The sequence below is a fragment of the Mytilus galloprovincialis genome, chromosome 6, assembly GCF_965363235.1.
Source record: "Mytilus galloprovincialis chromosome 6, xbMytGall1.hap1.1, whole genome shotgun sequence".
In the NCBI taxonomy this organism is placed as follows: domain Eukaryota; kingdom Metazoa; phylum Mollusca; class Bivalvia; order Mytilida; family Mytilidae; genus Mytilus; species Mytilus galloprovincialis.
Genome location: NC_134843.1, coordinates 86,630,393 through 86,760,539, shown reverse-complemented (window position 1 = coordinate 86,760,539; position 130,147 = coordinate 86,630,393). Strand labels below are relative to the sequence as shown.

The following is a 130,147-nucleotide window of genomic DNA, read 5'->3' as shown; positions in this document are numbered from 1 at the left end:
TGTTTTTTACTAAAAGGAGTTCAAAGAAAGTTTTCCAGAAAAATCAGTTTTTTCAAACTGAAGAAAACAGCCATTTTACAAAATGGCCGTGGCCATCTTGAAAAACATATTTTTTTTATGGCCAGCAGTTATTTCTTTAAAAGTATATAATAATGATGCTTTGTGGTAATTTTCATGCTTGTATCACCATTTGCACAATTCCCTCGATTTTGCTTGCTAATATCTTCCACTAATACTATATACAGGGTTCTTTCAACAACATAGTTTTGCCAAATACAGCTAAGGTTAAAAAAAAATGAAAACAACACGTTCTTAATTTCTTGCGTCAGACGTACCTACAGAAGCCCTGGAGTGCAACGCAAACAAAAAATTTCAACTTGTGCGCACAAGTTACCAACTTGCGCGCACACAAGTTACACAACTTGTGCGCACGAGTTACACAACTTGTGCGCACGAGTTGTACAACTTGTGCGCACAAGTTATACGTGATCTTATAGACATGCGCTGTTTTGCTAAAGAGACTACTTTATGGAACGCCGTAGCTGCCGAATACAAACATATGTTTATATACATGAATCCACATACTTTTCAATATCTGCACATGGTTTTTTTATGTATACACATACTTTTCATATATATGAACATAGTTTACTTTTTATGCACTTACTTATATATATATATATATATATATATATATATATATATATATATATATATATATATATATATATATATATATATATGCACATACTTTTCCTACATATGCACATCGTTTACCTTATATATGCACAAACTTTTCTATGTATGCACATATATGCGCATTTTATTTATATATCTATTTGCACATAGTTAACCTCATATGCATATACTTTTTTTCTATATATGCACATACTTATTCTACATATGAATGTACAAATGTAGTTCTGCATGTGAATACTTTTCTCAGTATATATGAACATAGTTTTTCAACGTGAGAATTACAATTCATATTATGAATTTCTTAATGATGTATGTTGTTCAATTAAGCAACTGTTGGAATCATTTGTATATGAATGCAATATTATTTTGATATGTATGATGGTATGGCGCTGTTGCCTTCATCTATAGTAACTTGGTTTTCATGTCAAAACGTTGAAGGAGTCCATTTGTTTGTACTAAATTTTAACACAAGGATTATTACCACTAACGGGTCAAAAGTTGCATTCTTATAAAACTTAATTTAAATTGCCATTTTCTCTACCAATTTTAATGTGTTTTCAAAGTATTCAGTATAGTCCAAGATCTTAAAATGTGAATTGTTTTCTATTATTATGATGTTATAGAAAGGACCAAAGACGGGGGAATTTATTTTTATGCCCTGACGATAGGCGTATGGGGCATTATACGTGTAATACCCTTGATCGTCCGTTTTACCGTCTGTCCTTCCATCTTTCCATTTTATTTTGCTGCACTCTAATTCAACTTTGCCTCTACTGTCCGTTCGTTCGTTCGTCCCGCTTCAGGTTAAAGTTTTTGGACAAAGTAGTTTTTTTGATGAAATTGAAGTCCAATCAACTTGAAACTTAGTACACATGTTCCCTATAGTATAAGCTTTCTAATCTTAATGCCAAATTAGATATTTACCCAATTTCCAAGTTCATGGAACATGGAAAATGATAGTGCGAGTGGGGCATCCGTGTACTTTGGACACATTCTTGTTTTGTTTGATTTTGCACTCTCACCTTAATCCCCAAATGCTGAAAATGTAGACGCAAAACAAGAAATGCAGAGTAAATCAGACAAATCATAATGCAGCACTGCCGCACATCATATCATATTTGATGTTCACACCTTTTTAAAGCTTTTCAATACGTATACATTTTATTTTTACGGCGTCGGCGTTGGCTTCGCAATGTATTAGTTTGTAATTAGGTCTATTTTATGTTGAACCACAAGTGGTGGGTGGTTCAATGATATGTTTTATGCAGTTGTATAAGTATTGGAACATCTCATTTCCATAGATAATATTTGGCCCTGTCCCCTGAGTAATTGTCTATTGACTTTGAAAATTTATTGGCATTTGCAAGTCATATTTCTATGGAGGTTGTTATAAAGCCCATCCCCTCATCATGGTTCATTGACATTGAAACTTTTACATAGTTTACAAGTTTATGTTTGTTTAAAGGGAATGACTTATGATAAGTCCATGGTATTTTGTATGTAATTGTATATTGGCACATCTCATTTCCATGGATATTGTTCAGCCATGTACTTTCAGTCGTGGTTCATCAACTTTGAATATTTCCATAACTTACATGTTAAAGTATTGCTATTTTGGTTTCAACATTTGCATTGTCAAAATTACAAAAAGACGTTACATAACCATTTCTGTGAAAACAGTTTATTTATTTAATATTTTAAAGAAGTTATATATATATACATGTATAATTACTTTCGTATAAAAAAAGAAAAATTCAAGAGAGATACATTACTCCCACCCGACCCCCAATTTTCAAAAGCTTACAACTTGAAAATGAATACATGATTCTATCAATATTTTTGTCTCTTTAAGATATAATATAAAATTACTTTTCAAATTGATAAAATGGCCCAAGGGCCCAGCTTGATATTACTGTAAATGTAAAACCCTGGATAGTTTGAGCAAGTATGGCCCCTTTAAATACGTTTGACATATCTACATTTGAATTGTGATTAACATTTTGATAATAGGCATCTTTTAAAGACATCAAGAAATTCAGTGGGCCATTCTTATACACTCTTTATAGAAAAAGTTTAACATTGACTAAAGAATTATGAATCATGATAATGTGCCACATATAGTTGACCTACTGCGTTATTACATCTGAGAAACGTATATAATAGCGTAATTTTAAAATTGATCACTCATAAAAATGGAGAAGTTCACATGACAAAAAAACTATAATTTTGTTCAACCAGTCGCTGTACCATTTATAATAGGTCAAGACCAAAGAACATATGACAGACGGAAACTTCGAAACATAACGCTATTACAAACAAAGTATGAAGCATCCAGGTATTCTATCTTAATACCGAAAATATAAAGCTCTATAGAAATAGTTTTCGCCATCGCTGGACAGTAATACCTTTGTCTCACTCTATGAAATTTTACATTCACTGTTTATAGATGATTCCCACACCGACAAAGTGCATTCGGTTCTTACTAATGTTTTTACTAATAAAACATAAAACCTGTATAAAAAAAAGTCTGAAAGCACGAATGCCCCCGCTTAAAATTTTCAATTTTCCAAGTTATAAAGGGGCATAATTGTCCAAAAAATTACTGCCCAAATTCTAACTAGGCCTAACTTTGTGTGATTATTAACATGGTGTGTGAATTTCAATAATTTTGGATAACCAAACTAAATGCATTAATATAACTTGTGACCCGTTATCACTGAATTGTTGGGACAAAAACCACTGAATTCAACACGCCATAAGTGGAAATAATCCTTGTGTTAAAATTTAATACAAGCGACTCATACAACATACAAAGTTATGGCATTAAAACAAGTGACTATAGATGAAGAAAACAGCGCCATACCATCATACATGCCAAAATAGTATTGCATTCATATGAAAATGATTTCAAAAGTTGCTTAATTGAACAACATACATCATTAAGAAATTCTTGATAAACATTCTTGTCATGATATTGGAACCCTTAGTTTAGTTTGAAAAAACCAACAGAAAAGCATAATATGAATTGTAATTCTCACGTTGAAAAACTGTGTTCATATATATTGAGAAAAGTATTCACATGCAGAACTACATTTGTACATTCATATGTAGAATAAGTATGTGCATATATATAGAAAAAAAGTATATGCATATGAGGTTAACTATGTGCAAATAGATATATAAAAAAAAAAAATGCGCATATATGTGCATATATAGAAAAGTATGTGCATATAGGGTAAACGATGTGCATATGTAGGAAAATTATGTGCATATCTATATAAAAAGTAAGTGTATATAAAGTAAACTATGTTCATATATATGAAAAGTATGTATATACATAGAAAAAAACATGTACAGATATTGAAAAGTATGTGGATTCATGTATATAAACATATGTTTGTATTCGGCAGCTACGGCGTTCCATAAAGTAGTCTCTTTAGCAAAACAGCGAATGTCTATAAGATCACGTGTAACTTGTGCGCAAAAGTTGTACAACTCGTGCGCACAAGTTAATAACTCGTGGCACAAGTTGTGTAACTTGTGCGCACAAGATAGTAACTTGTGCGCGCAAGATAGTAACTTGTGCGCGATAGTAACTTGTGCGCGCAAGTTGGTAACTTGTGCGCACAAGTTGAAATTTATTTTTTGCATGGCACTCCAGGGCTTCCGTACTACAAGTTGAAATTTATTTTTTGCATGGCACTCCAGGGCTTCCGTACTAGAAGAGCTTTTCTGGATTTTATTTATTAGGAACGCTCAAAGCCAAACATTTGAAATCCGAAGATGTAAAAATATCCGAAACCATTGAAGAGCTATGTCAAAAATACCTAAAATAAATAGCCAAATTCATCTTAAGCCAACTTTGCCTGAGGGAGTTGAAACCTTAGTAATATATTCCTGATGTAGAATCAATAGTATTTTAAAATTTCAAGTTTTGTAAACAGTTAATTTATATCTATGACCATATCGATTATAATTCATGCCAACAAAGAAGTGCTGACTAGTAGGCTGGTGATATCCTCGGGAATAGAACTACACTAGCAGTGCCATCGTTCCAGTGGTAAAATACTCACCATAGATACCAGGATTACAGTTTGGTGTTTGTTCCAAAGTTACACATACTGTTACATATTCTAATATCGCAGTAGTTGGAACCCCCCCCCCCCCCCTTTTACTCTGGGTTGGGACCCCCCCCTTTTTAAAATGGCTGGATCCGCAACTGTATCGGACTGCGACTTCTATTAAACTGAGTTTTAGTGCGCGTATTAGATAAGATTAGATACCAGGATTAAGGTTTGGTGTTTGTTCCAAAGTTACTTCGAGTAATCTTTTGTTAAATCATGTTGATTATTGCCATTGTGCTTCGTTCCTTCTGTAACATATTCTTATATCGGACTCGGACTTCTTTTGAGTTTTACTATGCGTATTATGATGTGCTTGTTTATTCCACATTGGGTAGATGTATAGGGGACTTCTCTTAGAGTTTTACTGTGCGTATTACGTTGTGTTTGTTTATTCCACATTGGTTAGTTGTATAGGGTCTCACAAAATATTTTTAACACCGCCGCATTTTTGTCTGTTCTTAATCAGAACCTCTAGCTGTGTTCTTTAAATTTTTGATCATTTATATTTTTCGGACTTTATTGTGGCGTCCATTTCGCTGAACAAGTATATATTATTGTTAAGGGACAAGCTACTGCCTCTGGGAGATTAATTTCCTTGCTGTGTTGAAAACTTATTGGTAGCCTTTGTCTGTTGTCGGGTTGTTGGCTCTTTGGCTCATTTCCTGTGTTTGTTTAAGCGATATTTTTAACATTGCAATATACGCGGGATGTTTGTCTAGACATGCATCAGGTACAACCCACCATTTTATCTCAAAATGTCTTGAACCAAGGAATATTGCAATTGTTACCATAAAGCCCGTTTCTATGCCTCTTGGCGTTTGCCTTTGTTGCACTGTGTTTCTGTTGTTTCGTTATTTCCTCTTATACAGTCTTACATCTAAGCTCTAGAATAAATATTGAATAAAAAGTGAACCTATCTCCTGCATCACTTAGAAAACACCATATTTCAAATTAAATTGTGACATTAATTATAATATGTTAGTTCATAGATACCACATGGTTTCTTTCTTAATTTAAAGGTACCTATTATTGCAAGAAGGGATAAAAATGAAATACACAATACCAATCAAGTAATGTATCGTTTTTTTCATTATATGTGATTTTGATTTTTTTTTCAAAATTTGATTTTTTCAATAAATTGTAAGATTAGAATATTTTAAAAAACATATTTAAAATATGGTTTTTAAATGAATCTTGAAAGTCAGGATAAACACAACATCAAAGAATATTTCCAAAATAAGAGTTAAACACACAAAAAAAAAAGAGGGAAGAGGAATGTCAACCACACATGTGCCTGTCCATTTTCTTAAAATTTTAGAAGTTTAACAATTTTGTGTTTCAAACAAAAGTCATATGTTTGTAAAGTAAAATTATCAGTTGCCTAGTCAGTATGATATGACAGATTTATAGCCCTTCTTAACCATTTAAAATTGAGAGAAGATATGATTGTTTTACTTTCTTGGGCATGGATGTAGGACTGTATAGTTAAAGGGTCTACCTGGCTTATAAAATGTAACCCGGATTTGTTTCCTGTGTATTTGCCTGTCATCATAATCAAATTTAAGAAGAATTGGTTCAACAGTTTATAAGTTACCACCCGGACTCAACATAAGGTGCAATTTTTCAATACATCAAAAACCGTAACTACTGCTGGACGGTACAAGTTATAATCATCAATATAAAATTGACCTCCATTATGTCATCAATAGTAACACATTTAAATTAAAAAAGTATAGATAAACAGTTTCCCAAGTAATTACACGCAAACGACATAAAGAACCATTTTCCGATTTATGCCGATTTCTCGGCTGTCAACCCCAATAAAACTTGTTATGTCGAAAATCTTAATTGATTTATCTTCACAATGGTGTATAACATGCCTACATTTGTTGTCGGAATCATCCAAAGCTATCCTACCAAAGTATGTCAATTGTAATAATTTTGCCAACCGCTGAAGAATTGGCAATAAACGCGTCACGTCTCCTTATATATCTCGGTTTCCGATTGGTCAATTTTATGGGAAAGTCTGATCTTGTTTCATTTTCATACGTAAAGCCAAGAGAGAGTCTGAGTGACATTGACGTCATGGGAAAATGTATCTAAAAAAGGAAACTCGTAACTTATTAGACATACCACAAATAACTCTTGTGAGTGTTTTTTTCAAGGTATCTTATACAATTTTACTAACTGGGGGATAAGTTCTATTCAGACAAAAAATAACCAATTTTTCTGAAACAGTTTTTATAATTAATCATTTACTGCGAGACGTTTATTGCCAATTTTGTGTAGGTAGACGAAATAATTCGGATTGACATACTTGGGTAGGACTGTTACGGATGATTCCGACAACAAAAGTAGGCGATTTATACACCATTGCCAAGATAAATCAATTAAGATTTACGACTTAAAAAGTTTTAGTGGGGTTGACAGCCGAGCAATCGGCATATAACGGAATTTTGTCACCACCTGACATTTTACTAAATCGCGAGTTAAGTAACTTGTGTTATATAAAGGTATATAGGATTTTTTTTTGAGACGAGTGCCTGTGCTTTTTATGTAGTCTTTTTAACTTTATTTATTATAGTTTTTTAATTTGTTATCAACCCAGGACAGTATGTTTCCTGTTCGTGATTGTCTTTTGGAGAATGTTTTTCTTGACTGATGTAAGTAGTCTGTCAGTGAATGTTTTTCAGAGGTAATTAATAGATGAACTATGGTAATGACCTTAACTATCTTGTGTGAGTTTGTTAACGTCTTGATTGATGTTTTCCCAGTAAGCTTCTTCGTACTGGTTTGTTTTTATACGCCCGTCAATATTATGGTATACAAATGTCCGGTGTCCGTCCGTCTGTCCGTCCGTCTGTCTGTCCGTCTGTCCGGCGTAAACATGTCGCACCATAACTTGAAAACGACTTATCCAAATTTCATGAAACTTAATATAGTTGTTTCTTATAATGATCAAATGATCTGTATACTTTTTGGTGAAAATAAGATTTAAACTTTTTGAGTTACGGCACTTTGTAACTAAAACAGGGGGGTGTTTTTTTCACATGTCGCACCGTATCTCAAAAACGATTCTTGATTATTGCTTAAAACTTTACACACTTCTCAGTTATATTAATCTTAATATCTGTATACTTTTTGGTGATGATTCAAAATTTCATTTTTGAGTTATTGAATATTTTGTAAAAAAGGGGGAGGTTTTTTTTACATGTCGCGCTGTATCTCAAAAACGATTTATGATTATTGCTTAAAACTTTACACACTTCTTTGTTATATTAATCTAAAGATCTGTATACTTTTTGGTGATGACTCAAAATTTTATTTTTGAGTTATTGAGTATTTTGTAAAAAAAGGGATGTTTTTTTTTACATGTCGCGCTGTATCTCAAAAACAATTTATGATTATTGCTTGAAATTTTACTCACTTCTTTGTTATATTAATCTAAAGATCTGTATACTTTTTGGTGATGACTCAAAATTTTATTTTTGAGTTATTGAGTATTTTGTAAAAAAAGGGATGTTTTTTTTTACATGTCGCGCTGTATCTCAAAAACAATTTATGATTATTGCTTGAAATTTTACTCACTTCTTTGTTATATTAATCTAAAGATCTGTATACTTTTTGGATTCAAAATTTTATTTTAGTGATATTTAGTTTTTTGTAAAGAAAAACACGGTGGGGGGTTTCACATGTCCCGCCATGTCTCAAAAACAATAAATGGTTATTGCTTAAAACTTTCTCGGAAACTATTGATGATTATTACATAAAACTTCAACACAAGACGTCGGGCGTATTATGCGCTCATGGCGCAGCTGTTTATTCCTGGTTATTTTCTAATTTCGTTTCAAAGATAGTGCACATTCTTCTTAGACGATCTCGTGGTCTGCATTTCCGATAGGGAGCATAGTTTCTAGAGTTTACTATGCTTGATGTGTGCTTGTGTTTTTTTTTTTACAATCTGCTCGAATGAATGTTCGTTAATGATGTTTAAACATTGTTCACGAAGTTTAATATCTATTTTGCTAGGATCGCTGCATGGGATATCCTAGTGTATATGACCAAGTTTAAATTCGCACCCATGAATGATTGTTGAGAAAGTGTCCCATGATGAAATTGACATTATACAAAATATAGCTATGTTACTATATTTAGGAAATAAACTTAGGTAGTTGCAGTATTTATGAATTACTCTAGTAGATGTGATGATAAGTCGAATACTGATGATGACAAGTTTGATATTCCGCATTGTATACAATGGAAGGATAAGTTTCACGAGTCCAAGCATTTGTAGTTTATGAAGACCATGAAAGGCATGCATTGGCAGTTTGCATAGTACAAGATGCGACATGTATCAAAACATATAGCTTTTTTGCTCCAGGTAAATGCTGTTTCACATGTACCACAGGGCCATTTAGGTGTTCTCGGATCTGTGTTTAGCTCTATGTCGTCTGAAAGGGCTTATGCCATTAGAGATATACATTGATTTTATGCTTTCAAACATTTTTTTATATCAAATGGTTTTTTTTTCTGGACAAAAAACAATCTATTTTTTTCGCGACAAGTCGAAAACAATTCTTTTCTTTCAATTTTAGCATTACATATAGTGTCTCAGAATCAAAAACAAATTATTTTTTTCTCCAAAAACTGGAAACAAACTTTTTTTTCCAAAAAAAACCATAGCCCCTCCCCCCCCCCAGAAAATCAAATGGTTGCTGCCTAAGGTTTGAGAAATTTACTGATTTTATTGAATGTAGCAACCAATGGTGTTAGTTATATTTGTTGCCGGGTCATTTGTCTGAACTGACTTCTTGTATAGCTTACGGAGTAGCAGGCCAGCCAGCAGAGTATAGAATGTTGATTTACATGCCAAGGCCATAGTCTTGTAAGGAAGTTCGCTTCTCTTGTTCATAATTTTTACCAGATATTCGGAATCCTCTGGTTTTATCCATGTAGTGCCGTTCAAAAATTTTGCACTACTTTTCTTTTCATTTACTACATATAGTTTGAAAAGTCATATTTGAAAATTTTATAAATTCCTTGTTATTTTTTGGTAGTGTTGGAAAGAAAAAAGGTGCCAATATTAAATGTATTAAAAATCTAAAGAGAATTGTTTTCCGCCAAATTTTAAATGGCTTATATTTCGAAAACAAGCTTACTCCCCCTTCATTTTTTTCTGCTTATTAAGTTCCTTTATTTATATACTATCAATTTATAACAATCTTCTCAAAAACTTGAGCAGCGAACATCTTTAATATGTTTGCCTAAAACTATAAGGTGGTCAAAATAAATACCTGGTGACATGAGCTCACTCAGTCCTCAAATCTAGTATTGGTGACTACCTTTTATACCTTGTATACATACATGTATAACGACGGTATACGTGTGTACATATTCAGTACACTTGTAGAAAGTATGGTGAGGCCCCTCATGGGGGGGTCCTAGTAATCACATAATCACCATTTTTTTGCCAATATAATCACATAATCATTAAATATTTGCTTATCTTTAGTAATCAAATAATCATAAACTAAAAATACAGTCCTAGGTAATCAAATAATCATGAAATATTTGGTTTAATAATCAAATAATCATTAAAAAAACGGCCAAGTAATCACATAATCAAAAACCCCATGAGGGCCCTCTATGGTGTATACACATCTTTATGACGATTTATGTCGACATGAGCAGACATTTTTTCCAATGTTGGTCCATATTTTGACTTCTGAATTTCTTTTTAGGCTTTTAATTAGCTTTATACAATAAACACATGTGCATGTGTGAGACATAATAGTGTCCTATGAAAAAGTGTCCATGTGGACAGTTATTCATAGAATTCAGGTATTTAATAATGTCCATTCCAATGGAATAGTGTCCCTCAAATAGACAGATTTTTACTGCAATAGATAAAATAGTGTCCACCCACAGGACAAATTTTCATAAGTTGCTATTAAATTGTGTCCTCCAAGGGAAGTAATACAAAGGTCATTAAAAAGTTTTATTGTACTTTGATTTTAATTAAAATATGAAGGATTGATGAGAAATGGATTAATATACATGTACAAATGTAAACAGACAAATAAAGGATGGAAGTGAATATAGATGAATTTAAGTTCTAAGAAATTTCCAGCAAATGGCTATGACAATGAAAGAATAACAATAAGAAGGAAGTGTACAATCAAATCTGAAGAACTTTACTATATTTATTTGGCAGAGAAGAAAGCAATAGAAAATAAATAATGTTCATTGCTATGAAATATTGTCTCCCAAGTGGACAGCATTTTACAGCAACTGTTATGACATATGGTCCACGGGGGGGTAACTTCGATATTTTCTTGGTAGGGGTGTGCCATTTTTGCCTCAAAAAACGTACCCATTTTGATATAACATTCACTGAAATTCAGTACCTATAGTTATATAAATATTTAAGAAAGAATGACCTATACTTATATACAATATTTAAAATATGAGCCATGCTTATATAAGCACTAACTCACCGGGGTTCATTTTGGAACTTATTTGAAAGCACTTTGTTTGAAAGGTGAACTTTCAAATGAATTGATTTAATTTAATATAATAATTGACCATTAATAATGTATGATTCTCAATAGCATATTTATATATGATATGTAGATCATACCCCGAATCAATATACAGTTATCAAACGTAAATGCATTTTAATATAGGATGTCATTAAAAAGGAGGGTCATTTTTATATAAAATCTCGCAAAATTATGACCCATATTTTTAGCACATCCCCGTATACCCAATAATAGGAAGTTGACCCCCCGTGATATGGTCCATCTACAGAACACATTTTCGTAGTAAATGTTATTAAATTGGATTCTCCAAGGAAAATAATACTGAACAGCAGCTGTTATTTTTTTTAGAGTTTGAATTATACATGTATATAATTATATTAAGATATAAATATGAAGATAAGGATGGTATGACTGCCAATGAGACAACTCTATGTTAAAGTAATAACGAATCAAAGTCCGCAATTAATGTTAAAATGCCTCCAGTATTTATACTGTAATAAAAAGGGCAAGTGATAGCATTTAATACTTTAATCATATCAAAAAATCCCTTGGTGGACACAATGTCCTGTGAGAAAATGTCCACCTGTACAAATTATGGTAGTGAATATTATGTCCATGTTAATGGACACTTTTTCATATCTGAGGACATATTTTCATAGGAAATTGTGTCCAGGACATATTTAAATAAGTACAAATTGTCCACGGACATAATTTACTATGAAAATGTGTACAGTGGACATTTTTTCATTGGGGACATTATTAAATCCTACACATGAACAGTCAAGATATCCTTTAATTTTTCAATGTTCAGAGAGTGAAATGCTCAGTAGTTTTTCTATCCCTGTCAAAATCTTATCGGTCTTCATTACATCTTCACCAGATACATGATAACTGTGCCACAGAAACTATTCATGTACATTTCTAATGAGGTGGACCATCAGATGTTATTTTTATTCATTGTATTGTTCGTAACGCATACTACTGAATAAAGATTCCATATAAACCAAGTGGATAATGAATAGTAGGAAATACTAATCGTCAGTGTATAAGGAAGTTCCTAAATTACAAAATTGAGTTTGTTCGTTAACTACTTCTATTGCAATATATAGCAATATTTGACTTGCATCTAAGAATTTATAATGAGGATCCATTGACTAGAGACAAAAGGGACGGTTTCAGCTTCCCCATTGTGTGCACTTTTTATTTCTTTGTAGCCACCTTTCAGCAGTATTTGAATATGTTGTACATATGACATTCAGAGCTTGTGTTTCCTTTCCTGATTTTTACGATAGAGGGTTGTTTCTTACAAGGAACAAGTTTTGAAAAAAAGTTCCAAGAGGAAAAGTTGAAGCCATCCATTTTAAAGTATTACGGAGCACCATCACGAGTTGGTAGAATATCTCATATGACCACGGTTATCTCCCAATTGCTGTAATCCTCTATTCAATTGTAACATCCCCGAGTGTGAACTTATAATGTGCAAAATGACAAGTGGCACTACTCGGGCCCTGCTCATCCTTTCGGAGAACTTAATCGCATACCAAACCTTTAAAGAGACTTATTTAGAAGGTATATAGATATGATACTGTTGCCAAGACATTAAGAATGGCATATTTTTGTATTTATATTTTTTCACTCAGGGTCTTTGTGAAGGAAATTAACATTCATTCTTAAACCAAGTGTTGGCATGATACGTGTTCTATGTTCTCATATATTTTATGATGGTATGATACTAGACCCATAACGGGAGGGATTGTGCTTGATTTTCATAATCTTTCAATCAGTTTAATTGAGGCATGTCAGTACCTAATAGTAGTTCCTTGTTAATTAATGTATCATTGTCATTTTGCTTAGTTTCTTTTACCTATTCTGACATCAGACTCGGACTTCTTTTCATGTGCGTATTGCTGTGTTTTTTTTTGTTATTCTACATTGGCTAGAGGCTAGAGGTATAAGGAGAGGGTTGAGATCTGACAAAACATAAACCCGGCCGCATTTTTACGCCTGTCCCAATTCAGAAGCCTCTGGCATTTGTTAGTCTTGCATGTTTTTTAATCTTAGTTAATTTATCTGTTTTGAAGATACATATGACGCTCCATGACGTAGAACACTTTTTATTTAGGGGCCAACTGATTGGTGGCCTTCAGCTGTTATCTTCTCTTTGGTTGGGTTGTTGTCTCTTTGATATATTTCCCATATCCATTCTCAATGTCTTTTGGTAGAGTTCGTCTTGCTCAACCATAGGTTTTCTATTTTATTCTTTTGAACTTTTAGTTTACCATAGTGTTGCCAGTTTCTCTTCTACGTCTGATTTTTAAATCATTCCCTTGGTATCTTTCCGCTCCATTAAAAAAAATGATATGAAATCCCCAAGTTTTTTTTTGCACAAGAATTTTGTAGATCCAAATGTTCTATTTCCGTGTCAGTTATGTCATCTAAGATTTCTACTAATAAAATGTTCATCACTTACAACCTTTCGGCGTCAATCATGAATTATTGACCGTTGAGGAATACCATCGGATTTGTTTATTGTCACAGATCGTCTATTTCCGATACATGACGAGTCATTGGTGGAACAGGCAACACATACGCACCAGGTTCAACGAACGTCGCTGGTTATAATTGCTTGTATTTTAGTTGTGTATGTACTATTTTGTGTACAGCCATTCCCTTTTTTCTTTGATCTTTGATCATTTTAAGTTTCTTCTTTTTGGTTGGTGCAATATTTTTTTTTATTCCAACTTTGTGTTATTTGTGTATTGTTGTAATTACTTGGGGCTCGGGGGGGGGCCACTTCAAACTTTTTTTGATAGGGGTGAGCAGCTGAGACCTCAAGTACCCTACCCTTTTCATATATTTTCTTAATCAAAAATATATACCTTGTCATATATTAATTAACAAAAAACAGACCTATAAATATATTCCAATATTTTCCCCGCTCATCGTCACGTTCTTGTTAAGAAGCAAAATTGTCGCAAAAGTATTACCTTCTTTTCAAATAAATTCCTCACATATTAAACACTGTTTTCTTATTGCCCATTTTACATCTTTCATTATGAAGATATTTCAATTCCAAAATACAATACATATAAAAGACGTTTGGTCAGATCATAGATGATATTACATCTATGGTCAGATTAATGTAATATCACCCCAGAGTGTAACACCTTCACTGATTTTAACATGTTTAAATATTAATTAAAAACTGATAAAAAGTATCATTGCCGTTCCCTCGGAAAGGACGCTGTCACAATGGAATTTCTTTAAATAATTGTTATCATGTTTTATGTATACAAACCCTTGAATGTTAATTAGGTGCAAATGTCAAAATAGTTGGATTTATTGCATCTATCACTGGCATCAGTGGAAATACCACATCAGAATAAATAGAGTTTAATTGGTTTGACAAATAACTGATGCATTTACGACTGTGGTTTAACCGCATCAAGAATAAATACGGACATCTGATTAGTTTCAGATACTTATGATATAATCGAGTAAGTGATAATATCAACCTATTGATATATTTAATCTGAATTTCTCACCCTTTTCATATATCATAGAGCATGAAAAAGTGACCTATTCTAGCGGCTCATCCCTACCACTAATTATATAGCAAGTGGCCCCCCCGAGACTTGGGGTCAATTTTTACAACATCAGAACATATTTTTGACAATTTAATCAAATTAAATGAAAAATGATGCTGGGTCTTGTATCAGCGAAAACAACAACATCAAACGATTGTATTTTGTATTTTTGTCTGTCCACATGTTTACTTACAATTAACAAAGATGATATCAATGAAAAGAAATATTACAACAAAAGTAATCTACTGGTAGCAAAAAGATAAAAAAAAAAAAAAGTCCGATGTAGTGATGCTTCTATGCATGTTGTCACGAATTCTCTTAATGAATACCATATTAACATTTAACTTCAAATAAATGTCGTTATACAAAAAATATTGCTATGTTTATTTTCCCTTTCTTTGAAGTGTTCCCAGTTGTCATTAATTTTCTGATGGTTCTTCAAGCGAGAACAATAATGTGGAATTAGCATTTTCAAATTTAAATCGTACTTCGGTATGAATACTATTATATATATAAATCTTCCTAAAATTCATGAAAATTCTTCCCATAAATTATTTCAGAATAAGAATATTTAATTAATGATAGGCACCATTTATAATTTTGAATTTCATATTATATATTGTAGTTCCGTACATAGTGATATTCTTCAGAAAATTCTATCTTAAACGGAAATAAAGCGATCTGCCAGTATAAAGAATACACATGGTACACACCATGCAAGCAACCTTTGGTTTTCCTATTACTGTTCCACAGAACACTCAAAGGTAAAAACAATGACTTATATACAATGTAGAATTCTAAACAATGTTTATGTAAAATGAAGTGTTCTCGTGATTAATGCCTACCATTAAAATGTGTATTTACATAATTATAATTTTGTCCTGATGATTTCCACAATATGAAGCAATTCATACCACAATAATGTACAAAGACGACTAGACATAAATCAAGATATAAAACAATTGTCTGTATCCAAGAGTCGGGTTTCTGCTAGATATACATAAGATATTATATCTAAGCAGCTTTCGAAATCAGTGTTTAGTTCCTAGTTTCGTCTTGCGTCCACCTAACACGCCATTTTCTTCTGTTTTTCCATCTATGACGTCATTTTCTTTTGTATCCTAAAATCAAAGACATTTTCGACACTATTAAGAAGAGAAGGACACCTTTAACAAGGATTCAGTCGCAGTTTAGATAAAATATAATATAAAATCAATGACAGTGATATTCGAACAACTGTTTTGTAGACTTACTGAATAACTCTTTATTCAAGATTTTTCTGGAAATCTGATCACCATTACTTTTTTAATCCAATATTTATCAACTTAGATAAAATCATTATTGTTTCTTCTTCGTAATTTTTTAATAAGACTTAATTTTTCATTATGAATCTACAGACCGACCCTAAGTAAAAGGGAACAAGTATCAGATTATTAAATAAGCACGCGGTTTTGAATTGTTCTTTAAAAATTAGTTACGACGTAAAAATGATTTATAAGGCTTAAACTTAGCTTTTACGATAATAATTATCGCTATTTTTCGATATTTTCCTTTGATCTTACTGGCTGATAGTTAAAAAATATGGTGATATGAAAAACTATCGAGAGAAACTAATGGCACACGTGCCGTTGTCAATGTAAATGTCAACGTTATCATAGGCAAAATAGCAATTTAATCATTGCTCTATTGTTTTTCTTGCTTCCGCTGTACCAGCTCAAGCAAGAAAATCAAACTCGTTGAGATGACCAACAAAAGTCTATAGATATATATACAATAAGGACTCCCGAGATGATAAACAAATGTCAATGTCTTTCTTTTACATGATGAAACTTGTGCTGTTTGCATGAGAAAACATATATTATACTGTAATTGTCCACACTTGTTATAAGAGAAGAAGGAAAGCACATATTAAATAGTTATTTTGAAAGATTGTAGAAAATAGAAAATGAGCACAAAAAGATGTTTAAACTAAAGTGTCTTTATTCTATTTATCCGGAAGAATAGCAACTGCCTTTTTCAGAGTGTCGATGTCAATGTAGGACTTCCTTTGAGATAGTGGTCATACTATAATGTCTGGGTGACACAAATGATGCCCCCGCAGATTCATATAGTGTTATTATTAAAAAACACAAAATTTGGCATGGGAGCAGATATGTCTATGGTTCACTGTAGGATTTAGTAAATTTAGCTAGTAAATACTCGAAATATGTGCTGTGTTTAATTGTTATCATAATATGATGATTTTTTTCTTTAATTCATCACTAAATTGTTTCATATTTATAGGAGGGACTATTTAACGGTGGATTTAGAAGCGGCAACACGATAGATACGCAGGTCATGTACGCCGATTTAATTTAGTTTATAGAAAAAAATGTAACAAATATATAATAATAAAGAAACTGTGATTTTTCGTTACGGTTATTAGAAACATTCTGAAATAACTTCTTTTGTAGATAGCAAATCAAACAGAAAATAGGAAAACAAATCATTTGAAATGTGTTAATTAGACATTGTAGGCACATAAATTAGGAGAAAACTTGTCTTAAATGTATTTTTTCCCATCAAAATAAACGTGTTTATTATTGATGTTCCTAATCATAATTTCCACAAAATTTCATTTAAAAACTTACAACTGCATTTTCCCTTTAAAAATAAAATATCTAGTATAGCTTAACTGAAAAATCGACACATTTTAAATATGTCTCACATATAAGACTCTGTTTATATTAATTTTATATACATGGTTCTACAATTGAAAATTTTGACAAATTTAAGTCTAGCCTATGAGGAGTTGCTGATACTGGCAAATATTTAGACAGATATGAGGACGCAATAAGGCGATTTCAATATTAACCCCTTCCCCGAAAAAAAAAAATAAAATAAATGTAAACTTTGTTTGCGCGGGTATATATATATTTTTTTAATTTAATTTTATTTAAACATTATAACTATAGTCCTCTTTCACTTGATTACAATTCGTATGTTACATTTGTAGGAACAATGCTTGCTTTAATATCACTATTCTTAAGAAACTATGTATTGTTTACTAAAAACTATTGTACAAAATGTACACGAAGAAAAAATGGAAAAAATCTGTATTATTGTATTAGCTAAGACAACAGATGCAAAAAGAGCAAATGGGTTGAAGAAATTTTGCCATGAACGTGGAATAATTTTTCTTGTTCTATATTCGCTGGACTCTTTTTCTTTTTAGTTGTTTGTCTTGTTTAGAAATAGACGTATCAGCGAAAAAAACTATGTAAATTAAGTTTTTTATCCTACATTGAACTTTTGATGTCCCTAAATACAATGAGTAAATAATAATGATTTGCATCAAGTTTCCCCTTGTTATATGTACAAAATGGCCTATCTCTATTATTCATTATATCTGTAGTTTTGATACAATTGAAGTTTGAAAAATCCGTACAAAAATGGCTACAGAACCTTAACAGGAATGATGTTACCAAACATAGTCACCATTCAAAACTTCCCAAGACGCGGTGAAAATGTCGATGACAGCTAGAGTAATTGTTAAACACTTTAATTGTTGAAAGTTGTCAATATCAAACTTGTGCAACCTCGATTTTGTAATCAGCAACAACCTTCTACAATTTGGAAAGAGCTGGTTGGAATGTTATCAATTTATAGTATCGATTTAGCCTAAAGTGACAACTTCCAATTTATCATGGATCATAACTCTTGAACGACGAAAGTTAAAATCGTAAATATCGGATTTTTATTTTTGATTTTAGAATTTGAAAAGCATTGTTTAAACGGTGTTCAAGTTATTACAAGTAACAAAATTTGGTCTTTTTTGTTCAATTAAACAATGAACTCATGAACGGCAAAAATGAAAACTTCAAAATCAAGCTTGTGAACATATTTACATTTTTGAAGATAAAAGGTTGGACAGTTCACAAGTTAACACACAGACACAGCCGGAACCTCCCTTCCACTACCCAGAGATGAATGACCAGATTCTAAAATGAAATATCAAATACACTGGTTTGACAATTCTAAAGCACGAACAATACGACGAAATCATCGCTGTATTTCATTTGTCATCACACTTATCTCTTACTAAGGGCACGTTCGTTAACAGGGAGGTTTTGGCTGAAGAAATATTTCTTGTCGATTTTGTTATGGATCCGTAATAATTGTAAAATATAGTGTAGAAAGGGCATAGTTTAATACATGCATCAGCTCAAAAAGTTCCTATGAAAATAATCAGCCCGACGGTAACTTTAGATTATGAGGCACCTGTAAAGAGATTAAAATCAATAAAGGACCACAAAAGAGCGGCAAAGGATACCAAATGGACATTCAAACGCATAAGTAAAAAACTAGAATCTCAACTTGGATATATATATCCAGTATGCAGGCGGAAACCCGGTTGAAATAGAACAAAATAATCGAAGGTCTTTTGTTAGAGAAGGCGATAAATGTTTGCTGTCAGGGCCGTAATTAGCCTCTTTCAATAGTGAGGCAAAATATATTTGCCGAGCGTAGCGAGGCGAAATTTTTTTTGGCGAGGGGTCTGAAGCTCTGAGAAAAATAACGCAAAATCGTGCATTCTGAGCGTTTCCCGGACTTTTTTTTTATATTGAAACGCAATTAATTTTTAGCTATTTTTTCGACAATATTCTGGTCTCAAAGCTAAAACATAGATTAATTGTAATTTAAGACTTTTAGGTTTCACAGGGACAACATTAAAAGTAGACCGATATGTAGGATAAAGCAAAAATCGTAAATCTCATAATCATTAAAACCGGATCTGACGATCTGTTGTTGTCTTGTGTTGTGCTCAGACTGTTTTTATTATTTTCTTTACTAGATTTGAATATAGTGACAGTGTAGTATTATCATTATACTAGTACTGAAAAGTCGTCACTAAGGACCATCTTGACCTTGTTTTACGGTATTAATGATTCTTTTATTGTTGAAGACCCTCCAGTAACTATCAAGATGAAGAACAAGAATAAAATATTTGACCATTGATCATTGTATTTGTTTCTATGCATTGACTTTGTGTGAGATTAGGTTCCGTGCACGTTTACTCCATATTCCTTTATTTTCTGTTAAAGGGTCTGAACTTAATGCAAGTTTAACCCTTCAATGTAAAAGGTCATATTGCAATGCATTAATGTTTTTATATAAATGACTTGATACGGGGAAATTAGAGGTCTTACTTTAATTTAAACCATGTCAGAGATCTAGTTTTTTTCTACAAAAAAGAGCCAGTTTTCTTTGATATCAAGTTCAATTCTCCATGCAGAAACGACAATTTTTTTGCTGTGTCCAGTATAGCATCGTATATTCTTAAAATATTTTCTCACACAATGTCTGGACATCGGTGGACATGCAACATTGCAAAACCAAACGTTTACAAATGAAAATCAACACTCAGACTATAGTCATAAAGTAGGACAATCAATGAACAAAAGACAAACCCGACACACAGAAGTACAAACAAAAGAAAAACCCGGGACACAGAAGTACAAGCAATAGACCATCTACTCTGAAAACTAAAAGTAAAATAGAGACATGGATCACGAAAAGATGCAGGGGCGACAACAGATAGTAAAGAAAACGTGCTTCTTGCAAGAGACTTTCAGTGAAAATAATTTGATATGAAGACAATATTTTGTTTCCGTTTTTTTTTTTTTTTAAATTTCCAACATGAGGCATTTGCCTCATTTGCCTCAATGTAGTTACGGCCTTGGCTGTAATGAATATAGAAACAATTTTTTAAAAAGTTAATAGAAACGAATAAAATGACAATTTTCTACTCAATTACAACAATTTTTTTTTAAAAACACCAATTGCATAAGTTTTCAATTTATCTATTATGAAGTCGACGACATTGGTATCTATCAAGTTGGATGTAGAAAATGCATAACCTCCGATTTTAATAACAAAAATTACCACGGACGGAGAACATAACAAACTATTAGTTCACTAATTTTCGTGTCTGCCCTTCCCATATGTGATTTAAGAAAAAAAATCAAAAAATGGGTAACAATTGTATCGAAAAGAGAAAATCGAGTGCACCTTTTTATGCTAAGGCGTGTTTGGGTTGAATATTTTGTCATAATTACATTAGATGCATGTTTCATTATAATACTTTATTCTGATTGGCTAGCTGCACATCACGTGTTATTCCTTAAGCAATTGCATTACTCAATAAAACTAATCATTCATGATAACACGTGGTCCCACAATAAAGTGCACATGTGAATTAAATAAAAAAATATAAAACTCGTGTTTTCATGATCAAAGCTAAAATATGAAATTATATTAAGTATTGAATGCTTCTTTTTAAAACTTCATAGGGTTGTAAAAGCGTTGACCATGCGCACACTTTGAGAATGAAGCGCTTCAGCGTTTAGCACTTCCTACAAACTATACTTTGGTCAACGCTTTAACACTCCAATGAAGTTACAAAAAGAAGCATTCAATTCTTAATTGAAAACGTAAAAAGCAGGAGTATTTGATACATCATCTTGTTTCAGATTCTGTCATTTTTATATATCAAGGCTCCAGGTTGACTTTATAACATCAAAAATTCACAGTACTTAAAGATGAAATATATGGGTCAAGTGAAATAGCTTTCTAATAAATCACAATAACAGAGAAGGTGTGTTCGAATACTAGTAGCTAATATTGACTTAAAGTACTTGACAACAGTTTTTTTTAAGTTGGATCTTAAAAATGCATATCTTCGAAAAAAAAAAGGTCATTATTTTTTGTGTGTGATAACTAGTGTTTATAGTCATCAACCACTGACAATTTTTAGTCTGCCTTCCACGAATTATCTAATAAGTTTTTTTTTTTTTAATGTTTATGAATTTTCGAAAATTCTACCTGACAACCGATCAGACAATAGTTTTAAGTTGACTCAATACAGACAAAAACATTAACTGATGCTCATTAGCTAGTAGATACATTTCTCTTTTAAAATACAACTGACATATAAGGATCGTAATGGTGCTATGTGGATAAATTTATCGTTTTTCAAGAGCTAAATTGACAGCGCGTCATCCCTACAATGGCCTTTGTTTCTACGACTGTAAAAATGAACTGGCGTAATGAGGAGATAATTTTGACGAGGTAGAATCTTGACGGAGTATGCAGTCGCTGTTGGAATGTTGCTACATCAAAATGGAAAAATCACAATTTGGAAGCTGAAATCCTTTTCATTGTAGTAGAGTTTTGTTTTTAACCGACTGCCAAGACGCAAGTAAAGATGTGAGGCAAACTTTGCTATATCTGTTGTATTTTTTTATTTCGAATTCGATGGGATAGATGAGTGTAACAGCGATAAACGTTTGAATTATTTAGTGAGAGACCTTATCTATACAGCGGATAATATAAACTTCTTTTCTTTCTAACAAAATTCTCCTGTTTGAAGTCGACAAGAGGAGAGAAGTTTGAATTCCAACTAGAATCCTGAATGTTTATTAAAAAATATGTCCTCCAAACGTAAAAGAGATGCCGTCAATTAAGGCAGAAATTGAGCATCTTGATATAAATGTCAGTCAAACGATAATTTTTGTTTGAATCATAGTGATGTTTACGAGGTACGATTTATCCTTCAAAATGAGACACTCATCCTCAATTTTTGGTATCGGGAACAATATATTGTAATTGTTAATAATTTAACACTCGGGTACCTTTTGATTCATTATGCTTAAAAAAATAGTTAACTTCGTCGTCGCCGCTAGGTAAGCATCCCCATGACTCGTCTCATATGAAAGGCAACACAAAACAAATTGCATTAACTTCGAACAGGTACAATAATTTGTAACGTTTTGCATATGAATAAAATTAGACACTTCTTGATACAGTACTGCATATGACTCCTCCAAGGATAGCATTACCAATAAGAAAGTACTATGGTATTGTTGAGATTATGTCACGTATCAGGTTGCGACTCTCGGTTTGTGGCTGTTCCGTGTAGTCCTTTTATCTCTTCAAACGTACTTTTTGAATTTGGCTTCGAACGTAGATCATGGAATGTATTACAGTTGCCTCACAACTAATTTAACCCCTAGGACTAAAATATTCTATTTTATCTTAAGCCGATATCAAGATGCTTATTTTTATGTTGACAGCATTTGTTTCGTTTGATTGTAGAAATCGACTTTCAAATGACAACAAGTCGAGTTCCTCTTTTCATAGTCCCTTTTCTATGGTATGGATTTTTTTTTTGGAAAAAAAGTTTGTTTCCAGATTTGGAAGAAAAAAAATTTGTTTCTGATCCTGAGAAAAAAAAAATTGTTTGTTTCACCCTCAGCTGCCACTATATGTAATGCTAAAATTGAAAGAAAAAAATTGTTTTTGAATTCTCGCCAAAAAAATAGATTGTTTTTCGCCGAAGTATGCTATTTATTCGACAGTTAAAAGTTTGCTTTCCTTAAAGGGGCACTAGATGTCAACTTTATGTTCACCGATTTGACTCATATTCTCATATTTGTTTTATAACAATGTAAAACATTTATTATCAAATTAAAAGAGGTCTAAAATAAACAATTTACAGGGTATGGGTTCGATAATATGTAGCTTCGTTTCTTTTGTATTTTAGTCTAGATGCCATCTAATAACTATCGAGTTGACCTCTAAACACATCCGATGGTCATATAATCGATATTAACATGAAAACATATATAAAAGGAACGCATACTCGTGCAACTGGATTTTTCTAGGTCTATTCAATTTTCATATTATAGATAAAATATATTTTAATCATTTTCTTTACCTGTATAAGAATGATTTTTTGTGGATCGAATCAGTCAATCAATGATTTACCTTTGTTTCACTTTCAATGTTGTCATTCTTTTCCTTTGACACGCACTATGCATAGGTTATCCATCTCTAGCTATGGAGTTAAATTGAAGTTCATACGAATTCGGATTTAATGAGGTCGAATTATTCACTCACAAGTGAATAAATCATCATTAATGTTTCTCAGCTTAATTTGACAAAATTGAACGATACTGAAAGCGAATTGTCATTTTACTATTTCACTTTCATTAATGATTGAACCAATTTTTTTTAACATATTTTATATTTTTTTATACATCTCATACTAGTTGCCCCTTTAATAGTTCCTCCACACAAGGAATACATTTGTAAAGGTTTTTTTTTTTTATAATGGACTTGAAATCTGCCGATCGGAAGTTGGTTATTGAACATCTGTATCACAAATAAGCTTATCCCGATTTCATTCTCCCGTTTGTTACATTACCGAATGCAACTATCGCTTGGTGTTTACCAATGCAACACGACAGACAACAAACTCAGGAAGATGAATTGCTTCCACCTGCGGAAACTGGGTTTATCCTGGTTTTATGGGCTTGATGTTGTTCAAGGTTTATGACCCCTTCTATGGCCTGTCAATTACGAAGTTTTCAAACTGCAATAGTATCTAAACAGCAAAGACACTGAATAAAAGAGATAGGCCATTTTGTACATATGTCAAGGGGAAACTTCGCTCAAAACATTATTATTTATAGTTTAATAGCATTTAGTAGAAAAAGAGAATTCAGTGAAACTAAAACCAAGATTTTTGTAGAAAATCCACATACTTTAATACAGATTTTTGTTATAAAATTTTAAACATAGATTTCTTACATCTTTGTCTATGATTTGCTAGTGTTAATTTTTTTTACAAAAAGTCCTAAGTAACCTTGAAATTCCAAAACACCTCGTGCTGAGTCACTAAAGTCGAGCGCACCCTAAAAGGTGTACTTGACTTGGTCCATAATTTTTAACCAATATCTTAATTTGTAAACTTGTTTTAAAGAAAGCATTGCTAGCACTGCATGCAACAATCCTCTATCAATCAAGTATCGAATTGCCAAATATGATAGTACAAGGGGAAAGGCTGTGGATTTTCTATAAAATTTCCATATGTTTAGCATTGAATTAACACAAGGGTACATAATCCTTAATCGTCAGTTTTCTGTGAAGTTCGTTCGGTTTTGTGGGCTTGATGTTGCTTAATCGTCAGTTTTCTGTGATGTTCGTTCGGTTTTGGTTTGTAAAACGGATTTGTTATTTCTCAATCGATTTATGACTTTTGAACACTAGTATACTACGGTTGCCTTTATTTAGGACCTATTGTTAAGTCTCCTCGTATTTTTCTGCAAGTTATGTCGTGGTCTTCAACTTTTGGTTGTTGATGGCTCTCGGTTTACTCTTATATTTATTTTTGACATGTTTTTCATTTTACCAAGTTAGTTACATATGATATAACAACCTTAAGGCTGATACATCCTTTTTCAAATAAATCTGAAAGCCACCAAGGGTGATACGTACAGTTGTCCATCATTAAAATATGAAGCATCATGACTTTTCTACTTTTTCAACTGTCTAAAATTTTAACCAGATTAAGCCAACTACATTCGTCCTTCCAATGAAAAGACATTCATAATTCGCCTATTGCATAACAACGGAAATATTACTGTCGTCATTGTCAGCTTAGGTCCACACTTTACAGCAAAAAATGATTTTGTTGTAACTGATCTTGTTTTTTATACATTAAAAACTCACTTTGTGTGTCCCTTGCAGTTTTTCTTCTCATTTGTATTGCAAGATGGTGTGCTTATTCGTGATTGTCTATGCACATCTAACTGGTACAAGAATTCAGTTCTGTCCTGAAGACATTAAAACTATTGACCAAAACCCTGTTTTATATAAATTTATCCTATCCACAAAATAAGTCGTCAATGCACTTTGTTTAAAGAGGGTGAATTCAGTACATTACTCACTGTGGACATCAAAAGTATTTCAAGCCTTTCTTTTGTATCAGACTTGTCAAGTTTACTTGCAATTTCGGAAGGAATTGGCCAAGGACAACTAAAATTATTGTTCAGATGAGATTATCCTCGGCTGGTTAACTGAATTTGAAATCACGTGCCAGCGACTTTTGTACTTTGAAGAAAATGAAAGTTCGGACGTCTCTAACAAGCATTAAGTTTATTATGTAGATTTATGCGCAAATTAATTTATTTTATCAAAGAAATATATATACTAAATTGCTATTTGTGTATTGGTATGACTGAAATAGTATATTTTTTTGTGGATGTAAAATCGTTCATCCAACTTTCAACAAACGATTACAAAGTGTATCAGGAAATAAGAGTTTCAAATAGCATTCGATATATTTCAGTAGTCAAAAAGTTATAACTGTAAGTAACAAGTTCTAATAACCCATGCACCTTTTTTTTTATTTTATGTAAAACTGTGAAAACATGCTTTCCATTGAAACAACTATCCATAGACCTATATTGCGTGGATGCAAGCAACTAAAGATCACCGAAAGGTCTCAGAAATTAATTAAGGAATCTGATATATTTTCCATATTTTTTGTGATAAGCTTGGAGAAAGGTTCTGGGTAATCGAAGGTGAACGAATATAAAAGTCCTGAATCGAAAGTGTTTTGAGATGAAAACAATTAAGCTATTTTTTTCTGCTTCAATAAGCTTTTCTATTTTTCTGAGATCAAGTCTTTACCAACTGATTCCAATACTAGTTTCGTATACTCCACATATTTTACAGCGGACATCAACAAATTTAAGATTTTCAAAACCAGCGGTCATTCAAACTCGTACAATGTGCAGGAACCAGCTGCCACCCGAAATTTTTCGTTAGCCCGACTGCCTTCTCGAAGATTTTATAAAAAGAGTTTTCTGTAGATCCAAAAAGATAGGAAGAGTGTATACATTTTTTTAAAATGAGAAGACAAGTATGATTAATTCTGAAACAAAAAGGTTTGAAGACGATAACTGTCTGACAATAAAATACGTCAAGCTCTCAGATTTGCAAACATCAATAATAGACAAAAATAAGTTAAACATATTGTTAATGAATTATTAACTTGGAAGTGAATAATTTGATCTCATTCAACCTATTAGCTGGAGATTGGTTATTATGTGTTTAACTATTACAAGGAAAAGAATGTCAACGTTGAAAGTGAAACAAGAATTTACCATTTGGTTGACTGATTAAGTTAAAACGATGATAACAATTGTTAACCTACAACAGTATGAAATCAAACTGCCCAAGAAAATAGTCGCTATCTAATTATATTATATTGATATGATTTAGAGTTATATGACCGACGGCAGTCTTCGGAGGTCATCTCGATGATTAATTAGATGACTTCTTGCTTAAAATACACACGACTCTTTAATATATATTATCGAGTCCATTCATTAAAGATTGTTTCTCTTATACTTTTTGAAATTTGAATATATGTTTCAGTATGTTTAGGGAGCAACCATTTAACATCAAGGTGTGAACTTATTTTTTAGTTTTCAATGCCATCAATTATTTTTTCAATATTTAACACTATAAGGTATGGGGGGAAATCTGGATTCAGAATACTTTTTTGGTCATGATCTGTTTGGGCAGATTATATTAAAAAAAACTATAATCCTCCTTTTGAAGTTAAATGGTTGATCTCTTATATAAATCAAATACGAGAATAGAAGAAAAGTCAAATCGACGAACAAAAATTTGACAGCCATGTCCCTTTAAAGTTTGTGTATTCTTTTAATTCCCCCAAAAGTCCAAAAGGTCTAAACTACATCGAGGGGAACGAACATTTCAATATATAAAGATCACTGTAAAGTTTGAAAAGTTTTGAGCATACATTATGAAGAATTGAAGCATCGTCGGTGCTGATGCCGTCTTTTTTTTTTATTAAGCTATAGTGTATATCTGACATTTTTTTCTGATCTCATTTCTAATACTTTTAGGTTGTTAAATTTTATATATATATATATATATATATGCCTTTTTCATAATTGCTTGTTAAAGATTATAACACAATGTTGACTGCTGTACCCCTATTTTTCAAATTTTTACCTATTATGTCTGTGTTTTTTTCACGCATCGTTGTCAATATAATGAAATTTGATGCGACTTGCATACAGGTGAGAGGTTTAAGTAGCTAAAAATCTAGTCCAGTCTACCTTTTCTAAATTAGAAAATGCCTGTACCAAATCAGGAATATGACAGTTGTTATCTATTAGATTGATGTGTTTGGGCTTTTGATTTTGCCCTTTGATTAGGGGGTTTCCGGTTTGATTTTCCTCGGAGTTCAGTATTTTTGTGATTTTGCTGTTAAAATGACACCAGCTCCTGCAACCATCACAACTCAGGATTAACAATTTTGGCTACAATTTTAAGTTTTGTTTATGTTTAGACAGACAATTAATAAATCAATGGACAATTTAGTATCATATATATAAAAAAGAAAAAAACAAACAAAAACAAAAAGACAAGCACTGAAATACAGAACGTCACAATTCTAAATATTATTTAAAAGTCAAAAAGTACCCCGTGTATTTCTTTTTGAATTCAACCCTTTAAGCTCATGAAATTCTTAGGAAAAAGTATATACTTCTTCTAAGGTACTTCTGACAATCAAAGTGAGGGAAATTATTGATTGATAAACGGGAAGAGTTGTGTGCATGAATTTAAATCATAATCTCAGGTATTGTGGTGAAAAAAAAAACTATTAAATTCAGACGGTTAAAAATGTACTTAAAAAAAGGTTTCTTTTATGATTATTTTTTTTTTAAACATACAACTGTTCTCAAGGACCATTTATTGATTTCTGAAAAAATATACACGACAATGAAGATAATTGGTTTTATTTAATTTTATTTCATTTCAATAATCTATTGTATTCAATTGTCATAGATGGTATTGATACATTATATTTCAATTTTTAGAGGGCACTGATTTTTTTTTGTATCGAACTCATACCAAATCAATTATGCGCGCCTTGCCTTTATGACGTCATTAACAAGATAAAAGGGATCGCCTGTATCCCTGCACTATTAACCGTTCAGTCAAGCGTCTTAGTGATCGTCATTGTGCAGGATAAACTATAACAAGTGAAACTGCGAGCTACTGCTCACTGATGATACCCCCGCCGCAAGTGGATAATATTAATAGTGTAAAAATATGCAAGTGTTCGGTAAACAGGAAGTTGTCGAGTGATGAATCTGAAAACGCATCACACGGTATAGCTGACTTATATAAATCCTGAAACCAAATTTCAGAAATCATTGTATTGTAGTTCCTGAGAAAAATGTGACGAAAATTTTCAACTTGGCTATCATGTGTAAAATCATACAAGTGTTCGGTAAACAGGAAGTTGTCGAGTGATGAATCTGGAAACGCATCACACGGTATAGCTGACTTATATAAATCCTGAAACCAAATTTCAGAAATCCTTGTATTGTAGTTCCTGAGAAAAATGTGACGAAAATTTTCAACTTGGCTATCATGTGTAAAATCATACAAGTGTTCGGTAAACAGGAAGTTGTCGAGTGATGAATCTGAAAACGCATCACACGGTATAGCTGACTTATATAAATCCTGAAACCAAATTTCAGAAATCCTTGTATTGTAGTTCCTGAGAAAAATGTGACGAAAATTTTCAACTTGGCTATCATGTGTAAAATCAGACAAGTGTTCGGTAAACAGGAAGTTGTCAAGTGATGAATCTGAAAACGCATCACACGGTATGGCTGACATATATAAATGTTGATACCAAATTACAGAAAGGGTGGATGTGTAGTTCCTGAGAAAAATGTGACGAAAGTTTCATGGGACGGACTGACTGACGGACTGACGGACTGACGGACTGATGGACGGACTGACGGACTGAAGGACGGACAGACAGAGGTAAAACAGTATACCCCCCCTTTTTTAAAGCGGGGGTATAATAAATATTTGTTCGGTAGGTACCTGCTCACAATTCCCTTATGATAGCAGTGCTGACTATCAATTTTAAGTATTTAATTTGCCGAATAATTCGTGCAATAAAGCCTGAGAATAAAGCATTATCATTATTCCCACTAATCGCTCAACAAAGGACGGAATTGACGACGCTCCTAAACGCACGAATGATGTTCACTAAAACCAAAGTTTTTGACGGATTTGCAACGAACTCGAAAGTGGATTAAACCGTTTAAAAAAGTATGAAAAACAACGCTGATATCAATAAACATCTTGTAACAAATACATATATATTACTTACACAAGAATACGATACTAATACACTACGTTTGTAAATCTTATCGCTTATTGCTTAAAGTTACTTTTTCATATTAATTCATTAATAGTTATAGATCTATCATCAATTGTTTTTATTTACCAAGGAACTACACGAGAGTGTATATATAAAATAAAAGTAGTTGTTTGACCAATCGTTCCTTAATTTAAGGGCAAGTAACTTTGAAGTTAGAATTAGATGATTAAAATGGTGTATGAAGTTTCTGCAATACACAAAACACATAATTAGTTCCATGATATGTCTTCAACTTTGAATTCTGCACCATCTCATAATCTGGAGTGATAACATAGATCCAGCAAACACCGAATATAGAAATAATATGCTTTTATTAAATCAATTTTATATTGATAGATAAATGTTTGTCTAACGTCTGGTACGTCCAGCGTAGTGACACCAGAACTGAGTCTCAAGGTTGACAATATCTTGTAGATTCGTGAAAACGAGTTCATTTACATTTATTGTATGAACGACAGTCCTAATCAACCCATCCACTATAAAGTCTTCCGTTCTCTTCTGGATATATCGAAATGCCGGTATTCAGATGATGAGTATTATCACGACAATGTGTACCATACGATTCGTAATCCATTGGAGAAATGTTTGTTTTAAAAACTTAAAGGAGAAGGGATTTCACAACAAAGTACAGTGTAAAGTTACACTATTTTACATTGTAGAGCACACATTGGGTCAATTTCTACGTAAGAACAACCGTTTCGGTATTCATATTCCACTATCATCGTAGATATAATAAAGTTTTCTGATCTTAAATTCGGTGCCGGCCATTCTTTTAAGAAACAAACATTCCTTGGTTGTCTGCATTTATTGACAATTTCCACAAACGAACAATTCTTAGAGAAAACTCGGCCAGATGACTGGACTACTGGATAGCATTTTAATTTGCCTAGCTTATACTTTTGTTTGAACTTACATTTTTCTGACTATCCATGTCAAAAATGTGAATATAATTTGTTCGACTAGTTCAGTATTTGTGGTTGTATAATACTAATGACTAATAGATCTTGAATTGTTTTAAAGACGTTCCAAGTTTGAGAAATAAGGCAGCTGCATTTACGGCGGAAAATTCAAAGTACTTGTGAACAATGAAAGGTAGAGTGCTTTCATTTTGCAATGTTCATATATTCTAAACGAGTTTTCTTTTGATCATATGTGTACACCTATTTTACAAGAAATCTACACCCACTGTGTCTAAACCATGCACATAATGCAATTTTCAATTAGCAGTCAGTTTTCATTACCTGAATGGTTATTGAAATACAAATTTCGCAAACTTTAATATTGGGAGTATAACATACCATTAACAAACGACATGAAAATGCCAGTATTAAATCTAAAGAAAGTTTATCCTACGTAACTGTTCAAGGTTAAGTGATAAACCATTTATGAAACAGATACCAAGCCAGTCACATAAGGAAATCGGATCCGTGAAAACAACCTTTACCCCTAAATCATTTGTTTGAAAAATAATAAAAATCTGCGACTTTCGACATTCGATTCTAATTAGCAAAATTCTGTAAAAAACATACCTACACTTTGGCTTTCTCCTCCTTTATTATATAAATCTTTTATCCCTTTTCCATTCTTCAGATGTTAACATGATTTTAATTTATTCATTTTTTTTTTAAATATTCCTTCAAATAATTTTGGTTTAAAGATTTCGTTCTTCTTTCCTATTATGTTAAAACTTCTAAAACAATTGTAAATAAAGTGTTTGCCACGGAAGCATTTAGTTTCAGTTTGTGATCAACATTCTTTAGTCTGGGAGAACATGAATTTATTTCCTAGTTTGGTTGGCTTTGAACAAGCTTTCAGTAACAACGTTTTCCCTCCACGTGTTTTTTCCAGAGGACAAGTAACACTAGTGACGAATCTCCACAGATATTATTGCACTAGGTTACTTTTTACATATTCTGTCACAGTGTAGATTATTCTGTAATTGTTTAGTTGTGTATCCAAAATAAGGTTAAATCCTTTTTTTAGAGACCTCGTTCAAAAAAAAATGTTGATGTGAACATTATAATTAATGAAATCAACCATTGATTAATTATACACAAATATACAAAGGATAAACAAGAATGTGTCCATAGTACACGGATGCCCAACTCGCACTATCATTTTCTATATTAAGTGGACCGTAAAATTGGGGTAAAAACTCTAATTTGGCATTTAATTAGAAAGATCATATCACAGGGAACATGTAAACTAAGTTTCAGGTTGATTGGACTTCAACTTCATCCAAACTACCTTGACCAAAAACTTTAACCTGAAATTTGCACTATCATTTTATATGTTGAGTGAACCGTAAAATTGGGATCAAAACAATAATTTGGCATTAAAATTAGAAAGATCATATCATAGGGTACATGTGTACTGAGTTTCAAGTTGATTGGACTTCAACTTCATCAAAAACTACCTTGACCAAAAACTTTAACCTGAAGCGGGACGAACGGACGCAGACCAGAAAACATAATGCCCCTCTACTATCATAGGTGGAGCATAAAAATGTTAATATTTGCATCTGGTTGAAGTTTTTCATTAAGGAAACAAGACAATTAATTACCTACGGCATGGAAACAGTAACCAAGATATAAAATTTACCTGTCATAGATCATAGATGAATGAAGTTACTAGTATCTACACATATGTGAGCAGATTAATAATGAAAATAAAAGACACATAGAGCAACGACAAATCTGACACACTCCATATATATGCCTCGTGTGGAGGACGCAAACAAAGTTTAGAATGATGATTTTGCCAACATGACTACCGGGCTCATGACAACTTAGAACACAAAAGTCACCAATAATCGTTTTTTTTTTGTGCGGTACACTGCACATTACTCGTGAAAAAACCTGCTGCATGAAAATGTGTTTATAAGTTTCATGAATCGGCTTATAAAACGTACAAGGATTTCCTTCTTTAGAGTCAGTGTAGTTTTGTCCGGTCCATCACCATTGTGTAACAATCTGCTTCATGTATGCCAAAAAATCTGTTATTGTACATTTTACAAACTGTCTCAACTGTATAGTAAAAGATTCTTTAAAAAATCACCATGCAGCACACGTCGTTAAACATCTGTATCACGTTGAACAAATGTGCAGCAATCCTTTTGTGAATATGAAATTACGGAATGCGTGTTATCGATTTTCATTGTGTGGTTAATAAAGTTTATGAATTGTCTTATTGAAGACAATTAGTTTGATTGTAACATTACATACTCAACTCGAATCCACTCATCTTTACTCCTAGATCAGCATCAAGCTCATAGCATAGCACAAATAAGATGAAGTCGACATATCAAACATTGAAAATCAATTGGTTATGCATAACAACCTGTGGTCAATATGTTATGCAAATTTAGTTTTGAAGTAAATATTTATGAGCATTACAAGTAGTTTTCGTATATATTTTTCAAATAATTGAGAGATAAAACCAAAACAACTAATACCTAAAGCCATCTTTCTTAATTTTGCATGCAAATCTGCCGACACGCACGTGAACTTTTGAATGGTCATTCTAACACTTGTCCTTAATTAGTTATAATTAAAATACAGCGAAATACAGTTAGCTTGCCAATCCTTCTATGGATACGGTTTAAAATGGCGCTCGAACAAGATTGTTGATCATTGTTTGGAAAGAGGTATACTTCAAGTAGGAATGAAGATCGAAGTTCAAAAATCCGGAGTGAAGGAATAGAAATTAGAATGATGATTTTCATTTACAGAGAACTGACTGCCTACAGGAAACATGTTATTTCATATACCTATACAATTCCATACTTTTAGCTCGGTTACTATCACTTTCACTAGTTATATCATTCCCCTGTATGTATTTATCAAAGTTGTACAAAATCGAACAAGTAAAATGATGTTTGATTATAGTTTACAAGTTGGTTAATTATAGTAAGGTCGGTTCGATTGGGAAATTGCGTTCATGCACGAGTTAACTCAGGTGGTTTAAAGTCATTCGAGCCATTGCAGTCAAAGTGTACAGTAGCATTTTGCCCAATAAACAATATTAATTATATTATTTTCTTTCAGTAGACCACAAGTACGGGGAAACCAGTACAAGTTGTTTAATACTTGTGTACTTATATGAACTTTCCACAATATAATACTCACATTTATAATAAAAATGTGAGCTTGTTTCTGCAAGTGGCGTCTCCCATGTAAGAGCTTGTGGTTATTTGATAAATATTTTATGTTCGTTTGACTTTACAAATTAGAATTTAAAGATTTTTTTTTCAGAATATGTAAAGAGGCAAGTAAAGAAAAGAATGAAGCTTACCGATATATTATACAAGGTTTCTCTTTTAGGTACATACTGATATTTCTAGAGCATATGACATAAGCAATAAATGATTGCTATCAATGATTGTTTAACATCTTTTTTTCCAAAAATATTTGCAATTTATTGAATTTAACAAAAAATGGAAACGGAAATTGTCAAAAAAAGTAGCGTATTTTTAAAGGTTGCACTTTGTAAATACAGCTGTTTCTGACAACACGCCTCTTTTGGGGAGAAATTGAATATTCATAGAAAATTAATTTTGTTTACATACTGGTTCCCAGTTATGCTCTCTGTGTTCCATATCGCAGAGACAGAACTGGGGAATGTTACCAGTAAATAAACACGTGCATATTGTTTACATTGAAATCTGTGGTAACCTTTCATTCGAGGTAGGAGTAGTTAAGAAAATTAGTGTAAGTTTAAACTCTGAGAAGTTCAGGGCATATAAACGTTGAAAATATGCCGCACAGCCCTATATTTTGACCTTTGAAAAAAATTGTGGTGCAAATGAACTTTCAATTCTAGGATAAGATTTTTTTTCAAAACTTCATAGTAAAAGTGGTACTGTTTTAGCCGTAAAAGGAGTTCCTATGGGAAATTGCATTGTCAATATTTACAGAAATGCAACCTATATAGGATAAAAAGGGGAGCATTCAGAATTTAACCAAATTTGCTTTATTTCACAGATTTTAAAGAAATTAACTCAAATATGAAGTTTTATAAATATTTAATGAAGATTGATAGAATCCTGGGCCTTAGATATGATGACTCAGCATAAATTCACAGTTTACAGTATGCATAAAATTGAGAATGGAAATGGGGAATGTGCCAAAGAGACAACAACCCGACCATAGAGCAGACAACAGTAGAAGGTCACCAACAGGCTCGGGGGGGGGGCCACTTCCTATGTAATGACTGGTAGGGATGAGCCGCTGGAATAGGTCACTATTTCATGCTTCATGATATATGAAAAGGGTGAGAAATTCAGATTAAATATATCAATAGGTTGATATTATCACTTGCTGGATTATAGCATAAGTATCTGAAACTAATCAAATGTTCGTATTTATTTTTGATGCAGTTAAACCACAGTCGTAAATGCATCAGCTATTTGTCAAACCAATTAAACTCTATTTATTCAATGTGGTATTTCCACTGAGGTTAGTTATAGATGCAATAAATCCAATCATTTTGACATTTCCACCTAATTAACATTGAAAGGTTTGTATATATGAAACATTTAAAGAAATTCTATAGCATAGTGTCAGCGTCCTTCAAGAGGGAACGGCAAATCAGTTTTTAATTAATGTTAAACTCAGTAAAAGTGATACTATCTGAAGTATTACTACATTTATCTGACAAAACATATGTTATTGTCTTTTGAAATTGAAATTTCATCATAATCAAAGATATAAAAGGGGCAAATAGCACTGGCAAATAGAGGAGTGAAGAATTTATTGGAAAAGCAAGGTGTGATTATTGCGACTGCGTTGCTTCTAAACAAGAACGTAAAATGAGCGGGACCGCAAAACTTTTTGTAAATACTAATGTACAAGAAGATGAAAAATATCCAAATATATCTATAGGTCTGTTTTTTGTTCATTAATATATGACAAGGTATATATTTTTGATAAACAAAATATATGAAAAGGGTGGGGTACTTGATGTCTCAGCTGCTCACCCCTACCAAAAAAAGTTTGAAGTGGCCCCCCCGAGCCAACAGGTCTTCAATGCAACGAGAAATTCTCGCACCCGGAGGCGTCTTTCAGCTGGCCCCTAAACAAATATATACTGGTTCAGTGATAATGAACACCATACTAAACTCCAAATTGTACACAAAAAACTAAAGTTAAAATAATACAATACTAACAAAGGCCAGAGGCTCCTGGCTTGGGACAGGCGCAAAAATGCGGCGGGGTTAAACATGTTTGTGAGATCTTAACCCTCCCCCTATAATATACCTCTAGCCAATGCAGAGAAGTAAACGCATAACAATACGCACATTAAAATTCAGTATAGGAGAAGTCCGAGTCTGCTGTCAGAAGATGTGACCAAAGAAAATAAACAAAATGACAATAATACATAAATAACATCAGACTACTAGCAGTTAACTGACATGCCAGCTCCGGACCTCAATTAAACTGATTGAAAAATTATGTCTTCATCATATGAATATCAGGCACAATCCTCCCCGTGAGGGGTTTAGTATCATACCATCATAACATATATGAGAAGAACATAACCCGTGTCATGCCAACAACTGGTTTATTAATAATAAATGTGTTTAGTTCCGATGCAAAGACCCTATAAGTGAATCAATATTAACGCCAAAATATGCAATCTTTAAAAACCTGACAACAGTATCGTAACTATATCCCTTCTTAATAAGTCTATTTAAAGGTTTTGTTAGCTTCTGAGGTGAATACTGACATTTTTGTGCTTTATAAAGAATATTTCCATAAAATATTGGATGTGAAATACCTGAACGTATAAGAAGTCTGCATGCTGAGCTATATTTACGAATGATGTCCTTATACCGATGATAAAATTTAGTAAATATTTTGACTAGTTTGTGATATCGAAAACCCTGGTGTAATAATTTTTCAGTAATACATAAATTTCTCTCGTTAAAATCTAAAACATTGTTACATACAGTGGCGGATCCAGAAATTTTCATAAGTGGGGGCCCACTGACTGACCTAAGAGGGGGCCCGCTTCAGTGATTTCCTATATAAGCAACCAAATTTTTTCCCCAAAAGGGGGGGCCTGGGCCCCTGCCCCCCCCTAAATCCGCCTCTGACATACACCAGGGAATCGTACAAGTTACAATATATAAACACAGAAAGATGGTGACAAGGGAACGTCACCATCTAAAAATGGATAATTTACGATAGGAAATGAGAAATCATCTCCTTTATCATAAATTTTAGTATTAAGCTTTCCGTTAATGATATATATATCAAGATCGAGGAAAGGGCAGTGGTCATTGTTAGCTTTATTTAAAGTAAGTTCAACAGGATAAATTTCTTTAGTGTACATACTGAAGTCGTCATTATTGAGAGCTAAAATATCATCCAAATATCTAAAAGTATTATTGAATTTGTGTATCAGATGTTGTTTCGATGGGTCTTTGCCGATTTTTGTCATAAATTGTAACTCATAGCAATACAAAAACAGGTCCGCAATAAGTAGTGCACAGTTAGTCCCCATTGGAATTCCGATAACCTGACGATATACGGAATCTCCAAAGCGAGCAAAAATGTTATCTAGTAAAAATTCAAGGGCAGATATAGTATCAAAGCATGTCCAATTGACTTGTTTTTTTGTTTATTGCTACTAAAAAATGACCTAAAAGAGTTTGAACATATATAGTCACATTCTGACTTTTAAAATGCCCATTTAATTAGGTGTGTGAATTTTTTCTTAATGAGAATGTGAGGCAATGTGGTATATAGGGTAGAAAAATCAAAACTTTGAACAGATTCAAAATCATAGTTTACTTAAACTTTAAAGTCCTGGATACAAAGTTAATTCATAACATTTGCATATTTGTAAGTTAAATTGTTAAAAAGTGCTTATATTTACTCTTCACAGTCATTGAAACCCATAGATCCTTCCTGAATATTATTTATGGAGTATTTGTGTCCTTTCGATAACCCAAAATTAAGCCGCAACACCTAATTCTTCTTTTTTGTCACCACGGCATAACAAATACAAGCTAGAAAAACAAAAATATCTCAAGAAAACTTACAATAGTGAGTTCTATCCTGAATATGTACTAAATATTTCAAATTGCTAGAAACAGCAGAATGATTTAAGAAAATTGAGGCCCCAGGGGCAAAAAACATAGAAAATTGACTACCCCCTGGGTCATAAAACAAATAATTTTAACTTGTAAATGCTATGATTTTATGATTTTAAAGTTCTTGATATAGAAAACAATAACTATCCTTGGAAATTATGCAAAAATCAGATGTTAGCAGTCATCTCTACAACATTTTAAGTGAATTTATATCTCAGACTGGTATCTGCATACATACAATTATTGAAAATATGGCTTTGTTTGAACACTTCTAGTATATATAGTAGCTAAATTGTGTCAGATATATGGTTACAGATGATACTGTTGTGACAAGAATTCTAAACTGACCATTTGAGGCAGAAAATGTGTTCTTTAATTGACAAATAGGCATACAGTAAGATGTGGACTGGAGACAGAGGCTGGATTTGATACTTTATATAATCTTGAATGTTGTGATGATTGACTGCTAAACATTACATTTATAATATTCTGATATGCTTTCAATATGTTGTCAAAACAGTTTTTAACAGGTTCTAGGCATTTTTTTTATCAGAAAATATGCAAATAGGGTAAGCTGGAAATAATTAAAGTCTTGTTTTTGAAGCAAAATTGAAACAGGGGAGGAGGTATAAAATGTATATAAGTAAAGAAAAACTTAGAGTATACACAGTGATTTCTTTAAGACTATAATTCTGATAAATAAGTATTAATGTGAGAAAAACTGATTTTAGAGAGTTTTCTATTTGAATAAATGTCTGTATAGGTTGCACTTTGTAAATACAGCTGTTTCTGACAACACGCCTCTTTTGGGGAGAAATTAAATATTCATAGAAAATTAATTTTGTTTACATACTGGTTCCCAGTTAGGCTCTTTGTATTCCATATCGCAGAGACAGAACTGCGGAATGTTACCAGTAAATAAACACGTGCATATTGTTTACATTGAAATCTGTGGTAACCTTTCATTCGAGGTAGGGGTAGTTAAGAAAATTAGTGTAAGTTTAAACTCTGAGAAGTTCAGGGCATATAAACGTTGAAAATATGCCGCACAGCCCTATATTTTGACCTTTGAAAAAAATTGTGATGCAAATGAACTTTCAATTCTAGGATGATTTTTTTCAAAACTTCATAGTAAAAGTGGTACAGTTTTAGCCGTAAAAGGAGTTCCTATGGGAAATTGCATTGTCAATATTTACAGAAATGCCACCTAAATGTCATTCATTATAAATGACTTTATTCCAGATAGATACATTAGAAATGCACTTTTTCGACAATAAACAACTTTTAAAAAACTAAATAATTAATTTTCATTCAAATTGGTGTTTATCTATCTTAATCGAGAATTTTTTTTAATATAAAAGTACAAATACCGTATGCCAAAATATCTCAAATTTATCAAACTGAACATAGCAATGACAGCAATATAATTGGATATAAGTAGATAATAACTAAATACATAGAGTTTATTGTTTCAACCAAATTACTGATAATGGTAACTTAACTCTATCTATATTTATCAAAGGTACCAGGCTTATAATTTAATACGCCAGACGCCAGTTTCGTCTATATACACAAAACTCATCAGTAACGCTCAAATCGAAATAGTTAGAAAGCCAAACAAGTCCAAAGTTGAAGAGCGTTGATGACCCAAAATTCCAAAAAGTTGTGCCAAATACGGCTAAGGTTATCTATGTCTGAGATAAGAACATCCTTAGTATTTTTAATAATTCATTCTCTGTCAGATGATTACGAGTGAAATAAAATCTGCTTGCATTTTTTATACGTATTTTCTCATTTTTCTTTTCTTTAAAAACAAAGTATATGATTTACATAGAGCTTCCACGCAAAATTAAAAGAATAAATTAATGTCTAGCGTAGATCAAGACAAATAAGACATTTGTAATGTTACTAGGGTCAAGATCTAGAATGTGTGTATTCACTTAGGTGTGTTACACAATGGTCTATTGTTTAAATTATGTAACAGGGGATGGAATATTACCGAGGTTCAAAAATAATGTAGTTAATTCCAATTAATACTTACAACATTGAGTAAATTTGTTTGAAAATCATGAAAAGCATTTTAAAAAGCGTGGGAATCAACTTAGATATATCAATACAGCATATTGACCTATTTTTTTCGAAAGCATAATATACTAATAAAAAACTTAATTATTATCAACTGATTAAATTGATGTGTATAACTTTTTCACATGTATTATTTAATAGTAAACTATTTTAAACTTTGAGTTGCAAAGGATCCGACTACATGCAAGTGTATACCTAAAATAAAGTAGCTGTTCGATTTAAGAGTAAATAACATGACAAAAGTTGGCAGTTTGTAATTAAAATGATGTATGAAATTTCTAAAAGTCATACAGACACAAAGTTAGTTTCATGACATGTCTTCAACTTAGAATTCTGTACCATCTCAAAATCCAGGATGATCACATATATCCAGTATGGCGGATTAAAAAAAAAAACATCAGACTTTTTATAGTTTTTTTCAGGTTCGTCAAACATGTACAACAGGTGTCAGCATCCAAAAGGATATTTGTCGATTAACAGTTAAACAAGTTTAATGTTGCATCGTTTTCTGGATTAATAGATTCAACAATTAGAACAGCTGCTATTTTCCCCGATTATTCCATGTTCGTAAACACTTATTGCAATGATGTCATGGAGTACATATAAAAGTGCTATTATGTTTTTCAAGCAGAGGTATACAAATAGAAAAAAAAAGATGTTTTGCTAGAGAAGTCATCTTCGAAATGATAATTTCTCAATAAAGCCCGCTATAATCATGCATAAAACTAGTTTGTTTCAGATTTCCTTTTTTGAATGGTAATTGACGAATTGGTAAATCTTAAACAAGGTTCGAATTGCTGAAATGAATGTACTATATATATAGTATCACTCAACAATATTTAAATATAGCTCATTTTTATTTCATTTGTGTATAGTTGACATACAAATCGAATCTTTCTTTTTTGTAATTTAGACGACTGCTTGCTCCCCGATTGTCCGTTGTTGTCCAACAATGTTTAAATATGTCGCTATTGTCGGTTATTCATTAAACAAAATAATGTTTTGGTCCCTATATATACATGATATTTATAGTGTGTATCAATTACTTTCGCCAAACTAGACATTGATGTAGTTTAGAACCAGAATGTGATAAATTTTGGTATATATTATAATTCTGTGCTTCTACATTTCCATTCTGATTTTCAAGTAAATCTGTGTCAATTTTACACTCGGTATAACATATTATCGTCACATTAGACCCTGCATGACTTTATTCTAGTATTTACTTCTATTAATTTATATTGTGTGTGGATAAAAATGTGTTATATCAAATAAATTAATGAAATAATTTAACTTTGTGTTGGTCAGTCACAATATATAAGCAGTGGTACCAACAAATTTTGCAAATAAAAAGCAAAAAGTTACTCTTAACTGTTAGGGGAGATTCAGACAAAAATAATTGTGAACATTTTTAACCTCCTGTCAATCAGATATAAGTACAGCTATTCGTTAGAAAACAGGTAGTACATGACGATTGCATTATAATATTGCGAAACATTCGAAGACATATTATATAAATTATGCTTGAATAATTTTTCCGTAATACTTCCTTCAAATTACTGCTAAAATGTACAAACTTACCATTATAATAGTTATGAATTTTCGAGCTTCGGCGAAAACCTATCACTGTTGATACATAGGATGTGTAACATGCTTGAAATTTATTCTCTTGTGTGTGCTAATATGATTTAAAATCCTATTAAACGTGTCATTAATTTTCTAAATTTTGTTGTTTAATGACAAAATATCATAGCATTTCTCATGGTTCTATATAATTTCCTTGTTGTTATTTTTTGTTTAAGATAAAGTAGTAATCCGGATTATATTCTACCTCATTTTCAAACAAGCAAGAGGTAATTAATTTGATTTATTTCCGAGAACCATTTATTTTCTTTTCAATTCAAAGAACATATATTAGACTATTAAGCAAACCGAAACTATACATTTCATCTTAAAATATTTATTATGTGTTAATTAGTTTCTTCTTGTGATGCATATCTTAGGCATTGTTAAATCATTAATATTTCAAAAATGACCAAGAAGTTTCCACCCAATGAAAGCACAAATTAATAATACCAACAAAAAATCTAAGGACAATTTAACAACAGAAATTGATTACCATGATTACGTTTTGCAGAAATACGTTATGGTACCAACTTAACAATTTGAGAGGTAAAACCATTTACAATACGAAGAATTTTACATTAAATTATTTTCGAGTAAAACAATTTTAACTGTATCAAACATGGTGGTTATGCTCTCAGCACAAAAATATAATAAAAATGACCCTTTACTATCCCCTTTCATTAAGGAGACTTGTGAGCCAATGATTTAAAAAATACATTATATCCTTTATTTTAATTACATGGATCCGACTATTCATGATAAGCATTCTGCTTGAAGACCTTTTGGGATCCATGAGTTTTGTCGTAATGAAACATACCTAGAGTCTGAGCGTTGTCAGATAATTGCACGGTATAAAGCATCGACACAGGAAATTTATTTCATTCAGATTGCATTTAAGCAAAGTATAAACAGCAAATGCTAAAATTAAATATCTTAGAAAAAGAAAAAAAAAAACCCCATTTTAATATTAAAGCAAGTCATGTGTACACAAATCAGTCGTCTGTCTGTTGACAAGGATTATCGTAATGCCTTTATTTCAAAAAGTCATTTTAAAGTTTGATTTATAAATGTTCTCTTTATTATATTGTATCTATTATTACATATATATATATTGTTAAATGAAATATATCTGTATATCTCAATTATAACCTGTTTAATATCAACTTAACACACTGTTATGGCTATGGTGCTTGTTTTTTGTTCTATCGACCTAAAAATCTGTGCAAAATGTCTGTCAATTTTCATTTGTATATTAGAGTATTATTTAAAGCTTTCTGTCTGCTGAAGCCTAGATGGTTAGATTTTGCACTTGAATGTTACTTATCATTGTACCCTGCAAATTCTATTGCAAATACCGATATTTCAAGTTGTAACTTATTTATTTTAAAATTATAATAAAAATGCACTCGTTACACTGTTGAAACCGTTCTTTAAGTTTTTTTTTTAAATTGCCTTTACAAGCATTCCTGATGAAGTTGTCTCTCTCTCATGCATTTACATAATCAAAACGTTTTACGAATTTGAAATGGGATCTCTCTGCTTGATAAAAAATTAGGTTATCTTATTATTTTAGACTATTTTGATAAATAGTTCATGTAATAATCTTTTTTGAAAGATGTTCAGTCATACAAATTTTAATCACTTTATGAACTTCATAATAAAAAGTTTCGTTTAAAATTATCCATAGTTCGACCTTATTTTCTGTTGTATTGCTGTAACCTTGGTGACGCAGCATCCGTATACAAGTTTAAATTAGAGAATAATTAGTTTCACTTAAAATACATATGTTTTAACCAGAAACTTAAATATTTTGTCATTAAATAAAATTAAGCAGTTGAGTTTTAAACATAAGATGCAAAACATCATTTCTCCTCTTCTTAATTTTTTTTTTATATAAAAAAGCTTTTCTTTCCAAATACAAAATATTTAACAAATTGCTTTCAAAGAAGCCTAAGTTATTGCTGATTTGTTTGATAAAGTTTAAATTCGTAGTATCTTTGAAATATTGGAAAGACCATCAGTACAGGATCCTGTCTATATAACTATGTTTAAGATATTTTCCGGTAGTTGGCTTTTTTTTTTTTAAATCAACTACATTTATATGCAAATCGAAATTTGAAAATATTCTAATCATTTTTAAAAAAAGAAGGTAGAAATACAATTATATCGAATAAAAAAATGTCTTAAAAAGAATCAAACAGGACCCTCTATTTTCATGGCATTTCAATACTAACCTTATTACATGTGTGCTGGCTCCATTCTGATTTGTCTCTGTCTGTAGTACTGCTTGTTTAAACTGTTGACAGCCCTCTCAGCATCCTCTTGGCTCCTAAACCCTACCATTGCTGCTGAACCTTGCATGTCATTACCAATTTGTACACGAACAGTTTCCTGGATTGGGTTAAAGCCTTGGAAAAAGTTAAGCACTTCTCGGATTGAAATGGTAAAAGGCCAGTTCTCTGTTTTCACATAGTATGTACTTCTACGTCCAAACTGTGGACCAGTATTTGCACGGCCCGCTGGTTGCTTTATCATTCTTAACATGTCTATCATTTCACTCTTTTGAATAGGTTTCACAGTCACTGGCTTTCTCATAAAAACTTCATTATCTTTTAGTAATGCCTTAGCACAAACTGACTCATTGATAAATTCTGCAAAAGCCTCCCCTAAAGATTTTCCATTTGAATCTAGCACTAGATGAATACCTCGATTGCCAACTTCTAGACCAGAAAAGAAGCTGAACTGCAAATCTGGCAATGCAACATATGGCGGTAGTCCTTTTAAATGAACACATGTATAGTCACATTTTGGTGCATCTCCAGCAGCTTTTACATCTTTATTACCGGATGGGATCAATTGAGTAGCGGAAGGAATCAAAGGAGTACTAGTTTTTTTAAGTTCCTCTTTTAAATTATCCAAGTCCTTCTGAGACACTGATTTTATGTGAACAGTCTTGCCTGCTAGCTGTTTCAAGTCTAATGATAAAGCTTTATTAAAGTCTGATTCATTATCAAATTTCACCATTGCCATACCAGTTGGTCGTCTTTGCTGATCATGTTCAATATATATAGCACTGCCATTTTCTCCAATTTTCAGATCCTTAAAGAATTTTTGAAGCTCTTCTTTATTCACTGAAGTTGCCCAGCCTTTAACCTGAACTATATTTTCTTTAGGAATTGTTTTAGCAGGAGATGTTTTAGACGGTTCATCTATCTTCGGTTTCTTTGCTTCATTATCCTTTGAGGGCATGTATGAATCTACTTGTTTATCATATTCTTCTTGTGGACAAGATTTAACTTCAATAACATTGTCATTTAATTTTTTTTTATTTCTCTCTATAGCTTCAAAATATGCCTGTGAACTGCAAAAGTTAATGTAAGCAACACCAATTCTCTTTCCTTCTTCATCATTTATCATCTTTAATCCATCCCAAGGAATTTCACATCCCTGAAAGAATTTTCTAACATCCCTATACCCAGCATTAGTAGGCAAATTCTTCACTACTATTGATAGAGAAGGCATGGTTTGTCTGTATTGTCGTTTTAATCCTTTTGGATCAGCTGCATCAATCTTGGCTGATGGAGAACTTTTAGGTGGAGGCACTGACACGGGAGGTCTTGATGAATCAGTGAATTTCGATGAAGGTTTTGGTGTGTCAGTAAAAGCTTGTGTACCTGTAGATTGAGGTCTTGACGTATCAGGCAATAAAGGTACTTTTGGTCGTTGCTCCCAATCGTTGGCAGCTTTTTTTGGCATTATTGGTGCCTTCTGTGTTGGTCTTACAGGTCTAACACCTGGGGGAGCTGCTCCTAATATTCCTGGTTGAGTTGAAGTGTCAAACCTACTTTGTCTCATGCTGTTTATGTTTGTACTCATTAAAGATCGTGGGCTTGGTATAGATGTATTCAGAATCGGTTTAGGCGCAGTCACTGTTGGGGCACTATTTTTTGGTAAGTTATGTAATGTTGTACTACTTGCAGCTGATGCAGGAGTTTTAGCAATACTAAATGAAACTGGTGCATTTGGAACAGATCTGTTATCTTTTACAGCATCTTTAGACACAGGTAGATTTGAAAATGATGATGTTTTAAAACTCGGTGAAGTACTTTGCGTGTTTGGATGCTTTGATGGTACAGGAATAGATTGCAAAGACACAGTTGTTGGTGGAATTGAAGACTTACTTACACTACTTTGAGAAACAGGCGTTTGTTTAGGTGCATTGCTTATATCTGATTTAGGTGGCTGACTTGTTTTACTTGGAGTTGTTCTTGATTCATTTTCTCTTTTTGCATCTCTATCGTCAAAACGCCTTTCTCTTCCAAACTCGTCTACTTTTTTGTCTCGACCATCTCGTGGAGATTTGCGACTGTCCCTATCATCCCTGTATCTACCATCATATCTACTATCTCTATCCCTGTCTCGGTCTGCGGTTCTAGATCTATTATAATCTCTAGATCTATCATAATCTCTTGATCTGTCATAGTCTCTACTTCGGTCTCTGACACGATCATCTCTCCTATCATAATCAGAACGTCTTCTATCAACTTCTGATCTGCTTCTATCATCTCTACTATAACGATCTATGTCACGCCTGCGATCAGGATCTCTTTCCCTATCTCTATCTCTTCTTTCATCATCTCTTTTCATATCTTCATCGCGGCGTTGTCTAGTATCAACATCTTGTTTAACCTCTCTTCCTGTACTTCTTGGATTTCTTGAATCTACATCTGATGGCCTATCATTCAGTGTTGATGGGATTTTAGTCTCCTCTCCTCTTTTGTCAGTGTCCTGAGGTCTCCTATTTCTATTGTCAATCAGATCAACAGACTTGTTTCTTGAATCATCAATTAGTGGCCTTTGTAAAGGTTGATTTTGTCGTTGATCTGGTACACCTACGAGTCCTGGTATAAGTGGCTGAACAGTATTACCTGGTGTTCCTAAAGATGTAAATGGGGTATTAGGTCTTGGCTGATTTGCACTTACTGGAATGCTTTCATTTATTCTTAAAGGTCTGTTAAATGGTGGCTGTGAAAAACCTGGAACTCCAAGTCTTGGAGGTGGGTGTCTGATATCTGGTAGCCTGGCAGGTGGAGGTCTATTTGGAAATCTTGGGTCGAAACTTGGCAGGTTGGAAAATGGAGCTCTAAATGGTGGATTTTGGAAACTTCTAGGTTGTGGGTAATCCTCAATTTTATTCTCTTCTTGATCATCCACTATATCCATTGGAGAACCACCACTTGTATCAGCAGCAGGCTTTGCATCATACTGCACAGATGGTCTACCAGTTTTCTGGTCATATGCTGGTTGAATTTTGTCATTATAACCAAATGGTCCTTTTCTTAGAAATTGGTCATCTGATGGAGGTCTTCCATCAACTCCATAAGTTGGATGATCATATTGTCTCTCAATTTGCGGAGGCTTATTGTCATAAGGTGGCGGTCCATCACTCAAAGGTGGTGGTCTTTCTCTATATGGAGGTCTATCTGGAAACCCAAATGGTGGCCTGTCAAATTGGCCGGATGGAACTGATCTATCAAATGTTCCAGATGGAGTTGGTCTATCAAATTTTCCTGATGGGGGTGGCCTTTCATACTGATCTCTTGGGGGTGGCCTTTCATATTGATCTCTAAGAGGTGGTCTTTCATATTGATCTCTTGGAGGTGGCCTTTCAAAAGCATCCCTTGGTGGTGGTCTTTCATGTGGATCTCTTGGGGGTGGCCTTTCAAATGGATCCCTTGGTGGTGGTCTTTCATGAAGATCTCTTGGTGGTGGTCTTTCATGTGTATCATAAGGATCTCTTGGTGGTGGTCTTTCATGTGTATCATAAGGATCTCTTGGTGGTGGTCTTTCATGTGTATCATAAGGATCTCTTGGTGGAAGTCTTTCATAAGCATCTCTAGGTGGAAGTCTTTCATTTGCATCTCTGGGTGGTGGTCTTTCATATGCATCTGCAGCTGGTGGCCTTTCATTTGTATCAGCTGGGGGTGGTCCGAGTGGATACCCATATACTTCCTTGTCTGGTTGTCTGAAACCATCTCTTGACGCACCATATGGGGGTCCTCTATTTTCATTTCTGATAGATGGAGGGATATTAAAATTTGGGGGAGGGTGATTAAAGTCTGGTTTTACTTTTTTATCACACTCTGGATTCCAAAAAGGTGGAGGCTCATTCTCATCAAAATTTCCTTTGTCATCTAATTTGTCTTCAACTTTTCCAATATGCATTCTGCTATCACTGTCCTCATACTGATTTATTTCAGGTATTTTCTTATTCAGATCTGGTGTTTCTAATAAACCAGATGGTGGTCTTTGAGCTGGTGAAGAACGATGATCTATTCCCTGATTCCAATCTGATGAAGGTTCATATCTTCTCTGAGAACCATCTCCTCTGTACCCAAATTGATCACGAGGATCATTGTCACGATTAAAATGATGTCTGTCAAAACCAGGGGGAGTTCTTTCACTAAGCTGTAGATTACTTTCATGTGATGGAAGCATTTCCCTTATATCCTCATAACCAGGTCTTCTATCAAAGCTTCTGTCTCTTTCTAATCCACTAACTGGAAGTTGAGTTTGTCCATTTGGCGGTATGAACCTATTTGGGTCTGGAGGATACACTTCTGAACTACCCTCTTGTCTTGAAGTTGGAACCTGGAATTGATCCCATGGTCTACGAGGATCATTCTGAAGATTCCCAGGTGCAGGTGGTCCTGGTTCCAATGGTGGCTTTGACTGTGGTTCCTGTCGTAGTGTTTCCCATGCCTGCTGTTGGGGATATGGAGGATAGAGTGGAACTTTTTCTGTTTCACTTTTTCTTTCTTGCAATCTTGGGGAAATATCATCTTGGCCTCTGGAACTTGAGCGACTATTCTCATCCAATTCAATAGGTGGTGGATAGCTTGTTCTACTCTCAACAGATGAACCACGATCTGATCTTGGTTGAAACCTATCAGGAAATCCCTCTCTAGATGCTGGAGGATATCTCTCTTGATAGCCATCTCTGCTCTGTGGTGGATAACGGTCTGGAAATCTATCTTTTGCATATCTGTCAGGCTGTTGTCCATACCTGGCTATGTCTGCAACTGATTCTTGTGAATGGGAACTGTGACGGTCATAATCACCATTGGGTGTTGGCTGAGAGTATGCATCTTTTGGAGTATCTCCAGTTGGATATCTTCTTTCAAGAGGCTGACCATACCTCTCAGTTGGTTGGCTTTCTCTATTGTATGAAAGCTGTTCCTGAACATTTTGAGGTGCTGCTGTTCTGTCTGGGTATCTTCCTAACTGATCATCATAATGCCCCTGATGTTGATCTGGTCTGTCATACTGTGGTCCTACAGGCATAACATTGTGTGTGTATGACTGGCTTGGTCTATCATATCCTCTGTCTAATTCTGGAGCTTGTCTGTCTTGTGGTGGATAAACTTGTTTATCTGCTGGTTTACCATATTCTGAAGCCATATATGGCTGAGGTGGTGTTTGATGTGTTTGTGGCGGTGTTGTTTGCTCAATTGATGCTGGAGCACTTTGATTCCTAGCCTCACCAATAACATTCTGCATTTCTGATTTACTACTAAGAAACAGCTGCACAGAATTTGTATCAACATAGCCATTATTCATCATCATTGCCTTTCTGGCATCCTCATCACTTACAAAAGCTATAAAAGCATCACCCTTTTCTCCTCCTATGATGTGAACACCTCCTGGGGGTATGTTGAGTCCCTTGAAGAACTGGCGTATATCCATGGCACTTGCTGACCATGGTAAGTTCTGGAGACGAATTATAACTGACATCTTGAATTCTGAAAAAAAGTTAATTTATTATGTATTGTGTTTATACTGTAGGTCAATTTCTCTTAAACAATGTTTGATTGTGAATAATCTGTTTGATAGTAACATAAATATTTTTGCATGATTAATTTTAAGTAGTGTTTCTGGCTTCATACATTTCTAAAGTGTTTCATATAGCCTTGTCTAAATCCGATTACTTCTGTCAACCCTTTCAACGCTACACAAAAAAATAGAAAAATGACTGCTGCTGCATTTTTTTTTTTTGTGTTCATTCATTAGAACAGTATTTTCCTTTTCAGACTGCTGTATCTTTTTTTATTATATGAGATACAGAGAAAGTTATTGCATGAAAAATGCTCAGGAGAGCATGAACTGTAATGTTAGGCAACTATTTTAGTGAAATTTTTATCAGGTTACCTGCATTTTCAGGTAATTAACAGGTAAAAGGTGTAATTCATTACATTTGTGTTGAATTTTGAATAAAAACTAGTTTTAGTCTTCATTTATTTTGTTGTTTTATCTGCCATATAATAAAGAAGACACCAGTTGCCCGATTCTGTAGTGTATTGCACCATACACAATGTATTATGTAATCGTGGCACAAATAAATAGCTCCGTCCAAAAAAATTTCAGTCAACTTCCGTTTTCCCCCCTTTTTCTATGTCTCGTAATGATCAATGAAATCATATTACCCACGCGAATTAAATGTAATAAACACATTGAGATAAAAAAAACCTTAAAACTAATCCTCGTTGTTAGTTTCGCCATAGAAATGCTGAAATTTTTCCATATTTACAGCTTCGTTTCCGATTTCTGCCATTTACATTTGTCAAAATATTTGTTTTTATTTTCCTTCTATTTTCCTTATACTGCATCGTTTTACAATATAAATTGCCGGGATTTCAAACGCAAATGAGACCTTGTATATCATAGATTCAAACGAGGAAAAGTTAGAGAGAACCGGAATGAAAACCATATGGCTTAAGAGTCCTGATGAAAAATCCTTTTTCATCGCGACAAATGCCGCGAATAGCAGTAGCGAACGGATCACGTCATCGCGACATATGCCGTGTATAGCGTTGAAAGGGTTAAGTGTTAAGGTGAAATTTTATCTGACAAAAATTTAGTATAGTTATCAGTTAAATACGGCAGCTAAGAGAATTTTTTTTTCCAGATTTTCTGTTTTGAACATGAAGAAGCTTTTGTCCATTTTGTGTAAATAAGCTCATCATAGATACCAGTTTTGTATTAACGCCAGACGCGCGTTTCGTCTACAAAAGATTCAGCAGTGACATACATTCCATGAAACTTCGAGAAAAAATTTGACAAAACAATGTGGTAGAGAATTGTCTTATTGGCAATCATATCAAATCTTATTCATATGTCAGTCTCACAAAATTCTATGGATATTTGACAAAGTTAATGGTGTCTAAAAAAATATAATCAAAGATTGCACCTAAATGCTATCTGCAGTAAAAACAAAATCAATTATCAGGGGAAAAAACCACTAAAATTCATAAAAACTTTTAATGGCTGCTGATTTTTGGTTCAGATATACATGTAGGACTCAATGGTGGGTTCCAGATCTATGGCAGATTCCTAATCTATGGTAAATGTGACATCATGCCATCCCAAATTTAAATCTATGGCAAGTTTTGTTATTTCCTAATCTATGACTGATTTATGTTGTTTTCAAATCTATGGCAAATTTTTTGCAAATCGAAAACAATGCAGTTAATGTTTCGACCAATGACTTGTCTTAAGCAAGTGACAATATACAACAACGAGAGCATGTCTATTAATATTGGTGATATAAACATTCCATAATGGTAAACCTCCAAAAAAATCATAAATCTTAGATTTATATATCTTTATACAGACTTCAAGATTTAAATGATGTGCTCTGCAAAAATATAAACATTTTTTAATCTGTGCATGGTACCTGTTAAACCCATTCATTAAACCAACTACTAATTAAACCCTTTAAATTTAAGTGTAACAAACAAGAAGGTCCAACAAAAAAAGAAAAAAGTATCAAATAAAAATGAAGTTTGTATTTTCAATTATTATATTTATTTCAGCGATATCGTTTATAATACATCTTTTTTATTTGATGATGATTTAAATCAAACTTGTATCCAGTCATTTGATTGTTTTGCCAATGGCACACTACTTCTAATACTCCTTTCCCCCAAAAATGTGGTACTGAAAATAGCGGTTCCCTTGATCATCGCGGGCATTCACCAGTACAGCACATTTAATCCCTCTTTGGGGTTATAGGTCACACCTTCCTATAAACATCCTGCAAATTGTTGCTAGGGAAATACCTTAAATTCATCTTGAATGGTATAAAAATCTATGAGTTCCGCCATCGTTAGCGAAGATATAATATAGCGTTATTCAATTGTGACGTTATATGTTACTCTTTTCCCCAGATCTGCCATAGATTTGGAGAAAACAAAAAATTACCATAGATTTGAGTTGTTTAGCGTTTGTAACGTCACATTTGCCATAGATTAGGAATCTGCCATAGATTTGGAACCCGCCATAGAATTGAGTCCTACATATATATTAAAGCTTCTTTTCAAGTTTAATATCAAATATTTTAAATATATATTATATAGATTAAACCAATGTTGAGGACACTGAACAGAATATAGGATCCTTTCGCCACAAAAAAACTGGAAAAAAGTATGTAGTGTTAGTCAAGCTATGTCCATTATATCCAAATCTAACAGATGTCTTAAATTCTTTTAAATGCCTGTAGTCATTGGGCAAATGCAAGTTATAAAAGACCAGACAGGATCACCTAATTTTAACAGGATCCAGATAAATGTTTGTCCAATTATTATTTTTTTTAATCAATTGAGGTAAATATAAGTGAAATTATGAAATGCAAATAAAATCATAAGAAATTAATATCATGTAATTCTTTCTGAATGCTTTCAGTGGGGTTGTATTTCTTCTTTTTCCGATTTCTTCAATTTGTACTTTGTTACATTTCAACTTCTGTATTGACAAGTTATGGTCACTTATAAATCTACTGTTTGTTTTTATATTTTACTTTTCCAGTTGTGTTTGAGGATGAGAGAATTAACAAGTATCACAAGGTTTATGAAATGTGTTAGGGTATGGTCAAAGGTATCCACCATTCTACTATGGATCTAATACTATCACTTGTATGATTTTAACACATGACAAAATCTTTAAAAAGTTGGTTATCATTAGGGATACATATTTGCTAACACTTCTGACAGAACACATGGAACAAGAGTTAACCATTTGCAGAGGAAGATTTCTGGTTGGGATGGATGCCCCTTAAGGAGCTATAATGCTATGGTTAAATGCATTCTTTATAACCTGTCTACTCTAAAGATTGCTTTTTTCAAAATCCTGGATTTGAATCCAACTTATTTTAGGGGGTGTTCCTGTTTCTCATTTTTTTTTAGTGTTTTGGGATAACTATCCTTTCATGTTTGTCTTCTTATGATATTGATAGTCTCTTCAACTTATGATTGTGATATTTCTGTTTAACTTTTAAAAGTTATTTAATATTTCCCACATGATGAAGATATACTATAAATACTGTATATTTTACCTATATGATTATTTTTTCCCTATATTTTTCAGTGCTATACTTCCAGATTTCACTTCTCTGAAAAAGCAAAAACAGCAACATCTATTAATAATCTTTCATTGAAAAGGTATCTTAACAAACTGTTTTTCCAAAACAAAATGAAAATGAAATGATTGCTACTGTTCACATATGATTATGCTGCTAAAATATTTCTGACAGATTCATATTTTTTTCTCTAACAAATTACAGTCTTTCTCTGCATTATCCTAGCATGAGTGAAATGTTTATATGGTCCTAATAATAACTGAGGACAATTTTATAAGTTAAATCAGTAATTTTCAGTATCTGTAAGGTAAACAAACGCTAAATTCAATGTATAAATGAACATTATGTATGTTCATTTGTGTTTTATATGTCTTTTTATTGAGTTAAGCCATTTCAACTGATATTTTATAGTGTGCCTTTCTATGTTGTAATTTTACACTATTGTTATGGTATGGGTGAGGTTTTGTACCTATTTAAACCTGCTGCATTTGTTTGCATCTATGTGTGATGTAACACTATTGTTTCGGGTAAGGATGAAGGTTGTACCTATTTAAACATTTAAACCTGCTGCATTTTTTTCCATCGGTCCTAAGTCAGGAATCTGATTTTCAGTAGTTGTTTTTGTTAATGTGGTTCATGTGTTTCTCATTTTTTTTTTTAAATTTGACTGTTGGTTTTCCTGTTTTAATGGTTTTACACTAGTCATTTTGCTGCCCTTATCGCTTACTGTTAGGTGTGAGACAAGGCTCTGTGTTGAACATGTTGAAGACCATACTTTGACCTATAATGCTTTTTCTCTTACAAATTATGACTTGGATGGAGAATTGTCTCATTGACACTGATACAACATCTTCTTATATCTATGACAGTTTGTCATTTCCTAAGTACTATATTTGTATACATGTACATGCATGAACTATATGCCGAAAACAGTGTTAAATACAGCCAAGCAATAAAATATAAATTTTCATGATTCAGTCCAGTCCATTTGGTTTCAGTTCAGTTTTTCAAACCTTCCAGGATTTTATTTGAAGATTTCAAGAGCTAATTCTAAATCTTTTTTAGTGGCATTTAACGTATGAATGTTAAATTTCTTCCTTTTCAGATTTAATTTTTTTTTATCTTTTTAAAAATTGTTACTTCCTTAGGGAGCTACCATTTGATTTTTATGGGGGGGCTAGGAGGAAAAATTTTGTCCTGCATTTTTTTTTAGCTGTAATCTCTGTCCTGCCTTTTTATTTTTCACTCTGTTCGGTCCTGCCTTTTTTTTTTAGTTTATCCTGACTTTTTTTTACCTAAATTGTCGTCCTGACTTTTTTTTTTTGCAAGTGTCTCATCCTGCCTTTTTTTTTTACTCAAAACTCCTGTCCTGCCTATTTTTTTCAAATTTCATCCTAGCCCCCCCATAAAAATTAAATGGTAGCTCCCTTATTAAAGGAGTATGTTCGGTAAGGTCCTAAAATGGCCCCCATTTTTAGTGTCAATTTCAAATTCGGATTTATTGACCAATATCACAATAAATTATAGCTTATACAGTGACTAGATAGGAAATAAGCCATTTTGTTGAAAATTTTACGTTTTTGCGTTTCATTATGACGTCACAAGTTGTACTCATATTGATTTTTCACGAAAAAATCAATGAAAATGGGTAAATTTCCCATAGATTATTAGACAGGAAACATAGAGCGCATACGTCGACAACAAAGATCTTTTAAAATAATGTTTGTGAAGACATTTCACATATTTTATTTGAATATTAAGTTTGTCGACGCCTGCGCTCTATCTTTCCTGATCCTTAAATTGGTTGAAATCTAGCTGTTTTTGTCAAATTTCACCAAAACCCTTTATTTTGACCTATTTGGGATGTAAAAATCAACGTGTTAGAATAAAATCTTGACAAAAACAGTTCTGTTAAACTTTCTCACATATCTTTAAGGCAACTTAAAACATTTATTGTCTTGTAACTATGAACTTTATAATTGGGGCCAAATATGGCCCTTACCGAACTTACTCCTTTATTCCTTGGTTAATTGAAATTTGCCTAATTTTTTTTTTAAATGCTGTTACCTCATTCATATAGACATGTTAACAGCACTTTTCAATATATACTACTACTTGAAGCACAAAAATAACTTCCAACAAATTTCAAATTTCAAGAAAGGTGGTTTCAAACAAATAATTTAATTTTGGATGTAACACGTCTTCTGATAGTCTGAAAGTGTTTTGTCTATCTGCTCATAGACATAATTTTGTCATGTGACTGTAACATCAAACGTTTTTCATGATTTACTCTGCTTTAAAATTGTAAGGAATGGCTAACATTTTTTTCTGTCTATTCGAAATACATGCAACATAAAAAAGTGTGCACTTCATTATCTTACTTTCTTTTACAAAACATACAACTATAGCTACATGTATTGTAACACTCTTTCATGGAGATAATTAGATTTGAATAATTTCGAATGCATTAATGATTGAGGTTTTACTCTGTGAAAAAAATAATTTGTAAGGTTCCACCTAACCCAGTGTCTTGCCTACTTTTAACTGCAGATTGTATGTAATGTTAACTGGAAGGAAACTAAGTACATAATTAACACACAGAAAAGCACGAAATATATTTTTACAAAATTTTCTTCTAGATACTAGCTTTTGATCATAAACATTAGCTTCTGTCCAAGTTTGGTAGAAATCCAGGATAGTTTAAGAAAGTTATTAAAATTTTATAAACTTTAACCACAGAGTGAATGTTAATAATGTCAACTGGTAGAAAAACTAAATTCATATATACTGTTAAAAAGAGGAAAAAAAGATTTTTTCTTTTTCTTCAAAATTTATTTACTTCTGGATACCATCTTTTGATCAAAATCAAGCTTTTGTCCTAGTTTGGTAGAAATCCAAGATAGTTAAGAAAGTGATTGAAATTTTAAAAACTTTAACCACAGAGTGAATATTTGAGGACGCTGCCACTGGCATGTAGGATCGCTTTTTGGAAAAGGCAAAAGGCTCCACAAAAACATCTGATTAGGTTTCTTAGATACTTGTTTCAATTTGATCAAAACATTTTGACCTTATCATATAGACATTGACCATGAAGCTTGAATTATGCAGTGACCTATAACAGCTCCTTACTATTGTTAAATAATGCTTTCCTTTCTATGGATGTCTTTTGGTTATTTGTGATGTACTACTATTAAGGTTTTTTAAAATTTCATTTCAAAGAAAGGATTGGGGTTAATTTACAATTTGTCTGATTCATGATCAGCTTGAGATATTGCAGACACTAGTCTATTGTTGAAGATTAGTTGTCTGCCATTATATTGGTATTTTGTGTTGTTGAGGTTCTGTCTCATTACAAAATAAATGTCCCATATTCAAACTTGGTAAAACATAGGCGGATCCAAGGGGGGGGGGGGGGGGGGGGCCCTTTTGTTGGTTGATTATATAGGGTTTCACTGAAGCATGACTGGAGTGGGCCCCCCTTTAGGTCAGTCAGCCCCCCCCCCCCCCCCCCTTATGAAAAGTTCTGGATCCGCCACTGGTTAATTTGTATGTATCTCTAGACATTCTACAGCGAATACTGCCTGATGTAGGGCTTACATTATAGAAATTAAATTAGGGGGATGGAAGGAATGTGCTTATCTTGCAATTCAAAATTACCAATAAAACTGTTCAGCTTCTTCAGTTCTTTAAATTTGGAGTTGAATTCCTCAATCTTGACTGCAATTCTCCTTGAAGTCTGTAAGTTGAAAGGTAATGAAAATCTTAAACCATACAAAATAAAAAAGAAAGACATTGTCTGCTTAGCTAGATAGCAACCACAGAAAATAAATGAGGAATGTGTCCATAGGAACACAGATGATGCCCCCACTAGTATATTGTTATAAAGGGACATAACTCAAGAACTTATAAGTGAAGCTACCAAAATTTGAACTTAAACTGAGTTTAGTGGTAATAAGCATTAAGTTGAGACAAACTTAAGTCTATAGAGAACGGAAACAAAAAAATCAGTTATTTTTCATTTGTAAAGGGGCATAACCCTAGAATGGTAATCAGTGCTTGTAAGCATGGAATGGTAAAAATTGCTTTAATTTATCAGTGGGAAGAAAATTAAATATTGCATTGTGTAAACCATTGGTTGTAGTTGATTTAACTACCATTCTGAACAAAGAAAGATAACTCCAATTTTCAAAGAAGATTTAAATAAACTATTATCACAGAGACATGAGAGATATGTCTAGCTTTTTAGTAATTTCGACATGTCACAATGCAAATTTAGAAATTAAAATAGCAAGTTTTGCAAATATTCAAAGTCAATGAACCATGACTGAATCAAGCTAAACAATCTCCATGAAATTGAGATGTGTCAATGCTAATACAAAGTTCTGCATATCAAATACCATTGACTTGCCACTAGTGGTTCCCCATAAACAGACCTAATCACAAACAAATACATGAAAATTTAGCAAAAGTTTCAAAGTCAATAGACCATAACTAAGGGGGCCAAGTATTCTCCATGATAATGAGATATATGCCAATACTTATACATCTGAATACCAAATATCTTCGACTTATTACTAGTGGTTCACCATAAACTAGACCTAATCACAAAACTATTACATTTCCGACGCCTCTGACCCCGGAAACAGCATACATGTCACAATTTTTTACTCCTTCAAGCGAGACAGACGCCTGAACCAGTATACATATGTCTCAATTTTTTACTCCTTCAAGCAAGACAAAAATTACATAATTTATATTTTTAAAACAGCAATTTTTCCTTTTGTTAAAGTGACACCACCAAAATTTAAACTTGAATAGTGTTTTGGTGTTATAAGCAGTGTATAAGTTTCATAACATTTGGTCTAGGCAAACTTAAGTTAGAGAACAGAAACCAATTTTGGGATGTACAGACAGACAGACAAGGGTAAAAACATAAAATGTGCCAACAGGTTTGATGCTCAATAGGGATTACACATCTGACTTACAAATACCTGCATAATGTTTGTGCTACACTTGCATTGAGTTCAAGCTAATCATATAACTACAAGGATTTTTTCAGTACAAAATTAGAAATATCATATCATAGGGAACACGTATACTAAGTTTCTGGTTGATTGGACTTCAACTTGAATAAAAAGACTAGCTACCTTGACCAAAACTTAAACCTGAAGAGGAACAGATTGGCAAACAAACAAACAGACAGGAAAAATATGCTGCACAGACCTAAACACATAAAGCTCCTAAGTAGGTCTTAAAAAGTTTTAAAATATATTTGTTGGAGGTTTATGAAGAACAAGGTATATATTTTCGAGCAATGTTGTTCATACATTTGGACCTAGGCTCCCCTTTTTTTTCTGGGAAAAAATTTGGTTGATTATGTAGGGAATCACTGAAGCATGAATTATTTCTTGCATAGTTCAAATTTTCATCATCCCTTCGTAAATTATACTGATACCATCACGAGTTGGTTGAATGTTTTTAAATATCCATCTCACAGATGAAATCGGATATGTTCTTTATGTCGTTCTACAATGCTGTAACCTTTTCAAGAATGTGACCTATTGCAAGAATATTTAACATGAGCAACACAACAGTTGCGACATGTGGAGCAGGATCTTCGTACCCCTTTTCGGAAGCATCCAAGAACACCCCCCTTTTTGGTTGGGTTAGTGTTGCTTAGTCTTTTGTTCTTTATGTTGTGTCTTTTATTTGTCTGTTTGTCTTTTTCTTTTTTAGCCATGGCGGTTATTTTTTTTATCGATTTATGAGTTTGAATATACTCTGGTATCTTTCGCCCCTCTTTTAAATCATCAACCATATGAATATCAAAGAAGCAATGAACAATAAACTTATCATCCAAAACTAATAAGTATAATTAAGATAAGCTGTAATTTTGTGACAATTGATGAACAAAGGGAATGTTGCAAAATATTTTTTAAGTGATAAAATTGTTTAATTTAATTCCTTCAATATTTACACTTCAATAAAACAGATTTTAAGAGAAACCTCAAATTCTGACGATTATCAACTGGAAATTATAAATTATCTTTAAAAATAACAATCAATCCATGGAAGCTACAGGCACAACAGATAGGTTGTAAATTTGTAGAATATAGAAGACATCACTCTTGCTGTTGAGCTTTCATCACAAATATAGATCATGTGACAAATCCATGTTTTGAATGCTCTATACAATATAAACCAAATTATCTGAAGTGCAGTTCAGTCTTTGTGATAATGACGAGTTGTTGGTAACCTCCCAACATGTATATCCTGGACCTCAAAACAGGTTATTCCTTTTTATTTTAGTATACTTAAAGTCGCATGAAATATTGGCACAAAAATAGGATTATTACACTTATTTTCCTAATTGACAATGCCAATTTATAAGATAATATATTCCTATTAATTATGTTGGAATAGTAAGAACCGTTTACTTTATGTTCAATTGCATAATATTCTATTTGTCATGGGCTTAATTATGAAATTATAGACTATAAATAATATTTCATTTATACCTTTGTAGTTTTTTGTTGTTTGAAATTATTTGTTAATGCGTGATCTAATTTTGTTTCATATAGGTATTTTATGGTGCATTTTTTTTTAATATAATTAAAATCCATAGAATTTTAAAAAGAATTTGTCAAAATGTAGATTTAATCATGTTTTTCCAAAAAAAGTATGGGCTACCGAACTTGTTTTTCACGCTACAGGTAGTGCAACATTGTCAGAATTTGTATAGATTATGCATGCAAAATCTTATCATAGGGAGATTTAGAGGGGACCAGGGGACCTAGGGTCCCCTTTTTTTCTGGGAAAAAATCTGGTTGATTATGTAGGGAATCACTGAAGCATGAATTGAGCAGGACCCCTCTTAGGGAGTCAGTGGGCCCCCACTTATGAAAATTTCTGAATCCCCCACTCTCTGGAAGTTCACTTCAATACTTAATTGATAGGGGGTGCTGATGGGATTTTGTTACCGCAAAATGTTACCTTTTTACCATATTGTTTGGGTTTCATGTACTGTGTTTAAGTGTAAAACTTGAATACCTAAGTGTCAAACGAGAGAAAATTGGTCAATAAAATGCTAGGATACAAAGATAATAAAACAGAACATTATTGACCGTATGAAATATTTCTGATAGTTTTTCCTGACCTTTTCACATATTTTCAAGCTTTAAAAGGTGACCTATTCCAGGGGCCATCCTATCACCTTGTATGTAGGAAATAGACCCCCCTACCACAGGCCGCCACTGCTAATAATATGCTTTCAGATCAGAATAAAATGCTTTACCGAGCACAGCCTGATACGACTGCAGAGGTTGAACCCTGAATAGTTGTGCAAGTTTAGACACAATATTCAAGCTTGACTTTGTCTGAATTTGGATTGTGATCACATTTTTGACATAATTAAGGTTTTTGGTACAATAATTGTGGTAAAATATTTTAAAATTTATAATCTAAATTAAAAATTTAATATATATTGGGAATCTCTGCAAAGAAACCAATCCTTTGACACCAGAATTAAGTGACCTTGTGCAAACAGAAATAACAAATTATCTCCCTTATTTCTAGCAAAAGTAAAAAGTATCTTTTCATTTAAAATGTTTAAGGAATCAGTGGAATAAAAGATTTTATAAACTGACACCAGAAAAGGCTTCTAGAAAACCAGTCACTATCTATCTCTCTTAGTTATTTAGAAATAAATGTGGAATATGTCAATGCCATTATGGGACACAGATGATACCCTTGCTTGCATACAATGTTAATATGTCAAAGGGACACAACTCAAGAACTGTAGAAGCGACAAGACCCAAATTTGTACTTAATGTAGAGTTTTGTGGTACATGTAATATGCATTGTGTACAAGTGTTAAGGTTTGGCATAGGCAAACTTAAAGTTAGAGATCTGAAACAAAATTCAGCATTTTTTTTCATTCGTAAAGGGCATAACTCTAGAATGGTAAAAGTGGCACGGACACCATCAAAATTCAGACATGATCTGTGTTTGTAGTAATAAGCATTGTGTGCAAGATTCATAACATTTTGTTGAGGCAAACAGTACAGTAACAAATTAAGAGATGTAGACAAAGAAGGGTAAAACTTAGGCCTCCTCCACAGCTATGTGGGCATAAAACACTTATCATAGAATGGTCCAGTTTAATACTAACTGGTGGCCATGGTCTAGTTTAATTTTGAATGTATATCCTGCAGCAGGAGTTGATTCATGAACTTATCCCTCTTTAATATCATGCTTACATACCATTTTACTGAAAAAATACCCAATTTACTGAAGATCACTTAGTTATAACTTCTAATAATGTCACATAAAGTTACAATGTAGCATGAAACAATTACTTTCTTTTCTCATTTTCTCTTATTTTATCATAACAGATTTATAAATAATAGTTATGGGTACAAACTATGTAAGAGCTGTTTAATACCTTTCTGATCTATATGTCATTTCAGAAGTTATTACCATGGCTAATATGAACAGGGTGTCAAAACAATCATGAATTGAAAATAAATAATTTTACCACTGTTTGACCTTGAAGAGTCCTTTCAATCTGCAATTAGTTCAGCTATGTGATGATTGTACCATCTGCTGTTTCAGTTATCTTCTTAAAAGTTGAAATTATCTGGATAAAAGCTGGGAAAAGACAGAAAGACTAAAAATATAAAATGTGAGCATTAAACAAACTGAATATATATACATGTAACTGGTGAAAGAATGTCACATTAATAAGATACTTGGTGTAAAGTGAGGTTGCAACTCACTCTGGCATAGTTTACTGCATGTTTCAATAATTTAAAAAAATTACAACTTATTACATAGCTCTCCATTATTACACCTTGGTCCTCTATTAATTCACTCCACCTCAACTATACCAAAGGAATAGACAATTTATAGTTATAGCTAATTTCCCAATGCTTGTAGAGTAAAACATTGGTTCAGTAGGCTTGCTTGCTCTGTTTGTATAAATGTTAATTCAAGCTTTGTAATTAACATCATCCAACAATATATATAGGCATATTTCAACCTGTATATAGTATAAATTTGATTGGATGTTATTCCAATTACAATTGTACAAAATACAAACAAAGTAAGCAAGCTTACCAAAGACTTGCTTTACATGCATTAGGAATTTAGCTGTAAACTCTAATTTTGTTAAAAGGATGAGAGTACAGTTAAGACAAATGTAGTCAGAAATTCATTGTAATGTTATTGGCATCATTGTAGATTGTAGTCAGAATCTTGTTCATTTAGACATTTTGCTAGTTTATAAGTAACACAGAAAATGCAATCAAATATTAAAAAATCCAAATATTACTTCAATGTAGATGACATGATTCTGAAAGATTTATAGGCATGATTTGGGTATTTAGGTCTAGCTCATGGTCACAATTTAGCTATTGAATAATTGGTTTGCCATTCATCTACAAATAATTACATTTGATGAATGTTTCATTATAAAACGTTATTCTTGGCTAACTGCACTTCAAGTGTTACTGATTAAGCAATTGCATTACACAATAAAACTTATCATTCATGATGACACGAGGTTCCATAATACAGTGCACAGGTAAATTAAATAAAAACTTGATGTAAATCGTGTTTTCATGATCCTAGCTAAAAAATGTAATTATAAGTATTGAATGCTTCTTTTTGTAACTTCATAGGGTTGTAAAAGTGTTGACCGAGTGCACATTTTTAGATGAAGCGCTCCCGTGCTTCATACGAAATGTACTTCAGTCAATGCTTTTAAACCCCAATAAAGCTACAAAAAGAAGCATTCAATTCTTAATAAAACAGAAAATAAACAAAGGCATAACCTGTAAGAGATTTGGCATTAAATAAATTTAAAGATGACAATTTTGCACTTGCAAACATGTAATATGACCATGATGAAAAATTCATTAATGAGTCCACTTTTTCATGTATATGATTTGTTATAAATTCATTAATTTTTCAAAAGGTCAAACAGTGACCTTAAGTCGTGACAGTTTTACCACCGCATGGAACGATTGCACACTTAAATTTTGTGTTTAAAAATTTGCCAAATTTTTTAATCCATGACATTTAAATGCAAATAATCTGTTGAGATTTTTTAGGGGATTCTGAGACATAGACTTTGTTAACTTCACATTACAATTAAAAGTTTTCAAAATAGCAAAATAAACAAAACAGAGAATAAGGCCTAAGAGAAGATTAATGCTTTGGGAATGGCCTACAGTGAATGTGTCGCCTTTAGCCAACATCCAATTTCAAGCATATTCTGGGTTTTAAAATGTTTTTAAAGGTCACATGCACAGGCCCTTTTAAATGAGACGTCAGGTCAGAAATCTTCGGACATATATATAGCTCCTTCAAATCACAGGCACTGGTCATGATTTTTATGCACATTGTAATTTTTTTCTCAACTTGAAGTGTACTTTTATCTTGGATAGCTTTAGTAATTTATACTACAATTATTTGTTTAACAGAATGCCTTTTGAAATGAGTCTGCTTGTGGAATTTTTTGTTATAAATGTAATTACTTGGCCCTTTTTTATAGTTGATTATTTGATTACCAGACCAAATATCAAATTTGAAAATCTAGGACTATTTTTTTTTATTAATATGATTATCATGTTCATGTTGTTAAAAAAGATAATTCATGATTTTGTGATTATGTTGGGGGGAAAAAATGTGATTAAGTGATTACTTGGACATCCCTATGAGAGGCCTCTGAAATAGTCAAAAGTATCAATGAAGTGCATGTTGACCTTTGCATCAGGGGATTACTGGCAAGGAAAAAGTATAATAATGCTACACACTGTATATCATGTATATAGGGCCATTACCTCATCAGTTTAGTAAGGTTTTGTTGTTGTAATTAAATAAAATTTCTTTTTCTTTTGAAATGTTACCTCAGTGCTGTACAAATGTACATGTATGTACATCTAGCATGTCTAGTTGAAAAAATTCATATACTGTTATAAATGTTTGTAAGCATGTCCACAATTGGCCATGTATCACACAGGAAATCTTGATCATAATTCCATGTACAGTAAGAATAGTATCAATTCCTGAGGAGCAATTACACTTTGTTTAGTGCAATTTATAAAGTACAAACTGGACATGCTGCATAATCTCCCGAGAAAATCGAATCTAGATTGTAATAACAAAATTGCACTAATATAAAGTGTAAATACACTGTTGGACTTGGTTGGACATCGAGCTACCAGGTGTGTTTATTGGTTCAACAAAAATTTGTATTGTTTATGGTTATAATATTTATTAATATGCAAAAATAAAGTTGAAAAGATAAAAGCCTCTATTGCAGAGTGGTCTAAGAAGTTCAACCTCTGTACCAATAGAATGACAAGTCTGTCAACACTGATCATGATGTTTTGAATTTGAGCCCACATGTGAGAGGATTGTTCAACTACAATCTTAATCAACTAGTTTTCCAGCCAAAAGTTAGTGGTTCTCTCCAAACATTGTGAAATAGCCAATAGTGCTGCAAGTGGTGTTAAAACACCAAAGATCAATATGATGCAAAATGAGATATATATGAGAAACCGATTTGCAAAAGAAAAGGAATCACAAAATCCAAGATTTTTTTAAAGGGGTACACCAACTTTCTGCTTGAGCTATATATGTATCACTTGGAACTGTTGCAGTAATAAGATTATGACACTTTCAGTTCTTTAAGACAGAAAGACAGTACAGAAACAAAATCTGTAAAAACATGAAAAACCGTTAAATCAAGATACATGTACATGAACATGAAATATAATGTCAGAACATACATGTCAAACTCATACACAAATGTATACAAACAAAACTTTGCCCTTTACCGACCGACCCTATAAATTTGTTCCGCATGAAAATCTTTTATTTGTATTTACCTGCAAGATTTTATTTTATTTTGTTTTTCCGTTCCTACAAATAATCTTATATTTGTATTTCCCGCTCAAAACATTTTTACTGGAATCCTCGGGTTTTATCTTTCCCGGATAAGATCTAGTCCGTTTGGTATCACGTAAGCGTTTGACATGAACACTTGCATTTAGAGTTTCAAAGCATTTGTCAGAAATCATGATATGACGAACGTTACTCTGTGTCTTTATACTTGAAGAGTAGGGTTCATTAAAAAAAAGTTCGCCCAATACAAAATTATCAACGTGTGTACAAATTATTTTCTAAACGGACGTTGTATCCTATGTAGGAATGGCCTTTGGTGATCGGTGGAACAGGATGATTATGTTAACGATGCCTTCAACAAGCATTTGATATATTATTCATGTCTGACATGAACCAAAGGTCTGTAAAGTGGAGAATATTTGGCTGCAAAATCGCCAAGTTTTTCCATACAAATCATTTATAAATGCGATAAAAAATATGTGACAATTTTGTTTCAAGTCTTGTATCATTTTTATTGGAAACCCAGGCATACAAGAACATTTAAACACGCTAGGGACTGTTTCTACTAGTAATGTATGTCTGCCTGGACATATTTTACCAGGACAAAGTTATCTCTAACAGAAAACCTTTAGGTCGAGGTAAGCGTAAAATGAACGTAGGACAGAATATTAGTGTAAGTTAAAACTCTCAAAAGTTCCAGGCATATTAATGTTGAAAATATGCCGCACAGCCCTATATTTTGATATTTGAAAACAAAATAGTAGTGCATATGGATTAATTTCACATTCTACATGATATTTTTTCTTCAAAACTTCCTGCAACTTTATACTAGTCTTATAGTCCCAGAAATTTATTAGCAAAAACATTATATTATTATATGTCATACTTAAACAAAAGCAATACAGACAAAAATGACGTCATGCAGATTATGTATCTATAAAATAAAATATTATACCTACCTGCCTACCCATGACAAAAAATGTACCGAGCTCAGTTATTTTTTTGGAAAGAAAAATAAAATATTTTACCTACCTACCTACCATTGCCTACCCTGTTTCAAAACATAGGGTCGGAAAAGGGCAAACAAACAATATTTTAATTTAGGCCTGAGCTGGTTGTTTATGTGTCTGATCTGTATACTATTTGTTATAGCATGGAAGTTTTGCATTGATTAATATTGTTTAAATTTTGAAGCTTGATAGTTTGCATGATACATGTACATGTAGTATACAATTTAATACAAGTCAGGGGACTTATTTGAGTAGCAAATTCGAAGTTTTGTCACAAATTGTGATTTTGTAGTTTTACCAAAAATTTAAACACATAGGTTTAAATAATATCTTTTAAAATTAGTAAAATTGAAAAAAATGAACTTTTTACTACTTTTAAGTAACAATATGCCTTTGATTCTACCATTTAGCTGCTAATTCTATTTTAGTTGATAAATGCTATAATAATGGCTTTACATAATGAACTGATACTTTCTTAACAGATTTTTCACAGCAGTGGGAGTACTTTTCCTGTAAATTTCAAGGTTTCAATAAATTTTCATCAAAAATTTTCACTGTTTGAGGTGTTGAAATTAGTAGGGCCTAAAATAAAATATTGTTTGTTTCCCCAATCCCGACCGACCGGGAAAAATCGCCGCGACCGGAATAATTTTATTGCCGATTTTGTGTAGAATTTTTTTTTATCGAAATTCATGTGGTGGTGCGGTGCTCCTATGAAATGGACAAGTCAAATACATAAGACATAAGGAGACGCTGTTCTTCAAAGCGCCTTTGAAATCGGCATTGTTGAAAACGCATTGATGACGCGACTTGGCTTCTTATTCCACGTGGTCTCGGGTCTTTACGATATTCAGAACAATATTCTCTAGATTGTTCATACATTTACATGGACGCCGTTCTGTCAGTTTTTGTTGCCGTTTATTCGGCTGGAAACTTTTTGGAAAGATTTTCGAAGAAGGAAATATTTGAAGACCTATGTGAGGACGATATAGCCGATTTAAAATTGACTGAAGAGGAGGAGGATGCTCTTGACAAAAAACACATCCGTGTATCAAAACAAAGTGTTTCTACTGAAATATTTATTCCACACCACGATGATGACATGAAACTTGCACTAGACTTTAATAAAGACTTTTTGTTTATGTAATTTATACATGTTTCTCGTTTCTCGTTTTTTTAAATAGATTAGACCGTTGGTTTTCCCCTTTGAATGGTTTAACACTTGTAATTTTGGGGCCCTTTTAATATACAAGCCTTTATAGCTTGTTTGGTGTGAGCCAAGGCTCCGTGTTGAAGGCCGTACCTTGACCTATAATTGTTTACCTTTATAAATTGTTATTTGGATAGAGAGTTGTCTCATTGGCACTCATACCACATCTTCCTATACCTATTTAAGTTTTGGAAATTTTGCATTGACATTAATATTGATGGGACCTCTACAGAAAAAGAAGCCTCCTCCTCAAATGTTGTCAACACCTTTGACAAAATGATGGGAGCCAGTCAAGCTGTCAACAAATTTTCTAAGGGAAAAGAAGAAGCTATTAACAAGTTAACAGGTATGCATAATAAGTGACCGTCCCAACATCTATTTCTTGCAAGCAAAGGTAGACTTTTTTAGGATAAGGAGAGTCTCCTCACCTTTGTTTGCATTCCTTTTCTTGCAAATTTTCAAACCCCTTTACCTAAATTCCCTAATGATTTCCTTATGCCCTTACTTATTTAACCCGAGGCCTGAAAGCAATTGATTTAAATTAATCATTTGGTCCCTAATAAAAGCAGATCACTCCACACTAGTCTTGTTAAAGCAGACAGCCCATGCATACTTCTCTAAATAGTGGTAACTGTTCGAGAATCCAGAGCATTTGACAGACTGCTAACCAACTTGAAGTATGACTACTGTTGTGGATCTGTTATCACACCTGAAGGTTTGCTTTTATAGTATTACCAAAATATATTCTTTTCACTTTTAATATATAATAACATGGTCTTGCATAGCATGATTTTGTGACCCAACATTGAATGACATTTCCACATTTAACAAACACTCTCAGTTGATTGTATTTTATATGCATGTTCCATTGAGTTATTCAGTGTTTGATATGGGTTCAATGTTCAAATCCTTCTTTCAGTGGAAAATTGCATACTTTAGTGAACGGTTTAAACTTCATTCTACTAGAACACTCTCTAACGTTGAACTTGGACAGATTTCTGACAGATTATACTGCTTAATATAATAAACAGAAAGCTCAGTATTTTAGACATTTTCTTCATTGAAAATTCCCAATATATATATACAAAGTACTCTAGGATATTATTTTTTATTTATTAAAGATCTCTGTTGTTCTTTATTTCAGGTGATGCTGTTGAAGGCGTGGTGAATGTGCACCTACAAATAGACTGTGATGTACACATGTGGAATTTCCGTATTATGACTCTACCGTGGCACAGCCCGATATATGTGCCTCCTGTGCAGCTGTGGGGGCAACAAAGACTGTGTCATTATTGGAAAATTACCACTCAAAAGAAACCCAATTAAATAAACTATTTCAATGTATACATAGAGTTTTATTTAATAAGTCTGACATGAGGAAACTGATAGCTTAATACACTCTAGATTTTAAAATACAGCCCTATAATGATGGTTTGTAATTTTCTATTTACAAGTACCAAAAAAAAACAAATTTACCAAAAAAATAAAATAATTTACCTACCTACCTACCCTCACCTGACTTGATAGGGTCGGGTTTGGGGAAACAAACAATTATTTATTTTTGGCCTAGGGGTTATTAAAATTCTATATATGTTTTTTATTGCATCCTTGGAAATCTGATTTAAATACATTTCTGTTAATCCTTTTTAAGGATTAATCATGATACATAGCTGTGGAGGCAGAAATTTCATTGTTTGACATAAATTCCTAGAACAAAAGGTGCAAAATATAGAACTGAACGGAGCAGAGATGTGTGCTTGATAGTGTTCATTATATCGTTAATTCATTGTAATATTTTGTATTGATTCTCTGCATTCTCTGAGGACTGTAGCTGTTTCCATTATAGATTGGTAGGTTCTGAGATCTGTACATGTTATCATAGGGATTTCAACTTTCCTATTTAAGGAAAACAACTACAAGGCATTTATTGGTAAAGATCCAAGTTTTTCTGTACCCAGTTTTCAATCCATTACCATGGCATTTGTGCAATATCCAGGGTGACATGGTTCACCTTATTTCATGGATTTTCTTGCATTGTTTTAGTCTTTTAAACACTATTTTATACATTTGAGAACGATTCAGGTAAATGAGGATGTACTTTGGTTATGGAAATGTATTCATTGATGTTTTAATGAAGGTTAATTACTTTCTGGTAGTATGACTCGTCAACGCAATGCTTGCATTGTGACAAAGTTAACAAAATGCTCCCATTAATCTGTGCAAATAAATGTTTTCCACTCAAATAATTTGAGTTTGAATTTCCTTGGCAGTCATGCAGCAGGACAAACTGTTCTTTAAGTTCATTTGACTATCAAAGTATAGTAATCATTAACATTTGTTCTTGGTTGTATTTTCTTGGAAGAAACAATGTTGAAAGATCTACTTTAAACTTAATCATGCTGTTTACTAATGTTCATTCAACATCAAGGATCATCTAGGATTTTCCTTACATACCCTGGTCTGTGTTTTACCATTGTCTACATTGTCATGATTGTCAAGTCAACATTTTGAGAGAGGTAGTGTAGTGGTTAGTGCATCAGACTACTAACACAAAGGTTCCTGGTTCGATTCCCGTTCGAGATGAAAATTTCAGGGACTGAATTTTCGGCTCTCTTTTGACACCATTTGCAAGTATGGTCTTGAGGAAATGATGATAGTCCGTCGGAAGGGGACAATAAATAGCTGACCCGTGTTAAGAGAGAGCCATATCTCTTGCACGTTAAAGACACCCTTGTAGATTTCTAAGAAGAGCAGACTAATGCAGCTACAAGGCAGCACTTGCACCCGCAAAGTGGAAAGGGATTAATATAAGTTGCAAAACTTGTTTCCCAATCCACTATAAATAAATATGTTTAAACTAAGTCAACATTTGGTATAAGTAAATGTGATTTCGAAAAATGCAAGTAAAGTTTTTTTTGAAAATATTATTTAGCACGAATAAAGATTCTAAGGGCAAGGTAGGTATAAGCATGTACAAATGTTTATGTTGTATTTCCCATACTTTGATTGATGAATTGTCAATTAAAAACTTTAGTCAGTACATTGAGTTTGTATCATATAAATTCAAGTTTAATATCGTTTTTATGTCTGACAATCATCATTGTTTATTTGATGCCCAACTGATTATCATGATTACCTTAAGCTTACGTTGCAGTATTAACATGTATATAATTAGTCTTCAGGGATTAAAATTGAGGTAAGACATAAATAGACCAGCTGGCAAAAATCTTTCTTAAGCGCCTTTGATGACAGTCACAGTGCAATGTTTACTTGTCATTTCTATGTTCTCAATGTGTTCCAAATTGAAGTTTGTCATAAGTTGTTCAATTAAGGGTTATCAATCATATTTAATTATTTTTTTTGAGAATCAGTTAACATTATCTTCTTTCAACATTGATTTAGGGTTCTTACATTATATTTTTTCCCAAATTTCTATGAAAGATTTATAGTTAGTTAAGGTCACGGCATGCTTACAATCTGTGAGGGGGGATAGGACCTTTATCGGGACTCCTGGATCGGGTGTTTTTAAGCTTGGCATTTCGGGATTGACCCTTTTGGGATTTGGGAAATTTTTTTTTTCGAATTTCGGGATTTCACGTTTTTAAGCCTGGGATTTCAGGATTTCTTGTTTTTAAGCCCGGGATTTTGGGATCAGGACCTCTCCTATCTCTTCTCATCTGTTGATGAAATTAAGAGTACTGGAAGACCATGCCATTATTCTATAGAAATTATTATTATAGTATTATACAATATGTATGAAGTTCTTGATAAAACAAAACGATTTTCTTTGTAAGAAAAAGTCTATTTTACAATGTCCAAAAGTTTTGCAATAAAACTTAGCCATTAAACTACTTAAAACATGATATTCATAATTTTTGTTAATGGACATGATAGACAAGCTTAAGTTTCACTTTAGGCCAAATATGGACTTAAATTTATAAAATTTTAAAATGGCCAGAATTGGCTGTCAGGATTCTACTTTGTCAATTTTGTCCGACTTCTTTTTTAAAAAAATTCAATATGGGTCCCATTTAGCTCTTTGGGTATGGGTGATCACTGCAGAAGTGAGTGGCATTATTTTATAAATAAATTTGTAGAGTGCTTTGAAACTTAAGATTGTGTAACATGCAACACAAACAAATTTTGTTTTGAATGCAAAATTAGATATGTTGCTTTAGTAGGGTTACTTTGTCTATGAAAACTTATCTTGTAATGATTCATCATGTTTAAATCCCATTTTGTTTTAGTGTGTAATCCTGTTCCCTGGTTTATTAACTTTTAATACTCTTACATTTATAACTTTGACCAAGATGAACAAAACTACCGTAGGAGAAAAACAGACTTACATGCTATTAATAAAATCTTAAAAATAGTACCATGATTTTAATCATGTTAAAATAAAAGTAGGGTGAAGGAATAGTCAATACAGTAATCTATGGACTGAAAAACCAAGAGCAAATAAACTCTGGGTGAACATGTTTTTAGGGTTAACAGACGGGCTACCAACTGATTTAGTGGCAAAAGTTCTTGAAAGCTCACGAGGCCACATGTAGACAGTTTTTAATTCTTTTTTATTGAGCCTTATATATTTTCACTTCTATAAACCAAGATGTACAAAAATACCAAGTTTTGTAAACAGTATCAGTGCCATAAATACTTTTTTTGTACTGACATAAATTATTTTACGTATTTTTTTATATTCTGCAACTGTGTTCAACGTGTCTAAATGTCCTATTATATTATTTATTTTTCCATTTCTCTGTCCTTGTTCTTGCATTTATTTGTACTGTTTTCCTGTCATGTAATGTTGTCATTTTAGGGGTATATTTACATTGCCTTGAACATGTGTAAGTATAAGGTTTGGCTAGCCACAAGACCAATTTCAACCTACTCTTTTTTCTTATAATTAATGTCCTTTACTAAGTCAGGAATATGGCAGTTGTTATCTAATAGTTTGTTTCTTCGAAAATATTGCATTGTTGTTTGTTTTTTGTTGCACTTCAGTGTTTCTGTTGTTTTCCTTTTATGCAATGTAGTTGATGTTTTTCCCTCGGTTTTAGTTTGTAACCCCAGATTCGTGTGTCTCATTCGATTTATGACTAGTTTTAAACAGCAGTATACTTCGATTCTGTTGCCTTTGTTTTAAATTATGGACATATCATATAATTATCAATTATACTTCATGTCAACACCTGTAAATAAGTAATTTTCATGTTTGAAACGGAATATACAGCAAAATCTCTTTACATAAAATGTTATTTGAATTTAACTCTTTTATAACATGGCCGAAACCACCCAGACCAACCTGGAACCATGGACTAAAGGTATCAGGTCCGTTCGCGCCCAATATAGTTTCGCACCCTACACGTTCGCACCTCACATTTTCGCGCCCAATTTTTAACAAAATTTAAGTTAAATTGTTAGAAAATATTCATATGAATATAACAAATAATTCTATTCTATTTGAATAACAAATTGAAACTCCAATACATCATTACATTGCATGCAATTTTTCCACAGAACTTACATAAATAAAAGGAATTTTAACCGCATGTGAACGTTTGTACCCTAACATATTGAGACCAATCGTACCCACTTTAACATGTCATTACAGTACTTCTTACGGTAAAGCTCTGTCGATAAATCAGAAAACCACGCGTACTTGCATGGAAAACATGGTCTGCAAATAACATTGTAAAGGAAATATTAGCGGATAAAATGAATTTTTAGTGTACCTAATGTATTGTTTAACAGATTGATCATGTAGTTATTGCAAGTAAGTCACTGGTTACGTGAAAACGATCTTTTTCTCCATGTAGCATTTTGCTGTTTTACTGTAAAAATGGCGACCAATGATAAAAAGTAACCGGAAGTCACCGCAACGGGATAAATATTAGTGAATTGAAAATTACATTTGAAATGGCAAAAATAACCAGATGTGATTTATTACTTTCAACCATTTTCAAAGAGAAGTTTTTTTATTTTTTTTAAATTTCATAACTATATCAATAAAGGCTTGAATAGTTAGAATACATTTTTGTGTGATAAAAAGCGTTCTGACGATCTTGACTACTCGACAACAATCATGGAAGACAAGTGCGCGAAGTTGATCTTACTATTGAACATTTTTGTTGTTGTTCGTTGTCAGTCTCAATATAAAGCTTTTGAAAACATAACTGATTGTAAAGAAACTGGGCTGTTCTTTCAATACTACCAAACATCATCATTGAAATGTTTAACTTGTCCAGAAAATAGTACTTCTATGACTGTTAGTTCTGATGGTAAGATCATGCCCAAACAAGACATGTTCATCATAACAAATGCTGAAATGGCTCTATTTACACCTTAAAACAAACTTTGAGTACAAACTAACCTGTTCAAACGGGAAAGTTTTAAGGCCTGACATCCAATAAATAAAACATTTATAATGCACTTTGTTTTTTAGAAAGATAAAAATCTTTTTTGGATTTTGATGGACATTTTTTTTCATTCCTTCAGTTAGTGTAAAAATAAATTTAGTTTGGATACAACTTTGAGATTCTCCCTCTTAGGTAACAACTATTGAGTATTGTAATGATCTGATGATCAGGCGCGTACAGTACGGGTAGGGACTTATTTTTATGGATGCCTTAATCCGTCTAGATGTCAGACTGGTAGGACAGTTGTCCCAGTGTAATAAACACCTGCTGTGCAATATCCAAGTGGAGGGTCGTAAATCAATCTGTACCAGCTTGATTGGAATTAAATTTTACCTGTACAGATATATTAGTATTTATGGAGGACAGATAAATGTAAAATATTGTTTTGTATTTAAAGAAAAAGAATTAAAATTAAATATAAGAAATAAAATTAAAATTAAATATAAGAAAAATTAAAATTAAATATAATTTTATTTTTTTTATAATTTGAAAATGAAATAAAGACGATTTTTAACAACATGAACAATATATTGTGTTGCCAATTATTTCAATAGTTTTGTGCCAATAAACTAATTTGTATTTGTAAACCGTAAATATTTCATCTAATTCAAAACAATCAGCCTAATAACAACCAAGACTGTTTTCAATAGAAGTTTAAATCAAATTGTTGAGACTTCAATCCCATAAATTATACGAGTTTTCGTTGATGGTTATATTATTTCCCACTTTTAACGTCCTGATCCTTTATATGTTATTATAAGAAACTCAATTTTAAGTATAAGGCCAACATATTGTATTTATGAAATATGTATAGGCATTGTGAATTAGGTTATTTTCCTTTTGATACAACTTTCCCCGTCAGAGCCTCTACATCTATTCACACCTGTCAATCATTTCTCGCAAGTGAAACATTTTGGTCAGACAGATCACTCGTGCTTTCTATTTTGAAATATTTCCCGTTAATCTCTTTGAAAGTCAAACAATTGGTTTCCTTTAACACAATCTTTATAACGCCGAGATCATATTTCGATTCCTATTTTTTTTTATTTTATTTAAGATTGTTGACACTCGAGATAATATGCCTTTCTATTTTCATATCTGAAATTTTTTATGAAAATCGCCGGTATTATAAATATATTTTACAAATTGTATCAAATCAATACACGAAAATCAAAGTTTAACCTTATATAGTTTATTGACTAAATGCACATTTATACCCCAATGGGGTTGAAGGCTAGTCGTACTAGTCATGATCAGCTGTCTTTACTTTTTCGTCGTACTTCTAGTCATTCTAAAGCTCGCGCAGTCAGTATGATTTTTTAAATCGATGTTGTATTATTTCCGAAGTTTAAAGGAGGTCTCCAAATAGATTATTTAAATGGGAATCCGGGAAATGACTGATAAAAATAAAACAAAAAATAGTTAAAAAAGACTAAATTGTGTTTTGATTATACATGTATGTTAATCGATTAAATTTCTATTCTGGTAAATCGTTCAAGAGCCTCAAAACTAAAGCACAATACTGTCAATCATTCCGCATCAAATTTAATCATGAATGAATTTTCCCACGGTCGGTCAGTAAGGTCACCTGTGTTTACTGTTACGACATTTCCCGCCATATAAAAATCTCTTGCAGTGGACAAAATCGATCTTTAATATATTTTATTAGCATTCAATATTATTGTGAGTGGAGTTAAGTTAAAGTTCAACCACATGCACACGCTGTTGATCACTGATATGTGTATCATGGAATTATCTTTTCACGGCAATTTTTTCTTTTATATTGCTATAAAAAAAATATAACATACAAGTTTCCTTTTTTACATGGTTGTGCGTAAATTAATATTATGCAATTAAGGTCGGGATCTATGAATTTTTTTTTCTCGATGTCGGGATTTAAATTTATTTAAATTCGGGACCTTGGGACTTCGTGTTTTTAGCCCGGGATTTCGAGATCCGGACCCCTTTTACCCCCTACCCCCAAATGCAGATCAATTATATTAATTTAGCATAATGAACAAACACGGAAATCTTAAAATAAACTTATGCCCGGGAAGAATCAATATTTTCTTCTAGTGTTATTATTTGCGTTCTATTTTAGTTATACATCTCCAACTTTCGAACAATATTTGTTTAGAGTAAAAAGTAAAAACTACAAAGAATCATCAAGCTACTAATAATATACAAGTATTGCTCACTGTAATTATTTTTATCTCGGAACTGACACAACACAGACTGAATATTAAATACAAATTATAGAAATATTTTGCATGTGACTGCGTCAAACTAAAACGTATGCAGCAGCACTTGAGACAGCATTCTGCTAATCAATGGATTTACGTGGAAAATAAATCAGTAAAATAAAAATAACCGTAAGCTTCAAGAAATAGAATACATGTAAAAATATATATGTTTAAAAAATTTATGCAAACAAATAAGAAAAAGATACAAAAAAACAAAAAAAACAAACGAAAAGGAACATAAAATAAAAATAATTTTTAGGAACAAAGAAAATAAATAACAGTTGAAATATCAAAACCATAATTAACAAAAGTAGGCTATTTTTATTAAACAAAGTTTTCTCCAGTACTTCACCTGTAAAAATATTTTATGTCAAATACGATGTAGAACTAATATAATCAATAAAGTGACTGAGAGGTTAAAATTACAGGTAATCTGATTCTGAAATCAGTGAACCGTAATTCTAGCAACACGGATTAAGATGAAAGGACCATTCACACCTGGATCTGTTGACTAATGACCATACTACCTACCATAAAAATGTCGGATTATTTATATCCGACTAGACGGATTAAGACATCCATAAAAATAAGTCCCTTCCCGTACTGTAGCTACGTTTACGTCAAAACGCCCGGGCGTACACTTGAATTTTGTTTAAAAAAAAATTTAATCTCAATTAAATAAAAAGATCTGGTTTAAAGCACACCAGTCTTTTAAATCTTTCCTCAATTGCTTGTAATTGCGAATAAAAGTGACATTTTTTCTTTCGATCAAATGGTACCATATATCATATATTCATTTTTCGGTCAGTCGAAGTCTGAATCTTCGGGGAATTCTTCTTACTTTCCTTTCGTTTAAAGCATTTCATAATCAGCTGAGATTCGATATATGCTTTGAATTTCAGTCGAGCCTACATTTATGACGCGAAAACAAGAAATATAAGAGAACCTAGATTTCATTGGAGGCGACAACATTTAGGTTCAATATGTTGTAAAAGTTTTTGTTTTTTTAATATCAATGATTTTGTCAAAACTTAATGAAATTTTACGAAAGTTGGACAAAAGCTTTTTATTCTCAAAAGAGTATCCAGACCATATAAATGATGATTTTATATTTTTAATTTTCCCGTATTCTACTGATAAAAGGAACTTGTTTGCATATACAGTCTGTCAATGATGACAGTGGTTGAAGTTTGTTACACTTCAAATACTTTGTTAACCCTTCATTGAATTTTATGAAACTTTTGCAGAAGTTTTTTTGTGATTTATGTCTGAATCAAAATTTTGAAAGTATATTTTTTTTCATTTTTCAATTGACATACGGACTTATCTTTTAGCTTCTAACAGACGCTCTGTGATTATTATTTTTTACATGATGATTTTGAAAGCCTTCAGATATTTTCATGAGACTAGGGTAGAAGTTAATGTACCAGATCAAGAAAAAAAATATAAAGAAAATGTTTGATTATTTAAAAAAAAGATTCAATTTTCACGGGAAGCGGCAATCTAGCGAGAACCACGGTTTCATGGAACCCTTTACGAATTTTCATAAGGCATCTAACATGTCTAAAACATCTTTGCAAATTAATCATTTCATATCCATTAACGACATTTGCACAACAATGGGCCTTATCTTACGGTTTCTTTAAACATAAAGTAATTGGTTTGGATATTTACTCTAACACCAATGACCATTTGATTTCAAATCAACACAATGAATACATTTAACATAAAAAATATATAAAAGAAGTAGTCTATAAGGTATGTTCAACTTGCTATTGATTAGTTTTTTATAAAAAAAAAAATGCCCCCTTTTCGAAACCCACTGCTAGAAGGTGTTATATATAACCTGGGTCCGATTAGGCTCTCAAACCCCTCGCCGTGGTTGGGGCGTACACTTAAAAATAGCCTAGCTACGCCACTGATGATTGTACTGCAGTCTTCACGATAAATAATTCAACGTAAACAGATATCCTTTTCATAATTTATTAAATTTGTCTTATGAAATTATACCCCGCTAGCACAGCTGTTTGCGTTACTGGTAGAGAGGGTTTGGTCTGTGTTTCACTCCGGGACTTCAGGCATACTGACAATACAAATAAACAATAAATGATGTATATAAAGAAACCTTGAAATGACAAGATATATGACAACTGCACCAAGCAATGTAATCGCTCATTTAACAAATAACCAAGATAGATAAAACAGTCTCATATTTGATAGACAAAAACATTAAATACATAAATATCGCAGTATCTCCATGTGAAAATTTAAATTCTAAAATTCTTGAGAATAAAAAAAAAACATTTTCAAACATCACCATATATGATTAAACAGGTTGAGGCGTTTACAGTGAAAAATACCCATTATAAATTTACCAATATAAGGAAATTGTTTTGCCTTAGTACATGTACTATCTTTTTTTTTTTTTTTGAAATTATAATGTTTTATTTGAATTTTACATTTGTTAGAGATACATGAAGTACCGGTACCTTATCCCGGCCTCGTTAACGTTAGTATATAGCATTTCATTGATAAGTTAGTACTTGTTAGTGCACAATATATATGTACTATCTAATTGATTAAAATAAAATTATTCATGGTCACCCACTACAATTATAGACATGACCGTTTATTTAAAATATTAAGAGTTGTTCACTAGTCGACTCGGCTCTGCATTGTATGTAACTTAAAAAACTAACTTCAATCAATCATGTTCATGACGTCCCATCATCCGAGATTAACAAATATACTCACTGGTTCCCACCACTTTTGTTAATTCCATGTACATGTACTAGGGACCAAAGTCAGCATGGTCAGTCAAGTAAAAAAACCATGGCTTTCAATCTATTCCAATTTAATTCTTGACCAGAGCAATGTCTGAAACACATTTTTCAATATCATTGACCAGTTCAACCCTTATATAACATGTGACAATACAAAATTTCATTTCAGAGTAAGGCACGAACAATTCTGAATATTGACGACTGTTTCTCAAAAACATCCCTCTGATGAACCATATTTCTTTATATCGCTATCAAAATGAACCCCATTTCTTTATAAACCCAAAATCATAAAATATTTAGCATGTCTAGCTTGTGAACAATTCCTTCTGTGTTTTTGGAATGGAAACTTAAATGATAATTTAGAAACGTTTGACTCTAAAATTGAAATAAATATATCAAGTGTAAAGAAATAGATATTTAAGTCAAACATTGAAATATAATTGAAATGAAATTTAAAATATACCTTACCAGTACGAAAGTTTTCCAAAATCTAAAGAGATATGGTCCAGACTGTGAGACAAGGTTTAAATATCTAAGTCTGGACATTGAGTCTCAAGCACAAGAAAAATGATCCCTGTGAAAAGTGAACGGACAACTATGGTTATATTAATATCTAAAAATAGAAAAAGGGGAATTTAGGATGACCCATAAACATTACAATTCATTTTTACTGTACATACCTCAGGGTCATTTTTGGACAAATTTGGTTAGAATCTGTTGGCCTGTAGAGATGAATTTTACAGGCCGAAAGCAATTTTGCAAGCTTGGGTTGCTAACACTGTTTAATAAGCTAGACTCTACAAATTAAAAGGAGAGACCAAATAAAAAATTGTCAATCATTAACATGTTTAAAAAAAATAAACTTCAAATTGAATCACTGTAAACATGACAAACAAGAGGAAATACAAATCAGAAAGTCATACCAATAGGTCAATGGGGCAGTGAAAGAACATAAACCAAAGAAAAGCAGACAAGATCATGACCAAAAACAGAATATGACAAAGGGTATATACATGTATGTAAGACTTCTCTTCTGAAAAAATTAAAGATAGAGCAACAGCTGGAACTGTATCCGTTACTGACAATGACAACTACTCCTCTACAGGTTCCTATCCTTTCGTTATGTGGTAATACGTTATAACCGTTTCCAAGTGTACAGGATTTAAAAAAAAATCAACTGGTCCAAGACATGTCTAACTTTTTATTATTTTACAAATTAACATACTCTATATATTTGCTTACCATGCCTGATCTAAATTTATAACATTACTGATACCATTATCATTCAAGTTTGCCTGTCATGTTTGATATACAATAGAAGGAACAGAAATATTTATTCCAGATTAATATCTGTTGCAGGTTTAGATTGTATTTGCAATCCTGGTTACTATTATACAAGAAATTTTGGAGGTGGAAAAGTGACTTGTGCCAAATGTCCAGCCAATCAGGTAAGTGTTTCTTCATGTACTGGTACATGATGTAGACAGTAGGCATATAGTGGGGTCTACTCAGTGGTTAATCAGTGTTCTCCCCTGAATTTTTAAATAGCAACATGGAAATTAACATACATGTAGCACTGGTTTACCAAAAAATATAGCACCATGGCCCCTATACATTCATGATTGTATAACAAAACCATCCAGGACAGCATTATGGTAGAAAATATAGCACCAGGGTTCCATGGTGCTTTAAGACCCTGGGGGAACACTGGGTTTAATGACTTTCTTGGTATGTCCATTACAGCGTGTACAGTTTGATACCTGTATATGTTACATGTTTTATATATTAGTAACTGATTAGCATGATTAGTGACTTTTACATCAATGAAGTGAAAAAACTATTATTTGGCAGTTGTTGGACAATCTTGTACAGTAAATTAAATTCTAATTTAACGTCAAGTATTAAAGTATTCCAGAGGGAACTTTTGCTATAAAACCTCATAAGTCTCATGGACCTATAGCTAGAATATAGGTGAAAGATACTGAAAGATAAGATAAGATAAAATAAATTTTATTATCCAAATTAGGTCCCCAGGGGGGCATATACACATAACATATATAATTGATACAACATACAGTATTTTACATAACATTGTAAAATAAACTATTGAAATAGTCATACAGGTATTATTTGTTAAATAAAAAAGTATTTGAGAGTTGCTACTCCAGAGATGTGGCAAACCCCATTTATTTATTTACTTTTTTTTTTCTCACTTGATTTTATAATATTTTGCTGAAAATGTATAAATATAAGATATATATATAAATATTTGAATTGTACAAGGTCGTGTGTTTCTCTGATACTTTTTATGAGGTTTTAACACTAAATCCCTTGTATATATGCATACTTTTCATCTTGGAGAACATTATTATTTATAAGTTGAATTGGCTTTTAAGAAAGTAAAATTGTCATGTACAGTTTTTACATTTTTTATACTACACTTTTAATCTACGCTTTCATTTAACCTTCTAGATATAAATCTAAACATACTTTAAAATAAATGTATATTACAGGCTAGGTCAGCTGATGGCTGGGGTTGTGTGGATTGCGGTACCCTTGGTATCGTTAATGGTGAATGTCTTACATGTGGGACCAGAATTACGCCAGGTATTAGTTTATTTGGAATGCTTTACTTATTGTGACAGAAATACTCAAGGCATTTGTTAATTTGGAATGCTTTACTTCTGGTGACAGAAATACTCAAGGCATTTGTTAGTTTGGAATGCTTTCATTATGGTGACAAAAATACTCAGGGCATTTGTTAATTTGGAGTGCTTTCATTATGGTGACAGAAATACTCCGGGCATTTGTTAATTTGGAGTGCTTTCATTATGGTGACAAAAATACTCAGGGCATTTGTTAATTTGGAATGCTTTCATTATGGTGACAGAAATACTCAAGGCATTTGTTAATTTGGAATGCTTTCATTATGGTGACAAAAATACTCAGGGCATTTGTTAATTTGGAATGCTTTCATTATAGTGACAGAAATACTCAAGGCATTTGTTAATTTGAAATGCTTTCATTATGGTGACAAAAATACTCAAGGCATTTGTTAATTTGAAATGCATTACTTATGGTGACAAAAATACTCCAGGCATTTGTTGATTGGAACATGTTGAAATGCTTTACTTATGGTGACAAAAATACTCAAGGAATTTGTTTTTTGGAATGCTTTACTTATGGTGACAAAAATACTCCAGGAATTTGTTTTTTGGAATGCTTTACTTATGGTGACAAAAATACTCCAGGTATTGTTTTTAAATTCTATTCAGAATTCACATAATTTACAAACTTGTATCCACTGCTGGGAGTATGAAAACAATATTTTGTGCCTTGGAGATCCCTGATTTCAACTTTTAACCATTGCACATTTATTTAAAGATGACAGGTCCAAGAAGGAGATTTATCTATGATGATCGTGATAGAGAAGTTAAAAATAACAGTATTTACACTGCCCCATCATAAAGCATGTCATGGAGATCCTTAACATGCTCCTGTTTGCATGGATCAAATTATTACAAATCATACACCATTGTTTAAATTGGTGAATACAGGTTTGCTTTTAATTTTGATTTTTTTCTGGTTTGTTTTTCTAGCGCTATAAATCTCTTTGAGGCCACATTTAAAAGAATGTCTTTTTCCCCTCCCCAGGGTCAATCCTTTGTAAACTGACCAGGCAGGCATTTTTAAAAAAAATGTTTTTTAACTGGATGTCATAGCATGTTCACATGGATGGTGTGACTTGTCCAGTTGAGGCCACTTATCAGTTGTTTGTGCTCAATTTGAGTGTATTTGATTAGATTATCAACCCTTTTGCTAACAAGCACTTTTCAAAAAATAATTCAGGATATAAAAATCAGATTTTTTTGTGGAAATAAATTTTTTGACCCTGGTGCTTATATAAGACCTGGGTGGCGGGAGGGGAAACGAACATATTTTTAATTTTGGCCTGATACAACAGTCACAGTTTAGGCAATTTTCAAAGATCAATGGATACAGAACAATTATACTTCTGATAAGATGATTTCTCAATACAAATTTGATTTTATTCTGACAATAATTGCATTATGCACAAGACAGGAGTATCATGTATGAATTGTGTTCATAGCTGCTTATTTTTAAATACTTAAAATTATGAGTGGAGCCCAAGGTTTTATCAGGACAACATGTGCAATTTCTTGTGTAAAATGTGTATATATAAATTGTATATGTATTTGTAGTTGAAAGTGAGCTGAATGGAGGCCTAGTTACCTGGTTTCTGTCATATTAACATATAACCAACATTTTTTTTTATTCATAAAATATTTGAAATTCTATACACATTGTATATTTAAAGTTGAAAGAGAGCTGAATGGCAACTTATATCTAAATGTTGGTACAAACCAAAGAGAAAGAGATTGCAGACCTTGTCAAGATAACACCTGGTTAAATTCAGCAGGCACCAGGTATGTTTTAGTTCTGCAAAAGAAAGTAATGATAATATTATAGCTCTCTTGGTACACATATTGTCAATAGCTAGCTTGTATCAATAATCAATATATCAGGAATCATATACAAGAGGTCGTTCTTTACATTTTTTTAATGAACAGTTTTTTTTATCTTTAGTTTTAAGTGACGGGCTTTATTTTATAAGTAGAAAACAAGATTGTTTCATTAGCATTAGCAAAATCTGTATTGATAACATTATATAACACAGAGAGGACCAGAAAAGTCATGAAGAAAGATATTGTTCATAGTCATATGATACTTCAAATGTATTTTTTTTTATATAAATGAATGGCTAAGGTTTTAATTCTTAACATATGTACACAGACCTTTTTTTTAATAGAAAATTCTATTTTTGAACAAAATCTTCAGAAATGTACTAGTATTGAAAATGATTGTTTACCATTGTTTACTGGTACTCTTTAATTAACAGACAGCTATTCCATATGTAGCTTGTGACCTTCCCCACAATACCTCTTATTAGAGACTCTGCATAGACTGCAATAGATTTTGAAAACAGCGATGTATTAAGGAAAAACAAAATGTGGAAAGAATATACTGTTTATCAATTCTGCAAAAAAAAAATGAATACACCAAATTATTAAACAACTGTTAGGCCAAAAATAAATAATTGTTTGTTTCCCCAAACCCGACCCTATCAAGTCAGGTGAGGGTAGGTAGGTAGGTAAATTATTTTATTTTTTTGGTAAATTTGTTTTTTTTTGGTACTTGTAAATAGAAAATTACAAACCATCATTATAGGGCTGTATTTTAAAATCTAGAGTGTATTAAGCTATCAGTTTCCTCATGTCAGACTTATTAAATAAAACTCTATGTATACATTGAAATAGTTTATTTAATTGGGTTTCTTTTGAGTGGTAATTTTCCAATAATGACACAGTCTTTGTTGCCCCCACAGCTGCACAGGAGGCACATATATCGGGCTGTGCCACGGTAGAGTCATAATACGGAAATTCCACATGTGTACATCACAGTCTATTTGTAGGTGCACATTCACCACGCCTTCAACAGCATCACCTGAAATAAAGAACAACAGAGATCTTTAATAAATAAAAAATAATATCCTAGAGTACTTTGTATATATATATTGGGAATTTTCAATGAAGAAAATGTCTAAAATACTGAGCTTTCTGTTTATTATATTAAGCAGTATAATCTGTCAGAAATCTGTCCAAGTTCAACGTTAGAGAGTGTTCTAGTAGAATGAAGTTTAAACCGTTCACTAAAGTATGCAATTTTCCACTGAAAGAAGGATTTGAACATTGAACCCATATCAAACACTGAATAACTCAATGGAACATGCATATAAAATACAATCAACTGAGAGTGTTTGTTAAATGTGGAAATGTCATTCAATGTTGGGTCACAAAATCATGCTATGCAAGACCATGTTATTATATATTAAAAGTGAAAAGAATATATTTTGGTAATACTATAAAAGCAAACCTTCAGGTGTGATAACAGATCCACAACAGTAGTCATACTTCAAGTTGGTTAGCAGTCTGTCAAATGCTCTGGATTCTCGAACAGTTACCACTATTTAGAGAAGTATGCATGGGCTGTCTGCTTTAACAAGACTAGTGTGGAGTGATCTGCTTTTATTAGGGACCAAATGATTAATTTAAATCAATTGCTTTCAGGCCTCGGGTTAAATAAGTAAGGGCATAAGGAAATCATTAGGGAATTTAGGTAAAGGGGTTTGAAAATTTGCAAGAAAAGGAATGCAAACAAAGGTTAGGAGACTCTCCTTATCCTAAAAAAGTCTACCTTTGCTTGCAAGAAATAGATGTTGGGACGGTCACTTATTATGCATACCTGTTAACTTGTTAATAGCTTCTTCTTTTCCCTTAGAAAATTTGTTGACAGCTTGACTGGCTCCCATCATTTTGTCAAAGGTGTTGACAACATTTGAGGAGGAGGCTTCTTTTTCTGTAGAGGTCCCATCAATATTAATGTCAATGCAAAATTTCCAAAACTTAAATAGGTATAGGAAGATGTGGTATGAGTGCCAATGAGACAACTCTCTATCCAAATAACAATTTATAAAGGTAAACAATTATAGGTCAAGGTACGGCCTTCAACACGGAGCCTTGGCTCACACCAAACAAGCTATAAAGGCTTGTATATTAAAAGGGCCCCAAAATTACAAGTGTTAAACCATTCAAAGGGGAAAACCAACGGTCTAATCTATTTAAAAAAACGAGAAACGAGAAACATGTATAAATTACATAAACAAAAAGTCTTTATTAAAGTCTAGTGCAAGTTTCATGTCATCATCGTGGTGTGGAATAAATATTTCAGTAGAAACACTTTGTTTTGATACACGGATGTGTTTTTTGTCAAGAGCATCCTCCTCCTCTTCAGTCAATTTTAAATCGGCTATATCGTCCTCACATAGGTCTTCAAATATTTCCTTCTTCGAAAATCTTTCCAAAAAGTTTCCAGCCGAATAAACGGCAACAAAAACTGACAGAACGGCGTCCATGTAAATGTATGAACAATCTAGAGAATATTGTTCTGAATATCGTAAAGACCCGAGACCACGTGGAATAAGAAGCCAAGTCGCGTCATCAATGCGTTTTCAACAATGCCGATTTCAAAGGCGCTTTGAAGAACAGCGTCTCCTTATGTCTTATGTATTTGACTTGTCCATTTCATAGGAGCACCGCACCACCACATGAATTTCGATAAAAAAAAATTCTACACAAAATCGGCAATAAAATTATTCCGGTCGCGGCGATTTTTCCCGGTCGGTCGGGATTGGGGAAACAAACAATATTTTATTTTAGGCCCTATGACAAATCCCTTCTGTTGCCAAGTGAATTACGAAATTTTGAAACTGCAATAGTATCAAAAGAGCAAAGATAATGAATAATAGAGACAGGCCATTTTGTACATATACCAAGGAGAAACTTCGTGCAAAGCTTTAGCCTTTATCTTTTATTGTTAAATTGCATTTAATAAATAAAGGGGATTTTGTGGCAAATAAAACCAAGATTTTTTTAGAAAATCCACAGACTTTAATACAGAAATTTTAGTTATAATATTTTAAACATAGATTAATCACTTGTTTTTTCTATGATGTGCTCATGTTTATTTTTAACATAATCACACCTTATGTAAGAATCCTGGGTTTTGATTGGTTGATAGCCAGTGTATTTTTCACCAATTAACTGTTATCAAATGAATATCGTTCATTTTTTAACACCGCCGGGGTACATGCAAAAAGGATATGCTTTTTTTACCCTCTCTGTCGTGGTATTTGCCAAAAAATACTCTATCAGACTGGACGCTTGTAACGTCACTACCATCAATGCATTTTTGAACGACAACATTCGGTGTAATCAGTCAGGGGTACTACTTAAACAAGTGATTTCAGAATCACTTCTTCAAGTGATTTTGGCTGTGAAACATTTTTAAAAAATCTATAAATAGACACAGACTTTTTAGAATCATTGAAACAAGTAATTTGTGAAGATCACTTCAATAAGTGTTTATAACTTTTTCTTGATATTTTTCTCACAAGCTTGATGTTTGTATTGGTAAAAAGACAAGAATTCCAATGAAAAAACAACTATGTACATCTAGAAATTGTCTTTTGCTTGATAAGCCTATCAGTTTTTCCAATTTATTTAAAATATACATTCTCTGGAATAATTTGTAGATCAGGACATAACCTTGAATTATATCATTCTAACTCTTAAGAAAACCAATCAGGTTACCTAATATTGTTGACCATAAAATATCAGATATTCAGAGTAGTTAATGAATATTTGATTACAGAACAATTCTCATGGGTACTTTTAAAAGCTTTAGCGCACTAACTTTAATACTGCCCAAGTGCACTGGTGAAGTTAATATCCATAGAAAAAGGGATAACTGATCTATGTAGGAAAATTATGGAAAAGTTTGTGAAAATATGGAAAATCAATGAAATTAGCATTTGAAGATCAAAGGAAACACCAAAATCACTTAAATAGGTGATAACTGAATTTATCAAATCACTGAAATAGGTGATAATGAAATCATTTGTTTACCCCTGACTGGTAATTAAACAGATATATCATGTTCTTGAGGGTTATTTGCGAAAAATACCAGTCTTGAAAATGAATTTCTCTCGCCTTACGGCTCACAAAATTTAACATTCTCTTGACTGGTATTTTACGCAAATACCCCTCCTTAACATGATATATCTGTTCAAAAGTCCTTAACAACCTTTAAATTAAAAAAAAAAAAATCGATCTGAGTCACTTAAGTCGAGTGCACCCTAAAAGGTGTACTTGAAATGGTTCATATTTATATTTGTTTCAACCAATATATAAATTTATAAACTTGCTTTAAAGAAATCATTGCTAGCACTGCATGCAATAAGCTTCTATTTATCAAGCATTGTCAAATATGAGAGTAAAAGGGGAAAGGCTGTGGATTTTCTGCAAAAATCTTGAATTTATTTGCCACAAAATCCCATTTTGCTATTAAATGCAACGAAACAATAAAAAATAAAGCTTTGCAGGATGTTAACCCTTGATATATGTACAAAAAAGCATATCTCTACTATTCATTATCTTTGCTGTTTTGATACTATTGCAGTTTGAAAACTTCGTAATTCACATAGCTACAGAAGGAGTCATAAACCTTAACAAATGAGATCACATGAAAAACTTTAAAAAAGATCAGCAAATGCTCTTTTATCTAAATGCTCCATGTTTCTGTGGTGATTGTTTACAAAGTTAAAGATTGATAAACTTCAGCACATATACCTGAATTGTAATCATCAGCCAAAGCTTTTGATCAACAATCACTGAGAGAAACATTTTTTACTCTATTTTATGTTATTGATTAGTAATAAATGTGAAAAATGTGCTCAGATGACTTGTTCAGTATATAGATTTATTAAAATAAGAAGATGTGGTATGATGCATGCATTGGTTCAATAAGATCCTTAAGAAAATAATCACAAGAAGCTTGTTTTATATGACTTTAACCAAAAGCAAGGAAACCTAATTATGTTCATATTTGTTGATAAAGGTGACTTGATGAGTATCACAATGATAAGAACTCAACTTCTCTGAATCTGATACATGTATTTGTATGACAGATTTTCCTGAAATTACAATAATAGATGCACAATAATTTCTCAATTAACAGTTATTACATACATGAAGTTACAAATTGTTGATTACACTTTATAGTTAAAGATGTTTACTTTATCTCAAATAACTTTATCTTATGTATTTCAGATGTGTGAGATGTACAGATTATTTGAAAACCGCAGTAGGCCTTACTACGTGTACTTGTATTGATGCTCAAAAGGTTGGTTTATGCAGACAGTAATACATACCAACTGACCCCAGCAAACAGAATTTAATAAAAAACATTACAATTATATTTTCTCTTCGCAAGAAAAATGTCTCCAGCATGCAGTATGAATACATGTATCTTGGCAACTTTTAATTGACAGAAGAAAATTGTATGCAACTGTCATGAACCACAATAATTTAGAAAATATCAGTTTTTATGCTCCACCATAGTGGAGGGGGCATTAAGTTTTACCCTTGTCCATCTCTACTGTACATCCGCACATACGTCGGCACATATGTCTGCACAAATGTCCATACATCCAAAAGTTGGTTTCCGTTCTCTAACTTTAGTTTCCCTCAACCAAATGTTATAAAAGTGGACACAATACTTATAACCACAAAACATATATAGATCTTCAATTTTGGTGGTGTCACTTTAATTATTTAGAATTATGCCCCTTTACAAATGGAAAATTACTAAATTTTCCCTTTCTATTCTCTAACTTTAGTTTGCCTCAACCAAATGTTATGAAACTTATTCACAATGTTAACTACCACACAACTCAGATCAAGTGCAAATTTGGGTAGCTACACTTTTACAGTTCTTCATTTATGTCCCTTTATAACTTTGTATGCAAGTTGGTGCATATTCTCCCTTTATTTATAAATTTATTAGATATAAATGATTTTTGGCAAGATTAACATTGACCTGTAATTTAATTTCTTTTGTTGCTAAAAACTATAATAATGTGTCTATATTTCAGGCTGATGGTTTATGCCTTCCATCTTTGCCTACACTCACTAATGTCCTCACAACTGTACCACTCACAGTAAGTAGCCAAACTGTTTTATAGATTTTTATTGATTACGATATACTGTTTATAGTTAATATAAAATGTTTTATTTTAAAGGTTGATATGCTATGGCGGAAAAAATGGTAATGTTCAAAACTGTGGTCTCAAAAAAGTCAAATTAATTTTTAGTAAGGATATTGTTGTCTCCCACTGTAATATATATTCCCCTATGAGAAAATCCCCTAGTTTTGGTTGGTTGACTATATGTAAAATCTTTGGTTTCTGTTAAGTGTGTCATGATATGTTGTTCCTCCTTTTTTTTGGCTTTGAAAGGAGTAGGTCCGGTAAGGACCGATTTTGGCCTCAAATTTCAGGTTCATCTGACGAAAGATGTTGACCACTTTATAAACACTCAAGTGTCTATTTCATTTGATTTAATTAATTGATGTGAAAGATTTTAACCAATTTAGTCATTAAAAACGCACCGTCAAGCTCAAATATGAAGGATCTACCAAATATGCCAAAAAATGTCACTTTTAAGATGGTTTTTGTCAAAAATGAAAGTGGCCGCATCCGTGTTCATCCTCAACCTTTATATATGTTATGTATTATCATCAAATACAACTTACATTTCAATATTTTGGATGAACACGAATGCAGTCACTGTCATTTTACACGGAAACCGTCTAAAATTTAACCAAAATGCAAGAATTGTGAAGATTTCAGTAATTTAGCATGACTTAATGGTGCTAGTACCCGATATATGTATATCGTATTGTCAAAAACAGCCCATATTTATGTAGCAGAAGCATTCTACTGTCCAATAAATAACTAAAAGTATACATTTTAACAATTTTGTAAAACTGCTATATTTTGGGGCCAAAAAGGGGTCTTACTGGACCTACTCCTTTGATGTTGTGATTCAATTTAGGTAGTTTATTGCTCCTTTTGTTGTTTGACAATCATATTACTTATTTTCTTAATGCTTTTCTTGCATACATGTTTTATTCTTTCGATTTTTAAGAAGAAATGAAGACAAAAATCTGACAGGTATTAGTTTAAAAAGCAGATTGTAAATTCAGAAATTATTGTAATGGATGCAGCTTTATCTGAAATTGCAATACTAAATCTTTAAAAAAGATTGTGCATTCTTCAGAAATCACAATTATAAATGTACCCAATAATTACAAAATTTACATAAAGTTGATTTTAAGTTTATTTTATTTACAGGATGGTTTCGCTCCACAATTCTCTGCGCTTTTAGATAAACAATTGAAGGCATCATATCTTATGTGTCAAGAAGTAAGTCATGCTATATGTAGAACTAGGCAAATCACAATGCAAATGGACATTTTAAGTGATAACTTTGTCAAATTATTATTTTTATGTTTAATAAAGTTTTTGAAAATGCTAGCTGAAGCATAGGATTACAAAAAACACACACCAATATCTTGTAGAATTGTAAAAATAATAGTCTGACATTGTTTTCTAATATAAAATTGATTTTAATTTTATGAAAAGATGGATTAACATTTTTATGCAGTTAAGCTGCATTATGCGAGCACCCTAGATTTGTGTTCTACCCAATAAATGCTGAAATACTTGCCATTGTTATTATCTAGCTCGCTACTATGTTATATATAACTAATTGAACAATTTTTTAATACTTTTTATTCTGGATTACAAAAAATATGACCAGAAAAACCTTAAATGATCGTCGATTTATCCAAAAGTTTTAAAGTTACACATAGGAAGTAGTGCTTATTAAGAATCCTTGTGTAGTTCATTATGACTTGTGCTTTTAGCTAAGATGTCAAAGAACAATTGTATGAAATATTTAATCGCCGAAAATCTCTTAAGACAAGTAGTCTAGATTTCCCAAATGACAAAAGTCGTAGGAATATTGTTTGTCATCAATACGTAGTACAACTACGTCAGTAGTCTATTATATAATAAGTTCAACTGTTCATGCTGTTGGCGGCAATTTCAAATTAGTCTAGAAAAAGAAATTTTCGTAGCTTTTCAATTTGGAGGCAAGTGTGCAAATTAGCGGTGGTCCGAGGTCCGCGACCTTCCACTTTTGCAAGCAGAATTTCGAATAGGATAGTTGGTTTCTAGCTACGCCCGACGTAGTCACCTTCCACTTGAAAGAAAATAAGAAATTACTTTGCAAACCTTTTCACCATGTTCACCAAAGTCTCCAATTAAACGAGCTAAAAACTCATTTTTATCATTATTAGTCATGACAGCGATGTTCATTTTGTTCAACCGCTAGCTTTATACAGAAAATCGCCGACAAATATTGTATAAATTCGAGTAAAATCGTATCTGATTGACACAAGCAACATTGTAAACACATAACAATGGCGGCCGTGAAGACCAAATTTTATAATATCGGATCCGATTCCGGAAGCGGATAAGGGTAATTCCGGGTTTGGCGATCATTTACAAAATAAATCCAAGCAGGTGAAACAACACATCTATGCATGGTAAATTAATGAATATAAACACTAGAATTGTAAACCAAAAGATATATGTAAAAGAAAGAAAAAGCAGAAAAATATTTTATTCAGAAACTCAAAATTACTTTTTGACAAATTTTTAATTTAAAAATCCAATACAAAGTGACAGCTGGGAACAGTATATCTAACAATATACATGTTCATGGTCACAGTCTAAATTTTCTTTATAAATGATAAATGATGATAATGCATGTGAGATGCTTTTAAAGTGTAAACATATTACTGCAATTTCGAAGGGTTATTTGTTTTTCTCAATTTTGAAGGGTCAATTAAAGTAGCTGAAAGTTTCTTTCTTTATTTTCACAAATAATGCAACTATATTATATATACCTTAATGTAAGTAAATCATATGATTTATAGGTGGCATTCTTTGGGCCACTCTACCCCCTCCTGTTTGATAACTTGGAAACGGTTGAGCTCCCCACCCCTAAACCATATGAGGGGCAGATCCAGGATTTTAGGTTAGGAGGGGCGCAAACTTAAATTTTTGCCGAGCAGAGCGAGGCTAAAAAAATTTGAGGTAAAATTAATCGGAATATTCTTTATTAAGCTAAACACAACCCATGCTTTGCAAATTTAAGGGGTGTGCAAGCCCGCAACCCCCCCCGTCTGAATCAACCCCTGCATATATTCAAGTATAGGACAATATAATAAATAAAAAATGAAATATAGGGGGAGTCCCTGGAGTTACACCACCCCCTCCTGTTTGAGAACTTGGAAACGGTCGAGATCCACACCCCTTAACCATATATATTCATGTTTGTGACAATATGAAAAATCAAATGAAATATAGGAAGAGTCGCTGGGGGTCACCCCACCCGTCCTGTTTTTAGAATTTAAAAATGGTCGAGATCCCCACTCCTAAACCAACTTGAAAACCGTTGAGATCCCCACCCCTAAATTATATATATTCATATATATGGGACAAAATAACAAATCATTTACATTTACTATGGGCAGGTCAGTCAGACCTCACCTTTGATCCCTGTTGTAGTGAACATTTGTCTGATTCGTGTCTCATAACTTTTGTACTATAGAACACAAACTCGGTTTTCTTTCCAGGGAAACCAGTCCATTCATACTATTACATGTTCATACTAAGTCAAATTGAACCTCACCATAAAAAAATATACATTGATATATGCATTGCTTTTGAAACCTTGATAACATGTAAATTATTTGCCTTAATAAATACATCATTAGATAAACATGAATGTACTATATATGAATGTTTAATGTTGAGGCAACATTGCCTTAGTTTTCATAATTACGGTTGCCTTGGTTTTTGGTTAACTGCCTTCAGCGCTTACAGCGCTTTGATTTAAATATTTTGTCAACAAGCATTTGAATATGAATATGGATTTTTTATGAAATATTCTAGAACCAGCATAGTCAAATGCAAAGCTACTTCAAAGTAAAATTCATGACAAGGAATATTTTTATCTAAGAGATCTTTTTACTTTTTAGCTCACCTGACCTGGCCCGAAGGGCCAAGTGAGCTTTTCTCATCACTTGGCGTCCGTCGTCGTCATCTGTCGTCCGTCGTCGTTAACTTTCACAAAAATCTTCTCCTCTGAAACTGATGGGCCAAATTTAACCAAACATGGCCAAAATCATTATTAGGGTATCTAGTTTAAAAATTGTGTCCGGTGACCTGGCCAACTAACCAAGATGACCGCCACGGCTAAAATAGAACATAGGGGTAAAATGCAGTTTTTGGCTTATAACTCAAAAACCAAAGCATTTAGAGCAAATCTGACATAGGGTGAAATTGTTTATCATGTAAAGATCTATCTGCCCTGAAATTTTCAGATGAATCGGACCACCCGTTGTTAGGTTGCTGCCCTTGAATTGGTAATTTTAAGGAAAATTTGCTGTTTTTGGTTATTATCTTGAATATTATTATAGATAGAGATAAACTGTAAACAGCAAAAATGTTCAGCAAATTAAGATTTACAAATAAGTCAACAGGACCAAAATGGTCAGTTGACCCCTATAGGAGTTATTGCCATTTATAGTCAATTTTTAATCATTTTTCGTAAATCTTAGTTATCTTTTACAAAAATCTTCTCCTCTGAAACTACTGGGAAGAATTAATCCAAACTTGACCACAATCATCATTGGGGTATCAAATTTAAAAAATGTGTCGGGTGACCAGGCCAACCAAACAAGATGGCTGCCATGGCTAAACATAGAACATAGGGGTAAAATGCAGTTTTTGGCTTATAACTAAAAAAACAAAGCATTTAGAGCAAATCTGACAGGGTGTGAAATTGGTTATTAGGTAAAGATCTATCTGCTCTAAAATTTTCAGATGAATTAAACATCTGGTTGTTAGGTTGCTGCCATCCCAATTGATAACTTTTAAAGAAATTTTGCCATTTTTGGTTATTATCTTGAATACTATTATAGATAGAGATAAACTGTAAACAGCAATAATGTTCAGCAAAGTAAGATCTACAAATACATCAACATGACCAAAATGGTCAGTTGACAAGGGAGTTATTGCCTTTATAGTCAATTTTTAACAATTTTCATTAATTTGGGTAATTTTTGTAAATTTTTACAAAATCATTTTCTCAGTTACTAATGGGCCAAGTTCATTATAGATAGAGATAATTGTAAGTAGCAAGAAATTTCATTAAAGTAAGAACTTCAAACACATTGCCATCACCAAAGCACAATTTTGTCATGAATCCATCTGTGTCCTTTGTTTAATATGCACATAGACCAAGGTTAGCGACACATGCTCTTAAGAGCCTCTAGTTTCCTTGAAGAATAAGAAAAGGATGATTACTTTTATATGAATAATGAGACTATTTGCTGATTCTTTATAATTTGAGAAAAAAAATTGCAGTTCAGATGAAATTCTTATAATAGTGCAAATGATAAAACAGAAAAGCATTTCATAAATCTCACAGTAAAAACTCATGTCATTGAAATACTTTATGTTCTTTTTTATGCATTAATATTGACCTTGTATATAATTTCAGAACAAAAATGAGACGGCATGCCAGACATTGGGTAATATGTGTGCATTGACATTCTTTGAGTATGAAGATACTTCACAATTAACTTCAGCATGTAACCTGTACAAGAATATCATACGGGTTAATCTGGCTGACTGGTATGAGCTTTTTATTTGATTTTTTAAAATAAAAATAATGATATTACAAAAAAAATTTCTAAAATAATCAGAATTTGCCCAAAAAATCTACGAAATATACCAGCTAATATTTACATATCTTGAAATCTTAAGACAAAGAACTGAAAAAATTGCTGCTTCTCCCATAATCCAAATAAATTGACCATATTTGACAGTTCTTAAAACAACAAAAACCTACATACACGCTGTAACTGGAGATTGTCTGTTGAATAATTGTTTGATATTTTGATTGAACTCTATTAGGAATGCATTTTTGCCTGATATGTAATTCACTAAAGTTGGTGTAGTTGTTTTATATTTTTAGGGAAAACATTTTTGCCTGACATGTACTTCACTCAAGATGGTTTAATTGTTTAATATTTTCAGGAAAAACATTTTGCCTAATATGTACTTCACACGAGATGATATAATTGTTTTATATTTAAAAAAGAAAAACATTTTTGCCTGACGTGTACTTCACACGAGATGATATAATTGTTTTATATTTTCAGGAAAAACTTTCTGCCTGACATGTACTTCACACGAAATGGTATGAATGTTTTATATTTTCAGGAAAAACTTTCTGCCGGATATGTACTTCACGCGAGATGGTTTAGTAGCACAGGATGGAGATAGAGTACTTGATGATGAGTCTATAACTACAACCTACACCTTTGATCCTCCAATGAATATCAAGATCCTAGCAGCTAGCTATACACAGAATGGAGAGTTTCTTGGAATAGACTCAGTACTGGGGGGCAAAATTCAGCTCTGCTCAGACACCACTACTAGACTTAATGCAGCCTTTGTTTTTGGCACATACTACTCACATTCAGTAAGATTTCTTAGGATTTCATCAGTGACTCAAAGTATTATTTTTTCATGTTTTGTACTCCATTATATAAATTCAACTTGTAAGTTAAAAACCTTTCAAAATTGTAAAATTATGGATTTATTTTACTCAAAAACCAACAAACCATGTTATATTAGAAAAAACCCACTGAAGAGCTATTACGTAACTCATTCTAACAATACTGTTAAGTGCAATGTAGATAAATTAAACAATTGCATGAATGAGAAAATCTTGAAAATCTTGTTGTAGAGATAAAGTTAGTTTGAAGAATTTGTCTATCATTGTTGGTTCACACTATTGTAACAGCTAGAAAGGGAAGGGAAATGAGTTGTTGTTAAAAAAATAAATTCAATTCCTGCCCTTTTTGTGTCGGAAAAATTGACAAATCCGAGAACGAGATATAATGTTATCATGATTTCCAGAAACTGATTGGATTACATATTAGTATATATTTGTTATAACTATTGATTTTATTTGCAGTGTTCAATTCCAGCAATAGATTTGTGGGATCAAACCAAATATAAACCAGAGTTTTATGATCTGTGTATCCTTTTATGACTGCTATGCAGTATATACTCATCAATTAGACCAGTTATATTTAAGTTTTGTTTCTCATTGCAATTGATTTTTTTTAGAAAAATAGCAGTTTCATATAAGAATAAAGAGATGTGGTATGATCACCAATGAGGCAACTTATCTGCTAAATGATCAGCAATTCAAGATCAATAAAATAGAGATTTTTATTCCCGTCTTCAATGTTGGAGAGTATTCATTGTTAGATATGTATATAGACCAAGGTGAAAAACACAGGCTCTTTGGAGCTTCTAGTTGAAAATGTTAAGATTTTTTTGGAAACAATTTAAGTCTTTAACTCTATACAAGTCCTTGATTTTGAGCTTGGGGATGGACGACAAATTTATCCAGTACCAATAAAGCTTAATGACTACTTGCACAACAGACAGAATGTAAATCAAGGTAAGTTAACTCCCTTTGCTTATCTTTGACAACATTAAACCTCAGTACTTAGAACGGGATACAATTTTGTATCATTAAAGGGAGATTCATAGAGTCAATAGAAAAGGAACTTTATAGTGAATAAATTCCACATGTAGTACTGTTTTACATTTCATGACTTACTAATTTTTGTCAAGAGAAAAAAGTCATAATTGTCAGTAAAAGGTATAACTTGGATCATTCCTTTTCGTATATTTTTAACATTGTAGAGTTGGTCTCATGATGTGAAAATACATGGAATGGCTATTCGACCAAAACTAATAAAATGTTTATAGAATAACTAATCGAAGAATTCAAATAGAGAAAAATATTCAACGAGTGACCGAACAACACATTAATTTATGAATGCGTGTATATTTATTTTTTGATTAATATTTATTTCTAAAAAAGTCACCTCTAATTTCAAATTATTTGTTGTTTACACTGTATATATATATGTGCATGATAAGCAAAATGACTTTGCAGAGGGAAGATAATTAGATATGTATTTATTACTTTATTTTGAACAGAATCTGACAGTAAAGATTGGCATTTAGTAAAGAGATTTTTCTTGGTGGACAATATAGCTACAACAGGTATAATATTTAACAAAGGCCAAATAGGGTAATTAGATCAAATATAGCTTAAAAGCTGACCTTTAAGTAGAAGACTTAGTTAAAATACGACTCTTTAAACATGATTTATTGTTTTGTGAAAGTCTTGAGTATTGATTATGCTCAAAGAATACTTGGTCATGTTGAATCTGCAGTTTTTTTTGCCTCAATATTCTAACGTTATCATTAATCATTGAACAGCTCATAACTTGTTTCTTAAATTGGTCTATTTTAAAAGCCTTATTGCTGGAAAAAATAATAAATTCTCATTAGAATTCATTGTAGAGTCCAAAGTAAGCATTTTTAATATATCAAAATATTTTGATTTTGTGCATTTTTCTGACATAAGATGTTATTCAACAAAAATGTGCTGAGCATTATGTTTTATTCCTGGACATAAACATTTTCTGAATCAGGAGTCATGGCCAAAGTAATTTCTATTAAAAAAGACCAACACTGACTTCACAACACAAATTATGCACATATAAGGAATTATTACTTGGTCATTTATAATGTTGTAATGTTATTGTCAAAAAGATATTATTTTTCATCAATAGTAATATCAAAAAAAATTATTTTATGTAAAATTTGTGGGGCCAAATTTGTAGTATCTTGACCTGATTAAAAAAAAGTATTACAATCTGGAGGCCTTCATTAACCAACATTTTTGATAGAGACTTTCAAAGAACTGTCATAAACATCAAATTAAAAAAGCTTTTATTTTGATTAAAGATAATCACTAATCTTTCATTTCTGCAATTTCTTGGGAAATGTTGTCCTTTTATACTATGGGGATATAAAACTTATTGAATATTTGTTTTTAGGAGCAGCACAATAGCTGGTGCTCACCCAGTCTTGAGAATAATTGTCTTTTAATACTAAAGAAATGTAAAACCTAATTGAATGTTTGTTTGTAGGAGCAGCAACAACAGCTGGTGCCCAGCCAGAGTATGTCAGATATGTCAAGTCTATAAGTATGAATCTTAAGTTAGTAGGAAGTACCAGTACAGGCCAGATTTTCCCGCCATATATCTCCATCACTTACGGAACTGTGTCACTTGTGGACGCACAGCAGGGAGCATCAATATCGGTACATATCTTTAGTGTATTACTTGTATTTGATTAACATATTAACAAATACTTCATTGGTCCATTAGAAATTTTGCACATGTTTATTCCTCAGTAGATCATGTTGCCAAAACTACATTTGTAAACACTATGCTGAAATAACTTTGATATATATGTTTGCACATTACACAGTTATTCAGGGAAATCTGCAAACAGATATATGTATCAGACATCAGAAAACTAGTTCTAATTATTGCAATACCACCCAGTAGTAATATTCGCGTAACTAAACCCTCGAAATTTTTTCTGAATTAACAGTATCTTTTTTTTGTCTATTTGCCCATGAGCAAAGAGGTTTTCAAAATGGTCACACATTGACCTTATGTGAAAAGATATACTTTTTGGAAAATGACGCAGTCATTGTTCCATTACTGCCGACCTGAACTTCATTACATTTCTCTGCCTACCGCGCTTGGTTTCGTATTTACTATTTTCCATACAAACTGGAATCTGCTTGTGTTATCATTATGCATGATCATTGTGTAGTTATCAGCCAGAAACCAGTTTACACTCGGTTTCATATTTACTAGCTGGTTTCTGTTTGTATTCCATTACACTCGAACAAAGTGTTGTAGTTTGACGGGAACCAGTTTAGAATTTGTAAACTACAAAACGTAATCGGTTATTGGTTATTCCGTTTCGGTGTTTCATACCGACTTAAATGGTTTGAATAAGCTTAAGACCCTTCAAACATTAATGTGATAGGTATATTAAAGACTGTTTTACAAAAGGATGGAACTGTTTTACTTTCAAAGTCGTACTATAGTGATATCTGTCATGTACGGATTTCCACTCTCACCGGTTATTTTCTTCTTTTACACGTGCTTTTGAAACTTCCTGTTTAAACATCGCAAGTTTCAAAATTGTTATTTGAGTGAATTAAACTTATTTTTACAATCATGAAGCGTTCCAGAATCATTTTCAAGCAGTTTCTTCTTCTCTTTGATGATGGAAAATATGTTTTCTCAAGAAAATACCGCAAACGATCGCAGAGGAATTGAAACGTACAAGTCAAGTCGGCACCTGGTTAAATTGGCATATAGTCAAATCGGCACCTATTTGACGTCAATTCGGCATCCAATAATATTTGTTATAATATTTTCTATTCAATTAATTAATAACTGTTACCAAGTACATAGTGAATATGTTGTTGTGTATTTAGGTAAACAAGGAAACCAAAGTGAATATGTTGTTGTGTATAAAGGTAAACAATGAAGCCCCTACCCAACTGTTGTTTTAACAATTAGACAATTATTAAAATAAAATGGAAAACTATGAGTCCCTTTCAATAAATCAAACTTTCATGCCAAATAATTAGCCAATTTAAGGTGTTTTTTTTCAGTAAAGTTTAAACAGCATTAAACCAACAATTCTGTAAAATGCTCAACTGGTTAAAATAATGCATAAAAATATCCAATATCTCATGTATTAGTCCAAATAATTATGACGTCTGGCAAGGATATTTTATTTCTTTTCTGGGACCCCTTCCTACGAAGTTCGTAGGAAGGCGTCTCAGAAAATAATTAACATAGCCTTGCGGTCATAGGAAGGTGTCCCAGAATAAAATTTAAAAAGCCTTGCCAGACGTAATAATTATTTGGACTACTCATACATGTATATATATCATTAAAAATACACCAAAAAAGTCATTTAGTTGAGAAAAATAAATATATACAAAATGTACATGAACACCCAAAAATTGCTAAATTCTGGCAACCCCTTTCTTATTTTTACTCTTTTTGCTTAAAATGCTGTTAAAAATATATATTTAACATGGGTGATGAATTGACTAAATCAGGTGTCGATTTAACCAGGTGCTGATTTGTCCAGGTGCCAATTTAACCAGGTGCCGGTTTGACTAGAATTCTTTGACAAATGTTTGAAATTACCTGAGTTTCATTAGACCTTTGATAACAGTAACAAAAAGATTATTTACTTAATATTTTGTGGGAGAAGGGGGTTCAGACTGTGGTATCAGGTCTGTTCGCGCCCAATACACTTTCGCACCCTACACGTTCGCAGCTCGCACGGTCGCACCCAAGGTCCGTTCGCACTCCACTCATTCGCGCCCAATTTTAATTCAAATTCAAGTTAAATAATTGGAAAATCATGATTGTTGTTTTAAATTGCTTTGGTGTAAATACTGAATGTATTTATAGCTTGGTATGAGTAAACATTGAAGATTTTAAAGGAAAAACACAAAAGATAATTGTTTTTAACAGCTTGGTCCCTTTGATCTGAAACAACGAAGCAATAAAATATAGGAACCAAAATATAGCAATCCACTATTATAATCAAAACATGATAAAATTTATTCACCACACAGAAAAAAACATAGTCAGAATCTCACTTCATTTTGAAACAAGTCAATGAAACAAAGTTATAGCAATACACTAACCAAAACATGATTAAGAGTTATTCAACACAAAATAAAACGTTGACAAAATACCACTTTATTTAGAAAGGATTATTATTATTTTTAACAATACCCTATCCAAAACATGATTAAGATTTATTCAACACTTTATTTTGAGACAATGACAACAATTATACTTATAAGAAAACACTTGCTTACAGAGTTATTAAACACAAAACCAATTAAGATTGGGTGCGAACATGTAGGGTGTGAAAATGAAAGGGGGCGAACATGAGTGGGCGCAAACGTGAATGGGCGCGAACAGACCAGGATTCAGACTATGTACCAGTGAGAAATATACAAGCCTTTCTACGGTATTTATTTGTAGGTAGTCTTGACCTATTCATTTGTCTTAAAAAAAAACAGCCAGTTGTCACCTTCACACACAAACATATAGAAATATCAATTATATGCTTACGAGACATGTTGCATTGTTAAACTAATTAAGGTATGTGAAAATCAAGACTTGCATAAAAACTATCCCAATATAAGAGACAGTGGCGTCATTTTTCCTCAGAGCTTTCAGCTCTTTGATTTTATGCAGCATTTGCATACTTTTTTTACACGTGCTGAAACTACTTCCATGAGTGCATTCTACTTATTTTTGTGCAAACTATAACTATGCTTTTTTTCAAGATGAATAAAAGTTTCATTTGAATAATTTTTATGAAAATTGATGTTTGGGAATTGTTTTTCATAATTAGATTGTGCATAGGAATATCAGAAATGGGAATAATGCGACTGACTAAGTATCTCATTTTTTAAAAGAACTCACATTTGATATATGATGCTTATATCCGCACACAGATTTTCATGAAATCACAATAATTACACGTGCATTTCCATTCAACAATAGGTCTCTAGCAATGATAAGTGCATGCAATAATTCTGAATTTACAATAATTAATTGTCCATTTGTTCATATTTTATTTTCAGACATCATTTTCAGTTGATTACGAATATTCAACTAGCAAATACAGACGAGATTTTCAGATTTCTGTAGGAACGCTGTCAACACTGAGTATTATCTATGCTGGTTACAGGACATGGGTGTGGTCAAAAAGAGCGGGAAAACCAGCTATTGACTTTCAGACGATCATCAATTTCTTGTTCTTTGCATCAGGATCTTTGGCTAACATCTTCTTTGTGATTACATTTGGTATAGCATTCTATTTTCTGACATTCTTCAAGGTCAGTATGAATAAAAGATAGATTTCCATTGAATTAATTTGGGCTAAAATCACTTCCCTTTGCACCATGTGGTATGCCAATGAGGGCAAATTCATATCAACCATCATCTTGTAAAAATGAACTTAAAGTTTGGAGAAAAAATGTTTTTTATACAGTTGTCTATTTGTAAAGCATTGTTCAAATAACGTCAAAAAAAGTTTGCCTGCCAATTGTGAACAGCATGTACAGAAAAAATCCTGTAGACAGATTTGTTTTATATTTTCTTACAATTCATGTCCACTTTAAGAAAATTGTTATATTTTTATTTAATTGTAGTTTCATGGGTCAAAATTTCTAATTTTGAGTAGATGAAATACAACTTTTGTTTGGACAGATTTGAAAAATATCTTCTTTTATTTTTTACATTTCATGAATGTATATATATGCCCTTTATTGGCTTGAATTAAACAAATCAATTTAAACTTTACTTTCTTTTAGGGACAAAATACCGTTTTCTTGTTCCATATCACAGGATTAGCAGAAAGGGAATGGCTGGCATTGTTTGGGTCAGGATTTGCTTTGAAATGTCTACAGATGGCTCATATGATAATCATGCAGTGTACAGCAGATGTATTCTTAATTGACTGGGAAAGACCAAAACATGTGGTTGCTACCTCAGAAAAGAAAACTGGAAGTAATGTGTCTATTTGGCGTACTTATTTTGTAGCAAATGAATGGAATGAAATTCAGACACTGAGAAAAATTAATCAGATTTTCCAGATTTTTGCTGTTATTTTCTTCCTGAATGTTGTTGGATTTGAAAATGTTGCAACAAAGGATCCAGATGGCCGAATCATTAAAGATACAACATCATACAGGGCTGAAGATAGTACAATGTTCAGATATGCCATAGGAGCATCAGTTTATATTTTAGTTGGTAAGAATGAATGAAAAATTTGTTATGGGGAAAATATTGGTTTCATAACCATTGAAGTTGAAATGCTCTTATTTTCAAATTATTGTTTAAAAAACAAACCTAAATTAGCATTCTGAACATAAAAAAAAACATCTTCGCTTCAGTTATTCAAATATTAAAAGATAAAACTTATGTCTGTTTATTTTACCAACCTGCACCGTTAGCCACTAGTCTGATGCCCCAAACTAGAAAATATTAATTAGGACTGGAGAAAATTTTCATAATTTAATATAGTCATATAGAGACAAGTTTTGATACTTAGTTTCTAGAATAGTAAATAGAATTGTTATGGGCGCATACTATGTAACAACCATCGGCACATTTTTAAAATCTTAACCATGCTATCATAAGAACTGAGTTGTAGCATTGTTTTTTCTTATTCATTATTAACAATGTCAGAGTTGGAGGTGAAACCTATAAACATTTCCATAAAATATCTAAATGCAATGTTCATATAGTAATAATTTTTATTTTTGTAGCACTATGTCAGTGGATTTTCTTCACATTGATATATGAGAGATTTGTAGAAGATAAAGTTCGACAGTTTGTGGATCTTTGCTCTATGAGTAACATCAGTGTGTTTGTAATGGCACATGCCCAGTTTGGATATTACGTCCATGGTAAATCAGTACATGGGAAAGCTGATACCAACATGGGGGATATGTTTGATATGATGAGGAGAGAGGAGGTATGTATTAGGGAGGGTTATTGTTTTTATATGACCACAAACATTTTATGTGGTCGTATATTGGTATCATGTCTTCTTTGGGACAAAAACTTTAGTATAAGTAAATAGAAATCCATGAAGTTTATACACAAGGATTATATCCTCAATAGGAAGGTTGTGATTGGGGTTATGGTCCAAACAGTAAAGGAATTAGAGCCCTTAGGGGCCCAAATAAGTATTTTAGTAGTTTCCAGGCAACAACTTGTGTTTAAGTGTACAAATCCCTCTGAAATTATACCACAAGTTTCCATACCACAAAGTGATGGTCAAGATTTACTTTCGCGGGTTATGGCTCTAACCATAAAGGAATTGGGGGAACAAAACAAGGCTCAAAAAGATTTAAAAAAACATGAAGGTGAATACGTGAAATAAAAACTTAAACAGTCATTTCAGGAAAATGAAAAAAAGAAACATCTAAAAATAATCCTAATTATGATAAATGTAAAGGCTGATGAAAAAGCTTACTGAAACTTACTATTATGAAAAAAGATATTTGAATTAATACAATGACCAATACAAACCATTAAATTTGAGCACAACCAAGGCATATGTAGACAAAAGAAGTCTGTTGTAACAAATTCTAAGCCTGTTTGGTATCTTTGGTGAGTTTTTATTACATTTTTAAAGGGTAAACACGCAGACGATGGAAAATACCTACTGTAGAGCTGATTTTGATAATGGCATTTTTAAACATTGCATATAAAAGTGATGAGAAAAAACTTTTCTTTAAGGAGCTTTTAATTTGAAATATCTGTAAACATAATAGTTATCATACCTTGCAAAATGTTTGTATAAACACAGTGAAAAGTATGAATAACATAAATTTATTAATCGATATCATATTTTTTGATACACAGGAAGATCTTTGTGGAAAGCGTGGACTGTTACCAGATACTGACCAACAGACATTTATGATGGCATTACCACGTAAATTAAGAGTCAAGTATGAGACAGTAATGTTACCTGTTGCTTTAGAGGTAAGCATTAGAGGGTATATTAAAAAATGAAAAGCTGAATATTTATTTGTAACAAACGAAATTAAATGTAACCCTGTTTAGCAGTATTCTTCTTTTGCAACTCAAAAAAATTTTGTACAATGTCGAAAATAATGAATGAAACAATGGTCCAGTCAATCTAGCATAAATTTGACCCTAACCCGAAAGTAATTGCAACAGAAGATTTTTAAGTTTCAATCTTTAGCATTATACCCCAAATATACACAGAAAAAATTCCCATAAAATCCAACTTGAGGAATTTAAAAAAAAAACACCATTTAAAATTCCTATGGAGATTTGCATTAAAAAGGGAGATAACTCTTGCAAAAAAGGCAGAAATATCAATAAAAATTGATACAAAATTATAACTTTACCACTTCTATTCATCAAAATGTATTGATTCTTGATTTTTTTAGTGGTCTTTAGAGTAGAACAAACAACTCCAAAGGTGTTTTCATATCTTGTATCAAGCTATAATCTAGATTTAGTAATTCATTAGTTGACCATTTATTGAATTTTTCAACATGTCAAGGTAAAGAATCTCAAATTTAATCAAAATAATTAAGCATGTATTCTTCTTTTTGTGGTTTAAAATTTCTTTAGATAAGTAAGTTGCTGAAAAAATATAATATACAGATATAAACAATACCAAATTTTCTCATTATTTTTAGCTCACCTGACCTGAAAGGTCAAGTGAGCTTTTCTGATCACTTGGCGTCCGGCGTCCTGCGTCCATCGTCCATCGTCCGTAAACTTTTACAAAAATCTTCTCCTCTGAAACTACTGTGCCAAATTAAACCAAACTTGGCTAAAACCATCCTTGGGGTATCTAGTTTAAAAAATGTGTCCGATGACCTGGCCATCAAACCAAGATGACCGCCATGGCTAAAAATAGAACACAGGGGTAAAATGTATATTTTGGCTTATATCTTTAAAACCAAAGCATTTAGAGCAAATCTGACTTGGTTAAATTGTTGATCAGGTCAAGATCTATCTGCCCTGAAATTTTTAGACAAATCGGACAACCTGTTGTTGGGTTGCTGCCCCTGAATTGGTAATTTTAAGGAAATTATACCGTTTTTGGGCTATTATCTTGAATATTATTATAGATAGAAATAAACTGTAAACAGCGATAATGTTCAGCAAAATAAGACCTACAAATAACTCAACACGACCAAAATTGTCAGAGAACCCCTTAAGGAGTTATTGCCCTTTATAGTCAATTTTAATAACTTTATCGTCATTTTTTGTAACTTGTTCAAAAATCTTCTTCTCTGAAACTACTGGGCCAAATTTAAACTATCTTGGCCACAATCATAATTGTGATATATAGTTTAAAAAATGTACCGATGACCCTGCCTACCAAACAAAATGGCCGACGGCTAAAATTAGAACATAGTGGAAAAATACAGTTTTTGCTTTATATCTTTGAAACTAAGACATTTAGGGCAAATTTGTCAAGATTTAAATGTCCATCAGAATAAGATCTATCCCCTCACAAATTTTTAGATGAATCCTACAACCCGTTGTTGGGTTGCTGCCCTAAAATTGGTAATTTAAAGGAAATTTTGCATTTTTTGGTTATCATCTTGAATACTATTATAGATAGAGATAAACTGTAAACAGCAATAATGTTCAGCAAAGTAAGATCTACAAATAAGTCAACATGACCAAAATTGTCAGAGAACCCCTTAAGGAGTTATTGTCCTTTATAGTCAATATTGAACAACTTTTTGTCATTTTTGTATGTTCTTTTCTAAAACTATAGGCCAAATTGGACAAAACTTGGCCACAATCATTTCTAGGGTATCTATTTTAAAAAGTGTCTAATGACCCCGCCTACCAACCAAGATGGCCGCCATCAGTAAATAAGGTAACAGGTGAGCGTTACAGGCTCCTGAGAGCCTCTAGTTTCTAAATGGTCACAAAGCTTCAAATTTGCAATTTCTTTGATGTAATATGCACGAAAAAAATAAAACTACCCATAACACTTCGGTTTTGTACATTTCATTAACAGAAGATTATATAACTTAGTAAAATACAAACTTATAACCCTACCAAAGTATCATACTTAACATAAATTTCAAGAAAAACAACCAAAAACTGACCAAAAAAGACGAGAGTTATCTCCCCTCCCAATGTTAATTTCCAGAGTAAATTAAAAATGCTAATTTTGAGTTTTCCTCAAGTTTAATTAGTTTAAGGTTAAATCTTAGTTTGACTGGACTATTACTGCTTTGGATCTAGTTCAGTTTCCTTATTGAATAACTGCTTAAATATTTTTGTAAATATATGAAAGTTAGGTTTAAAAGTTTGATCTAAGCTGTAGCGACTTATAAACAATAATACCATTGTAACTACAATTTTGATCATGCTTTTTTTTTACAAAAGTGAAAATATATGTTCAATAAAAGAAAAGTTGTTTTAATGACTTGTTGCTGCTAGGGCTTAAATGCCAATTTTTTTTATATGTTAGTATGAAAAGAGTCAAAAGACACTTCTAATAAACTTTTCTGGTTAGTGGTAATTTCTTTTGAATTTCTGTGCCTGGGGAATTAGAATAAAAATTGTCTTTATACCTCTTCATAGACCATAGTTTCTGAAATAGGTATAGAATGTTATATTTATATTTACAGGATATAGAATGTTATATTTATATTTACAGGATATAGAATGTTATATTTATATTTATAGGATATAGAATGTTATATTTATATTTACAGGATATAGAATGTTATATTTATATTTACAGGATATAGAATGTTATATTTATATTTACAGGGATCTGGTGCAGTAGGGGGCGCTGGGAAATCAAAAGAAACTATCATAAATACAAAGACTAATGCATATAATGTTGTCAATAAATTCCTTGCTGGATTTGTTGATCATGTAAGTATATAAAATACATGTATCATTAATCATTGCCAATTTGATATCTGTGCACAGTTGTCTTTTCCTTTTTTGTCACACATATAAACGTTTTATATACCTGTATACATTTTCCTAAGTAGTTAATTTAACAGGCTAAGGGTCTGTTTACAAAAATCTATCCATCTATCTTATCTTCATTCTCTCCGCGCTAGAATTTTGCATAAGGCCTCCATGCTGCTTTGCCACCCTTTTCTATCTTTTGCTGCTGTTCAGGCCATGTTCCAACTTGTACATCCTTATTGGTTCCTTTCTCTCTCTGTTGTTCTTCTCCATGTAGTTTTTAGCCTTCCTCTAATTCTTTCTTGTTGTCTCTTTCACGCCTTAATATGTGTCCTATCCATGTGCAGTGTCTCCTTCTTATTTCACAACTGATATATCTGGTGTTAGCAATTTTGTTTACTGTTTTGTTTGATATTTTACTTTGCCATTTTATTTTTAGGCTCTTTCTTAGGCATTGGTGTTCTACAGTATTAGGTTTCTTTTCTTCAAGGTTTGTGAGTTTCAATGTTTCACATCCATACAATAATACAGGTCTTACTAATGAGTTATACAGATGTATTTTAGTTTTTCGGCCAATTCCTCGTGCATACCATATACTTCTGAGGCCATGGAATGTCACTCTTGCTTTCTGTATTCTGTTGTTGATGTGACCACTTCCTACTCCTTGTTTGACTGTTCCAAGGTATGTGAACTTGTCTACATCTTCTACTTTCTTGTTGTATAGTGTTATCAACTCTTTACTCTTTGTATGCTTTGATCTAAGAGTTTAACATTTTATCCATCTATGAGGGGTAGAAGTGGAATGTTTGTTAGATTATGTTTAAATGCCTCCCGCCATAGAGGATGAGGCATTAAGTTTTACTCTTGTCTGTCTGTAATGTTCGTTCGTCCAAAAATTGGTTTCTGTTCCCAGATTTTAGTTCACCTAAACCAAATGTTATGGAACTTGCATTCAATGCTTTATATTATTACAAAACACATATCAAAATTTGAGTTTTAGAGATATGCCCTTTTACAAATGGAAACATTACAGAATTTTTGTTTCTTTTCTTTGACTTAGTTTGCTTCAACCAAATACTATGAAACTTATACACAATACTTATTACAATAATACACAGATCAAGTGTGAATTTTGGTGGTGTCTCTTGTACTGTTCTAGAGTTATCTCTCTTTACATATGCTGGAAATGGAAAAATTGCTGAATTTTTCGTTTCAGTTCTCTAACTTTAGTTTGTCTCAATCAAATGTTATGAAACTTATGCACAATGCTTATTACCACTAAACACAAATCGAGTATGAATTTTTAAGATTTATAATATTCTATCTTGTCATATGTTCTGTGGCAGACGAAAAATTAATAACAAGAGATGAATGTACATTGTGCATTAGAAATTTTTACACATGAATTGATAAAAGTAAAATTTATACATTAAGCAATAAAATGCAAAATGTTTTTAAGTATTAAGATTGATAAATATGTTATAATATTTCAATTGTCACAAAGTTTTAAACTACTTGGAGGTTATCCTAATTGAAATTTATACATCTAAAAATTTGATGTAAAGATTCTTTCAGCATGTTACTTTAAGGTATATCCTTGTATTAAAATCAGTTTTGATACTACTAGGGGTTTTAATGACCTTGGTTACCCTTCACATTTTTGTCGTAATACTTTTATATAAAGAACTCTGACAGATTTGCTACCTTTAGTAAGAATGTTTCATAAATGAATTTATTAGATTGTGTAGAGATTTCCAGTTCAGCAATATAGTAAGCTTTTTTTAGGGACATTTACCTGATTGAATACTATCAGAATTACTGCTTTTAAAAAACTTGACATTTGTTTGTGGAGGGCTTTGAATTATTGCCTAATCATATAGCAGATGACTTCCTTCTTATTAATAAAAAAAAAGATGACTGGCAGCATAAGACAAAAGATAAATTTTATAATATTTACAATTTTGATTTCAGTCGTTAAAAGAAATAGACTATGTGGTCAAAGACAAAACACTTTTAGAGAGTATCATGGACACCGAATTTCTGGATGCTTCAGAGAAAGGAATATTTTATAATGGTATGTTCAATAGGCAAAAAAGTCAAAATATTCTTTTCAGTTGATTATATCAATTTATATCGTATACTTAGAGCAAATAGTTTTTATGCCCCGGCTATGATAGTAGAGGGGCATTATGTTTTCTGGTCTAATTTTAATGCCAAATTATAGTGCAAAGTTCAGGTTAAAGTTTTTGGTCAAGGTAGTTTTTGATGAAGTTAAAGTTACATCAACTTGAAACTTAGTACACATGTTCCCTATGATATGATCTTTCTAATTTTAATTCCAAATTAAAGTTTTGACCCCAATTTCACGGTCCACTGAACATAGAAAATGATAGTGGGAGTGGGGCATCCGTGTACTATGGACACATTCTTGTTAATTTCTATTGTGTGGTAATAGCATTACATTTACATAAATTCCATAATATCTGAATTGTTACTTAGTGGGCTGATATGTACAATTTATTAAATGCTTCACATTATAAATGCATGCCTTTCGGCAATGTAATCACATGGCATTTGACATCACTTGACAAGTTCCAAGAAAATTCCAGAAAATACATCTTAAAGGAATATTTTCAGTGAAAAACACAACGAAGTTGGATAGAAAAAAAAACATCAGGAAGAAGGAAAATACATTAAGAAAATTTATAAAAACTTGGATTTTATTTTGCAGATGATGGCCATTCATTTGACAGAGCTTTGTTTTATGGTAATGAATCTGCCTTGGTGGTATTTGACACACTACTATTCTGTATAATAGATTTGATATTTCAAAACTTTGTTCTGGCTGGAGTGCTCACATATCTAATCACAGAGGTAAGACTTTATTTGCAATTATTGGATAAATACACATAAGTGTTTAAAAATGTTCACTGTTAATAAAGATAATAAAAAATTAGTAGCCTTGAGATATGTAAGATGCATGTCTATGTTGATATGTCGTTTGTAAAACAAATTTTTTGGATTAAATGTTTTTTTCTATTCAGGAGTTAATTGCACTGACACTAAAAACTTGGTTTGAATAATGATAATGTTGATATTTACAATTAGACTCAGCTGTGAATTACTAGTCCATTACATATGATTGAAATCCATTTTATTTTACAGTTAATTGCTATGGCCAGAGACAGTGGAGGAAGAATGAACCTGGCCAAGAAAACATTAGTGGACCAAAGATTTTTAATATAATGTGATTACATAGTGCTGTCATTTACGCATCAACATTCCAAAGTCACTGATTACATGATACTGCATCAATGAACTGTGCCATTTGAATATAATAGCAACAATTCTTAACCTGCGCTCATTTGATAATGAAATGCTGATATATGTATCATAAAGATAGATGGTATTTAAGAACATTTTGTGATTTAGAGATCTATATGTACATGTTTATGTAAATATATAAACATGCATTTATACATATAGATACATAGAATATACAAAAAAAGGTTATGTTAAAGCGGTGCACATAATTATATATTAAAAGTTGAATACATAAAAAGAGTTTTAAAAGCAGCATTGTCAAGTGCTTTCATCCATCTTGGGACTTTTCAAGACCATGAAAATATATATATATTATTTGTATGTGATTTTACTCATTAAATCAAAATTAGAAAAGATATGAATAAAAAGATTATACATCAGCCAAAGCTATAAGCAAGAAGATGTAGAATTTTCAACATTTCTTTATATTTTGGAATTGATTCTGTAAAAAAACCGATTTTGAAATTTAATTGGTTATTTTCCCTCACTTTATGTAATTAAGTTAGAATTAATCGATACATCTTAACAAGCTATCATTTGTTTATGTTTAAGCTCGTACATCATTCTGAATGAACAGTGTTATTGTTTATGTGATATTACTATTGTTGTGTTAGAGATTTATAGTACTGAAGATTGTCAAACTGTCATATCATACTTCACCATATCCGTCCTATATTTATTTTATACATTTATACAAGTATATTTTATTGTGAAGATCTGATAAATTTATTGTGTTTTATATGTGCAAATTTTTATTCATTGATTTATTTTTTATGTTTCTATTGAAGGTTTGAAAAACACTCCTAATTGAATTACTCTTGCTGAGTATGCTATTATAATGCTCAAATATATAGCACAAATTTTCCAAATGACTATTAACAGTAAGGACTCCTATTTGTCCCAAAAGGTAGCTAATTTTTGAAAACCAATTTAATATGAGAGGAGTACTTTTTATTTTTTTTTTCAAAATAGATTTACATGTATAAACATTATTAGGAATAAGAGTTCTAAGAAATTTAAATAAAATTTAAGACGAATTCATTATTATGATATAGAACAACTATTATGAGGTTGTGTAAATAAAAACTCGTACATGCGCTAAATGCGTATAGAATTATAAATAAATTATGTATTTAATGATATTGTGTTTGTGTTTACTTAATTTTTTGCCTGTATTCTTTCATCTATACCAAAGGACATGTATTGAGTGGGGTTTAATGTGCCAATTCATGAAAGCAAACTTCAGCTCAATATTTTGTGTGAAATGATGTTTATAAGCAGCTTCAATGCAATATGCCACCAGGTGAGGTCTATATCACTTTTTTAACTCCTTGTTCCTCAGGTATTAGGTCCATAGCCATTATTCCCATCACAGTTGAAAGGTTATCAATCAATATCTGTTTTACCTTCTTTATCACTTTTGTGTCAATGTTCGGCCATATCTTTGGTTATTTATATGCCCCATTTTCATGCCCCTTTTATGGGCATAATGTTTTTCTGTCTGTGTGTCTCCGTTCTTCCATCCATTCATCTATCTGTCCGAGTTCAGGTTAAAGGTTTTGGTTGAGGTAGTTTTTGATGAAGTTTAAGTCCAATCAACTTGAAACTTAGTACACATGTTCCCTTTGCTTAAAAAACTAATTAATAGCGAGATTGACACAGTCTTCCAACTGTTTCTTGTTCAATACGGAAATGATGATAATTTCTGGCAAAATATAGCTACACCTATAGTTACGAAAATGTTAACACAAAAATAAAACGTATTTTCCATTCATAAACGAATCCGAAGTTGTGATGAACAATGAGGTGACATGAAATTGACGTTGCACAAAATATCTCTTTCTTCCTATGTTAGTAGATAAAGACATTAGGATTGCTGATTCACTCATTGATTTGTGTTAAACACCACTTTCAGCACTACTTGCAATTTCCTGGTGGTCATTTTTTATTTGTGAATGAAGCAATAGTGCCGGTTGAGAACCACTGACCTTTGGCAGGAAAATTGACTGCTTTTCAATTAGGGATGTACTTAGGTGAAATTTTTAAGAGCATTAGTTCAGGGACAAAATAAGCTAAAAATCTTGATAGGTCATCAAGCTCCATTTCAATATATTTTATTATTTTTTTTAAATGGGGGGAAAAGGATGAATTGTACTTTTTCCTTATATTTGCATTGCTATTGTTTGTGTTAAATAAAAAAAAAAGAAAGATGTTACTGACAGAACAGTTCTTAATCTGATGCTATAAATTTGAACACTGTACTATTGACTTTTATATGTAAGAGAAAATTTCATGTCATAAAAGGTACTAGAAAACACACTAGTCCAATTGGAAGAAAATTTAAATGAGTAACGACTTAAATCACATTTACACACAGAAAAGCACATTGTTTTATTCAATAATATCTATGAGCTTCAAGACAAAACTTATTTTATGACTTGTTCATGCTTAGGTGAAAACATAATTCTTGTCTGTGTAAAATTTACAAGAAGTCTTTCATTTGTATGTACTTATTATACATTAGAAGTAAATTCATTTCAAATTTATGTATGATACAATCCAAGGAGTGTAGTTCTGAATTATCTATCCAAATACATTCATCATAGATATCTGGATTGAATTTTTGTATTTACACCAGACCGAGTTTCGTCTAGAAAAGACCCCCCCCCCCCAGTAAAGCTCGAATAAAAAAAAGTTTAAAAGGCCAAATAAAGTACGAAGTTGAAGAGCATTGAGGAACAAAAATTACTAAAAATTACACAAATACAGTTGTGGTAATCGATTCCTGATGTAGAAAACCTTAGTTTTGCAAAAAATCAAAGTTATGTGAACATTTATTTTAATATTATGGCTATATCAATGATAGTTCATGTCAACACAGATCTGTAAGCCTGAAATTATAATTTTGCAACATAAAAAAGTATCTAAAAAGAAATCAACCAACAAACACTTAATGTAATATCCACATCAATTCAGTGTACAGATTAATCTACAAACATTATATAGTTTAGAAGGAAATATGATAGCAAATGCAAAATATACATATATACACACTTATATCTAATATCCACTAGAACATGTCATCATTTCCCAAAACACTCTTTTAATCTTTGAATAATCAGAAATAGATACGAATATTGCAAATAAATATAAGTATTGTTGTGTAGAAATCTCGATCTAAATCAGTAAACAATAATGTTAAGTAATACATTCGAGTAAAAGGAATAAGGAAATTTTATAACAGATTATTTAGGTTATTAAATAATTCAACCTTGTAAAGAAATGAAAACCACTTAAATATATATAATAACAATTAAAGCGATTTAAAACCATTTCTGACTCAAGAACACGCACTTCCTCTTATATGACAGCTATTAATTCAGTTTGGCTAAGCATAAATTAGGCTGATTTAAGAAAAGCCATAGTTTGAGTTTATTCCATGTATTTTCAAGATCTTTTTCGTTCATTGGCCATTCAATAAGAGCAATGTCTTTCCACAACGCAGATAGTTCGTGTGGAATTTCTTCTGTCTCTAAATCTTTTGTTATAACAATTATTTTCTGTAAGTTTTGTGAAAAGTGATGATATTTTGCTCTTTCTATTGCGTATTCACCCCACAAATCAAGTTTGAAAGAAGAAGTTACGAGAAAAATTATATGCCTGCTCTGTTCGATGTTATCAGCAATTTCATCAGCAATAGGTTTTCCTACACTAAAATCTCTGTCAGGTATACACATTTGCAGCCCCCATTTTCTTTCTAATTTGGGTATTAATACATATTTTACCCGTGAAAGGCCACCTTCAGGATAGAACACAAAAACATCATACTTAAAATTTACAGCAATACCCTTTTCTAGCATATTTCTAAAGCGTTTGTATAGATAAAATGAAATTCTCCATCTGAAACTGTAAACAAGCATAAAAGAAAAGAAAATCACAATAAATGCCACAAACACTCCGAGTACTGCTTTTAACCACAGTTTACTGTTACATCCTGCATACAAATCATTGAAATATAAAGCAGCGTGATGTGTATTAATTTCTGTTGAATTTTTAAGGATACATTTATATGTTCCATTAGCATCAAGTGTCACATTGGTTTTATCAAGCCATTGAATAAAGTCAGTATTTGTACAGTCACATGCAAGTGCATTATTGTCCAAATTAAGTGTGAATCCGTGGTTTTCGTTTAACTGTTTAAAATAAGTTTGAAAGGAGATATTTATATTCGTTAGAAGGTTGTTGGTCATATCCAGTTTCTTAAGATTTGGTATTTTTGTGATCGCCAAAGGAATTTGTCTGAAAAGATTATTTGATAGATTCAAATAGGTTAACTTTGTCATATGTTCAAATATATTAAGATTCAATTCCCATAAGAAGTTGTGAGAAATGTCAAGTGTTTCTGTTCTTGGTATAAAGGTGAAAATATTATTCTGCATCTTGCTTGTGATGTATAAATTTGCGTGTTCTATTATCAGCGTTCTGAGGTTTGATAGTGGATGCAAATGCAGAGTGTCGAAAATTACTCTTGAATCAATTCCTGTGACGTCCATATAATCTATTTCTGAACCGGCCAATATTTTCCCCTGATCAACAGTTTGACAGAAAGATACATCGAAACTTCTTACACTTGTATTTTCCGGTATGACCCATAATACAGGTTCACCGGTGCGGAAAATATGACTCATTTCTACGTCTTTTATGGAAGATGGTAATGTTATGACCCTGTCATTTGGAATACTACTCATGTTAAAATCTAAATGTTCAGTGACATTTATAAAACTTAAAGGTATATATGAATATTCGAACTTCCACAGATTACTGGTACTCGCAAAAAACTGTATTGTATTGTTAAGTTGATGTCCGTTAAACACTGAAAATCGATTTTTAGACAATGAAATTTCAAAAAGACATTCTGGTCTATCAAATGTTAAAAGTGATCCATTTTCAAAGTCTATAATATTATTGTTTGAAACATCGATAGCCTCCACACAAATTGTTTTCAAATATTGCATCAAGTCCTTAGTAATTATAACCTCATACCTGTACGTACTGTTGGTTATTATTGATTCGTCATTTACATGATTAAAGTTGATAATTTCCATAGAACTATTTGCTAACGGTTTCAGAAGATAGAAAGCTTGGATTGGATGCATGTACGTGTTTGATATATCTAACACTTTCAGATGTGGGAAAGGTTCTAGTGTTCCATTTTCTACTTTTACGAAATGTCGACATTTCCACAAATACAGATATTTAACACTTGAGTTAAAATTTGAAAACGTGCTGTTATTAATTTCTCGTACCTGACAATGGCTAAACTCCAATCTTTGAAGATTTTCCATTTTCTTGAATTCCGGTCCAAAGATAGGGAATGGTGCAAGATCAATAGTAAAATCTTCCAAGTTTATTAGTGTAGCAAACGCTTTATCTGGATAATGCGTCAAGCTTGTACGGTCAGAAAAATTCATATTTCTACTGACGTCGAGCACTCTTAACGTTGCAATAAATCTAAAAAGTGTTGGAGTGAACACTGATAAATTTAATTTATTTCCGGCTAGCTCTAGTGTTTGTAATGAGTCTAATCCATCGAATGCGCTAGGCTGTAGAATTATCAATTTGTTGTTATTAACTGTTAGTTTGATAAGTACACTTAAATTTTTAAAAGTGCCGTTTTCGATTATTTGTATTTCGTTTTGATCAAGGATAAGAACGTTAATGTGAACCGATAGATTTTTTGGCACCTCTGTCAAACTTTTATTTGTATAATTGGCTGTCACTCTTTTGTTTACTGGTCCTTTGGTTGTTGCTGCAACGAGTACACATAACCAATACACAACTGTACAGACTAAGCCCAAAACTGTGTGCATCATTTTTCTGAAATCCATTTTGCATTAATCCAATATGCTTTAATACAAGCAATTATATTAACAAGTACATTTTGCTAGATGTAAACAATACAATTCCTTGTCCGCATGTAAAAACCTAATTCATGTATTTTTAAGCAGATCTGTAAAATGAATGAATTAAATAGTAGTTAATACCGGTACATATAATAATTTCATTGAAATAAATATAATGCATTTAAAAAAAAAGTAAACACATGGTGTAGATTTGATTCAAACAGTCATATAATACTCTAAAGAGCGTATATACTAGTATAACATATGTAATGTTGAATTTGTATCAGGTAAAAAGACACGTACAGGAAGTAATAAGTAAAAAGTTGTGACATTCTTTGATTTCCGACCGTTTTCGTTAGATTTTGATTGTGTACAGTCACATTTGAAAAGGGAATAAAGCAAATGTTGTTTTGTTTTGGAAATCTTTTTAAAATTATTTTGATAACCATTAGAGTTATTTGAACTTCAGTCATATACATGCATGTCTTTAAACCTCATATTCATAATAAAAAATACATTGTAATATTGGCGTATTGCTGACAACTATTTTTTTTTTTTATCAAATACAACTAATGTTAGAGATTGGTTTAAAACTGCATACTAGTACTTATTATAGTTTATATGATATCTTCATGACTGGCTGAAGGGTTTCAGACCAGAGACGGCCTTTTATACATTTGAAAAGATTGTATTGAGGTTTGGTCAGATATAAGATAAGTGACCTAGTCAGATATAAGATAAGATAAGATAAATTTTATTTTTCAAAATTATATCCCCAGTGGAGCATATACACATAACATATATGATTGATACAACATACAGTATTTGTTTATATTATTATAAAATAAACTATTGAATTTAAGGGATACATGTATTGATGGTTAAATAAAAAAGTATTTTATAGTTGCCACTCCAAAGATGTAGCAAACGTTTTTTTTCTTTTTTTTTTCTTTTTTTTTTTTTTTCTCTCATTAGTACTTGATTTTATTATATTTTACTGGAAATGTATAAGCATAAACGATATATATTTCAAGTAGATTTTGATTAAATATCGGTATTATTTAATGTTTGTAGATAAATCTATATATTTGAATAACATGAATAATGAGATGCAAGGATTCAATGCGCTTACGATTTACTATAGTCTTGAAAATCGCTTCTGGTTTCGTATGAATGTTTTGTTTTTATACACTTGGTCAACTATAAATTAAGAATATTAGTTTACTTACCAACTTTCAACTGTATACTTATGTATTTAATGTATTATTTGAAGAAGTGAACCCACTTCAATTAAAGAGTATATATGTCATTATAAATGTAGTTTTATGTGAGTGTTCAATTTCGTGTTATGTATAAAAATTAATGTAACGATAAGCATGGATAAGTGTATATAAAGAACGATGTGTGGTTATTTTCAGTGAAAAGTAAGATTATACATTTGACAGCTTAACAAGTGGCTCTGTACTTATACATCCTGCCAATGGTTAATACTTTATTGTATATTTTGTAGTCTTGTCTTTCCTTTTTGCTCATGTGCTTTGTCTTCATGCCGTTTTGTTATTCTTTGTTACATATTTGTTTATATTTATAGTGATTAAAATTGTAACACAATTGTTGACTACTGAACCCCTATTTTTTTACAATTTCACCTACTATGTCTGTTTGCTTTGTTCATACATCGTTATGGAATTTGATGGGACTGTCATACAAGTGTGAACGTTAAGTTTGCTATAAAACTAAGTTCAATTAACCATTTTCTACATAAGAAAATACCTGTACTAAGTGAGGAATATGACAGTTGTTATCTATTCGTATGATGTGTTTAAGCTTTTGATTTTGCAATTTAGTTGGGGAATTTCCGTTATGAATTTTCCTCGGAGTTCAGTATTTTTGTGATTTTACTTTTTATACAATATTAACTAAAATGAATGTATCTAAGTATTCTCTCGTGAGTAAATTTGTTAAAATGTTGTAAGCTTACCTGATGCGTATACATTCCGTTTAGTATTAGGGTTAATAGTTTAACATTTTTGACGGTTGACGAATTTTATGATGTACAATGTATGACAAAGAAATAATTACAATATGAATACAATATTCTTAAATATAAAAGACACTGAAATTCGGAATAGACATCGAAATTACCAATACAATAATCGTTCGTGGATAGACTGAAAGGCAAAATTCTATAAACCTTCCCACAAAAATAAATAAAAAGACATAGTCTTTTCTGATCAGATTCAGTTCGTATCGTACACATTTATTTAAAAATGATAAACTTTTTATGTATTCGACAGAAGGAGAACGCAGAAAAATGTTTTACAATCACCTCACTGCAAAGAAACAAAATGGTAAAACATTTCAAGAACATGCAAAATAGAAACAAAATCTGGTGATCAATTAGATTGTGTGAATTGTGTACAGCTTTTTTAAATAATCAATAAATTCACACAATTTAATTGTTCACCATTTTATGCTTCTTCTTTTTCATGCTGTAAATGCTGATTTATTTTGCAGATCTCAATACTAGTATAAAGAATGATAGACCAAATTATGTATGTTTAATAATTACGAAACGAATGGAAGTCTTTACAGATCTGATAATTAGATTTCGTACGAAGATGTGCGAGTAGTCAACACATTCAAACAGTATACAATCATGTGACCGAATACTGTAAACCAACTTATTTTCGCGAATACTTTATTTCGCGTTTTATCCTTTCTTGACCACTTCGCGGCTATTTAATTTCGCGATTTTCTAATTTACTTGATGCAGTTTAATAAGGAAATATCTAAGGTTTACATATTCGCGACGATTTATATTCGCGTTATTTTTCTACTCGCGAAAGTCGCGAAAATAAATCGCTCGCGAAAATAAGTTGGTTTACAGTATTTGAATGCCAAAGATGTATAAGAATCGAAATCTCCAAAAACAAAACACACCGTAAAATACCCAAATTTTTCTAAGTTAAACTGTGCCTGATAGAGTTGAAATCTTAGTTTCTTTATAATTTCTCAATGTAGAAATGGACAGTTTTAGCAAGGTTTGTTATACATAATTCCAAGTTCTGACTAACGACCTCATGCGTTTGAAGCGCTTTTCTGATATACCTTTATCAGGAACGTTCAAAGCCGAATATTTCAAAGCAAGGGATGTATATGAACAGTTCAAAAGACAGACCTAACAGAACGTAAATATAGCCAAATCCACTCAATCGGGATTGATATGCCTGAAGCAGTGGAATCTACCTACTGTGAATTCAACACTATTCGTTCGATACCACTTTTCGTTGTTTTCGTGGGTACAGGTGAACCATAAACATAAATATTAATGGAATTACAATTTTCTATCAGGCTGAATGCAACCTTTGGCTAAACCAAGAAATTATATATCCGCGAAAAGACTCGTTTTCATAATCCACGAAAATTCGTACCCGTAAAAGAATTAATGAATCCACAGAAGAACTGTACAATGTAAAAAACAACACTATTCATGTTCAAAGAGCTTTTCTGGTATCGTTTTATCATGAACGGTAATAGAAGGATGTAACATTAACGTTGAAAGATGACTCACCTTGTGGAGTGTTAAAGATTGTAATCCAAACTTCATATTAGGAAGTCGGAGCAACACGTTTGTATGCATACAATATTAGTATAATGTAATCATAATCACCCCTAGTTTTTGGTGGGGTTCGTGTTGTTTATTTTTTAGTTTTCTATGTTGTGTCATGTGCACTATTGATTGTCTGTTTGTCTTTTCATTTTTAGCCATGGCGTTGTCAGTTTGTTTTAGATTTATGAGTTTGACTGTCCATTTGGTATCTTTCGTCCCTCTTTTAATGCGAATATGGTCGCGTTCCTCAGAAACAATCAAATATGGTGATAACGACTGAGAACAATTATTACTTTAATTAATAGATAAGAAGTGCACTCTGAATTAAAAAAAAAAAACACACACAAGTCACCCGATTTATTTTTTATTCAGGCACATTTAATTTCCTCTGTAATTTGACTTCATTGAGTCAACTCTATGATCCCTAAGATAATGAATCTAGAGCATATTTTGCAATAACTAAATTAATAAATACGTTTTTTTTTAAGTGTTGTCCTCATGTTTTTAAAATTAGGGAATAACAATACTTTGTCGTGTTCATAAAATATAACCACGTATTTTTTGGCCAATTTATCCTTAACAATGCTACAAGTAATGGTTAATAAAATGGATGTAAAGATCACATTAGTAGTCATTTCAAGAAATTAAATTAAATAACTTTAAAATTGTTGGTAATGAAAACGAATACCATGTTTACAATTGGGAGCTGTATTGTCTGCTCTAGTAAATTCTATATTGATGTATGTCATTTGTTTTTATTTTGAGAAAAAAAACCCCAAAAAACAACGAAAAAAACCCAAGAAAAACGAAAGAGATTTTCAACGAACACATTTTGCCGTACACACTTTATATCATAGTATATATATTCCTATTGACTATTCAGGTGTAGAACATATTTACAACTCGATTATTCTTTTAACTTATCTATTTAAAAGCTGATTATTCAAAGGTATTTGTAAACATACTTTATTTTACTATTGAAATTGTAATTCATATCTTCCCATCACTATCATAGCTGTTTGTACGTGTACAAACCCAGCAAACTCGTATTAGGAACTTGACGATTAAATGTCAATTATCCGCTCGTAATGTAAAAGGTGGTTGTTGGTTGTGTATGTTTATTTATAGAGAGAAAAGAGATTTCTACTATATTTCATTTTAAGAGAACAATGAAATTGTCAAAAAGACAGTCAATGATTATTTTAAGAGAACAATGAAATTGACAATGACAACTTATTTAGTTAACTGAATGATAATGCTTCTTGGAATAATACGTAAAAGATGGAATTGTGCCAGGCATTAACACATCAAATTTTTCGAAATCCATGATAAGCTTTTATGTTTACAAAAGTCTTTTTTTTATTTCACAGTTCGAGTACTCAATTTATTCATAAAGATAGACGACATACGTGTCACATCTGCTTTAGATATTATTGCAGTGCTTCAAATCACAATATATGGAATCTTATTAAAAAACAGTTAAACAAATTGAACTCCATTACCATCATTTTATGTGACTTATTGTTCATCTTTTCTCAAGTAAATTTACAACTCTTTCTATCAAATTACTTAAATTGCCGTTTAAAAAACTTCATAATTGTTACCTACTAGTATCTGTATACGAAATAACAGTATATCTGGCAAAACAATAAGATAACATTGCACCGAGACTAAAGTATTAACAACAACAAATTTTTGTCACTTTTAAATGAAAACGTCTTGGTTTTTTTTTTATTATTTGTTGAAAACCAAAAATATTGATGATAAATGAAAACAACATGAGTCCGAAGTGCTTTCCTGGATGTACCGTCACCAAGAACGCTCAAAGCCTTATATTTAAAGCCAAGGATGTATATGGACCGAAAAACGAGCCGATATAAACAAAATGGACATTTAAATAGCTAAATCAATCTATGGCCAACTAGCCTGCGGGATCTGAAACCTTAATACGTTATATGACAATAATAGAGAAAACTCAACTATAAATAATATTTTATGATTTTTAGAAACATGCAAAATGTTTAAAGATGACATACCTTACAACACATCAAACATAAGTATAAAATGGAAATGGGGAGAACCCTGCTTTTAATATACGAAAGTTTAATCTAAATCGTTTGTCTGCATGTCATTATGGTATGATTTAATGTGATTTGTGGTCATGTTCTTCAAATACAATTTAATTTAACGATAAGGATAACAATATATGTTGATTGTTTCTTTAATGTATCGAATTAAGGACAATTAATCTATTGATAAGAAGTGCACTGTGAACTAAAACAATTGAAGTCATTTGGTTTATTTTGTTATTCGCGCAAGTTTCTATGGTGAAGGTGAAGAACATTCTTGACCAAAAGTATTATTCAATCTCTCCTCGGGGCAGACTATCCTTAGTTGGAAAAATTAAAAAAATGATGTGAAAGAATGTGTTTTAATTTGGATATACAATATTAAGGTAAACTACAGAAATGAGTGCTCGGTTTAAATAACCAACATTTCACATTAGCTATTCGTTACTAAAAGCATACTCAGCCCTTCTCCTCCTAATGACAAACCAACATATTCCCTTCTATTTTTTGTTTATATAGTATATGGCTTTCCATACATAATAAAATGCTATGCATGAATGAACTCTCGTTGTACATGAAATATTTTAGTGAAATTAATGTGTTATACCACCAAATCACAGTACGTCACATATCGTTGCATACGAAAAAGAATAGAACAAAAATATTTCTTAAATTTGACAGTTGTAGGTATTAACTCCTACATTTCATTGCAGTAAAACATTGCAAAATGAAATTATGTGTTAGGTAAATAGTTAATCAAAGGTACCAGGGTTATGATTTAATATGCCAGACGCGCATTTCGTCTAGATAAGACTCGCCAGTGACGCTCAGATCAAAATAGTTATAAAGCCAAAAAGTACAAAGTTGAATAGCATTGAGGACCCAAAAAAACAAAAAAATATTTCAAATACGGCTAATGTAATCTATTCCTGAGGTAAGAACATCCTTATAGCAGAACAATATGAATAATTGAGAAAAGTAAAAACATCAACATAATAATATAAATGATTGCGTACGTAAACATGTATGTAATGGCAATATAAACAATTAAGCACAATTAATATGTTGATAAGACGATATGGATAATTGAGTTAATTAAACAATGTCACTATTCAGGTCAAATAGCCTGTTGGTGCCCCATGGGCATGGATACAAAATAATGATAAAATCGCTCATAATCACCTGCATTCACCGTTGCTAAATAGTTTGGTAACAACTTTGCCTTGTTCTATTCCAAGACGATCGCAGATTTTCTGTTAAATACATCGGCATGATGATATGTACAATTGAACAGAGTAAACACATTGTCATGACAATATGAACAATTGAGCAAAATTAACACATTGTCATCACAATATAAAACAAATTAGTAAAGTGAACATATTGAAATTACACAGTGAATAATTGAGTTAAGCAAACACATTGTCATAACAATATGAGTAAATTTGTAAGGTAAAAACATTATCATGACAATATGAATGATGGAGTAAAGTACCTACATTGTAAATGCAATATGAATAAAAGAGTAAAGTAAACACATTGTCGTGCCAAAAGAGGAGAAAGTATCCATTGTAATGACAATTGAAATGCATGAAGTAGCACGTGTCACTGGACACACAACATGCAATAAATGGACATTTGAATCAGTCTATTCTATAAAATCGGTAACCATAGATATACAATTCATAAATCGCCACTAATATTTGTATTATAGCTTGCATGCTAGTAGGTTGAAAATACCAATTTAAAATAAAAATATCAGTAAACAATAAAATTCATGCAGATTACATATGAAGGTAAATGACCAACGTATTGGGTTCCTTCAGATAGTTGACACTTTATATTTGGTTTTCATGACTGTAATGAGCGTTGAAATTAGTCACTGATATTTCATTTAGGCTGGTTTAAGAATAGCCACAGCTTCAGTTTATTCCAGGTATTTTCAAGACCATTTTCGTTCATAGGCCATTCAATAAGAGCTATGTCTTTCCACAACATTGCTAATTCGTGTGGAATTTCTTCCGTCTGTAAATCTTTTGTTATAACTATTATTTTCTGTAAATTTTGTGAAAAGTGATGATATTTTGCCCTTTCGATTGCGTATTCTCCCCACGAATCATGTTGAAACGAAGAAGTTACAAGAAATATAATATGCCTGCTCTGTTCGATACTATCGGCTATTACATCAGCTATAGGTTTTCCAACAGTAAAATCTCTGTGTTGTATACACATTTGCAGCCCCCATTTTCTTTCTAATTTTGGCATTAGTACATATTTTATCCATGGAAGGTCATTTTCCGGATAAAACACAAAAACATCATACTTAAAATTTACACAAATGTCCTTTTCTAAGCTATTTCTGAAGCGTTTGTATAAATAAAATGAAATTCTCCATCTGAAACTATACACAAGTGTAAAAGGAAAGAAAATCGCAATAAATGTCAAAAACAATCCGAGTACTGCTTTAAGCCACAGTTTGCTGTTACATCCTGCATACAAATGATTGAAATGTAAGAAAGCATAATGTGTATCATTTTCTTTAGAATTTTGAAGGATACATTTGTATGTTCCATTTGCATCAAGCGTAACGTGTTTATTATTAAGCCAAAGTATGAAGTCAGAGTTTGTACAGTCACAAACGAACGCATTATTATCCAAATATAGCTTGAATCCTTGTCCCATACCTCTGAAAAAATTTTGAAAGGTGCTATTTATATTGGTAAGAAGGTTGTTTGTCATGTCCAGTTCCTTAAGCTTTGACAATTTTGTAATTGCTAGTGGAATTGTTCGGAAAAGGTTACTTGATAAATTCAAAAACGTTAATGTTTTTATATTATCAAAGACATTTTGACGCAGTTCCCACAAAAAATTATTTGAAATGTCTAATTTTTCGGTTCCTAAAACGTAATTAAAAACATTCTTCTCCATTTTGTTGGTGATGTAGAGATTTGTGTGCTCCATTATCAGTGTTGAGAGTTTTGTCAATGGATGCAAATGCAATGTGTTGAACACTACTCGGGAATCAATTCCTGTAACATCCAAATAATCTATTTCCGAACCATTCAATAATTTTGCCTGGTCAACAGTTTGACAAAAAGATACATCAAAACGACTTATACTTGTGTTTTCCGATATTACCCATAATACTGGCTCACCGGCATGAAAAATATGACTCATTTGTACGACTTGTATGGATGAGGGTAATGTAATGACTCTTTCTGGTGGAAAACCACTGATATTGTAATTCAGATGGTGCGAGTAATTAATAAAACCTAAAGGTATAAATGAATAGTCAAACCTCAAAAGATTTGTGGTTCTCGCAAAAAACTGTTTTATATTGTCAAGTTGGTGTCCGTTAAACAACGAGAATCTATTTTTAGACAGTGATATATAACGCAGACAGGCAGGTCTGTCCATTGTTAAAAGTGATCCATTTTCAAAGTCTATAATATTATTATTTGAAACATCGAGAACATGTACACAAATTGTTTTCAAGTACTTCATCATTTCTGCTGTTATATTAACTTCATACCTGTATGTGCTGTTATTTATAATCGATTCATCATTCACGTGATGAAAGTTGATCATTTCCATTGTGCGTTGTGATAGCGGTTTTAGAAGCTGGAAAGCTTGGATGGGATGCATGTAAGTCTCCGATAAATCTAACACTTTAAGATTTGGGAACGGTTCCAGTAAACCAATGTCAACTTTTACAAACTGTCGACATTTACTTAAGTACAAATATTCAACACTAGAATTGAAATTTTCAAACATGATGTTATTCATAACGCGTACCTGGCAATGGTTAAATTCCAATTTGAGGAGTTTTCCCATTTTCATAAATCCTTTTCCAAACATTGGGAATGGTGCAAGATCAATCGAAAAATTTTCTAACTTCCTCAGTTCTGCGAATGCTGGATCTGGATAAATTGTCCAGTCTTCTTGATCCGATAAATTCATATTTCTACTGACGTCTAGCACTATTAAATTCGGTATAAAACTGAATAGTTTGGAAGTGAACATTGACAACGTTATATTATTTCCCGCCATTTCTAATACTTGTAATGAGAACAATCCTTCGAATGCATTCATCTGTAGAATATTCAATTTATTGTCATTAATTGTGAGTTTAATCAATACACTCAAATTCTTGAAAGTGCCGTTTTCGATTATTTGTATGTCGTTTTGGTCAAGAATAAGTTCATTAATATCTACATGTAGATGTTTTGGAACCTCTTTTAAACCTCTGTTTGAATAATCTGCTATCACGAATTTGTTTACTGCTCCTTCGGATGTCGACGAAACGTTTGCAGTAAAAATGCACAAAACTGTAAGAAAGAATCCCACAATTATATCGATAGTAATTCCCAAATTCATGTTTAAAAGTTATTATACTATATAGTAAGATTCTTTGCAGATAGGAAGAATTCCATTAATCTCTTATTCATTATGTTCATGATGATGTTACGAAAAGAAAACAGTACATATATGTCTTAGTATGAGAAAATCAGTCGTGTGTAAGAATGCAGATCTGTTTAAGGAACAAATTCTTCACTTAACACGCATATTCATTCATTGATCGAAATTTATTGAAATTTTATACCTCACTGGAGTTTTATATATTCAAACATAATTATATGAAACTTTATTGTGTGTAAATTTAAGATGGATTTAAAATAGGTAATGTTTTGACATGCATTTAAAGTAGGTACATTTTATAACTGAGTAAATAAATAACATTTCTTAAAAATTGCCGTGATAGAAATGTCCTTGAAGGTTGTTACTTACAAAATACCAGAAGAATTTTCAAAAAGGTATAATTTTCAATTTGAGTATTTGTTAATCGTGTGTCCGCCGATATATGTAAATACAAAGATGGCGTCCATTAATCAGTGTATGACATATACAAATTGGTCTCTAACATGTCAGAATATGAGAATATCATTTTGTCAACCTTGCAATACTTCTTTAGATGACATATTGGAGGGCGATGAGAAGTTCTCTCTCGAACGCTCACTCCAATATCATGTATATTTTAAGAGCATAGACCTGAAGCAGGACACTCTACTGTTTCTACTCGGTACGGAAGACAATCTCTTAGATAATAAAATTGAGAATTAAAATGTGAAATGTTTCAAAGAGACAGAAACCCGACCAAACATAGAGAAATTCTCGCTTGGATACACACATTATTATCCTGTATATTATACGAGCATATACATGAAGCTTAGAAGGCACTCTATTTAACAAAAAAGCTCCTTTCAACTGATTTTTGTTATTTTGTTGTGTTTTTGCAACAATGTCCCCGGTTAAGAAAGGTTTCATATTGCATACAGTATTAGGAAAACAGATTAACACACTCAAACTTAAATTAACAACTAATCCATGGAAATGAGGTCAAGGTCAGATGACAACTGCCAGTTGGACATGTACACTTTACAATAATGCCATATACCAAATATTGTAGACCTATTACATCCCGTATAAGACAAATAAAATGAGATCGAGGTAAAGTGAAAACTATGTGACGAGCATAAGGACCTTGCAAGTTAAGCACATACCAACTAGAGTTATCTTTTAATTCATGATAAGAGAGAAATTAACATTACAAAAAATATTTTGTTTTCTTTCAAGAAGTAATTGAACCATGTAAAAGGTAAAATAACAAAAATACTGAACTCCGAAGAAAATTCAAAACGGAAAGTCCCTAATCAAATGGCAAAATCAAATGATTAAATACATCAAACGAATGGAAAACAACTGTTATATTCTTGACTTGGTACAGACATTCTCAACGTAGAAAATGGTGGATTAAACCTGGTAGTTTTACAGCACTAAACCTCTCAGTTGTATGGTAGTCGCATCAAATTCATTTTATTTAACGACGCATGAACAATAGTTATCAAAGGTACATTGATTATAATTTAATACGCCAGACGCGCGTTTCGTCTACTCAAGACTCATCAGTGACGCTCATGAAAACGAAACCAACCAATAGCAGGCTAATTGAATTACATTTTCCGAAAAGGATTTGATTCATGTCTTTCACTTGCCTTTTTGGTACAAATAAATAAAATCGGATGTTCACGTTTATGGATTTTATGCAATGAATCAACGCACCATATTTTTTCGTTTTCGTTTATTAAGTTTACCAAGAAACAGAGAACTTTACAGATAATCCCAATAAAGTAACCAACCCACACAGACAAAAAAAAAGATATACTTGCATTTCCATTAACCAAACCTTTTAATGGTTTATGTTCCATTTTTATTGCATTTTTGAATTGTATGATTCTTATGAAAGTTTATCTCCCTTCCAACTTTAATTGATGATGTATGGCTTTTTCACAACGAGGTGGCTTTAAATTATCAGTTGTTAATTCAAATACCATATTGTTATAATAAAATTTAAAGATTAGTTGATTGTTGTCTGTTTACGCTACTACATATATCTTCATAACGTCTGTAATAATTTACAAAAACATTTCTGCAGTCGAATAAGTCAAATTTTGAACGGACTTTTTCACGAGATAACAGTCGCGAGGTTATCTCAAAACCAAGACACATTAGTCTAAATCCGAAGCAAACCAGTAGTAATTGTTCATGCTACAAAATACAATATTTGCTTCCATTTCATATTTTGACTCAGTCTTACACTCGACCTCTAGCACTCCAGACGAGCACACTTCCGCGAGAACAATTAGTCAGTTGAAAGTATAAAATAAGTAATTCCAGACAAACATGTAAAACAGAATACTTGATTTCACTAATCAAACAAAGCCTATATATATTATATACAAGTCAAACCAGTCATCTATATATGTATTCTTATCGCTTAACTAAGCTTGTCGACTTCTGTCATGACTCTCGCTGTACTGTTTGGGATTTTCTTCCTCCTTTCAGGTAAGAATGATATGTTTGAAAAGGCCAAAGGCTCTTGACTTGGTACGGATACAAAAAATGCGGCGGAGTTAAATGTTTTTTGACATCTCAACCCTATCCCTTTACTTCTAACCAATATAGAAAAAACATTCACCAAACAGCAATACGCACAGTAAAACTCTGTTCAAAAGAAGTTCGAGTCATATTTAGAAGAGCGGATGTCCTGCATACTGGTCTAGTCTAGCCAATTTGACTTTTTTTGTATTGTTTGGAATGGGTTTGCTCGTAAAATCCATATACATATACATGTAATGTACTGCAAGGAGTTTAATTCCTGTCTCCATTATAGCTAGTGAAAAAATCAAAACTAAACATTTTGTTTCTTTCTTCATCAGCAACAACACGCAGTCGGATTTCCAGTG

The 130,147-nt window shown here is 32.1% G+C and overlaps 5 protein-coding genes across 6 annotated transcripts in view; 2 read left to right on the top strand and 3 right to left on the bottom strand.

Moving 5' to 3' along the window:
• Positions 1–15,101: 15,101 nt before the first annotated feature.
• On the bottom strand, positions 15,102–73,263 carry LOC143080579 (uncharacterized). 2 transcript variants are annotated; one of them, XM_076256481.1, is made up of 6 exons: positions 73,152–73,263; positions 61,823–61,935; positions 56,944–57,022; positions 53,263–53,319; positions 44,108–49,675; positions 15,102–16,073 (listed from the first exon to the last, which is right to left on the bottom strand). In XM_076256481.1, the coding sequence occupies exon 5, from the start codon at positions 49,665–49,667 to the stop codon at positions 44,112–44,114; it is 5,556 nt and encodes a 1,851-aa protein (XP_076112596.1). In that variant the 5' UTR covers positions 49,668–49,675; positions 53,263–53,319; positions 56,944–57,022; positions 61,823–61,935; positions 73,152–73,263; the 3' UTR covers positions 15,102–16,073; positions 44,108–44,111. The 2 variants fall into 2 exon arrangements, with proteins under 2 accessions (XP_076112596.1, XP_076112598.1); XM_076256483.1 differs by lacking the exon at positions 56,944–57,022.
• A 216-nt stretch (positions 73,264–73,479) lies between these two features.
• LOC143080580 (meckelin-like) lies at positions 73,480–112,400 on the top strand. Its single transcript, XM_076256484.1, has 21 exons — positions 73,480–73,697; positions 80,221–80,309; positions 81,375–81,468; positions 83,201–83,309; positions 88,611–88,683; positions 89,435–89,500; positions 90,695–90,766; positions 94,980–95,113; positions 95,705–95,966; positions 96,465–96,528; positions 96,867–96,959; positions 97,508–97,573; positions 98,509–98,681; positions 102,072–102,326; positions 102,804–103,242; positions 103,761–103,969; positions 104,866–104,985; positions 107,785–107,892; positions 109,906–110,008; positions 110,666–110,808; positions 111,100–112,400. Exons 1-21 carry the CDS (start codon positions 73,502–73,504, stop codon positions 111,178–111,180), a joined length of 2,949 nt encoding a protein of 982 aa, XP_076112599.1. The 5' UTR covers positions 73,480–73,501; the 3' UTR covers positions 111,181–112,400.
• A 1,680-nt stretch (positions 112,401–114,080) lies between these two features.
• LOC143080581 (toll-like receptor 2) lies at positions 114,081–117,281 on the bottom strand. Its single transcript, XM_076256485.1, has one exon. The coding sequence runs from the start codon at positions 117,144–117,146 to the stop codon at positions 114,633–114,635; it is 2,514 nt and encodes an 837-aa protein (XP_076112600.1). The 5' UTR covers positions 117,147–117,281; the 3' UTR covers positions 114,081–114,632.
• A 7,252-nt stretch (positions 117,282–124,533) lies between these two features.
• Positions 124,534–127,366, bottom strand: LOC143080578 (toll-like receptor 4). Its single transcript, XM_076256480.1, has one exon. The coding sequence runs from the start codon at positions 127,218–127,220 to the stop codon at positions 124,734–124,736; it is 2,487 nt and encodes an 828-aa protein (XP_076112595.1). The 5' UTR covers positions 127,221–127,366; the 3' UTR covers positions 124,534–124,733.
• A 2,259-nt stretch (positions 127,367–129,625) lies between these two features.
• Positions 129,626–130,147, top strand: part of LOC143080577 (perlucin-like) — an 11,332-nt gene continuing 10,810 nt past the window's right edge. The window contains exon 1 of the mRNA XM_076256479.1: positions 129,626–129,746. Coding sequence (XP_076112594.1) covers positions 129,704–129,746 — 43 coding nt within the window. The 5' untranslated portion in view covers positions 129,626–129,703. The remainder of the gene's footprint in view (positions 129,747–130,147) is intronic.

Excerpts from the sequence above, each read along its gene's own strand:
- LOC143080579 (XM_076256481.1), bottom strand. The coding sequence starts at position 49,667 with ATGTCAGTTATAATTCGTCTCCAGAACTTACCATGGTCAGCAAGTGCC.
- LOC143080580 (XM_076256484.1), top strand. The coding sequence starts at position 73,502 with ATGGAAGACAAGTGCGCGAAGTTGATCTTACTATTGAACATTTTTGTT. Across the intron at positions 95,967-96,464 it reads GCACATACTACTCACATTCA|TGTTCAATTCCAGCAATAGA; the intron begins GTAAGATTTCTT and ends TTTTATTTGCAG. Across the intron at positions 98,682-102,071 it reads AGCAGGGAGCATCAATATCG|ACATCATTTTCAGTTGATTA; the intron begins GTACATATCTTT and ends TTTTATTTTCAG.
- LOC143080581 (XM_076256485.1), bottom strand. The coding sequence starts at position 117,146 with ATGGATTTCAGAAAAATGATGCACACAGTTTTGGGCTTAGTCTGTACA.
- LOC143080578 (XM_076256480.1), bottom strand. The coding sequence starts at position 127,220 with ATGAATTTGGGAATTACTATCGATATAATTGTGGGATTCTTTCTTACA.